This window comes from Magnolia sinica, chromosome 4 (genome assembly GCF_029962835.1).
Source record: "Magnolia sinica isolate HGM2019 chromosome 4, MsV1, whole genome shotgun sequence".
NCBI classification, from domain to species: Eukaryota; Viridiplantae; Streptophyta; class Magnoliopsida; order Magnoliales; family Magnoliaceae; genus Magnolia; species Magnolia sinica.
Genome location: NC_080576.1, coordinates 15,177,051 through 15,321,229, shown reverse-complemented (window position 1 = coordinate 15,321,229; position 144,179 = coordinate 15,177,051). Strand labels below are relative to the sequence as shown.

At 39.8% G+C, this 144,179-nt stretch overlaps 6 protein-coding genes across 16 annotated transcripts; 3 read left to right on the top strand and 3 right to left on the bottom strand.

Moving 5' to 3' along the window:
* The first annotated feature begins 32,416 nt into the window (after positions 1-32,416).
* LOC131242550 (putative transferase At1g60990, chloroplastic) lies at positions 32,417-65,945 on the top strand. Of its 2 annotated transcripts, none has more exons than XM_058241269.1 (12): positions 32,417-32,758; positions 33,993-34,094; positions 37,798-37,831; positions 53,021-53,094; positions 53,198-53,263; positions 53,378-53,442; positions 55,909-55,996; positions 56,100-56,165; positions 61,873-62,038; positions 65,314-65,397; positions 65,485-65,612; positions 65,691-65,945. In XM_058241269.1, exons 1-12 carry the CDS (start codon positions 32,561-32,563, stop codon positions 65,871-65,873), a joined length of 1,254 nt encoding a protein of 417 aa, XP_058097252.1. In that variant the 5' UTR covers positions 32,417-32,560; the 3' UTR covers positions 65,874-65,945. The 2 variants fall into 2 exon arrangements, with proteins under 2 accessions (XP_058097252.1, XP_058097253.1); XM_058241270.1 differs by having other exon boundaries at positions 32,619-32,758; positions 53,191-53,263.
* Positions 39,930-42,135, bottom strand: LOC131242552 (uncharacterized). Its single transcript, XM_058241272.1, has 3 exons — positions 41,920-42,135; positions 41,757-41,832; positions 39,930-41,679 (listed from the first exon to the last, which is right to left on the bottom strand). Exons 1-3 carry the CDS (start codon positions 42,070-42,072, stop codon positions 41,336-41,338), a joined length of 573 nt encoding a protein of 190 aa, XP_058097255.1. The 5' UTR covers positions 42,073-42,135; the 3' UTR covers positions 39,930-41,335.
* Positions 47,148-49,184, top strand: LOC131242551 (uncharacterized). Its single transcript, XM_058241271.1, has 4 exons — positions 47,148-48,256; positions 48,347-48,477; positions 48,561-48,636; positions 48,694-49,184. Exons 1-4 carry the CDS (start codon positions 48,046-48,048, stop codon positions 49,044-49,046), a joined length of 771 nt encoding a protein of 256 aa, XP_058097254.1. The 5' UTR covers positions 47,148-48,045; the 3' UTR covers positions 49,047-49,184.
* Positions 65,946-68,477: 2,532 nt separating the features above from the next.
* LOC131242549 (alternative NAD(P)H-ubiquinone oxidoreductase C1, chloroplastic/mitochondrial) lies at positions 68,478-76,272 on the bottom strand. Of its 8 annotated transcripts, none has more exons than XM_058241260.1 (11): positions 76,131-76,272; positions 74,857-75,126; positions 74,254-74,349; positions 73,936-74,011; positions 73,129-73,312; positions 72,762-72,855; positions 72,311-72,526; positions 70,802-71,206; positions 70,251-70,327; positions 68,842-68,945; positions 68,478-68,767 (listed from the first exon to the last, which is right to left on the bottom strand). In XM_058241260.1, exons 2-11 carry the CDS (start codon positions 75,001-75,003, stop codon positions 68,628-68,630), a joined length of 1,539 nt encoding a protein of 512 aa, XP_058097243.1. In that variant the 5' UTR covers positions 75,004-75,126; positions 76,131-76,272; the 3' UTR covers positions 68,478-68,627. The 8 variants fall into 8 exon arrangements, with proteins under 8 accessions (XP_058097243.1, XP_058097245.1, XP_058097244.1 ...); XM_058241262.1 differs by having other exon boundaries at positions 73,945-74,011; XM_058241261.1 differs by lacking the exon at positions 76,131-76,272 and adding an exon at positions 75,575-75,599.
* A 2,573-nt stretch (positions 76,273-78,845) lies between these two features.
* Positions 78,846-102,989, bottom strand: LOC131242548 (cyclin-dependent kinase E-1). 3 transcript variants are annotated; one of them, XM_058241257.1, is made up of 16 exons: positions 102,730-102,988; positions 95,089-95,199; positions 91,262-91,365; positions 91,041-91,083; positions 89,480-89,578; positions 88,350-88,419; positions 88,152-88,246; positions 87,777-87,810; positions 87,615-87,699; positions 87,426-87,506; positions 87,173-87,220; positions 85,209-85,241; positions 84,889-84,997; positions 81,948-82,148; positions 81,781-81,856; positions 78,846-79,254 (listed from the first exon to the last, which is right to left on the bottom strand). In XM_058241257.1, the coding sequence occupies exons 1-15, from the start codon at positions 102,955-102,957 to the stop codon at positions 81,782-81,784; spliced, it is 1,416 nt and encodes a 471-aa protein (XP_058097240.1). In that variant the 5' UTR covers positions 102,958-102,988; the 3' UTR covers positions 78,846-79,254; position 81,781. The 3 variants fall into 3 exon arrangements, with proteins under 3 accessions (XP_058097240.1, XP_058097242.1, XP_058097241.1); XM_058241259.1 differs by lacking the exon at positions 95,089-95,199 and having other exon boundaries at positions 102,730-102,989; XM_058241258.1 differs by lacking the exon at positions 89,480-89,578.
* Positions 102,990-122,093: 19,104 nt separating this feature from the next.
* On the top strand, positions 122,094-126,916 carry LOC131242547 (phosphatidylinositol 4-phosphate 5-kinase 1-like). The gene is made up of 8 exons (XM_058241256.1): positions 122,094-123,404; positions 123,485-123,652; positions 123,837-124,002; positions 124,472-124,582; positions 124,688-124,881; positions 124,995-125,125; positions 125,240-125,348; positions 126,164-126,916. The coding sequence occupies exons 1-8, from the start codon at positions 122,374-122,376 to the stop codon at positions 126,477-126,479; spliced, it is 2,226 nt and encodes a 741-aa protein (XP_058097239.1). The 5' UTR covers positions 122,094-122,373; the 3' UTR covers positions 126,480-126,916.
* The last annotated feature ends 17,263 nt before the right edge of the window (positions 126,917-144,179 follow it).

Sequence of the window (144,179 nt, the reverse complement as noted above, 5' to 3'; positions counted from 1 at the left end):
AGCTTGGGATGAGACCACGGTTGGGTTAAGCCTCTAGATGACTCTTAATAAGCTTTAGATGTGCTTGGGTTGACCCTCAACTCAACCCAGCCAAGTCATGCGTCCATACCTAGAGCAAAGAGTGTAGATGAATGGTATTAGGATATGTAACATTTCTAATACATGTATTATATTATACATTGACACATTTATAGTTCTTAAACATGAAAAGACTCGCATGTAGTACATTGGCATATGTGATGCATGTGTATGAAATATGATGTCATCGCTTGTACTAAGATAGAGATACGCTTTTCTTCATCTTTGTTCTGCTTTTTAAAGAGAGATGCTACCTTTTCTAGCCATTTAGGATTGTTTCAAGGGATTAGACAAAGCATAGATGGGTTGTTTAGCCCAAATAGCTAATGTGAGGTACAACTTTGTTTGAATCAAAATGGTTGTTAGATTGTCTCCAATATATATTGGAGCTTAGGGATGCAGAAAAAGAGAGAAAAAGAGAAATATAACTAATTTGGGTGAGGCCAATTTTGCCATAGTCATCGCATAGCGATGAGGTCCAATGATTGAATTCTATCCTCTTTTAACTAATCGAACAGGCTTTGAGTGACTATGCTCACCCTGGATTAAGTTGTTGAGCATTGGTGCCTAAATATAGCTCATGGGTCAAACACACTAATCCAATTACAAACCTAGATAGAATAAGTCTAGATTTTTTGGTTTACAAAAAACTACCTACTTATTATAGAATTTACAATTTGACATTTTCTTTTAAAAAGTTTTCAATAAGCTACTTTACATTAGCCAACAGAGGGGTGAGCAGATCATGTGGGGCCCACCTTGATGTTTATATGAAATCCACCTTGACCATTGGGTACGTCACAACATGTTAAAACCAAGGCTCAAAAATCAACTCCATCCCTAATTCAGGTGGACCACAAAGATGGAAACATCGTACAAGGAAAAACACTCACCTTCCAAACTATTTCCTTAGGTATGGCCCACCTGAATCACAAATAGGCCTAAGTTTTAGGACTTAGACCTGAATTTTAGTGTGGCATCTAATTGTTAGAGTGAATTTCTTATAATCATCATAGTAGGCCCCACAAAATTAAGAGTAGATGTCTCTCTTCTAATTGTTTTCCTTGTAGCCCACTTGAATAACGAGTGAGTGCCTTGGTTCTAACATGATATTGCACATTTAATAATCGGAATGAATTTCACATGTACATCATGGTGAGCCTTGTAAAATATGGCGCAAGGTCCCTCTCCATTCCCAAAATTCATATGATATGTTTTAAAAAAAGGATTTCATGGGACACCCACACTTACTTTTTAGGGGACACTGGTACACATGTGAGATTCAGTCCAACTATTAGATATGTAATTCCATGCAAGGCACAGGGCCAAAAATATGGCTAACCATTGACTATAGTGTATCATGCATACCAAGGAAACATTTGCAAGAGACGCACATCCTTGATTTTTAGAGGCACCACCATAATCATTATATGAAATCCACTCTAACCATTAGATTCCACATCAAACCTTAGGCCTAATGCCTAAAAATTAAGCCCATTTGGGATTCAGGTGAGTCAAACAAAGGAAAATAATTTAGAGGGCAAGCACTGCCCTATACACTATTTTCAACCATAAAGTTCACTTGAATAATGGATGAGGTTGTGGGATGGCGCAGCTAATGGAAAGTGTTGATTCACATAAAATCAGAATGGGCCCACCCAATCCATCCAACCTTTTCTTTGTGAACACACATAACCGCAGTTAAGAAACTAACCAAATGTACTTTAATAATAATTACTTAAATCATTGAATAATTTAATGATGTAGCTTATTCAAAACTATTTTTAAAATGCAATGGAATATAAATTTAAGTATTTATTCCTATTTGAAAGAGTCGCACACTTTCTAATTTACACGTGGTTCTTGTGTGATGGGCGCAAGAAACATGAACTCTGCTGGGGTGTGTGGCAAAATGCAAATGGACCGTCATATATGTCCAATCATAGTCGTGAGAAAGGGATGGTTCATGTGAAAGGCATGAACGGAGACGTTGAGAAGCCGAAATTTGAAAGTGGGTTGTCAGGGTTGTCCAAATCACCGCCCATAGCTCATCCATCTACGTCCACATCAACGGTCCTGATTACCATGCATGCTGGCTTGCGATGTCTGGATAATGACCACACCAACATTCAAGAGCTCATGGTTCTCCCTTTGCCACACTAACAATGCGTTTCCGTGCACGCTAAAACGCACTGACTTTCGTATCTATTCTTTCTTTCTATTGTCTAGGGGAGTGGATGAGGTGTTACCCATAGTGTGGGGCCCACTTTGATTATATGTTGTATATCCATGCCATCCATCCGTTTTTCTAGCCCATTTTAGAACGTGGGCCCAAAAAATTAAGTAGATCCAAATCTCAGGTGGACCACAGTACAGGAAACAGTGGTGATTAAACGCCCACCATTAAAAGCTTCCCAGGGGCCACTTCAAGCAGATCCATAAAGTTTATTTGACATCCAACCCGGTGATAAGGTCAAACATACCTGGATGAGGGAAATTACAAAGATCAGCTTTATTGTCATTCTCTACTTTTTCTAGTGGTGTGGTCCACCTTAGATTTTATTTTCTCAAGTTTTGTATAATGTCTTAAAATGATCTGTGAAAATAGATGAACGGCGTGGATATACAACACATTCATCAAGGTGGGCCCCACAAGGTAAGGGTAACACTTACCAAGGTGTTACACGGGTAACAGCTTATCCTCCCACATTGGCTGGCTACTCATTTCTGACCAAAGGAGAGGATGGGACACGGCTGCTTGTCCATATGTTAGTGGAAAGAAACATCTGGTAGAGTGTGATGGATGATAAGTGGACACATGTAAATTGCTTAGAGGTTAATTAGGATTGTTCAAATAATTTGATTTTTGGACTTTGACTTAGTGGCAACGGCTTTCCCAATTCAATTAGTTTAAATATCTATTGTATGCAGTCGGAGTAGATATGGACAATTTTTACTAACATTATCATTCTGCACATAGCCATAAACTTTGGTTTTTAAAAGGACAGGGTGAATGATTTCCTGTAAAAGGCATTATATTTAGGAAATTTAGATGTCTCTGCTTCTTTGATTATATAAAATTTACATTCCAGCATCTTTTTTCAAAATAATTTTTAATAAACTATCCCCATTAACTCAAGTGTTATTGGAGTTCCTTTGATGGATTTCTGGTGACATAGGAAGGGAATTTTAGCGGACGCCTCACCTTGATTCCTAGTAGGGCACACCGGGATATGTATGTAAGATATACTCTAATGATCCGTTGTCTAATCTTATATTAGGCCTAAGGTCAAAAAAATCAGGGTAATGTGTAATATTGGTGGGCTACACCAAAAGAATCAATTGGGAGAGAGTCATTCACCCTGACTTTTATAAGGCTCGTTTTTATGATTATATGGAATCCACTCCAACTATTAGATGTTACTCCAAAATTTAACCTAAGGGCAAAAAAGAGGGCCTCCCCATGATTCATGTGGGCCACACCAAAGTAACCATTTTAGAGGATAAGCATAGCATTGTACGTTATTTCCAATTGTGTGGTACACTTTAATTGCGAATGGGGCTGATTTTTATTTTATTTTTTATTTTTAGTACTAGGCTTAACATCAGGTGACGCACCTGGATGTCGGGTGAATTTCACATAAGAATTACAATGGTGGCCACCTCAGGCATCCCCAACTTTTGTTAATGAATGGTACTACGTTGATAATTACCTAAATTATTTAGGTAGCTTATTGAAAACATTTTTAAGGTACTAGAATGTAAATTCTATATTATGTAGTTAGTTTTAATAAAATTTCTTAATAAATTTTTACATTGCCTATGCAAACTCTCTAAATTAATTTGGTAGCTTATTGAAAACATTTTTAAGGTATTGGAATGCAATTTCTATATTATACCGTCAATTAAAAAAAATAAAAATTTCTATCTATTTGGGTGGAGACCACATCTATTCTATAAAAGAAACTTTGCATAGAGGGAGGAAAAAAACATGATTAAATCAGATTTACTTTTAAGCATACACGAATCAACAAGAATTCAAAAGCATAGATTTTATAGAGATCTAAACAATGATAGGTGCTCACTTTTTCTCTTACATTCTTTTCTCGAAAAGTTACCCTATGCGTCAAAGAAACTTTTTAAGTATGAAACTATGTTAAATATCTTAGGCTACTATTTTATATTTATAAACTTATAACTTATGTCATAAAGTTTTCATTATTAAAAATGAATCTCTTTAAACAATCCTCATTTTACTTAAAATGTGAGCAATATTGAAAACATACCTAACTATATAGAAAATCCAACCAAGCCAAATCCATTAAGGGCCTGTTTGGATTCACGTTTTGGGTGTATTGTATTATATTCCGGTATGGTTCATGTATTCGTTGGGCAATATTCAAAATACATCCATAAAAAACGTACCACTAACCAATGTTTGAATAGGATGTATTATCCTAGCATGTATGCAATTTTATGTCAGATCAATGTTTGGAAACGACGTGTAAGGGCTTGGGACACCAGCCTGCACTGACTATGAGTTGATGGCCATAGGGCAACCATGGTCGTCGTACTACACAATCAGTGTGGCGATACAGATGCCGACCTGAGTTATATGGTCTTGATTTTGTGGGTTTCTTTCACCACAAAATTCGGGTCGGAATTGTGGGCTTTGTCAGGACTTGGATTGCCTACGACAGGAAGCTAGGTGTGACTCATCGTGATGTTCGTGGAATCAACTCCATTCATCAGTTTTCCCAGATCATGTTACGACATGGGATGTAAGACTCTACCCATCAGATTGAATCACAGTGATGTCGGTTGCCATGGCCGACAACGGCGAACTTCTATCCATTATCCTCTTCCATTGCCGCTGACTTCTATTAATGGCTGAACATACATCTGTTTCCCCGTGTTGCTGGTGACTGATTACTACAACAAAAAACTCCATCAGCCATAGCCAATAGCAGTGCACGCCCCTTGCTTGCCCATCCACACCTTCCAGCACCGCCGAAAGCCATTAATGGCTGCCGCACTTAGAGAAACCCATTTGTGATTTCCAGCAGCAATCGCCTTGCCATCTTCTCTATTGCCGTCTTTGGAGAAGAAGGTAGAGTCAGGGCCATCTCTGTTAGCGGCTGTCCAAAGCAGCAGTGACATTGGCAGTGTAGCTAATGGCTAAATTGTCGTGCAGCAGTGCAGCCGGATCAGCATCAGTGACTGTTGGCGACTATCCTCTAGGTTCCAATTGTTTTATATATATATATATATATATAAAGACGGAGGCGGCTTTGATATGGTGTATTTTCGACTTCAATCCTTCTTCAATATGATCGAGCGAAGAGATGAACCAGACAGTGAATAGTCGTAAGCGGTACTATCCAATCGATGACGAAAAGTGGTTCTAGGGCGTATTCGCGCGTGTAGAACGCGTCGCCCAGCCATTTGAAAACAATCAAAGGACATGTCTCATCAAGGGTCTTAATACGATATTGTACACTCCCAAACATGAATCCAAACACACCCTAAAGTTTGGATGTTTCCTGGTATACACTTCTTAAATGCATATAACCACCCTAATCTCATACTACGTTATTTTTCTAGGTATTGTCTTAAAGCTATTGTCATAAGCCAATCATATTCTTTCCACAATACTCAAAAATAAATTTACAATGTTAAATTAACAAAATAATACATATAATAATTTTAAAATCAATTATTTAATTAAAATAATTTATAAATCATTTGAATTGAACCCATCCACCTTTATACATTCACAGTTTAAAGTATCATTAAAAAAAAAAAAGTAATATATGCTGATATTGCCATGAATAATGCGACTCCATAGTATTAAATTGTAATTAAGTAAATTAATTAGTTAGATTTTATAAATTAATTTACATAATTACAATCTAATGATCTAATTAGATAAGAGTGTCAGTCAAAATCAATCTGTGCTGGCATTATCCATCAACAAGGCGGCTGGATGGGCCCATGTCAGGCTGAAACAGACCGGTGAGGGTCGCTGCAGGACAAAGGGCCACTTGGGTGGTGAACGATACCCATCCGTCATTTCAATTTTTAATCCTTGGTGTACTAGTGCGTGCAGGGATGGTCGTGGGCACATGAGTCATCTGATTTTTATTTTTTTTTCTGAAGATTGGACGGCAATGGAATGTGGGGTCCACCTACTTTGATTTGATTTTATTTTATTTTTTATTTTTTTCCTCACGATGGGACGTGGTGAGCCTCCATCTCATCCACATCCAATCTTTGATGGTAATCACCGCACCCTTTGCACAGATACCACTCTTTAAAAAGTTGATCAAAAGAGACGTCTCCAATGACGTGGACAGCAGAGCGCAGATATTCATGGACCGCCACGATCTGTGCCATCTGGCCACTGAGTGAGGGGAGACCGGATTAGGTGAGGCCGCAGTTCACCCAAGACGGTGATGCCCTTACTGTGGGGCCAACCTTGATGTATGTATTCTATATCCATGCTGTTTATCCCTCTTCGTTTTTTTTTTTTTGTTTTTTTTTTAAAGGTCATTTTAGGCTATTATCTAAAAAAAAATGAAGTAGACCTGATAATCAGGTAGACTGTAGGAATGAATTTTAATTGAATGTCCTACCATTGAAAACATTAAAAACTTCCTGAGTTCAAGTCTTGCCTGGGTGGTAGACTTGGAGGAGTTTGAACACAAGGTCTTGGGTTCAAAACCCATACGTAGCCAAACCACTTGGCGTGTGTGGGTGTGTGTGTCGGATGCACTGTGTCGGGTGCACCTTGATAAGGTCACGTGAGCCTGTATGAAGGGATGGAAAAATGGATGGATGATATGGATATAGAATACATACATCATGGTGGGCCACACCATCTTGGGTGATTTCTGGGGTCTGGCAAGGGGGCTTACTGCCCAGCCATTTCCCCGTATCATTTTAGTGTATATTATAAAAATAAATAAATTTTGGGGTAGATCCAAAACTCAGGTGAACCACACGGTGTGGATTAAATGATCACTGCTGAAAACTCATTGAAGATTAAAGAAATCTTGCATTAAGTTGAAATTTATTTTTTCCTTCCTCTAATTTTATATGATATTATGAACAGGATGGATGGCAGATAAAAATCAAAGAACCTTAGGAAAGTTTCAACAGTGGACGTGATCGATAAGTCATCATCGCTGTTGCTTCATGTAGTGTGGTCTACTTCAGCTTTGGATTTGCCTCATTTTATAATGTATGAGTTTTATCTACGCTGTCTTTTCATTTTTTATTCACTGTAATTCAAAACATGTGCTTTCTCTGCCTGGTGTTTTTTGCACATAGTGATTAGTGAGACTCAGTGGACACGTGACCTATAATTTGGAAAGTCAACTATACTGTATCGTGGAATCACCGTGGACCCACTGTAATATATGTCAGACATTCAAATGGTGAATTTGGTGGTTCACATCCAGTAAATGGGACTGACAAAAATCAGCCGCATTCAAAGCTCAGGTGAGCCCTGCCGTGATGATCAGATTAAACAGTACAAGGTGAGGTTCTACTGAGTGAACTCTGGTCTACCTCAAGATGACTGTAGATAGCATAATAATAAATTTTAAAGAAAATAATTGATTCTGCATTTCACACTTCTATTATTTAAAATAACAAATAATCAAAAATTTTAAAATTAAAAAACTAAAGAAGAAAGAGGGAACATAATAGATAATGAAAAGAATGGTGGTGAACCTTCAACCGTACACATTCACAGTTGTTGACCTTGATCCATATGATCGTAGACAAATACGCATCCATTGTGGGTTCCACAGATTGGATGGTCTGGATAAATGTGCACGAGTTACAAAAGTGATGATGAGTCACCACCAATTAAAAAGTTACTAGAAAACTATCACAGCAACTTGAAACTATTTCTCAACTGTAAAAACTCAAAGTAAACTGCTTAAAATTGGAGGCCACTCTAAATAAATCAAAAACCCAAAATGAGATTAAATAATCCCAACCATTGATTGGTTGATACTTATTTGCTGAAATAGGATAGTTGGATTTTTCTTATTTCACCCATCCAATAAATGTTCACCTCTGATATAATATTTGTAATTTTTTACTTATGATATATATAAACTAGAACCCATAATTTTAATAGTTTAGATTGGATTAAATAAATCCCATGTGTATAATTTCTTTGTGCGTGCGTACCATCTAGCACACTCTTTCAGAGTATCAAAACCTTTCTCCGAGAGTCGCAGTTACCACTTACCACAGCTTTTCTGACATTTTCCAATTAGGAAATGATACATACATTGTGCACTGTATGTATCCATGTACATGCATTTATAAATTATTTAAAAAGGGATATGTGGCATGAAATTAATTAAAATAAACTGTACGAATTAGATATATATAACTTTAAAAGTTTTAATGAACAAAAAATTAGTTTTATTTGATTTTAACTATTTGGTTGGTTTACATTTATTGGACGGCTAAAATGAAAAATATTCAATGGTAGTCTTCTTTCAACAGACAATCAAAGGTTGGGATGTTACAACCCGTCTGAGCAAATACCAGACTTGGGTCTTAAGTATTGGGTCGTGCCCAGGCCTAGTCTGGCCCGGTCCAAAACCAGCCCATTGAGGCGATACAGGTACGTATTGGGTCATGTGTACCGGTTTCTTATAGAAATATTTGGGTTTCAAATCTCTCCCTTCACTCATAAATTTTATTTCAGAGAAAAAAAATAAAATAAATTGACTGGGTGAGTGACTCGGCTCGAGTCATGCTGAGTCACATCGAGTCGAGGGAGACTCCTCAAAACCCAGCTGAATCACATTTAAAAGTGAGTTCCTCACTAACTTAGCTCAAAAGCTCAACCAGTCGACTCAGGAAGTTCTAATGCTTAGTCCATTCCTTAAAGACGTGTGATTAATTTCATTGTGATGAGGATTAATGAAATCAAGTTGGACGCTGGCTATGATGGTTATATATATGAATGGAAAAAATCAGGGAAAGGTATGTATGATGAGTTTTCTTCTTGGAAGAGGTGAGATAGTGAGATTAAAGTGCATTGTTGAGCATGTGAGTGGTGTTTTGTCAAATGTTTTGGTGGGCTCTTACCAATCCATACTTCCAACTATTTTAGCATGTTTTATTCACCTTTGCATTGATGGTGGTGGGTTGGAATTTAAGAGTAGGCGGGGTTGTGGAATCATGTGAGTGATGGTAATGGGAGCCTTGTAAGCGTTCACTCAATGGGGGCCACATGCATCACACATCCACTATCAAATTGGATCAATAAGTTTGTTGGGAGCGGCACATTTAACATGCTTAAAAGTAATGGCAAAGAGCTGTATAGAAATTTATTTTGAGTAATTTCTAATTTGATTGGTTAGGAAACTATGGAAAGATTTATTTATATGAATTATCTTGGTCCTTGTTAAAATATAAGAGACGGTATTAAATTTGATTTATTTTTGTAAGAATAAAAACAATATATAGAAGAAATGAGGCATCTATCACAATTTGAAGAGTTCACCAATTAACAAATGTAGAAGATTCTCGTTCTAATAAGATTATGATCTTAACTGCTCTAACATCCTCTCTCAAACTCAATATACATTGAAAAGAAAAATCAAGTATGAAAAGTGCCGCATGTATTTATTTAAAATTAAAAGAAACATTTAATAATAATGTGGTGAGAAAACAATGAGTAGCACCGAAATGACGATTGGCATCAAACTGATAAGTAGCATGAGGCGAGTAGGCACTTTTAATAATTTTTGGGGATATGAGCCAATGATACTTCTAACAACTGATAATTGATCTAGTTGGCACTTCTGATGGCTAAGATTTTACTTATTAATCTTCCAATGGCTAGGAGTTTAACCATTTTTCTCTTGATTGGTTTATATGTTTTAATAGCAAAAACAGGTCTGGCATGCCTAACATAGAATGAATAAGGTCCAAAATGCACCATACAATAACGAAACACATCTTCTCCAAAAAGGACCATTAAGAAAAGACACGCCATCGTAAGTATATGTAATTTAGTATACTCATAAACAAAGATGAGCGATAAGGTTTACTACAAACGAATCTAAATTAGGAAAGAAAGATGTAAGTTTAGTAAGAATGATAGAGATAGGCTTTAGTTTAAGATGAGTTCCTGGTCGAGATCAAAGATCATGTACAAAATGATAGAGATAGGCTCTGTTTAGTAAGAATATCTAGTGGATCGCGGAGTATCAGGTGAAGGTGCACAAATGGATGAAGATGACATTGGCACTAATTGTAGGATGTATTCCTGGGTTTAATTCTAAAAATATTTATGATTTTCGGCAAGGGTAGGGATGGGTGATATATTTATTGCAGAGGTGTGTTTTTGATAAACAATAGATGGTTGCCACTGGAAATGATTGTGGGAACGGTGGTTTACTGAATTTAATGGCAGTGGGAGGTTGAGATGGGTTTGCAGGAGGCGAGTTGTAGGGTGAGGAGGACAGGCAAGGCTAAGGAGTACAAATTGTAAGAACTCTATTTAGTGGGCCTCACTGATCAACGGTCTGGATTGTTATACAGTTGGACTGGATGATTGAGTAGACCAGTGGGCCCCACTTCAGGTGATGCGCTGTGCAGTCTATCTGCGCAGCTCTGCGTACTAGGGCTGGAATGCTATAGCTATCTTACGCAGACAGTAGTTTGAGTTGAACTAGGATGCTACAACGTGGAGCATGGGAGAGAGAGTTGTGATGGGTTTCAAACTCCCTCTCCACAGACTCTATAAAAGAGAACTGGGTCCCCAATCTTACACCACAGCAGAAATTCGAGTCCCATCTACTGATTTGCAGAAAGGGTGTGAAGGAGAGGAAGATCCTAAGTTCTACAGGTATTCTGGTATTCTTATCCGGCTTCCATGGCGGCGTCTCAGTTAGGTAAGCTATCCGACCCCTGATCGCCATGTCCCATGCACAGACAGATCCGTGGGCCTATTCCGCATCTAGATTAGATCCCACAGTTGGTATCAGAGCCAATGTGCATAGGAATGGATGATCAAATTCGTCAATTAGGGCTTTCAAATTCGAAACCCATACAACAATTAGGGCTTTCTAATTTGAATCCCATATCAGATCAACATCAGGATTTTTTCGAATTCCTGAAACAGGGTTTCGAATCCCAAATCCAGATTAGGGATTTCAGTTCCAATAGCCCTAAAATCTGAGATTTTAGATTCGAACCCCTAAATGCAGACATCCGATTAGGGACTTTTGATCCAGTAATTAGGGATTTGAACCCCAATTACAGAATCCAGAGTTAGGGATTTCGAAATCCCCAAATCCGGTTGATTAATTAGGGATTTCCGGAATCAGATCCCCAAATACAGATTAATTAGGGATTTCGGAATCCAGATCTCCAAATACAGTTTGGGAAATTTCAGATCAGACGCCCAAAATTCTTCTCGTTAGGGTTTTCCATACCCTCACCTGTGTCTTTAAAGGAGGCAGCCATGGATACCCTATTCACCGCCGGAGTTATGCATCATCTTTGACTTCAGCAGATCCGAGGTTACAACCTCCATTGATGGCCGACTGGATCCTTGTATCCACCATTTTCCATCCATGGCAGCGTCTCAGCTAGTTGTGTTCTTCCCTGGCCACGGTAGCCATCATCGTGACTGGAGATTCTTCCCGTTGGTCTGGTGATGGACGTCGGATGTCCGGTCCCAAGGATGGCTGGCAGCGACGACTGCTTCGAAACTATGGCGAGCAGCAGCAGCGGCTGTTTTTTTTTCCGAACAAAAACAGCAGCAGTAGTAGCTGTTTTGTTTTCGAACGGAAGCATTAGAGGCAGGGATTTTACCTACCCGAGTTTTTTGGGTGACGGGTTTGCGAACCCGATTGAATGATAGTCGGGTCTCCAATTCAGGACCCGAACCGGATTTTCTATTATCCAATATTTCTATTAGTGGGCCCTGACATCATTCAAGGCCCATTGGTCCGATAATCTGGTCCACTTGATATCATTCTGATATAATTTTATTTTTATTTTTGGGCCTGGACCATATATGGGTTCAATCATGAGCGTATGATCTAACTCATTCAGGAGGATATGGACCATTTATTATGATCTGACCGTTTATTAATTTGATCAGGAACTTTCATCTGACTTTTAACTCATCTATTCAAACTTATGGCCGGCCATACACAGATCTACCCATCAAATTTATTCAATCCATAATATCGGTCCATTATTAGAATGTCAAGAGCTCGATTTAATCATGCTCATTTGAACAAGTACAGATCAAATGAGAGTCCTGATTAGGCCCTATTATTTGCCTATCACCCATATTTAAGTATTGATATGGACCGTTGGAATGTAAGGTGTGAAACCTATTTATATGTTTCACTTAAGGTCCCTTTATTTCCAAAAAGGTTAGTATCAACTAACTTATGGGCCGCATCGGACTAATTAAGATATAATCCATAGAGAGGCAGGATTATAATAGCAATCCTAAAGTCTATATTTGTAGTTTTGGATTCAGTTGTGTTAGCCACCATAGTGACCTCAATCGATGAAAATATTGCAAGTACAGACTTGTAACATTGGGATAAGTGGATTGCATACAGTTGTGTTCACATTTTCATGCATACGGTAACGAAAACAAAGACGATTACCATTTGGCAGTCAAGTGAACGGGTGAAGTAAATGGTGCTGGTAATGTAAAACTGAAAGACTCATCTCACCCACAGGTGTTGAGTGTCTCAGATTTACATGACTGACATCACTTAGCTTCATGTTTAGGAGAATCACTAACATGTTGTTATTACCTCCCACAGGAGGAATGACGATGATGTAACAGATTCTCACTAAGATGTGATGGTTGGGCCCATCTTCATCTTGGATGATTCAGTCAATGCCTCCCTTAGCAACTAAATTGATTAACTTTGCCTGATATTTATTTACATTCACTAAATTGCTTTGTGAAATAATGAACTAATGTGAGTATATGTATATCTCTTATATTTCAGTCTCAATTCCAACTAATACGCATCAAGTCCCTGCCTTAAATGGGTCTAATTATACTCAATGGAAGAACGTCATTGAAGTTGTACTAGGCTGTCTTCAATTAGATCTTGCCCTGGTAACACCAAAACTGCCAAAGCCATCTGATAATGCCACTGAAGCTGAATATAATAGATGGGTTGCATGGTTTAGATCAAATGATACATGCCTGAAAGTCATTAAATATTCAATTTCTGAATCGATGAAGGGTGCCATGCCTGAAACAGATAAGGCTAAAGTTTTCCTAACTGAAATGGGAAAACGATTCAAGAAATCTGATAAATCTGAAGTAGGCATTCTTCTGAATAAATTGACTCGCTCATCCTACGATGGAAAAGGCAACATCCGTGAATACATTGTAGAGCAGATCGAAGTTGTTTCTAAGATCCGTGCTCTAGGGCTTGTACTCACTGATGATCAACTGGTTCATTTGATCATGAACAACCTACCTCCCCAATTCGGCACGTTCCTGGTAAACTATAACACTCTGAAGGACATGTGGACATTGGATGAACTCATCACACAGTGCGTCCAAGAAGAAGACAGGATCAGACAGATGATAAAAGTTCAAAATGTTAATATGGTAACTTCAGGACAAGGGCATGGGCAAGGGAATAAAGGTAGAAAGAAGAGGAAACAAAGTTCTAATAATGGATTTTCTGGTCCTCCATCTGGAAACCATGAGAATCAATCTGGAAATGGATCTAAACGCAAACGGATTAAAGGCAAACAATGCTACTTTTGTAAAAAGATGGGTCATCTAAAGAAAGACTGTGAAGGTTTTAAGGAATGACTCATAAAGAAAGGTAATCATTCTGTTCTTATCTGTTTTGAATCTAATCTGACCAATGTGTCAGTGGATTCCTGGTGGATAGATTCAGGAACTACTATTCACATATGCACTTCTATGCAGGAATTACTACAGGCCAGGCCACCAACTGATGCGGAGCGCTCAGTATACGTAGGCAATGGTGTCAAAGTTGACGTGGAGGCAATAGGAGTCTCTAGGCTTAAGTTGAAGACTGGTCATTTTTTGAATTTAGTAAATACATTCTGTGTGCCGTCTATAAGGCGCAATTTAGTTTCAATTTCCTGTTTGGATAAGTTGGGATATTCATTTCACTTTGGAAATAAAAGTTTTAGTATTTACTTTAATTCAATTAAAGTTGGAACCGGCTCTTTAGTAAACAACTTATACCAGTTAAACTTGATTGTCTCTCACGTCTATAATATTAATACCTTGCATGGAAATGTAGTGGGATCCAAGCGAAGACTAGACTATGAGAATTCCTCCATGTTGTGGCACAGGTGGCTATGCCATATATCTCGTGAGAGATTAGACAGGCTTGTGCGAGAAGGAATTTTGCATTCTCTAGACTTTTCTGACTATAAAGTATGCATTGATTGCATAAAAGGCAAACAGACTAGAACGAGAAAGAAATGTGCAACCAGGAGTGTAGATCTGTTAGAGGTTATGCATACAGATATCTGTGGACCATTCCCTACAGCCTCATGGAGTGACAACAAATATTTCATTACCTTTATAGATGACTATTCTCGCTTTGGGTACCTATACCTTATCAGTGAGAAATCAGATGCCCTGGATGCTTTTAAAATCTATAAAGCCGAGGTTGAAAATCAACTCGATAAGAGAATTAAAGTTGTCAGATCTGACCGTGGTAGTGAATACTATGGCAGATATGATGAATCGGACGCAATCCAGGGCCATTCGCAAAATACCTACAGGATTGTGGTATTGTTGCTCAGTACACTATGCCTGGTACTTCAGAGCAGAATGAAGTTGCTGAGAGACGTAATCGCACCCTTATGGATATGATGCGAAGTATAGTCAGCAATTCAACATTACCAGAATCTCTATGGGGTGATGCGATCAAAACCGCAGTTCATATATTAAACAGGGTTCTCAGCAAAGCAGTAAGCAAAACTCCTTTTGAGTTGTGGAATGGGAGAAAATCAAGTCTCCGATATCTACATGTTTGGGGTTGTTTTGCTGAGGTCAAAATTTATAACCCGCATGAAAAGAAGCTTGATCCTAGAACCATAAGTTGTTTCTTCATTAGATACCCAGAAAGATCAAAAGGCTATCGATTTAACTGTCCTTCCTACTCCATCAGGATTGTTGAGACTGGGAATGCCAGATTCATTGAGGACACTGAAAACAGTGGGAGCACGAACATAAGAAATTTTATATTTGAGGAACAAAGGACTGTGACTCCTGTCATAGTCAATCCAGATCACGTGGACATTAATAATGCAGTCGATTCTGCAGTCACTGCAGAGCACCACGTAGAACCTCATACACAAACCACTGATGAGGAAAATCAAAATCAGACCCAACAAGTTGAACCATTAAGAAGATCTGAAAGAGAGAGAAGGCCTGTAAATCGAGACGATTACATCGTATACTTACAGGAACACGACTTTGACATAGGGGTAGAAAAGGATCCTGAATCCCTTACACAAGTCAAATAAAGTGCTGATATTTCTCGTTGGTTTAATGCCATGAAAGATGAGTTGAAATCCATGCAGGACAATAAAGTATGGGATCTTGTAGAGTTACCCACTGGAATAAGGCTGATTAGTTGTAAATGGATATTTAAAACCAAACGGGACTCCAAAGGTAATGTCGAACAATATAAAGCCAGACTTATTGCCAAGGGTTTTAACTAACGTGAGGGCATTGACTTTAAGGAGAATTTCTCACCAGTATCAAAGAAAGACTCATTCAGGATCATAATGACTCTTGTAGCTCATATGGATTTAGAGTTACATCAGATGGATGTAAAGACTGCATTTCTCAATGGGGATCTAAATGAGAATGTGTACATGTTGCAGCCCGAAGGTTTTGTAGCTACTGGCGCAGAACATTTGGTTTGCAAACTTAAGAAGTCCATCTATGGGTTGAAACAGGCATCGCGGCAGTGGTACATTAAGTTTCATGAAGTAATTTCTTCATATGGCTTTGTAGAAAACACTACAGATGAATGCATCTACATTAAAACCAGTGGAAGTAAGTTCGTTATGATGATTTTGTATGTTGATGACATTCTGTTAGCTAGCAGTGATACCAGGATGTTGAGCGACACCAAGAAATTTTTATCTCAAAAGTTTGAAATGAAAGACCATGGTGAAGCTTCTTACGTCATTGGCATTGAGATTTGCCGTGACAGAACACTTGGACTGCTCAGCTTGTCACAGAGGACCTATATTGCTAGGGTACTCGAAAGGTATGGCATGTAAAATTGTGCTTCAGGAAAGTCCCCCATTGTGAAGGGCGACAAATTTGGTTTATTTCAGTGTCCAAAGAATGATTTAGAAAAGAATCGAATGAAAGAATTTCCGTACGCATCAGTAGTAAGGAGCATCATGTATGCTCAAGTTTGTATGCGACCGGACATTGCCTTTGTCACTGGAATGTTGGGAAGATATCTATTTGATCCAAGAATGCAACATTGGATAGCTGCAAAGAAAGTATTACGGTATCTTCAGAGAACAAAAGACTTCGGACTCACATACAGAAAGTCTAATCAGTTGGAGTTGATCGGATATTCAGATGCAGACTTCGCAGGCTGCGTCGATACTAAGAAGTCTACTTCAGGATACATCTTCATGATGGTGGGAGGAGCTGTGTCGTGGAAAAGCGTGAAACAATCTACCACAGCCTCATCCACTATGGAAGCTGAATTTATTGCTTGCCATGAGGCATCTAATCAGGCACTATGGTTACAGAGTTTCTTCTCAGGTTTGCGGGTGCTGGAGCATATCCTGAAACCGTTGAGAATATTTTGCGATAATTCGGCTGCTATTTCCTTCTCTAGTAACAACAAGCATTCGTCAAGGTCGAGGCATATCGACATCAAGTATCTTGTTGTAAAGGAAAGAGTTCAGAATCATCAAGTGTCCGTGAAATTCATTGGCACTAAGCAGATGATTGCAGATCCGCTCACTAAAAGGCTCCCTATCACGCCATTTCAGGAGCATGTAACATCCATGGGAGTGATTGATCCCACAGATGTTTTCAGTTAGTGGGAGTTGAGCGTACTTTGATTTTTACAGACACTTAGAGATCTCGTTTTATACAGTTTGTTTGGATGATTTTGATATAAAGATTTATTTCTGCTTATTTATATATATGTGCAAATTTTGAATAAGTGGAACTACAGTTGTGTCTCGTTGGAGACATGAAAAAGCTTCAGGACCTCTTAAGGATAGGCACATATTATCACACTAAAGTGTGTAATCCTTATACCACATTTCCTAGTTCGTAATCTATGTCGTTAAAATTGAAAGTATTTGTGATCGCGCTTAGACTCACTTCTCCTAAATTAAATGTTGTGATGACTACCGTGTTTCGATACTGACTGTTTTGATGGACCAGATTGAATAGCATTACTCATATTATCCAACTGTTTTCATTGGTTAACCATTTAGATATTTTCTTAAAATATCAAAACTTGTTTACAAAATTATTATATACATGACTATCATTGACATTGCTCAATGAGGCCCAAGTGGGAAAATGTAAGAACTCTATTTAGTGGGTCTCACTGATCAACGGTCTGGATTGTTATACAGTTAGACTGGATGATTGAGTAGACCAGTGGGCCCCACTTCAGGTGATGCGCTGTGCAGTCTATCTGCGCAGCTCTGCGTACTAGGGCTGGAATGCTATAGCTGTCTTACGCAGACAGTAGTTTGAGTTGAACTAGGATGCTACAACGTGGAGCATGGGAGAGAGAGTTGTGATGGGTTTCAAACTCCCTCTCCACAGACTCTATAAAAGAGAGCTAGGTCCCCAATCCTACACCACAGCAGATCGAACGGATCGAAAATTCAAAATGAGGGTTGATATTCCTAGCTTCAATGGCCAACTACACATTGAGGATTTCCTCGATTGGCTTTCTGAAGTTGAGCGATTTTTCGACTATATGGACATCTCTGAAGCAAAGAAGGTCAAGCTTGTGGCCTACAAGTTGAAAGGAGGAGTTTCAGCTTGGTGGGAACAACTGCAACTCGCGCGAACCAGGCAGAAGAAAGCACCAATCCGCACCTGGCAGCGGATGAAGCAGCTACTACGTGCTCGATTCCTCCCTAGCGATTATGATCAGGTATTATTCCAACAATACCAAAATTGTCGACAGGGTAGTCGATCGGTGAGAGAATACGCAAAAGAATTTTACCGCTTGGCGGCGCGTAACGATTTGGTCTAGACTGAATCGCAGCAAGTCGCCCGATTTAACGGTGGATTGCGTATGGCTATCCAGGATCGGGTCCAGATGCAGTCCGTTTGGACGATGAATGATGCGATTAAGTTGGCTACTTAGGCGGAAGCGCAACTTGAACGTCCTAACATACGGACCTATCTACCGCAAGGATCCCTACGACAGGTCCGCCCCAGGGAGCTCCGCAGGCCAAGGGAAATGAGCCAGTAGGAGCACGCATTCAATCTCTTATGTCTGAGAACCGAGATCAGGGGAGCGGGTAAGCTAGACCCCAAAGGGGCGTATCGACTACTGCTGGTCCAAGTAGAATCCCGAACTCCTATGCTTGGCTAAGGCCCGATAACTGCTATCGTTGTGGGCAACCGGGCCACTTATCAAATACTTGTCCCCAGCGAAAAGTGGCAAACCTCACTATCAATGATGGTAGTGCTGATAACGCTTATGAAGATCCAAATATTGAAGAACAAGAGCATACTACCGAGGACGAGGCAGATGATTCAGGTTGGATTCAGCAAGATCACGGCGAGTCGCTCGTCGTGAGGCGACTATTATATACGCCAAGAAAAGAAGTGCATCCACAGCGGCATAACATCTTCCGCACTAGGTGTACGGTAAATCGAAAGGTTTGTGACGTGATTATTGACAGTGGGAGCAGCGAGAACATCGTCTCCAAGGTTATGATGGAAAAATTATAATTAAAAACGGAGCGTCATCCCTCTCCATATACAATCGGTTGGATCAAAAAAGTCAGCGAAACAAAGGTAACTGAACAGTGCACCATTTCCTTTTCAATTGGCAAATATTATAAGGATGAAGTAGTATGCGATGTAGTTGACATGGAAGCATGTCACATACTACTTGGTCGTCCCTTGCAATCTGACCGCGATGCCACTCATAAAGGGCGAGATAATATATATATCTTCGTCAAGGATGGCCGGAAGACTATATTGACCCCTATGGATCCAGAGGGACCACCTGAGACTTTTAAAGTGGAGGGTCATTTTCTCTTAACCATATGGGACTTTGTGGAAGAATCAAAGGAAACAGGACAGACTTATGCATTAATTGTAAAAGGGGAAGAACTCGAGCCTACCAACATCCCTGAACGACTAAGGCCCCTGCTACATGAATTCAAAGAAATCTGGCCCGATGACCTTCCCGATGGGTTACCCCCCATGCAGGATATCCAACACCATATCGACTTTGTCCCTGGGTCCAGTTTACCGAATCGTCCCCATTATCGAATGAGTCCGAATGAGTGCAAGATTCTGCAGGGACAAGTAGAAGAGTTGATCCGTAAGGGTCTTATTCGAGAGAGCATGAGTCCATGTGTTGTACCAGCTCTATTAACTCCAAAGAAAGATGGGAGTTGGCGCATGTGTGTCGACAGCCGAGCCATCAATAAAATCACTATAAAATACAGGTTTCCTATACCACGGTTGGACGATATGCTGGACATTCTAGAGGGTGCAAAAATATTCTCTAAATTGGAACTAAGGAGCGGCTACCATCAGATTCGAATACGGTCGGGTGATGAGTGAAAAACAGCCTTTAAGACCAAGGAAGATTATACGAATGGATGGTCATGCCCTTCAGGCTTTCGAATGCGTCTAGCACATTTATGAGATTGATGAACCAAGTTCTGAAACCTTTCATTGGGCGGTTCGTTGTAGTTTACTTCGATGATATTTTGATATACAGTTAAGATGAAACCACCCATATGGAACACCTCAAGAAGGTCCTTCAAGTGCTCACTAAAAATAAACTGTACCTCAATTTAAAAAAGTGCAGCTTCATGACTGATAGCCTATTGTTTCTGGGTTTTGTCGTCACATCCACGGGCATTCGGGTGGATGAGGAAAAGGTGAAGGCAATCAGAGAATGGTCGGTTCCTACAAATATTCACGAAGTGCGAAGTTTTCATGGACTGGCGACATTCTATCGTCGGTTCGTGAAAAATTTCAGTACAATTGTGTCACCAATCACAGATTGCATGAAGAAAGGACAGTTTCAGTAGACTGACGAAGCCGACAGGAGCTTTGTCGAAATCAAGTGCAGACTATCCACGACCCCGGTTCTTGTACTTCCCAACTTCGACAAACTATTTGAAGTCGAATGTGATGCCTCATATGTCGGAATTGGGGGAGTTTTGTCTCAAGAAGGTAGGCCGGTAGCCTTCTACAGCGAGAAACTTAGCGATGCACGTAAGAAGTGGTCTACATATGAGATCAAGTTATACGCGGTGGTCCAGGCACTGCGGCATTGGCGACATTATTTGATTCAAAGGGAATTCATACTTTACACGGATCATCAAGCTCTCAAATTCATTAATAGTCAAGCTAACATTAACCGTGTGCATGCTAGATGGATCTCGTTTTTGCAGGAATTCACGTTCGTACTAAAATATAAGTCAGGGCAACAGAACAAGGTAGCTGATGTACTGAGTTGCCGTGCAACTTTGTTAGTCACTATGAGCAATGAGGTTGTCGGGTTCGAGCGCCTCAAAGACATATATGCCGATGACAACGACTTCAAGGACACATGGGTTAGATGCCAAGAAGGTCACCCCGACGACTTACATATGCAAGACGGGTTCCTTTTCAAGGGAAATCGACTGTGCATTCCAAACAGTTCGCTAAGGGAACAGATAATCCAAGAGCTACATGGAGGTGGCCTCAGTGGACACCTTGTGCGAGAAAAGACGCGAGCTCTTGTGGAAGAACGGTATTACTCGCCGCAATTGGTACGTGATGTGGGAAAGACAGTTCAACGTTGTTATATTTGTCAGACCTCTAAGGGGCAATCTCATAATACAGGCCTTTACACTCCATTACCCGTGCTTGACGGCCCTTGGGAGGATTTATCTATGGACTTCATGCTTGGTCTCCCACGAACACAACGCGGTATAGATTCGGTGTTCGTGGTAGTAGATCGTTTCTCCAAGATGGCGCACTTTATTCCATGCAAGAAGACTCTCGATGCAACACACATGGCGAATCTATTCTTCAGAGAAATTGTGCGGCTACATGGGGTTCCTAAGACTATTACTTCTGACCATGACACGAAGTTCATAAGCCACTTTTGGCGGACTTTGTGGACTCGATTCGATACACGACTTCAGTTCAGCAGCGCCTACCACCCACAGACTGATGGTCAAACTGAGGTTGTGAATCGCACGTTGGGAAACCTCCTTCGATGTATTTTAGGAGAAAAACCGAAGCAGTGGGATTTGGCCTTGTCTCAAGCGGAGTTTGCATTCAACAACATGGTGAATCGCTCGACAGGAAAATCCCCGTTCCAGGTTATTTATGGACGAGTACCTCGTCACACACTAGACTTGGTCCCTCTGCCCAAGTTTCTAGGCATGAGCATTGCAGCGGAACATATGGCTGACAAGATCATGGGCATTCATGCTGAAGTACAAACCAAACTACATGCCTCGAACGAAAAATACAAGAGCAAGCCGACAAGCATCGGCGACAAAAAGTGTTCGAGGTGGGTGACCAAGTAATGGTCCATTTGCGCAAAGAACGATTTCCGACCGGAACGTACAACAAGTTGAAGAATAAAAAGATTGGACCGGTACCAATCATCCGAAAGATCAATGACAACGCTTATGTTGTTGATCTTCCAGATGACATGACAATCTCACGGACTTTCAACGTCGCGGACCTGACCGAGTATCATGAACCAGCGCAGGATGAGAACTCGAGGACGAGTTCTTTTGAAGTGGAGGGAACTGATGTAGAGCAGGTCGCGGACAGTTTCATGGCCAAGATGGATCAGAAAAGGCCCGATCAGAGGCAGAAGTCATCAAGACCATCAGAACCTTAAAACAGGCATATCTCGCAATCCGGAATGAGTTAGCTGACGTAAAATATATGCTTTTGGGGTAGAACGAGCTACTTTAGCCAACCAACCCCGCTACGCCGGTTTACGCAGCCCAGAATTGCGAAAAACCCCTTGATTGACGGTCGTTTCCCTGTTTTAATTTTATTTTTACTATAAATAGTAAGTTTTAGTTTGATTATAACTCTTCATCTGTTGGGCTTTAGGAGTTGCGCCCAACGTGAAAAGAGCTTAGAATAATTAGGGGAACGGTTTGGTGAAGCCAAATAGGACACTTACTATTTTTGGCCGAAAACCTTGCGCACTAGTAGACATCATGACCGTCTATAAATAGTAAGTTTACTATTTATAGTAAGTCGCGGATTCTAAGAGTTTGAGTTGTAGTTTGATTATGATTTCTTTCCCATTGCTTGATACCCTTATTTAAAGGGTTGTGAACTCGTTTTTAATCATTCATCAATCAATTTCGAATTTATTAGAATTTATTTCTATTTCCTGATTTCTTTCCTCGTGGATTCAAGAAGTCTCTGTGAGGAGTCTAGAGAAGTTCCGTGGATTCGGAATAGTTATCCTCTTGAAGAAGACGGTGCTCGACCTCACGTTCTCCCTTGCATCACTAACCCTAACTCGAAGTTAGCTCGGCTTGGTCTTCGAGCCTAACTAACTAGATCGGCTCGGTTCAGTTAGCAGCTTAGGCCAGTTTGAACCTGTGTGACATTTTCTCAAACACATAGAGTGCATCTTCAATTTCTCACAGAATGCAAGACAGTAACAGCACGTTACAGGTATTTCATCAAACACTCGGTGAACAACATCAAAATCAAGATCCAAGGGTTGTAAAGTTTTTTTTTTATTTTTTATTTTTTGTAGTGATTTGTTTCATATCCATTCCTTCTTCGCCACCAACCGATCTCGTGAAGAATGTATGCACCCGAAATGACGCTTCGTTGAGTCATTTCATCAAACACTTAGCAAGCAGCATCAATATCAAAATAATCGAGTCATCGTGCTAATTCAATCCAAGTTGTTTTGAGTAGAGGTTCGATTCGAAATTTTTTCGAGCTCCAAAAACCAGATCAACTTGGTCTGAATCCAATTTCGAGCCGAGGCGAGTCAAGCTTTTGTAAGTCGACTTAAACGAACTGACCAAGCCAACTTGACTCATGTATTGCTATAATAATGCATTTGATGTGACTCATATAAGTAAAAATGTTCACAACCTTTAATTGGACAAAAAATAGAAATATTTTCAAAATAATAAAAAAGAAAACTAAGGATAGAAAAAACATTTAGGCTGACTCAAACTTGTAAACTATTAATAAACAAAAACCATAGAATGAATAAATTTACAAACATGAAACTTATTAAAAGTAGTTAATTTTGAACTAATATGGAACTTTCACCTCGAATATGACCTTTTTTTTTTTTCAGAAATCCACCAAGCCAACCAACTCTTTCAATTGGCACATCTTAATCCTCATATATATGTAGCTTTCCAACATTATGTGATATACATGAATCTAATAATCATTCACAAAATATGGTTGTTGGAAGCTATAATATGCATTAGGTCCTTTTTTTTTCCCATCCTAGCTTAAGTGCTTGCAGTCCTAGCACTTTAATAAAGTCATCCACAATCTGACTTACATCAACAAAGTCATCAGTTGTCATGTCAATGGTCAGGGGAAATGGAGTTTGTCTATACTCACTATAGATTGGATTTTACATAATCAGATGGTAAAATTAAGAGATTTATAATACTTTACTCTTACTTTGATCTTGATGAATGAAGTTGAGATCAAAGACTAAAAATATTAATGATGTGGTTGTTAAAAAGATTCTCATAAAATTGATTCCAAATTTTTTTTAAAAAAAAAATATATGTTTAATCTAAGAGTTGAAAGATTTACCAAGAAATAGTGGTAGGTGAATTGTAACACTTTACCTCGGCAAGAGATAAATTAATATGCATGCATATACGCAATACGAGCAAAAGAAAAATTAACATATTATCCTTGAAGTAAGCATTTTAGACAAAATGATGGTATATAATAGTGTATCTATTTGTTGATTGTAATTAATTTATGTATTGGACTATTAGATAGCATTTTATTGTAGTCAACTTATGTAATAGCCTATTACATTGCACCTATGGGAGTTTATGCTTTTATTGCCGGTCCTTGACCTAACTTAGGTATAAGAGGAGGGTTGCATTAGATTGGCAGCCAATGTTACACCTGTGCCACTACTTCCATCTTGAATCCGAGCACATTAGGATTGATGTAGCCAACTCTAATTATTTGGGATAAGGCTTATGCAATGATAACAACAACGATGATGATACACAATAATAGCAAAAGAATAATTAACATGCATCTTTCGAGTAGGCATTTTAGACAATGAGTATGGGATAAGCTATGATACAACATTTTTTCTACCACTGGTACAAATAAATATCAAATCCTTATAAAAGGCAACTATCTTTGATGAACACCCCATATAAAAATAAGGCCTATCCATGCATACAGAAGGACATGACATCAATATCAATGGGTAGCCCTTGGTATGTCTTCTTGATGAGTGGATTGACTTAATTTTTAATTTTTTGGATGGTATGTCTTAATACCCATGGAGTGAGTGGATCAGCTTCATTTTCTTATCAGATGATTGTTGGTGGGAAAAGAGTGGTTGTATAGTAACTTATAATAATAAAATTTTCTAAACTTGTAGAACTTAATCATCAAAGATGTACTGTTCATCTGGCCAGCACCGTCACAAGTCGACCAATTTCATAATTTCACATGGTGTTTTACGTAAACCCTAGTTCATTTTGGGGTAATAAATATTTTATTGTGAGAAAAAGAGAGGTTATTGTATTTAGAGCTATTTCTTCATTTTTTATTTTTTATTTTTTTTTTGAGAATAGTGGATTGATGTGAATCCATATACTTACCAAAAGAGACCCACATAAATCTTTGAGTTATAGTTTACATCTTTTTTCATTTTTCCTTTTGATCGATATTACTTTGTGTGTAATTAAGAGAGAATCAGTCTCTCAATAAATTTTACAAAAGACTTCTTAATTAATATGAAATTTATACCTGGTACTTTTTATGTAATTACCATTCCACCACCTTATGTCACAACTATCTTACAACCAAATGGGTTAGTGGCTTGGGTGGGCCCCACATGATGTCTATGTAAAATCCATCTGACCATAAGATGCATAACCTATTGTTAGGACAAGGGTCCAAAAATCAGCTCCATCCATCTGTGATGTAGGTGGACCATATGAATATTGGAAATAGTGAATAGGGCAAAGCTCACCCTCTAAATTGTTTCCGTTTATGTGCCCCACATGAATCATAAATGGGTATGGTTTTCATACCACGTGCCTAAATTTTTGTGTGGAATCTAATGGTTTAAGTAGATTTAATATGATTATCTTGGCAAGCTTGGTAAAAATCAAACGCGTATGTTTCTATTCCAACTATTTTCTTAGGTGTGGCCCCTTAAAATCGCTTTCATCTTTTATCTTTGAGCTTGATATGGGACTAAATATCTAAATTCTTTAGTGTATATTACATCAACATCTCGGTGGGGCCATCAAAGTTAAGAATGGTGTCCCTTCCTTGTATTTTTTTTTTTTGGTGAATAATCTCTCTTACAAGTGGAGAGACGCCCCCGCTGAAATTTTGGTGGGTCCACCGTGACATGTACAAAAAATCTACTGCGACAATTAGATGCGTCATTAGATGCGTAATCCCAATTTAAGCTTGGAGCAAAAGAAAAGGTTAACTTAATGATTCAAGTGGGCCACACCAAAGAAAACAGTTAAGAGAAACATCCACCTTTGATTTTTACAGGGTTTACTGTTATGATCATGTGAAATCCACTCCATCCATTACCTTCCACGCTATAATTTAAGCTTGGGCCATTAAAATCAGCCCCGTTCGTTTGGTCCACCTGAAACGCACATGGCCCTTGGCATAACATGAGACAAAGCACCTGGTGGTTGGAGTGGAGCTTCTATAGGGATTGCCTGTGACCCTGGCGTAGAGATATCACTAGTCCAGGGTTGTGTGAGCCTCACAGATATGTTGGTGACAAATCCACTCCATCCATCTGTTTTAAAAGACCACAATAGTATAGGAACCTAAAAATCAGGTGGATCCAAACTCAGGTGTAACACATGATAACAGTGGGAGTGGAAACGTCCACCGTTGAAACCTTCCTTGGGCTGTCCATGAAGTTTATATGCCATCTGAACCGTTAAACAAGGTTATTACCACTCTGATAACATTTAGTCATAAATATCATCCTGATACAAAACTTCTGCCACCACATACGTTCAATCCCTACTGTTTCGTATGGTATTGCCCACCTGAGTTTTGTATCTGCCTGATTTTTAGGCTCATGTAGTCTTTAAAAGATATGGACGGAGTGGATTTATTATGAACATCTCTGTAGCCCCACACAGCCCGGACACAGATGTCGCGCCTAATCGGCTCTCGTTTGTATAGAATGCGGATTGAATCAAATACGGCCCGGACTATTATCCGTCTACATAGGAGCTCCTGTGGGGCCCACCGTGATGTATCTGTTTATCAATGCCGTCCATCCATTTCCTCGGATCATTTGAAGATATGAGCCCAGAACCGAGGCAGATCAAACGCTGAAATGGACCACACCAGAGATGACTCTTGCATTTAATACTATTCACATTTAATGCAACCCAAGCTCACTATTCATTATGGTCCACTTGAGCGCTAGATCCGCTAATTTTGGGCCCATACCTTAAAATGATATGAGAAAACGGATGAACGGAGTAGATAAACAGATTCATCACGGTGGGACCCACAGAAGCCCCTATATAGACAGATTATTGTCCAGGTGGCGTCGGATGTAATCTGCTTCCGTTTATATAAGCATTACAGTAGGGCTTACCCAACAGCCAACCCATTTGGCCGCCCACCGGCTAGCCGTTAAAAATATGTCACGGAAGGTAGTTGAATTATAATCATGTCTATTAGTTAGGTCCAAAAGGCAGCTCCATCCATCAGTGGTGTAGGTGGACCATATGAATATTGGAAATAGTGAATAGGGCAAAACTCACCCTCTAAATTGTTTCCATTAGTGTGCGCCACATGAATCATAAATGGGTATGGTTTTTATACCACATGCCTAAATTTATGTGTGGAATCTAATGATTTAAGTGGATTTAATATGATTATCCTGGCGAGCTTGGTAAAAATCAAAAGCGTATGTTTCTATTCCAACTATTTTCTTAGGTATGGCCCCTTAAAATTGCTTTCATCTTTTATCTTTGAGCTTGATATGAGACTAAATATCTAATTTCTTTAGTGTGTATTACATCAACATCTCGGTGGGGCCATCAAAGTCAAGAATGGCGTCTCTTCCTTGTTTGTTTTTTTTTTTTTCCGTGAATAATCTCTCTTACAAGTGGAGAGACGCCTCCACTGAATTTTTGGTAGGTCCACCGTGATATGTATTGAGAAATCTACTGCCACAATTAGATGCGTCATTAGATGCGTGATCCCAATTTAAGCTTGGAGCAAAAATACAAATAAAAAGGTTAACTTATGATTCAAGTGGGCCACACCAAAGAAAATAGTAAAGAGAGACATTCACCTTTGATTTTTACAGGGTCTACTGTTATGATTATGTGAAATCCACTCCATCCATTACCTTCCACACTATAACTTAAGCTTGGGCCATTAAAATCAGCCCCATTCGTTTGGTCCACCTGAAACGCACATGGCCTTTGGCATAACATGAGATAAAGCACCTGGTAGTTGGAGTGGAGTTTATACAGGGAGTAGATTGCCAGTGACCCTGGCGTAGAGATATCACTATTTCCGGGGTTGTGTGAGCCTCACAGATATGTTGGTGACAAATCCACTCCATCCATCTGTTTTAAAAGACCACAACAGTACAGGAACCTAAAAATCAGGTGGATCCAAACTCAGGTGTAACACATGATAACAGTGGGAGTGGAAACGTCCACCGTTGAAACCTTCCTTGGGCTGTCCATGATGTTTATATGCCATCTGAACAGTTAAACAAGGTTATTACCACTTTGATAACATGTAGTCACAAATATCATCATGATACAAAACTTCTGCCACCACATACGTTCAATCCCTACTGTTTCGTGTGGTATGGCCCACCTGAGTTTTGTATATGCCTGATTTTTAGGCTCATGTAGTCTTTAAAAGATATGTACGGAGTAGATTTATTATGAACATCTCTGTATCTGCCTGATTTTTAGGCTCATGTAGTCTTTAAAAGATAGCCCCACACAGCCCACCGTGATGTATCTGTTTATCAATGCCGTCCATCCATTTTCTCGGGTCATTTGAAGATATGAGCCTAGAACCGAGGCAGATCAAATATTAAAATAGACCACACCTGAGATGATTCTTGCATTTAATACTATTCACATTTAATGCAACCCAAACTCACTATTCATGATAATCCACTTGAGCGCTAGATCCGCTAATTTTGGGCCCGTATCTTAAAATGATACAATAAAACGGATGAATGGAGTAGATAAACAGATACATCATGGTGGAACCCTCAGAAGGCCCTATATGGACAGATTATTTTCCAGGTGGCGTCGGATGCAATCCGCTTCCGTTTATATAAGCATTACAGTGGGGCCTACCCAACAGCCAACCCATTTGGTCGCACGCCCACCGGCCAGCCGTTAAAATGTAACGGAAGGTGGTTGAATGATAATCATGTCGATTAGTTAGGTAGCTTTTGGAAAAACTTTTTAAAAAAGGTATTGGAATTGTAAATTACACTTCTTTTTATCAAAATCCCTTGACAGGTCTTGACGGAGAAGGAGAGAATAAGGGTTTTTAATAGGGGACAGTGATCCATGCCACAGTACCGCAAGGGGTGGGTTTTCATCCGGATTGCATCTTAGATGATGATCTAAACCGTTCATGTTCTCATTATGGCCTAGGAGACCTTATAATCATCTTTCATGGTGATCCTAACTTTTAACTCTTGGGTTTTAATTTGATCCTTTCAAAGTTTACTTTTCAATGCTCCAAAGTAATTTTCATACACAATCTTCCGCTCCACAAATGTTTTTGAGGGTGGCCCCCTAAGCAAAGAATCCAGAATATGAACGGTTGAGATAATTACCAGATGCAATAGGGGGAAGAAAATCGATCCCCCAGGGTTTTGGTGGTAGTGTGGGCACCGTATTACCAAAACCCGAGGGAGAACTCTGGAAAACAAAAGCGGGGCGACGGCGGATTAGGTGTTATCCGAGAAACACCTTTTAGTGGTGTTACCTTTACCCTGTGGCCCACCTTGATTATTTTTCATATATCGACGCTGTCCATCCGTTTTTTCAACCTATTTTAGGACGTAGTCCTAATTATTTAAGAGATTCAAATTTCAGTGGACCACACCACTGGAAACAACGGTGATTGAATGCCCACTATTAAAAATTTCCTAAAGCCCACCGTAATGTTTATTTTCCATCCAACGTGTTGATAAGGTCAACCAGGACTGGATGAAAGGAAAATACAAAATCACTTTTGTGGCCCACAAACAGTATTTAATGATAATTCACCACTGTTTAAAGTGGTGTGGTCGACTTGAGATTTTGATCTGCTTAATTTTTTGGGAGCATGCACTAAAATAAGATTAAAAATGGATGAACGGTGTGGATATAAAACGCATTCATGGAGATGTGCCCCACATGGTAAGTGTAATACCTTATCCCCTCCCATGAGTGGCGGGGTTAAAAGACCAAAGCCCAGAAGATGAGGCCCATCGAGCCAGGCTCATTCAAAATTACCATAATACCATTTGCCGGGTTAGAAGGGCCAAGCAGGGGAGGGAGAAAGTGTTCAAATGTACCTTTTGGAAGAGGATTAGCTGGTTTGAGTAGCGAGTTTTGCTAATGAAGTGACGTCACCAAGTTAGGTGGGCCTCATCATGATGTATGTGTTGATCCACACCGTCCATCCATTTGGAGAAGTCATTTTAAGACATGAAACAAAGAATGAGACAGATTCAAAGCTTAAGCCTACCCCAACACCGAAAACAGTAGGGACAGTGAAAACCACCACTGAAACCTTCCTAGGGCCCACTATGATGTATATTAGATTTCTAACAAGTTTATAAGTTAACACAAACATTAATGAAGAAAAAAATACAAATATCAGCTTAATGGAAAACTTTTATAGCTCCTTAGAATATTTTTAATGATAGGCATTTAATCTCCCCTTGTTTTTCTCCTGGCTGCAACCACTTGAGCTCTGAAACTGCCTCATTTTTTGACTCATGCCTTAAGATTATCTCTCCAAATGTATGGACAGTATATATGTAACACATACATATGGTAGAACCCACGGAACTCGGTGATGTCACTTCAATAGGGGATTTTGCTCCTGACGATGTCAGTAGCAAATCGGCGTCCTCGCGTTTTTGCTGAATCAATAAATGTGGATGATCTTCCCTTTTAACCACCCATTTGAGATAAGGGTGGCAGTGGGCCGGGTAGCCCACTGGACACAACAAGCCTAGTTGGGCTTGGACTTACTATAATGGATCGTGCCCACCTGTGGCCCAATCAATTTCAGCGGGTTTAGTTTGGGCTCAAGTCATTTTAGTCCAACCTGACCGGGCCCAACCTGGCCTGGCCAACTTTATATGTTTCAGTACGAGTTTGGTGCTGGTAAATGCTCAAAAAAGTAACGTGGGACCTACCATTGTTGATGTGTTTTATCCATGCTGTCCATTCATTTTTTCAGATCATTTTACAGCACTAGGCCAAAAATGAAGTAGATCCATATGTTAGGTGGACCACACCATAAGAAACTTGGGGGCCACAAAATTTTTAGATAAAGATGATATTTGTGTTTTCACTTAATCCCGTCTTTGTTACCTAATCAATAAGTTGGATGACAAACAAGAGTAAATGGAAGCTCGGTCCAAAGACCGGTGGGGCTCCTCGGGTAGCGGGGTACCCGACACATTGCCAACCGTGCGTGTTCAACAGACACGTGTGGCCTGCCTGACGAGTTAAAAACCCCGGTTTTCTGGCCGGGCATGTCCAGGGGAAACGGATTGGCTACTCCCCCTTCCACTAGCCCGACTGGTCGGTGTGCTCTGTGGGCCCCACCATGATGTATGTGTTTCATCCATGCCGTTTATCCATTTTAAAGATCATTTTATGGCTTAAACCCAAAAACGAGGTATATAAATCTCAGGTGGACCACACCACAGGAAAACAATAGTGATTGGATATCCACCATTAAAATCCTCCCGAGGCCCATTGTACTGTTTATTTGACATCCAATCTGTTGATTAGGTCATACCGACCTAGATGAAGGGAAAAAAGCAAAGATCAGATTGATCCAAAACTTTTATGGCTCCAAAAAGTTTTACTGGTTGATGTTCATTCAACAATGTTTCCTATAATGTGGTCCACTTGAGACTGGTATATATCTAGATTTTGGTCTCATATCATAAAATGATCTATAAAAATATATGGACGGCATGGATGAAACACATACATCATGGTGAGGCCCACAGAGCACCGACCACCAACCATTGGCAGGGTAGGGGGAGTTGCCAATCCGTTTCCATGTCCAGGCTTGCCCAGGTCGACACATGTGCCTTGGATAAGGCCCCAGTCTATACCCAAAATGGTAGGCAGATTGCCTGCAGGGCCCAGATGCAGGAGATTCCGCAGCACTAAGCTCTGTAGCACCCCCCCGTGATGTATGTGTTATATCCACGCCGTCCATCCGTTTTTCCAGTTCATTATTGGCCATAAGACCAAAATTTATATGGATCCAAATATCAAGGGGACCACACCACAAGAAACAGTAGGGATTGAACGCCTACATTTAAAAACTTCCTGGGGACCAAAGAAGTTTTGGATCAAACTGATATTTGTGTTTCCCCTTCATACAGGTCTGAGTGACCTTATGAACAGGTTGGATGGCGTATAAACAGCAAGGTGGGCCATAGGAAAGTATCAACGGTGACCGTCATCATTGCCACTTTTTCATGTGGTGTGGTCCACTTGAGCTTTGCATCTACCTAATTCTTTAGCCCATATACCAAAATGATATGGAAAAATGGATGGACGGCATGGATATAATACATACAACACGGTAAGCCTCACAGAGCTTATTGCTGCACGAATCAGCCCGGCGCTGCAGACAGGCCGCGTCGGCGTCCCCCAAAATGACATCAACATTCCATATCTGAACCCGAGTCTCGGACTGGAATCGAGTTTGTAGCGGCAATACTGTCTGCCGATAGCCGTCATGTATTGCGTCGGACTGTTTGGACCTGCGTTCTCTCCAACAATACCAAAACATCCCTTCCCCACTTCGAAATCTCGCGACCCAAACGCCCGGAATCGGAATCTCGCCTTCTCGTATGCTAAAGAGATCCTTCCACGCATCGCTCCCGCAGCATCGCCTTTCGATCTCGTCCCTCCACCCATCGATCATGATCTCCTCGTATGTTCAGTCTCTCTCTCCATCCATCTGTCGATCTTTTGGTATTATATGATTTAGGGTTCGCTTGGATGGTCAATTGAATTTTGAAATTAAAAATACATCAGTTCAATTGAAAACTAATGAAGGAAGTGGAGCTGATGCCATTTAGATTCATAACGTAACGATGACCAACGCCTAATTGCAATTTCATGTCATTTGAGCTGCACTTGAAATGATCCCTAACTTTAGTTTTTGGACAAGTACATTAATTGTTGTGAGGCGAGCAGAGTCGAAATCCATTTCAATTGAGCATCCAAACGCTCCCTTAATATTCAACGAAGCCTGCTGGTTGGTATTTTTAAATGCTGGGGCCATATTGTGCAACTTCTAGGCACGTTTCGGAACCCTCAAATGAGAATGTGATGACAACATGGTATTCCCATCAATATCACATTCCATTTCAGGGCCCATTCTGCAGGGGGAATCATGTGGTGGGTACATTCATCAGCATTTATGTGATATGCCAAGTCACTCCATAATATGCGGCTGGGTTAGGGCTCATTTCACATCATTCCAGTTATGGGGCTGCATCCAAACATGCACTCATCAAGTAGGTTGACTGTATGGAGAGGGGATTTTGGGTCTCCCTACCCACTTATGTTTAAAAAATAAATACTTGAAAATCCATGATAGCGTTTACAAAATGGGAAATGGGTTTTTTTTTAAATGAAAATTGAAAGAATTTATTACATTAGTATTGTTTTTATCAAAGTCTTACTTTGTGGGTGCCATTATTTCCTCTTCATATGGATATCCCACTGATTGTTTCAGTAGTTTATTACCAGGAATATGTAAAAATGCTGTTTGATTGTCTGGCAGTGTTTGACTGACATAATTATGTTGGATGTGAATATGTGATATAAATTTAAATTGCCTGAATCTGGAGTTGTTCTAATTTAGCAATTACCTGAAGCAGCACTATTTTGGTAGTATCATTTACATTAGACTTGACCCAGAAATGTGGTTTTCCTAGAAAATATATTTTTCATTTGTAGGCATTTATTGGGGACATGATACTATTTATCATCAGCATTTTTCATGCTGTTTATGGAAATTTTGATGATCATTTCTGCCCAATATGCTGTGCTAGTGACAAGTGGGAACTTTGTGTTGTCAACATTTAGTACCTGTTCTTGTTCTTCATATTATGATTCATGTCCCTTTTGCATTGGAACTCATTTATGATTCTTTGCAGGAGACAATGACAATCGCTGGAGCACAAGCATTAGAAGATGGAACTGTTGAAACGTTTGGAAATGATGATTTGGCATTAAATGCAGCAGTTAATGGGGTTGTGGTACGTTTGAGCATCTTATCCTTTTTCTTGCAATTTGTTTTGATTAAATGACCTATGATTTCTAGCTTTTTAATCTTGTACCAATGTTACCTAAAGCATGAAATTCCCCGCATTTTATGTTCTGGATCGAGCTTTTCGGATTATAGGTCATTTGCAATCCAGTTCGCTCTTTTTAGTAACCCAAGTTAGTGCTCTTTGTTCTTATTATTAAGTTAATGCAAATTTATATTTACAATGTACAATGTTCAAAAAAAAAAATTTATATTTACAATGTAGAGATTTATACCTTTGTTTATTTAGTTATAATGTAACACTAACTATGCTTGGTCTATAACAATAACATTCATCATTTCATATATAAATCGCACTATGAATTCATATATAAAGCTATATTGCATACACAATGTATTGGAGTGGTGCAGAATTGAACATAATCCTACCTCTAGCTTACCATGTATTGTATTAGCGTACCACACCCGTTCCTGTACCACGCACAAAAGTGACCCAGGATCCAGGTAACCTTGTCTTGTACTTTCATATTAAAACTGTATTTGTGAGAAAGCATGACCTAAAAGTTACTTTTTCGTTGCCATTGAGATATAATTCTGTAGAAAGCGTATGCCTAACTCCAAGCTGATTACATTAATTCTTTCACGTGTTTTCCTTTTATCCATCATGGTTTAAAAACTCAACAGGTCAGTTGAATCTGTTTGTTTGAGGATTGAGTGAATAATAGAACAAATCAAATTTCCAAAACACGAGGAAAAACTCTTCTGGCTTATAAAGTTAAAATCTTGAATGAGTATGTTGGAAGTTTTTGTGCGAACTTTGGCACAACCAATGGGAGGTAATTTGAGCATCTTTTCGTCGTCTTCTCTATTTTCAGGTGCTGGTGGTAGAAAATGAGGAAATTTCGCTAATGGGAGAGCGGTTGTAGCCACCTTGGCTTCCCTCAAATGAACCCTTATTCATGCTTCCTGCAAAGCAAGAAGTGGATCTTTTTTTTTTTACTAGGGCTGTGATGGTGCAAAATGGTGGGGAAGTTTGTAGGGATTGCTTGCTAGAAACCCTAGAGATGAGGAAAAAGGGTATTTATTGGATTGTTTAGGCAGATTCGAGGAAGTCGAATGGATGATATTCCATGGGATTGCATCAAGCAGTGAGGCCATCTAGATATACATTAATAAAAATCCTTTGAGAATTTCCTCGGCATTTGTGTGCTTTGCTACCTCAAGCATTGTTGTGAAGCATCCTTTAGCGGAATCTCTTCTGTTAGTAGCATCAATGGGCAAACTTTTGACTTGTGACCATCTCAAGCATGTATAGCTGAGACGAATCTATTTTTTGAAATAGTGGAAGGGGATTCCAAAAATGCTATAACCTGGGCGTCTTCTGGAAAATGCTATAGCTCGGACATCTTGTGGAAAATGCCTTGGAATCTCTTAGATGCTCAGCATGAAGTCTGGGACCTGTGTATAGGAAGGCCAATAGCATCAAGGTGTTCTATAACGGAAACGGTGGCCATTACCTTTACGATACGGGCCATAACGGCTGTTACGGTCTTTTTCTTTAAAAAAATGAAAAAAACCTTTAAAAACCTATATATGCCCTGTAATGTTGATAAAAAAGTATGAAAAACTTGTATCTGCCCCATAATAGACCATTACGGGACTATTATAGCCTTTATAGGAGACGTAATGTGCCATTAACGGCAATTATGGGTCATTTTTTTCGATAATGATTGTTACAGTCGTTAGGACCCCGTAATGTGTAACAGTTGCCACCGTTACCTTTATGTAATGGCCTTTACAGCCCCGTAACGACCTTTACAGCACACCATGAATAGCATTTGTTCATGTGGGAAGAGAAGCGAATGAGGTAACGGATAGCCATGCTAAATCTGGGGCGTCAAGACCAGTGTTCGAAGTATCAGTATCGCTAAAAGTTTCGCTGGCTAGGGATACAGAAACAATATCGATATCGCCGATAATATCGTTGATAACCAGAAATGCAAGGAAACATGGGGAAACATGGTAGAATTTTTAGTGAAACTTCAGGATATGTTAAAATGTGCATATTTAGAAATTTAAAATTGAAAAAAAAAAATGCATACATAACAAGTTGCCATTTAATGGGGCCTTAAAAGCATGTGTTGTTGTAAGAAATCAATACAACCATCCCATCCGGTCTATTTAACCATCCAATCTTCCATACAAACATCCATCAATATTGCAAAATATCAACAACACATGATATTTCATCAAGAAATCATCAACAATTGGAAAGGAAACAAAAGATTGTGGTCTCAATATCTTGCATGTTGCGATATCGATACTATCGAGACATTTTCAATATTATCAATGAGAAATTGAACACTACGTACAACCATGTGCCAACGAAAAAAATATGAAATAAATTTTTTTTCTAATGAACAAAATTTTAATGATACCAATATGTTGGCAATATTATTGAAATATTGTCGATACACTTATGATACAAGCATTACCTAGAATTTACTTAGTCGAAAACATTGGCGATACATTGGCGATATTGATGCATTGGCAATACAAGCAACACCTAGAATTTACATAGTTGAAAATATTGACGATTACATTAATTATATTGATATGTTGGCGATACCTAGCGATACATTGCTAATACCTGGAGTTTCTGATACTACCAGCGTTATCGGTATCACTACCAGTGTTATCGGTATTGCTGAGCTGAAGATAAAGATAATATTGGGGCTATTTCAATAATATCGGAGATTATTCGAACACTGGTCAAGACAATGGTAGGTGATTTACATTTGGAGTCAGGATGTCCCTGTTGGAGAGAGGGAGGTTTATAGTCAATGAAGTTTTGAGTCTCAACATGTGGCATTGAGTTGTTGCTGGCCCTGTTTATGATTTGGTCCAGACTTTTGTTGTATTTGTGGTTCTCTTTTAATAAAATCCAGTTTACCCTTGAAGAAAAGTTAGTGACTATTGATTAGACATAAGCAGGCTTTGGATTAAGGGTTGAGTTTCTGTTTCCATTTTTTATGTGCTTGCTCGTGTTGGATTTTTTTTCTTTTTCTTTTTCTTTTTCCATCTCTTCCTTTAAAGAAAGGTCTCAGTTATCTACACTAAGAACAAGCTTATGTTGCGAAAATGTGTTTCATGTGTAGGAAAGAAAAGAATCTCTTGTCAGAGTTGCAAAGGTCCATTATTCCAAAATGCACCCATACAAATTTTGCCTAAAATGTTTAAGGGGAAATGTAAAGACTTACTATAACACTAAAAATTTTGAAGACAAGATTAGCCTAAACCCTACAGACTTTCTGCATGGACTTTCCTGAATATTTTGAAGGCTCTTGTTTGCATGGAGCATATTCATGTTAATCCAGAATTTCACCTCTAAGTAGGGCTTTTAAAAATGACTTAGAGAAGTAAATGTTCATCCTCAATACTTCTCAAGAAAGCAATAATAAAAAGACTTCATCCTCAATATTAAATAGCATTGTGTAAGAACTTCACATTGATTTCAAATATCTTGAATCATTTTTCTTAGTATTTGGTTATAGTGGGTGGGTTGCATTTTGCAAAAATTTTCTCAAGGTTCATAAGAATTATCTGCACCATTATCTAGTTGTTTCATGGGAAGTTTCCTTTTGTTGCTTGTTGGTCATCTTCTAATTCTGTCATGCTACCTGTTGTCTTAGGTTGTGGACCTTTCCCATTTTGGTCGCATTAGAGGTATATCTTCTTCTCCATTAAGCATCCTGTAAATGTTTCGATGTATCTCTTGTGCTACAGATTTAGTGCTAGTTTGTGGTTATTTTTTATGTTGAATTTTACATGTGTTATACTCATGTGATGCATATATACATGATTTTGTTGGGAAACAATCAATCTCTATAGGTTACTTCTTTAAGAATCTTACTTTATACAAAACTTATAACTTGATAACTAAATCTTGAGATTACTTGTAAACTAAAAAGCATTATACTGTACATGCTGTGCTTAGAGATTTGTTGATGAGAGGCACTTGGGCATGGTAATGCTGATTAGGTATTTGTATTTTTTTTTTTTCACGCTGATTGATATGTTGGAGGAAGATTAACCAAGAGAACATCACTGAGATTCTTTAACCAAATTACTTCATCTGCTGCACTGAGTTTTGGAATGGACATGTAGGACATGAATGAAAGGGCTGCCCCGATGCTAAATGATTAAGAGGCAAATAGGATCAGAGAATTTCAGACTGTCCAAGATATGAGCACTTGGAACTAGGCTCAAGATTTAAAAAAAGAAAAAAAAAAATATGTAGGAAATTAGGAAGCCATGTGACCCCCATTCCAGTTATATTTCAAAAAGGTAATCTTTTGTTTACATACTTAGTATGCAAGATAACTGTTCCACATAGCTAATCTATCTTCCCATATTTGGTGCTAGAGATATCTGGTGCTAGAGTTCTGTCTTAGTATTTGCATCTCTCCACCACCATTTGCCCAACATTCAACATTGTCTTCATCAAAGCCTTATGCAAGAATTACTGTGGGTATGCTCCAATTTATAACAGATCTTTGCCTGACAATGCGTGTCGAAATTGTAGAGATTTTTTTTTTTTAAAAAGCCAGGATCACCTTTCATCCTCGGTTTTAGACCTTCTGCCATTTGATAAAGTTAAACATTTTTGGGGTTATTCCTGCTTCATAGAAAGTGGTGTGGATATGTTCCAATTTGTTGCATTTGGAAACTTATAGGTAAACGCGCAGTAGAACACTAGACTAGAGAATGTGTCTTTGAGAAGCACTATCTTGCATTGGAGCAACGAACTGGTACTCCACTCCTATCTAAATTGCAAGTATTCCTCCTTGTGGAGTAGGCTCCCAAGAATATCAAAATATGGATAGGCATTAGGCAACAATCTTCCACAGCACTCCTTACATTTATCTGCTATTGGGAGTTACTTCAATAAATGGAATGCATAACAATATGACCTCCAAATTCCTCAAATCACCACACGCTATGTCATCCTTCTCAGTTTTGAACTAGTGGTTTGCATTACTAGGGTTGAAAGGAAGATTGTCATGGAGCCAAAGAAAAAAAAAAAAAAGAAGAAGAAGAAAAAGAAAAAGAAAAAGAAAAGGAAAAAAAAGAAGAAGAAAAGAAGAAGAAGAAGGTCATGGGAGCCATTTTCATTGCCCCAGGCCGCACTAGATCCCTACCACACCTCTTGCCCATCTCGACTAATAGCCAACCTTGGCTGCAGGTGAAATTTGTAATTGTTTGGTAATCAACAATCACACTTTTCACTGCAGGCCTATTTCTTATCGCCTCAAGCATCAAATCAATGCAATGGGTTGCACACGGGATCTAGTACATGTACTTCTTCATTAACTCATTTACCTCCACAAATTTGCTCCCATTGTCCATGACAAACTGCACCACGTTTTTCCTGCCAACATCCTTCATCATATATTTCATCAACTCATAAATGTAACGTAAGTTTTTTATCTCATTACTTGCATCAGTGGATTTCAAGAACATGGTCCCCAGTAACCATGTAATTTATGACAGACATCTTCGTCGGTCATAAATGAAGATCTAGTGAGTTGATCTCCCACGATGGCCTGAACTCACCAAAGTATTGCTCTTGTAATCTTACGTGGTATAGGTGGCTTTACATTCTCGCTTCCACATTGTACTTCAACAATCATATTCTTAAAGTGCGGGCTGGTTGTTGCATTTGTTGGCACCAGTGTTCGAAATATCGATATCGCACTATGTATCGCACCCTTGGGATACAGATACGTATCGTTATCACACGGGATATATTGTTTGTATCGCATAATTTATTGCACTTTTTGGGAAACATGGGGAAACATTAAGAAAATGGTTGAATTTTTTAATGAAACTTGGGGGATTGTTAAAAAAGCCCTTAATACACACTTTTAAATCATAACATCTCAAAAAAAATATGCACATAATAAGTTTGCTTTGTATAAGGTCCTAAGCTATGCGATGTTTAACTGAACTAATGCAACTATATTTAAATTGGATGCATGATATTTATAAATATATCATAGTCATGTATGAAAACACAACCAATTCATTGAAAAGCAAAAGAAGAATTGAAGAAGTAAAATTTGAGAAATATACATATCAATGATGGGGACTAGTTGTGGTCTAGACCCACGTAGAGTTGCGTGGTTGCTCGTAATCATCATCTCCATCTCAATGGGACTGGGCATAGTACTGTTGCTCCACAAATCGACAATATTGTGCCTAGGTCATAGTAGAGTAGTATCAGTTAAGATACTCCTTGACATAACGCTGGTACTCATCCTCTCCGAATTGAATCAATACGCCCATCCGTGGGTACTGCGTAATCATCACAGTCTGTAACTGATATGGATCTGGGAAGGGCACATATGAAGTTCCTTGGTATCCATATTGTTGGCCATATCCATACTGCTGCTCATATCCTTGCCCATATGCAAAAGTGAACTCCTGACGAGGGTTGAAAAATGATGTGTCGTAACTGCTAGAGTCACTCGTCGCATATCCACTAGGTCCATATCCATGCCCATACTGTGGCACAGAACTTGAGCTACTCTCCTGTGTTTGTGATCCAGATTCATGTTGTGGCCTATAACTCGAGCTCCCCTCCCTCGTCCGTGATCCAAATCTAGAGCCACTTCGCTTGCCACGAACGCTTGTGTCTCTCATGCATTTTGCCAGCAGCTCCTCCTCAATATCTGAAAGTTTATGAGTCTTCTTTTTCTGCAGTAGCTTTTGACGTGTGTACGTCTTATTGTAAACAAGACGGGGTCGTGGTTCTCCTAGACGAGAACCATGGTCAGGGTCCTGCGTAGAATGATCGAAATTCTTCTCCCCGGTGAAAGGGTTAAGAGGCCTCTTATCCTGACTCACACCCGCGTCGCCACCATCGTCGTCGCCATCATCATCATCATCATCATCATCCTTACTGTTATTAGAGTCATCGTCACCCTTATCGCCGCCATCATCATCACCAGACTCATTCCCCGCATCACTATTTGACTCAGTCTTGGTGTCAGACAATGTCTCCCCGCCACATGTCTCACGTGATAGTGAATGCCGCAGGCTGCCCTTCAGCCTCCTCGTCAATGGGTCGAATGCATCAGTAGGAGACCTTTGCTGCTCCACATGTGCATTAACATTAATCCCTTGTCTCTCTACTTCCGCCGCAACATGTGGCTCTGGTCGCCCATCTTAGGTATCCAAGTCATCTGACCTAATCCACTGGTAAACTGGGTCATCCTCCACATCCTCAGCATATGCATGTTGTCCGACTGTCATCAGGTCTAATGGATCTTCCTGCGCTTTTCTTCTTCCTTCTGTGCGGAGCAGCCTCTCTCGTAACTTCATATTGTAGTGACAATACACTAGCTTCTGAAGCCTCTCATACCCTAGTCTATTACGTTTATTTGTGTGGATGAGGGAGAATGTACTCCAATTCCTTTTACAGGGTGACGAGGACACTGTCTGTGCAAGCACACGGACAGCCAGTTGTTGTAACGTCTCGTAGTCAGTCCCGTACATGGACCACCATTCGCCTGCATATCATAAGATTATTTCATTATTTTAGATTTTTCAAAATAATATAACAGTTAAGTTTACCATAGTAACTCACATGCCATCATGGTGTTCCTTGACTTCACTGCAGGGTGGCACCCAAACATTCTAACCACGTCGCGGAATTTAACAATCTGTTGATAGCGTATAACAACCAGAATAAATATTGAATGGTTGAGATAAAGATAATGAGAATGTAAGTGCAGATCATATTTATTTACCTCACTACCAAAGGTGCCTTTCCCCGGACAGTCGAGGAATAAGTGATCGTACACCTCATGTACAACCCTCTTTAATGAATTATCTTCGAAGAGATTTCGGCTGTAGTGGTATTTGGGATTCAGGAAATACGCTGAAAACCAACATATACACATCAGTACAACCCTCGTTTATTGTTGCATATGGAAAAATAATAATAATAATCATATAGGTACGTACTAGCCTGATGTAGTAGGTGATCAAGCGTCTTTTCTCAATGGTCATTTATTATTGCATGCACCCACTTATATGCATTGAGAGCTTTAACCATGATGGCCTCTTTCATCAGTTGTATGGACGGATACAATGACCCCATTGATGGATTTGTCTCATTGTCCATCATCCTCAACACCACATAAATGGGCTCTAGAATACCCACAACATCATGCATGCAATCCCAAAATAAATTTCTCAGCACCAGTTCCTTGATGTGGTAGGTCACTTTCGTCAACCTCTTTCTCCATTCTTCGTAATCATGAGAGGCGAAAAGCTCTCGTAAGCCTTGTTTGTGTTTAAGAAGGCTACTTAAGGCGATATAGTTTGTGACAAACCGCGTCGCCCCGGGGCGCACTATATCCCCACCACACCTTTCACGCATCGCGGCTAATAACCAGGTGTGGTTGTATACGAAGTTTGTAATGAGTCGTGCATCAGTAATTACGGTCTTCACCAACGGCCTATCTCCGATTGCCTCCAGCATGAGATCGATGCAATGGGCTGCGCAGGGGGTCCAGTATATTTGATACTTACGCTGAATATCCTTCCTCGCCTTGACAAATGCACTCTCATTATCCGTAACAAACTGCGCAATATTTTTCCTCCCAACATCTTGCATGACGTCATGCATTAGTTTGTAAATGTAGTTAGAATCTTTAATCTTACTACTCGCAACTATATACTTTAGGAACACCGCCCATCCCCTGGAATAGACTATAAAATTTATGACTGACATCTTCGTCGGTCCGGTCCAACTGTCACACATGACGGTGTAGTCGCACATCTCCCATGACTGCTTATACGAATCGACGTATGTCTTCATCTCTGCATGTTCATCATCCAAGTACTTCCCCATGATCTGTGCGGGTGTGGGCAGCTACACACCCTCACCCCCACGTTGCACTTCACTTATCTTATTTTTGAAGTGCGGGCTTGTTGCGGCATTCACGGGGATTTAATCGTATATAAAAAACTTTGCTATAAATTTTTTAACTTTTTTCCTCACATCTCCTCCACTAAACATCTCTTTTATTTTCTTTTATGTCTCTCCTGCCTCTTTGTACATCCTCGTATCTGAAGGTAGATCTGGCACCCGCATGCTACTACTCTTGCACATGCCCTATATTCCTCCCCGCCTACTACCCTCCCCTGATCCACCCCTAACACTCCCCCCTATTCCACTCCCCTACCACGCTCATGAATAGACCCCTCAAATCTAGGCCTACTCGTGTCCCACCTCCTATCCTGATCCCTCTCCCACTGATCTCGCATGGACTCTTGAACTGCGCATCTGTAATTGGGATCATCATCGCCATCGAGATTCACTACATCCTTCTCACCTACATATGATGGCCGCCCCAACTCCTCCCTAATCTCCCTCTCTCGTGCATGTCGTTCATCTTTTGACTTCACATTTTTTTTTCAATATGGTCCTCATCTCTTCTTGCACATCCTGTGTGCACTTAGGGCAATCCACAACATTGCGATACCCTCCTGCTAAATGCTCCTTTAAGAGGGTTGCCCCACTACTCCTCGATACATGGGCACATAAATTACAAATACTCCCAAATCGATTATCGAGAATGGGCCGACCGTACGTCCACCCTATATCAGGTTGTCTCCCTCCTCTTCCTCCCGACATATTTTATCTGTAAAATAATATTTTATCTATCCATTGAGAATGGATAGAGCCAAAATCGGATAGATCCACCACTCAGATAGGCCACACCACATGGAACAATAAGAATTGATGCCAACAATAGGTTAGTAATTAGGGGCCACCATAATGTGGATCTTCAATCAAAGCCGTTAATCAGGTGTAACTCACTAAAATAAAGAGAAGGTACAAAATTCATCCTTATAAAAGAAACTCAGGTGGGCCTCACGACATGAATTTATCAATTTGGAAGCAGTTTTACATCGTTCCCATTGGTGTGGCCCACAATAGTTTTTTAATAAGGCTTATATTTTGTTTGTACGAATCATCGGATGAACGGTGGATTTTACATTTACAGCATGTTTTACCCTACAGAGCTGTGACTGGTTTATTCCCAGCATGTTTTCACTTCATACAGGTGTGTATATCAGGTCGGATGGAAAGTAAATGACATTGTGGACTGTGAAGTGACGTCACCAAGTTCTGTAGGGCCCACCATGATGTATGTGTTGTATCCATACCGTCCATCCATTTAGAGATATCATTTTAGGCCATGAAAAAAAGAATGAGTCAGATCCAAAGCTCGAGCGGACCCCACCACTGAAAACAGTGGAGAGAGTGACGCCCACCATTAAAAATTTTAAAGGCCATGAAAGTTTTCGCTAAAGCTGAAATTTGTTTTTTCCCTTCTTTCATGTCTGTCTTAACTTATAAAGAGGTTGGATCTTAGACAAACATCATAGTGGACCTTAGGAAGGTTTCAACGGTGGGCGTCCCTCTCTCCACTGTTTTCTATGGTGGGGTCCACTCCAGATATGGATCTAACTCATTATTTGTCTCATGCCTTAAAATTATCTAGCCAAATGGATGGACGGTGTAGATACAACACATACATCATGGTGGACCCCACAAAACTTGGTGACATCAATTCAGTAGCCAGTCTGGCTACACAACATGTCAATATCTAATCCGCATCCTACGCGGGAGAACTCCCCCGACACCAGCCACGGTCGGTGCTCCGTGGGCCCCACCATAATGTATTTGTTTCATCCATTCCGTTCATCCATTTTTACGGATCATTTTAGGATTTAATAAAAATAATTATAGGGATATAAATCTCAGGGGGACCACACCACAAGAAAACAATAATGATTGGATATCCACCATTTAAATCCTCCTAAAGCCCACAGCACTGTTTATTTGACATCTAATCTGTTGATTGGATCATAAAGACCCAAATGAAGGGAAAAAATAAATATCAGCTTGATCCAAAGCTTTTATGGCTCCCAAAACATTTTTAATGGTCAACGTTCATTCAACACTGTTTTTGTAATGAGGTCCACTTTATATTTCGATATACCTCATTTTTTCTCTCATAACATAAAATGATCTATAAAAATAGGTGGACAGAATGGATGAAACACATACATCATGGTGGGGCCCACAGAGCACCAACCACCAGCCATTGGCTGGTGCCCGTGGGAGTAGCCAATCCGTTTCGGACGCGGATTTCCTGCGAAAGCCTTTCGCAGGAAGTTCCTGCGCTGGGAACCCAGGTGGGGTCCACTGTGATGTTTGTGAGAAATCCTCTTTGTCCATCCGTTTTGTGAGTGCATTTTAGGATATGAGGCCAAAAATGAATCGTATCCAATACTCAAGTGGGCCGAAAACGGGATAATTGAACGTCCACAGTTGAAATATTCGTGGGCCAACAGAAGTTTTGAATCATGCTAATATTTGTGTTTTCAGTTCATCCCAGTAAGAATGACGTTATTAACGATATGGATGACATGTAAACATCGGTGGGTGTAGGGGAGAGGGACGCCCACTGTTGAAACCTTCCTAAGGTCCACTATGATGTTTATCTGAGATCCAACCTCTATATAAGTTAAGACAAACATGAAAGAAGGGAAAAAACAAATTTCAGCTTCAGTGAAAACTTTCGTTGCCCTTAGAAATTTTTAATGGTGGGCGTCACTCTGTCCACTGTTTTCAGTGGTAGGGTCCACTCGAGCTTTGGATCTGACTCATTCTTTTTTTCATGGCCTAAAATGATATCTCTAAATGGATGGATGGTGCGGATACAACACATACATCATGGTGGGCCCTACAGAACTTGGTGACGTCACTTCACGGTCCACCATGTCATTTACTTTCCATCCGACCTGATATACACACCTGTATGAAGTGAAAACATGCTGGGAATAAAACAGTCACAGCTCTATAAGGTAAAACATGCTGAAGATGTAAAATCCACCGTTCATTTGATGATCCATACATACAAAATATAAGCCCGATTAAAAAACTATTGTGGGCCACACCAATGGGAACGATGTAAAACTTCTTCCAAATTGATAAATTCACGCTATGAGGCCCACCTAATTTTCTTTTATCAGGATGAATTTTGTACCTTCTCTTTATTTTAGTGAGTTACACCTGATTAACGGCTTTGATTGAAGGTCCACATTATGGTGGCCCCTAATTACTAACCTATTGTTGGCATCAATTCTCATTATTCCATGTGGTGCGGCCCATCTGAGTGGTGGATCTATCCGATCTCAATGGATAGATAAAATATGTCGGGAGGAAGAGGAGGGAGACAACCTGATAAAGGGTGGACGTACGGTCACACCCTGATCCATAGCTCAAAGAGGTAGACTGAGTGAAAGATACCTCGTTTCAACACTGAGGTCTTGGTATCAATCCCTAGTGGGGGTGGCTTACAGTGAAGTGTGTCTGAATTGACAGTGGGGTGTACTAACAAGCTAACAAAAAAAAGAAGAAAAAAGGGTGGACGTACGGTCAGCCCATTCCCGATAATCAATTTGGGAGTATTTGTAATTTATGTGGCCATGTATCGAGGAGTGGTGGGGTAACCGCTTAAAGGAGCATTTAGCAGAAGGGTATCGCAATGTTGTGGATTGCCTCATGTGCCCACAGGATGTGCGAGAAGAGATGAGGACCATATTGAAAAAAAAATGTGAAGTCAAAAGATGAACGACATGCACGGGAAAGGGAGATTAGGGAGGAGTTGGGTTGGCCACCATATGTAGGTGAGGAGGATGTAGTGGATCTCAATGGCGATGATGATCCCGATTACAGATGCGCAGTTCAAGAGTCCATGCAGGATCAGTGGGAGAGAGATTAGGATAGGAGGTGGGACACGAGTAGGCCTATATTGAGGGGTCCATCCATGAGCGTGGTGGGAGGAGTGGAAGGGGGGAGTGTTAGGGGTGGATCAGGGGAGGGTAGTAAGCGGGGAGCAATATGGGGCATGGGCAGAAGTACAAGCATGCGGGTGTCAAATCTACCTTCAGATCCGAGGATGTACAAAGAGGCAGGAGGGACACAAGAGAAAATAAAAGAGATGTTTAGTGGAGGGGATGTGAGGAAAAAAGTTGAAAAATTTATAGCAAAGTTTTTTATATACGATCAAATCCCCGCGAATGCCGAAGCAAGCCCGCACTTCAAAAATATGATAAGTGAAGTGCAGCGTGGGGGTGAGGGTGTGCAACCGCCCACACCTGCACAGATCATGGGGAAGTACTTAGATGATGAACATGTAAAGATGAAGACATACATCGATTCGTATAAGCAGTCATGGGAGATGTACGGCTGCACCGTCATGTGTGACGGTTGGACCGGACGAACGAAAATGTCGGTCATAAATTTTATGTTCTATTCCAGGGGACGAGCAGTGTTCCTAAAGTGTATAAATGTGAGTAGTAAGATTAAATATTCTAACTGCATGTACAAACTAATGCACGACGTCATGCAAGATGTTGGGAGGAAAAACATTGTGCAGTTTGTTACGGATAATGGGAGTGCATTTGTCAAGGCGGGGAAGGATATTCAGCGCAAGTATCATATGTACTGGACCCCCTGCGCAGCCCATTGCATCGATCTCATGCTGGAGGCGATCGGAGATAGGCCGTCGATTAAGACCATAATTACCGATGCACGGCTCATCACAAACTTCGTATACAACCACACTTGGTTATTAGCCGCGATGCGCGAAAGGTGTGGTGGGGATATAGTGCGCCCCGGGGCGACGCGGTTTGCCACAAATTATATCGCCTTAAGTAGCCTTCTTAAACACAAACAGGGGTTATGAGAGCTTTTCGCCTCTCATGATTACGAAGAATGGAAAAAGAGGTTGACGAAAGTGACCTACCACATCGAGGAACTGGTGCTGGGAAATTCATTTTGGGATCGCATGCGCGGTGTTGTGGGTATTCTAGAGCCCATTTATGTGGTGTTGAGGATGGTGGACAATGAGACAAATCCATCGATGGGGTCACTGTATCCGTCCATACAGCTGATGAAAGAGGCCATCATGGTTAAAGCTCCCAATGCATATAAGTGGGTGCATGCAATAATAGACAACCGTTGGGAAAAGACGCTTGATCACCCACTACATCAAGCTAGTAAGTACCTATATGATTTTTTTTAATTTTTTTATTTCCATATGCAACAATAAACGAGGGTTGTACTGATGTGTATATGTTGGTTTTCAGCATATTTCCTGAATCCCAAATACCACTACAGCCGGAATCTCTTCAAAGATAATTCATTAAAGAGGGTTGTACATGAGGTGTACGATCACTTATTCCCCGACTGTCCGGGGAAAGGCACCTTTGGTAGTGAGGTAAATATGTTCCGCACTTACATTCTCATTATCTTCATCTCAACCATTCAATACTTATTCTGGTTGTTATATGCCATCAACAGATTGTTAAATTCCGCGACGCGGTTGAAATGTTTGGGTGCCACCCTGCAGTGAAGTCAAGGAACACCATGATGGCATGTGAGTTACTGCGGTAAACTTAACTGTTAAATAATGAAAGAATCTTATGATATGCAGGCGAATGGTGGTCCATGTACGGGACTGACTGCGAGACGTTACAACGACTAGCTGTCCGTGTGCTTGCACAGAAAATATCTTTGTCACCTTGTGAAAGGAATTGGAGTACATTCACCCTCATCCACACAAATGAACGTAATAGACTAGGGTATGAGAGGTTTCAGAAGCTAGTGTATTATCATTACAATATGAAGTTACGAGAGAGGCTGCTCCGCACAGAAGGAAGAAGAAAAGCACGGGAAGACTCACTGGACCTGATGATGGTCGGACAACATGCATTTGCTGAGGATGTGGAGGGTGACCCAGTTTACCAGTGGGTTAGGTCAGATGACTTGGATACCTCAAATGGGTGACCAGAGCCACATGTTGCGGCAGAAGCAGAGACACAAGGGATTGATGTTAATGCACATGTGGAGCAGCAGAGGTCTCCTGCTGATGCATTCAACCCATTGGCGAGAAGGCCGGAGGGCAGCCCGCGGCAGTCACTATCACGTGGGACACATGGTAAGGTGACATTGTCTAACACCGACACTGAGTCAAAGAGTGATGAGGGGAATGAGTCCGGTGATGATGATAGCGGCGATAAAGGGGACGATGACTCTAATGACAGTAAGGGTGATGATGATGATGATGATGATGGCGACGAGGATGGTGGCGACGCGGGTGTGAGTTAGGATAAGAGGCCTCTTAACCCTTTCACCAGGGAGGAGAATTTCGATCATTCCACGCAGGACCCTGACCATGGTTCTCGTCCAGGAGAACCACGACCCCGTCTTATTTACAATAAGACATACACGTGTCAAAAGTTACTACAGAAAAAGAAGACTCATAAACTTTCAGATTTTGAGGAGCTGCTGGCAAAATGCATGAGGGACATAAGTGTTCGCGGCAAGCGAGGTTGCTCTAGATTTGGATCACTGACGAGGGAGGGGAGCTCGAGTTACAGGTCACAACATGAATCTGGATCACAAACACAGGAAAGTAGCTTGAGTTCTGTGCCACAGTATGGGCATGGATATGGATCTAGTGGATATGTGACGAGTGACTCTAGCAGTTACAGCACGTCATTTTCAACCCTGGTCAGGAGTTCACTTCTACATATGGGCAAGGATATGAGCAGCAGTATGGATATGGCCAACAATATGGATACCGAGGAGCTTCATATGTGCCCTTCCCAGATCCATATCAGTTACAGACTGTGATGATTACGCAGTACCCACGGATGGGCGTCTTGATTCAGTTCGGAGAAGATGAGTACTAGCGTTATGTCAGGGAGTATCTTAACTGGTACTACTCTACTATGACCTGGGCACAATATTGTCGATTTGTAGAGTAGCAGTACTATGTCCAGCCCCGTCGAGATGGAGATGATGATTACAAGCCACCACTCAACTCTATGTGGGTCTAGACCACAACTAGTCCCCATCATTGATATATATATTTCTCAAATTTTACTTCTTCAGTTCTTCTTTTGCTTTTCAATAAATTGGTTGTATTTTCATACATGACTATGATATATTTATAAATATCATGCATCCAATTTAAATATAGTTGTATTAGTTCAGTTAAACATCGCATAGCTTAGGACCCTATACAAAGGAAACTTATTATGTGTATTTTTTTTTTTTTGAGATGTTATGATTTAAAAGTGTGTATTAAGGGCTTTTTTAACAATCCCCAAAGTTTCATTAAAAAATTCAACCATTTTCTCAATGTTTCCCAAAAAGTGCGATAAATTATGCGATACAAATGATATATCCTGTGCAATAACCGATACATATCTGTATCCCAAGGGTGCGATACATAGTGCGATACCGATATTTCGAACACTGCCAACAATAATGGAGACAAAATCGCGCGATATCGACGATATATCGGCCAATATCTAAATTTTGTATTTTTTGGTATCTTCTGGGGGTTACCGCGAGGGTTTCGTCTTGCAAGGGTGCGATAACGATAATATCAGCCGATAGTATCGATATTTTGAACACTGGTTGGCACATAGTTATAAATGAAAATTTTTGCAGCAAACTTCCCTACCCCTTTCCTCACATCCCCTCCACTCCACAAATCCTTTAGCCACTTCTACTTTTTCCCATCCCCTCTATACATTGTTTGATCTAAAGGTACATCCAACACACATTCTACTACTGTGGTGCATACTAAAATTACTCAACCCCCCTACTACCATCACCTCTCCTGCTTCCATCACCCCCTCGATTGCTACTCCCGCTTCACTCCCCATACCAATTTCCTGCATAGACCCCTCAAAAGTGGGCCTACTCACCTCCTATCACCTTGTTTGATCCCAATCCCACTACTCCCGTAATAACTTATTAACAACACATTTATAATTAGGATCACCCTCATACCCATCCACCTCCTCTACTTTCCCAAGGCTCTGTGCTGGCCACGCTAACTCCTTGAACTCTCTCTCTCATGCGTAACACGGTCATCTCTAATCTCCACCTATTTCCTCAACACCTCCTTCATCTTCGCTCTCACCTACTTCAGAGCACTTGGGCAATCGACAATATTCTGATACCCCCCCACTAAGTATTCATTCAAGCAAAACATCCTTCGCTCTTCAGCATGTGCCTTAATAATTACACCTGAACCCAAATTGATTGTCGGGAAGCGGCATCCCGTGCTGCCAACCAATGTTACGTTACCTCCCATTTCTAGACATACTCTACTTGCAAAAGAAGATTAAGCAGATAGGGTGATAGCAGATTCAATGTCATGAATACATAAATATTAAACCTAAATAACTGTTGATCAATATGAAATTTATTTATTTTTAATTAAAAGTTTTTAATTTCAAAAAATTCAAAAACCTTCGTCAATTTGTAGATCAGCCTATAACATGTATAATGGGTGAAATTGAGGAAATTTTGGATTATTCCCAATTTCCTCCAATTTTTCCAAATTTGCATATTAGAGTGTAATTGATATTAATATCAGCAAACACTCATAAACGCCTGCAAATGAAGGCTAAATAACCGCTAATCAAACTGGATTTTTTGAAATATATATATATATATATATATATATATATATATATATATACACACACACAAAAAATCCACAGACTTTTGTCAATCTAATATCAGCCGCTAGCATTTCCAATATAATTTTTCTATGGTCTAATTGCAATTTAAATGACCAAAATGGGGGAAATTTCACATTTCCTCAATTTTCCCCAAATCCTCGAAATGCAGGTTGGTAGTCCATGATTGAGCATGCAAAATATGAGAAATCTATTCCATCTTAGTTCTATTGATTCCAAGTGATTTACACACAATTTAAAAAATAAAAAAACAAATAAATAAAACTCACTGCTTGAAAATGGTCCACCCACTATCTGATCTTGAATTCAGCAAAAAAAAAAAAAAAAGAGGGAAGAAACAGTTTTTTCTCCAAATTCGAAGAGGGTTGGTCAGATTCACCTCAAGAATTGATTAGAAGTGGATGATTTGACAAAAAAAGGGATTTTGTAAATTAAAATTTTTTTTTAAAAAAAAAAATCGAATTTTTTCGTCACCTCGTCTGTTGCGATGTATTTTTTTCCTCACCTCTTGTCTGTTGCGATGTATCGACGACACTATCATCGATACATCATTATACATTGAATATCTTCGCAATGTATCGATATATCATACATCATGATATATCGCCGACACCGAAAAATGCATCTACTTCAATGGGGTTTCGTATATCAGCCAATATTAATATTGCAAACACTATTGTCTCCAATGCTAGGACCTTCGCCAGGACTTTATGTAGGCTTGTGAGGCAAAACTCACATTCAGTAGAGCCCTGACTGAGTTTCTCATTTTCTTGATTCCAGTATTTTGATCTTAGGGGTTATGAAGTTCCATCATATATGTTTGCATACATGCAATTTAGTTAGGTCATATTGCGGGGTTAAAAGGTTCTTGGACTCAGGAAATAGATCATGTTCTTCTCCTTGGGGGTGCCTTGTCAGTTAAATCTGCTGTCTGAGCTTCTGAGGTTCATTTGTGCTGAACCATTTCAAATCAACTCATTGGCATGGTTTAATGCTTCTATTATTGATTGAATGCAATCTTGACACTCCAAACGGGTGTTGTATCATGTCCCAGCACCTCATGTTATTGCACAAATACCAATGCTGATATGCATGCCATGCCCATGACAAACCTGGATAACAGCTGTTGGTTGGAAGCCTGGCTCCCTTTAATATTCAATAAGGGTACTTCTGTGGACCTTTGGTGCTTATAGACGGTTAGATTCTTTCTAATTTTTTTTCTTCTGCATGAAATTTGTGGATTGAAATAACATCTAGTCACTGGAGAAGACCGAATTCAGTTTCTTCACAACCAAAGCACAGCAAATTTTGAAAGTCTCCATGAAGGGCAGGTGAGTTATGGAACTTCTCATTTCTCCTGTATTTCTAGTCTCAAATTTTCTCCCATGCTGGAGTTCTGGTTACTGATAGGAGCTTCTCCATTGAAGTTGCCAGGGATGCGACACTGTTTTTGTTACTCCAACAGCTCGAACAATAGACATTGCTTATGCATGGGTTATGGTAAATTTCATTACAGGCTCTCTCTTTCTGTCTTTTCTTTTCTTTTACCTTTGAGTTGTTATTTTAGTTGTCATATGTGTTCTGAACTTGTAGCAGTGATTATTTTGATTACAGAGAAATGCCATTACAATGCTCGTTTCGCCAACAACATGCAAAAGCATAATTGAAATGCTTAACAAGTATGCCCACAACATATCTTTTCATTTAGTTATTTTTTTTTATATTTAAATGAAATATATCATACATGGACTGATTCAATTTTTGTGCTGCTTGCTTGATTTTGTGAGAAATTTCTCCTTTTGGATATTCTGGGTGTGAATTCATGGCTTTTTGCAACCTATCATCCAAGGACTCCAAACAACAGGGCACAAGACATGGTCCCTTGAATCCCGCTCTAGTGTTTTGTTGAATATGTTGTCAATTCTAGCATTGTGATCATTCAGGTTGACAATAAATTTGAGATATTTGGACTCTTGAGAAGGAATTTTCTTTTTTAATTGGATGATTCAAGTTGGGTATTTATTCTTAGTCGTGAATGGTTGAGGGATATCATCAGTATGAAACATTTTTGTGTCATAGATCCAAGGCAATGTGCTTATGGAAGCAGATTATAACTATATGTGTGAAAACTATGCCCAATTTTATTCAGATTGGCAAGCCAAACATTGTGTTGGGGAAAGCTTGGTAGATGCTATTGAAAACTTCTTTAAGAACCTCTCTAAATTTGAGTTGGGTTTTCATTCTGAGTATGAGGCAGTCCTTTGTCATGCTCCCCAATTATGGTCTATTCTAGAAAAGGCTTTTGCTAAAACCATTAAGAAAAAAAACCTTTCCCTAAAGAGGAGGTTTTCGGTTATTCCTTGTGTACTTGTAATTCTCTCCTTTCATGGGCAGAAACCATCCCTTGAACCCATCCAGGCAAGGAGCTCTACCAACAGCTCAAGAGTTTGTCAATCTCTTTGCTATGTTTGGGATGACATAAACTTTTTTTTTGGGTGCTGATGTGCTAGCAAACTTCATGAATGGCTTTAAGAAATTAACAGAAGAGCTAGCAACATATCCTTATATTGACGACCTCTACTTTATGCATTACAATGATGTGGAAGAGTTCTTTATGTATCATCACCAAGGTTTTGAATAATGATATCGGGCAGCATATCAGTTGGGCCCAAAAATGATATGATATGGGATGTATTGGTCCGTATTGACCAAAAAATTTCTGTGTGCAATTATTTTTTTTGGAGAATTATGAAGACAAGGAAAAGTGCAAAACCCCGGAATCTATCATTTCTTAATGCTTTTAACATTTATTCAATGGTGTATTAGATTATTCTTTGATAAGAATGTTAGTCTACTGTTTGATCTATTGAAAGTCAACTAAATTAGGCCCTAATTGAACATGGATCAAGCATGCTTTGATTGATTATGGCCTATCATATTGAAATGCAACAAAAAGAAGACAAAAAAGCGGGAAAAGAAGAAGAAGATAATTTTCCCCTTTTCTATTTATTTTTTTATCAAAATTGTTCATTCCACTTCAACTCGCTAAATATCACGCAAATCTTGTGTTTTGAATCTTGATCCCCAAAATAAGCCTAGATCTAGTGTAAAATGATTTTTAAGCTTCATCCATTGTTGAAATGAAGCAAGTAAAAAAATAGAGAAAAGTTGGAAAAGAAAGAAAAAAGTTTGAAATGGGTTGTATTGACTGCATCTACTCCTTATCATGGCGATACAAGGCGTATTAGCCATATCAGCTGTTATGGGCTGATATGCACCCTCCCATTTTTTTTTTTTTGAAACGGACCGGTTCACCCCCATATCTTGTAATGGGGGTGGCCAATATGGTTCAAAACACACTTTGTGTTTTTATGTGGACTATAGATTGATTCAAAGCTGTACAAACATGAAGAGTACATAATGTTTGGTGGTGTTCGTTTAAACACGAACACAAGGATGGAAGTTGTACACACATAAGAACTAGGGGTGTACACCAAGTCGAGCTAGCCTCAGCTCGACTCGGCTCAGCCACTAGCTGAACCCGGCTCGAACTCAGCTCGGCTCGGTCCTGGAGCCTGACTGGCCAGCTTGGCTCAGTTCTGTCAGCAGCTTGGGCCAGTTCAAGCCGAGTTCGCTTGTGCAGCATTTTCACAAACACATGGACTGCACCTACAAAATCTCACTGTATGTAAAACAATGGTAGTGGCTTTACAGGTATTTTATCAAACACCTTCTAAGCAACATAAAAATCAAGAAAAAAAAATGGTATTTGTTTCATATACATACCTTCCTTGCCACCAGCCACGCTTCGTTGAGTCATTTCATCAAACACTTGGTGAGCAACATCAATATCAAAGTAACCGAGTCACCGAACTAGTTCGATTCGAGTTGGGTTTGATCCGAGTCGAGTCGAGCTGGGGCCAGCTCGAACTCATTTTCGAGCTCAAAAAATCAGCTTGACTCGGCTCGAACTCTGCTTTGAACCGAGTCGAATCAAGCTTTTTCGAGTCGAGTCAAGCGAGCTAACCGAGCTAGCTCGGTTCGTGTACACCCCTAATAAGAACTGATTTTCTATTTTCTGAACAATCTACGGAACATATTTTAGGTGTTGTGGTCACATTCTTTTTGCTTTTTCCATGATTTAGGTACATATTCTTTGCTGATAAGGTGGAAATTCACAATATCACTAAGCAGACGTGCTTTTTCATTCTCATTGGGCCAAAAAGCAACCAAGTAATTATTTGGTCATTCAGCCACTTTTTCTTATTTTAATATCATACTGTTTTGGAGGTTGAATTTGTTGTTGTTCTAATGATTACATTGGAATATACTGAAGGTAATGGAGGATTTGAATCTCGGTGATCTTGTTGGACAACCTTATGGCACACATCAGCATTATAGTGTAAGCTTTCTTTCATAATGAACTTGTGCTATCCTCACTGTGTTTCCTTGTTGGATGTGCATGCTTATCGTTATGAGGATCTCTAATACCCGGATGCTTGCATATGCTCTGCATGCCGTGTCAGTCAGGGTAATGCGGGGGCATTTTCACACCGGGCTCGAGTGGGGTGGCCTGTGGGATGCAGGGGCACACTTGGGGTGGGTGGCCCACATAACCCATGAATTTGGGGCCTGCGTGAGGTGGGTGGCTTGTGTAGGGCGGAACCCATGAGGAGAGTTCGGCCGAGGACCTAACCCATGGATTTGAGGCCTGGGCTATGAGATAAAGGGATTAATTTGTCATGCTCTATCAGTTCAAGCTTTTAAAGCAAGTGGCTAATTATCTTGCATCAAATTGGCATTAGAGTGGGAGGTCTCGTGTTTGAGACTCCTCACTAAGGGTGATTAATGCAAGGGCATTTTCACACCGGACTCGAGTGGGGTGGCCTGTGGGATGCAGGGGCACACTCAGGGTGGGTGGCCCGCATAACCTATGGATTTGGGGCCCATGTGAGGCGAGTGGCTCATGTAGGGTGGAACCCATGGATTTGGGGCCTGGGCTATGAGATAAAGGGATTAATTCAGCATGCTCTATCAGTTCAAGCTTTTAGAGCATGTGGTTAATTGTCCTGCATCATAGGGTACCATACTGATATTGGTAACGGATACCTGTAGATTACTTGTAGAGTATGTTCTAACTTTTAACGTAGCCCCATTTTGTTAGCTTCATTTTTAAAGAAAATTCTGTAGTGGCCTTCTTTCATTTCCAAATTTGCTTGCAAAAAGTCCTTGCATTAGTATGATTTCATTGACCACGTAAGGGCGATCCATCTTGATGATGAATTCCACGATAATGAGAAATAGAAATTAATCATTCGATGTCTACTTGTTCTCCCTTATTCAATTCCCAATGAACAACATGATCTTCATCGATTATTTGTTCAATTTGGTCGATCTAATACTTTCTTAACTCATTCATCCTGATTCTCCCACTAATACCTAATCGATGACGAACCTGAATGGTTTTTTTTTTAAGGTCCAATTCCATCCATTTTTGTTGAGGCAATCCTGACTTGTTTATCGGGAACTAATCTAGCTAATGAGATATATGACATTCTTAATCATTCCTGATGCAGGACAATTAACCACTTGCTCTAAAAGCTCGAATTGATAGAGCATGGGGAATCAATCCCTTTATCTCAAAGCCCAAGCCCTACATCCCATGGATTAGGACCTCGGCCGAACCCCCCTCGTGGACCCCATTCTTGATCCTTCTTAATGCAAGACAATTAACCGCTTGCTCTAAAAGATCTAACTGATAGAGTGTGGTGAATCAATCCTTTTATCTCATAGCCCAGGCCCCACATCCCATGGGTTAGGACTTAGGCCGAACCCCCCTTGTGGGCCCCACTTCACATGGGTTCCGCTTCACACAAGTTACCCGCTTTACATGGGTGGGGCCCGCCTCACACAGGCCACCCACCTCAAGTGTGCCCCCACATCCCACAAGCCACCCTACTCAAGCCCGATGTGAAAATGCCCTTGCATTAGTTCATTTCCTTGGCCTTCTCGGCTCGAATCATGAATGGGTTGTCTCCCTCTACTTTTACTCACCGAAACAAGTAGAGTTCACCGAACGTCCGGGGTCAGTTGCAAAAGCACTAATCATATTGATAAAAAAGCATATGTTGTAGTCGTTGTGAATGTGTGTGTCCATATATGCGCATGATAATACAAAAAACAAATAAAACTGGTCAAATGCTTAACTAAGAGTCAATAGTTAAATATAAATAGCATGCTAGGAATTGGAAATTGAGATCTTTATCTATATCCAAAGTTTTGGGAAATGGAGAGTTTTATGCCCATTTGCATCTTTTTGTTTGTATCAATATCCATATCTAGGTATCATAGGTGTGCATGCTTTGGAATAGCATACTTATTTGATTGCAGGCAAATTTTATTTCCTATGGGCGTGTTTGTTTTTCCAATTACAATGGTAAATGGCTGTAAATGGGTAATGATTATTTATCTTGTAAGTGTGTGGTGGCATCACATACATTTTTACTGCAATGATGATTTGACTTCATTGTTTATTTCACCCAGAAATCACTGTAAAAACTGATAGTTTGATAATGTGAAAATGTAATGATTATAATTTACCTTACCTACTTCCTTTACAAGTGTATTCGACTCTCGATTCATGAGTCATAATTCCTGTTTGAAGAAGCACCTGGAAATGATCACGATGTCTCATTTACTTTGCATTTCATAGTAAATTCAAAAACCAAACAGGCCCTAAGTGTGCATTTTTGTTTCTATGTTTACTTGAGAACACTCTCAGCGTCCACCTAGTAGCTACACGCTAGCCAGTGTCCTTTAAATCCACTATTACATTTACTTTTCTGTGTGTTAAACAATCAGAGAAAGCCTCTTTGTCCACGGCTTGGATCTTAAGTCACATGTGAATCATGTGTATCAGAGTTCAGGAGCAAACAAATCATTACCTTGGATGAATTGATCTTTCACTGTCCAGGATTCTCATCCAAAATTGTCAGAGCAAGAGCTGCTACCTGCCAAAGCATCCTTTTCACAGCTCGTATCATTATGTCTTAAGTCTTGACATGATATTTTCATGCAGTGCCTGGAAGTCTTGAATTCATTGTTTTTGAAAGAAAATTTACCACCATGCATATACAAAATTGGATAAATTGACCTAGCAGACACCCATTACTAACACAAATAGTGGGCAGCTTCACAGAAAGGTCCTCAGTGGTTGCAATTCGATATCTTGATGTCCCAAGTCAATGGCCTAAAAATAACGGTGCAATTTATTTATTTTTTACCAAAAAAAATATGAAAAAATATGGATTAAATCCAGAATATTCTAAGCATTCCAAATATGCATTCATTTATAAATTGGAACATACTTTATGGTGGTGTACCAGTCCACTCTTTGGTGAGAAGTTGTATCAGACTGTCTGATGAATTTATGAACCAGATAACTTGAATTTGACTACAAAATTCATCTATTTAATTTTATAAATATCTACTATCAATGATAGATATATTAGAATGAATGTAATATGAAAATATCTTACATTTAGGTGTTTGCAATTATTTTTGAGGGCCAAAATTCTTGCGTAAATAGTGGCACCCCAAATATGTAAAATACACATTAACATGTTCTACTATGATTAACACATCATATGGCATCATTAAATCAGAAAAAGAATCATTACAAAATGATTTTTCGAATTTTCAAAAAAAGGGCCGAAATAAATGCGTAAATAGAAAAAAATATTAAAAAAAATATAAAATGGCACCCCAAATCTGTAAAATGCACATAAACATGTTCTACTATGATTAACACATCATATGACATCATTAAAACAGCAAAAGAATCATTAAAAATGATTTTTTGAATGCCAAAATAAATGCGTAAATAGAAAAAAATATTAAAAAATATAAAATGGCACCCCAAATCTGTAAAATGCACATTAACATGTTCTACTATGATTAACACATCATATGATGTCATTAAAACACCAAAACAATCATTCAAAAAGTATTTTCGATTTTTCAAAAAAAGCGCCAAAATAAATGCGTAAATAGAAAAAAATATAAAAATATATAAATTGGCACCCCAAATCTGTAAAATGCACATTAACATGTTCTACTATGATTAACACATCATATGATGTCATTAAAACAGCAAAAGAATCATTAAAAATTGATTTTTCGAATTTTAAAAAAATATAACATGGCACCCCAAATCTGTAAAATGCACATTAACATGTTCTACTATGATTAACACATCATATGACATCATTAAAACAGCAAAAGAATCATTAAAAAATGATTTTTCGAATTTTCAGAAAAAGGGCCAAAATAAATACGTAAATAGAAAAAATATTAAAAAAATATAAAATGGTACCCCAAATATGTAAAATGCACATTAACATGTTCTACTATGATTAACACATCAAATGCCATGATTAAAACAGCAAAACAACCATTAAAAATTGATTTTTCGAATTTTAAAAAAGGGGCCAAAATTCATGCGTAAATAGAAAAAATATTAAAAAATTATTAAATGGCACCCCAAATCTGTAAAATGTACATTAACATGTTCTACTATGATTAACACATCATATGACATGATTAAAACAGCAAAACATATTAAAAAAGTATAAATACCTATTTTTGACGAATTTCTGAAAAATGGCCCACCGAGCTTTGATTCAAAAAAATTTGTGATATAATGTGTTTTTATCTCAAATACCTAGCTAAGGTGGGTCGAAATTAGTAGTAGAAGGAGTGAAAAACAGTTTGGAAGCAAAAGGTTTCAAAAAAAGAAAATTCACCACCATGCATATACAAAATCGGATAAATTGACCTAGCAGACACCCATTACTAACACAAATAGTGGGCAGCTTCACAGAAAGGTCCTCAGTGGTTGCAATTCGATATCTTGATGTCCCAAGTCAATGGCCTAAAAATATGCCCGGGGCATTCTGACATGGGAAGGCATTGGGTGTACAATACTGGCTAACCTATATTATTCTTAAAGCTTAGTTGTACAAAATATTTGGTCCAAGAAAAAAAATTGTGATATCCCCTATATTTCAACCACCCCATAATATTTATCTCATCATCTGGCTTACTAGATCCCAAAGTCTCAATCAGTCTTTTAAGATACAGTATACTTCAACTGACCTTTTGTTCAGTCTTCCAATGTTCAGAACAATGAAAGATTTTATTTCTGGGATCCAAGTAAAATATGCTTCCTCTGCTAACACCTCTTCCTATCAGTGACTGGTTGGTGCTGAGGTTATATGCACTTTTTTTCTTTTTCTTTTTTTTTTGGGTGGTGGTGCTCATAGCTACAAATTGGTCTCTATTAATATTTGGTTAGGATTAGTCATAGCTACTCATTGACTACTTTTATGGGGGCAAATGCTTACAAATAGCTACTCACTGGCCCTAATTATAGGGGCATGTTTCTCTATCTGCTGATTATGAGGATGTCTCCTTTAGAAAGAGCTCCACCTTTTGTCATCTAATAAGAGCCTTCATATTGCTTTAGGATTATAATTTGAAACAAAGATTAGCAATCAGTGTAGAGAACTAAAGCTCAGGAATTTCCTTCCTATAAATGCATCGGTCTATGGTCTTCAACAAAATGCATGTTATGAGATCACCTGTAAAGTCATAGATGAGCTTGGGTGTTATATTCAACAATATGAATGAGGCTCTGGTTCAAACCTACTGTAGATGAGGTCTCTGCAACACTATCTTGCTCTGCAACACTATCTTGTTTCGGATAACTATCCAAGACACTTTTTTCAAGCACAAGGGAATGAAGTTCAAGTCATGTAAATTTTTGTTCTGCTGAGGCACTCAATCTTGTATACTTTCTAAAGGTCATGATTAGAGTGATAGAGATGGTTTAGTGATTCTTCGTACAAAACATATGTTGTGTCTTTTGTGACGAAGTAAAGTCACACATTTACGCTGACACAAGTACATTTTGATAACCATCTTTTGTAAGTAATGTGTTAAAGTAATGGTGGTTGAAAATGATGGTATTAGTAGAAAAGAAGACATTGATTTAGTTTCGGTTATATACTCTTCTTGTAGAAGAATCACTTTCCTTCATCCATGTGCAGGTGGATGGGATGCCGATAACCGTAGGTGTTGGCAGTCTTCTCTCTGAAGAAGGTTTTTCATTATTGCTGTCACCAGCAGCAGCAGGATCAGTCTGGAAAACTCTTCAAAGACTTGGTGCTATCCCAATGGGGACTGATGGGTGGGAAAGATTAAGAGTTCTTCAAGGTCCTCATCTCTTAAACAATAATATACTGGAAACCTGGTATTTTGGCTTAGAAATCATGATATATTGTGAAAATCAACTAATTGAAAATTAATTGTGCACATTCATATGCACGTCATTCCTTGTTGGTGGATCTGATACCTCTCCCATATTTAATTATCTTTTTTGTCGTATCTTATAACATGTCTTGCCTTCATAAACAAATTTCATTGATTTCTCTTATTTGGCAGCATAAACAGTGATTCAAATATCTGATATGCGTGAGTTCATAACATTATAGCATGTTTCTCATATATTACATGTGCAAAGGAACCAGTCATGGGCTGATAGCTGAAGTTTCAGCAGATTTTAAAAGTGTCTATCTAGAAAGATCAAATGCTGTTTTGGGAAGCTTCAGCCACTTCGGGAGCTTGATCCATGAGAGATGTACCATATGGCCTCATAGCTGAAGTTTCAGCAGATTTTGAAAGTGTCTATCTAGAAAGATCAAATGCTGTTTTGGGAAGCTTTCAGCTACTTCAGGAGCTTGATGTATGAGAGATGTACCATAATAAGAGTAAAAACTAAAAATATCACCATTTGTGGACTGATATCATGTCATATCAACCTCCATAATGGAGATTTTTGTGCAATATAGTTGACTTGCATGTGAGCATCAACCATTCATGTCAAGCATCACCTATTTTCCCGATGAGATGATTGACAAGTGCAATGAAGAATCTGGTGTGGTCATATTGACATGATTAAATTTGATATTTCATTGGTGGATGTGTCCAAGTCATGGTGTCTTTTGGATTTGATGTAATCTTTTACGTTGTTTGAGAACTAAAGAAATCTTAGAAAGTGCCAGCTAGGGCTAGGATGGTGCTAGAGCATGTACATTTTGGAAGGAGAAATTTCTAAGTTACTAAATTTTTAAATGAAAGATCAGAGTGCTTCCTTTGGTCACCCGAAATAGAATACCCTCGAGCAGCATAATCTACAGTGGAATTTTATTTATTTTTTTATTATTATTATTTTATTTTATTTTTGTAAGGTAATGATTTAATCAATTAAAAACAAGCACTAAAGCTCCATGTACAAAAAGTATTACATCCCTGCTAACAACGATCCATCATTTGGATCAAAATCTTTTGTTCAAGAAATCCACCGTATTACATTCATTTTGGCCATCTTATATACATTCACGTCTGCCTTCCAAATAAACATATGCACGCAATCACGGGCCAATCATTTCTCCCATATAACCTCCATCATTAAACTTCGCCAAGTTACCTCCTTTTTTTTTGTTCTGCCACCAAGCCCAAGCTGGTAACAGGTCAGCAATCAATCCCAGCATCACCCATACTGTACAAAAGAAAGCAATAAATCTATCCCACACCTTTCAAGCCAACAGACAGTGATTAAATAGGTGACCCACCGTTTCCGCCTACCTCATGACATGACACAACAATTAGAAATAATCATGATCTTTTCTTAAGATTATCGATGATCGGAATCCTATTCCTTCCTACCAACCATATAAACGCCGCACTTTAGGAGGAGCGCCGAATGACCAAAGGATAACCTCACTCTTACCTTCACTTGGGAGTTGAGTCACATAGCAACCCATAAGGGAGCATTCCATAAACTGCCCTAACGCCTGAAACCCTATGGCTCAGTGGTAGACTCACAAGAGTTTCAACACGAGGTCATGGGTTGAAACACCAGTCGTGGTGTGAGTGCGTGGGTGTGTGTGGGGTGTGTGAGTGCGTGTGATAAAATGAAAATAAATAAATAAACCTTTTCCATGACCACTACATTGAGTCCTCACTCAGCTGCTACCTAAGACATTCCAATAACTGAGCGTACTCCTCCGCTTCCTTATCTGATAGGTTTCTTCTACACGGTGGAGCCCAAACCACTGAACCGCCTGCTAAGGAAATGCATTTGGCAATGGTTACCTCAAATCTTAGGCTACCCTAGCTAGAGATGGAAAAGCTATTGCAAGTGGACATTCCCCTATCCATAAATCCTGCTACAATTGAATTCTTTTGCCATCACCCCCATGTGAATCGGACTCCAGCCTTGAATTTTTTCATTACTGATGCGATTCCCTTCCATAACCTGGACACCCTATAGAGCAACGATGATTTTACCCACCATCCTGTAGGCCATATTTGCTTGTTACCACTTTCCCCCACATACTTCCTTCTTCCCTCCCCGAACTGGATATTTGTTAGTCGTAACTTATTAGTAAGTGAATGGCAAAATGCTTAGGAGGATTTAGGAAAGACGCAGGCCTGATCCAGGACAACTGGACATTGGATAGTCTCACATGACCAGGATGGTTTGTGGTGAATAGAGCCCTAAAATGATGCATGGATCTGTAGCATGCAAATCTGGGAAAACTTATAGCATTTCATGTATAATAATGAGTTTAGTGCAATGTACCGGGAAAACAATGGCATGATAGATGACACATTGACCTTAGAAGAGACCAACTACCATAAAAGCTTATAATAAAACTTACTCCTCTAATTTAGGCATTAGGAACAGTAAAGAAACTTACATCTGTTCTTGTTTATGTTCAATCATTCATAAAATGGTCCACTCACTGAGGATAAGGACAATGGAACAGCAAAAATTCCATTAGCCAACCAAATGGAAGAATTTTCTCCCTTGCATAGATGCTGTCAAGATTGGTAAAACACTTCCATTGGTCACTAATGAACTGGTTGTTATGGAAAATGCTGCATTTATGTAAAGCATTCTTTTCCATCCGAGGCAGTGTTTCTGTGTGCTTCATTAATTTTCTTTAACTAGTTGATCTCTTATGGTTGCCCATGTGGCAATGTGGATTGAGGATGCCTGAAAATTTCCCAGATTGAAAGTTCATAACCCCTTTGATATCTTTAAGCCTTTTCTCTGTTTATTATGTATCGTTGCTGTAAGTTTTTTCTTAACTGTCTATTTCTGGATCTTTTTTCTTGACTGTCTATTTGATCACTAAAAAGGTTGAGATCTTCCAATCAGGGAGACTCTGGGCATCCCCCATCCATGGCAGGGCCTATTATATCTATGGTCTGGATTGCTGAACATGGATGTACCAAATTGGGAGCCTCAGCAAAACTGGGCCTCAAGCCACTATAATTCCTCATTGCTGTCTACCCATCTATGAAATTACAAACTCATCTCTCCTGTTGAAGCCCAGTCCATTGATTGCACATTCTGTACCGGACTAATGGATGAAAGAGGATTCAGAATGAATTCATCTGACACTGATTAATTTGTACAGGGAGACCTGCCCCAGGCAAGGAGCTTACTAATGAATTCAATGTCCTTGAGGCAGGTCTTTGGAGGGCCATCTCTCAAAACAAAGGTATCCTTTTCCTTTCTATGATAGTGGTTGCATATGATCCCAGCAACTGATCCGGTTACTGATCAAGCTGAATCAGCACATTTTCAGGATGTTATAAAGGCCAAGAGACCATTTCTAGACTCATCACCTATGATGGTATTAAGCAGAACTTGTGGGGAATTCATCTATCAGCCCCAGCAGAACCAGGCAGCCCAATTACAGTCGGCAACAAAAAGGTACCCATTTCATCTTCCATATAAGTCTCAAGGTTTTGTAGTTCAGAGAGTGGAATGCTGATTGGAATTTCTAAACAGGTCGGGAAGCTCACGAGCTATGCAATTGGGAGAAGAGATAATGAACACATTGGGCTAGGCTATATCAAGAAGAAAACCTGCTCTGTTGGAGATGTGGTAAATATTGGGGATGTTGTAGGGAAAATTGTCAATGTACCATTTCTTTTAGACATGGGTCCAGAATCCTTGGGCGCTAGTCGTTGAGCGGTTATCGTTGGTATGCAAATATAGATTTTCTTTATATGCAATGAAATAATTTATTAAAGGCTATAACGATGGTGATGATGAAGAATGATGCTGTGGTTGTAATAGCCAATTCCCTGTTTGGGTCTGCTATTTTCAAATGCGGGTCTATATTATGAGCTATGGAAGGGGCAACTGAATTGAAGAAATGTTGCAGTAGGTGAATTTGGGTTAAAAGCATGAGAAATGGTTGAAAATGAGAGTTGGTACATTGCATGTTGAAAGTTTCTGAGTGGGGTGTTCTAAATTGGACACCGACCCTTGTGTTTTGTTTCAGATGTTTCCTCGAGGGTGGGAGAGATTTAGCTGGATTTAACTGAGTTTGTTTTTGTAATTAATGCCAGATCTTTGCCATGTCATGTGATATATAAAGAGGAGACTAGGGCTACAAGGTTAACAGTGCCACTCAGTTTATCATTTAATACCAATGGGGCCTATGGTTCAATGTCTGCCGTGATTGGAAGATCCGAGCTGCACATTATTTGGCCCTTTTCTTAAGGATCCCTATTTGAGTTTTCATCTTGGTTGAATTTGAACTGCTGCTGTACTTTCACTGAACCTGACTGATTGGTCACCACTTGTTGAAGGGTTAGGATTCTCCCAATTTGGGACGCATGCCCATCAACTTGCGCCCATAACACCCATTTCTGCAAGCTGAAAAATCAAAATGGCACTGCACAAGTTTCAGACCACGCATTGTCAAATGCCTCATATTCCAAATTTCATTTATTTTTCTTTTTCCTTTGTTAGCAGGTAAGCTGACAAGTTAACAAATCTACAATAAGTTGAGATGAGTTTGTTCTCCAATCTTGGCTCATGGCTCTCAGATTCGTGCGCTTCTTTTCAGTTTTAGAGTATGCGGTTTTGCAAAACTGAAAGAACATTTTTGTTATTATTGGATGCAGTACCAACTGCTGAGCAGTGAGAGAAATGGTTGGTTTGAAAAATAAGGTTGATGGATATACCCTCCGGAATTTGCTTGGTACAACATGTGGGGCGTTGCATACATATCGTGTATTTATGTAGAGATAAACTTTGATACTGGTAACTTAAAAAGGTATCAAAATTGTAGGTCCCAGTCTAGATGGCTTGTAAATAAAAATAAAATTAAAAAATTACACTAATCTGATTTCCTTTACTGGTTTATCCCTGGACATTAAGGGCCCGCTTTTATACCACCAAATAAGTTACTTTTCTACTTACAGCAGTAGATGAGTAACTTACTTGAGATAAGTAAGTTTGGTTTAAGATCACTTATAATAACTTTTTTACTTAAAGTTACTTGATCACTTCATCTTAATGAGTAGAAACCAAGATAAGCTACTTAAGACATTTGCTTCTCTAAAGTAACTTCTGATGCATTTAGATACCACCAAATAAGTTACTTTTTCTGCTGTAAACAGTAGATAAGTAACTTATTTGAGATGAGTCAGTTTGGTTTAAGATCAATTACAAGTAACTTTTTTACTTAAAGTTAATCACTTCATATTAATAAGTAGAAACCAAGATAAGCTAACAAGCGTGGACAACATTTGCTTCTTCTCTTTCCCTCCCTTCATCTGCTCGTGTAGTAGTATCTGAGCCACCAATCACATGAAACGAATCAAATATTAGCTTGATTCAGAACTTCAGTGGGTCACAAGACGAGCAATAGTGGGGAGTGAGATTCGTAAGATTGTCCTGTATCCAACTTGTTAATCAAGTTCCTCCCACCGGAATTAAGGGACACCAAATATTTTGATGATTGAAAACTCACAAGTTGGCCACATTTCTCAATTTTAACAGGCTTTCCCATGATTTACATAATTATTTCTCATTGTACGGCCTTGAGTTTTATTAAGCTGAATTCTTTGTTTGCACACTGGATATGAGGGGAGAAGCTTGATACACGTAGTCAAATTCACTCAACTACCTTGATTAGCCCCACAAACCTAGAGTGGCCTAACCAGACAACCGTGACAGACCCAACTTAGAAGCCTATCCTGGCTTGTACTTTTGTTGCTGCCAAACAGACCCCTACAACAGGCGAATTGATGGATCACTTGTTCATGCACTACTCTTTTGCTACGTTCTATTGAGAGATTCTTTAATTTTTGTTTTTTGTTTTGTTTTTGTTTTTCTTTCAGTTCTGCCATCTCGGTTTGGCCCATTCTTCTTACTGCTGTTGGTCTTAAAGAGAGAGGGCTGTTTATGGGAGCTTGTTTGATCTTTTTGAGCCCTTCCATCTACAATTGGCCCATTCTTCTTTCGCGTGGCAGGGAACGGCATCATCTTAAAGAGAGAACTTCGACATGAGATTATGGCCCTTCACTAGTTTGTGGCCAATTTGGGCTAAATGCAAATGATAAACATGCTTCCGTGGTTGCCATCATAGCCCTGACAGGCGTTCAGGAAAGCCCAATTAGATATGATGGCATGGGCCCCAATTCTTAAGCCGTTGGCTGCTCTTTTGAATCTTTTGATTCATAATCCACTACTTAATTGGATCCTGCAGGGTTTTGATTCCCCTCATCTTTGCACTTTCTTTCTATTTACTGTGGGATGGAAGATGGGTGACCCACTCGATTGCTGATGAATTCAACCTCTTGCACTCACTAGCTTAGTAACATCTTTTCCATCGGTATCAAGATTTTATTTACAACAAAAAAAGGAAACGGAAGAGAATACATGGTAAATCAATTAACAGATACCGCCCAAGAAGTCATTATGATAGATTTAAGAGCCTGAGAGAACTTTGGTTATAGTGCTCTGCAGTGAAGCAATGGAATCTATAGCAGACTTTGTGAACCAACTGATCCCAACCTTTACCCGATGTTCATCGGTTGGTAATCTCAACAAGTATGCCAACTTCCTGGCTGCAACAGAAAACCACCAAAGACAGTTAGACTATAGGATTGCAACATAAAATGCAGAGTCCCAAGTTGCATACCAGTATGGCCAATGGGACCATCCAATGTTAGGCCCTCAACGAAACTTGGAGAAATCGCTGCGTCATTCTTCCCGAGAATCATCATCTCACCCAGATTCTGGAACCTGGAAATCAAACCGGGTCATATCTCATTTCTGTTATCTTACGTGCAGTCAATTGAAATAGCATTCAGCTTATTGCTATGACATATTAAGGACAATAAATTCAAGTTGTGATAACACCAATTAGAACAGAATCAGTTGTTGAAATCAAGTCTATTTTACATGGACAGTATGATCAGATTCAGATACCATTATCAGACGTGTATAATGTCGCTACATGAATACAATATTTTCAGATACCTGAACAGATGACTATCTCTGATGGCCACATAATGTGAACATACAAACGCATGTTGTCCATTATTGTGGGAAAATAAGGTCCCCCCATGCTCACAATTGTGTTAGAATTCAAGTAACGGCAGTTTCCATTTTCTACCACTAATATGGCAGTGTGGGCCCAAAATTCTTCATATCTATCAGAGGGGCAGCAGTTCCTTGCACCAGTTCATCTTTCAATCCAAGTTTCATGGAATGCCAGCCAAATCTACCTATATCTTGTGTTCTCACATTGAAGCCCAGGCCACACCCATGAAAAAACCTAAAGCTTACATCTCAATGCTAATCCACATGCAACCCAGACCCAGACCCAGATCAAGTCTTAAATGTCTCCAGGGAATTCTTGTTTTTCTTGTGCTGATATCAGAAACTTGAGAGAGGTGGATCCCCTGTATATCACCTGCATCTCTTCTCAACTGCTAGCTTACAGGCTGGCAGTGGGTTGGGTTCATCTGTTAGCCAACCAACCTGGCCCACTTCAGAGCCAGGCAAGGTTTAATTTATCAGGTTTCAGGTTGGGCTTGGCCCAGAAAACATGCCCCATTAGCTCAGGTTGACCCTGGCATGACCCAACTGGCCAATATATTATATCTCTACTTAAAGCAAATAAGAATGGCACAAAAAGTGCATACTCGATTAGAAGTAGAGATGTGATGATAGTCACAACTTACAAGAACAGATTATAAGGCCTGCTTGTGGGGCCCACTGTCGTGTATATGCCAGCCAATCCATTCATCAGGGGTGCCCATCAGGATGAAGGAACAACAGAATCAAGCCATTCCAAAACTCAAATGCGCTACACCAACTGAATTTAGTTGTTCTAGATATGAATTTCACTGTTCCCTCGGGTATTGCTCACATGAGTATCTGATCAGCCTGATTTTTGCACTGCAGAGTAAACTTGAGGCAGTGCACCAGATGGATGGATGGAATGGATCTCTTGCACATATGCATGCCCCACAGAGGTCTACACTATATGCATGTATTTATGGAGATATTAGTAGATTTTGTCAATGTCATCAAACTCCTGACCTGAATGGCAGTAGAGGCCGGTCATTAATTGCTGCCCAGAGATTCCAGCCCGTGAAATCTGCTTGCTGAAAAGCAACCTAAGAAGGTTCGAGAAGAAGGTCAAACTAGAAATAAAGAAGAGCCTCCCATATGTATATATGCATATACATGTGTGTATTAAAAATAGGTCCAACCAGTTGGAACACAAACTACACTCCACCCACCGGATAACTTCCAACCTTTCATGTGTGTGAGACATCCAATCTGTCCGATAAGTTGATCCCACCAAATCAGCAACATCCCCTTGTATTTTGTTATTTATCAATGGCTACAAATTGTTTTCTCTCGCATGGCCCACCTGATGAGTAGACAAGGCTGATTTTTGCAATCAGTAATTCCAATGGCAAGGCCGACATACTAGAAGGGTTCGATGTAGCATTCACTTAAATGGTTGGAAGTTATCTGCTGGGTGGACCATAACTTGTTGTGTAAAAAGTTGGACTTGAGACCTCATTAGAAAATATAGATAAATTGCTTAATTTGAGTGCTGCATTGTGATACATTAGTTATACCTGTGCAGTAGCTGGAAGAAGCCTGCCAGAGGAGTCCCTTAAGGCAGCAGAGTCACCAATGGCAAATATCCGTGGATGGCCCTTGACTCGGAGCATTTCATCAGTCTCTGCTTGCCCCCTGGAATTTACAGGAAATAAATAACCATAATTCCCATGTTCCAATGAAGGAACTAGAGGCTTAGAACCAACAGTCCATAGAACTAAATCTGCTTCCAGAATCCGACTCTCCAGACCCTTTTCAACAGGTTTAAGTTCCAGAATATATTTCTCATGATCCTGTTCTCCGACGGTTGCCTCTTCTTTTCCGGTTTCTGTCAACTTGTCTGAATTTTCAGCCTCACAAACCCTTCTGATGCAGCTCACAAAATAGCCCAAGAAAAGCTGAACACCTCTGGAGGACAGAACCTGATAGAAAATCAATGAGATAATTTCTAACTTTTAGCAGTCAGAATATGCGCATGAGAAATTACATCGCTTGCTAGTAGCTTAGTGAAGTTAAGTGATAGAGAAAATAGTTATATTTAGAAGGAATACCGAACCAGCTTTACAGTAGATCTCCAGAACAATGCACCGTATGCTCCTGTAATATAAATCAGAGCTAGTGCAAGAAAACTTGTAATTTTGTAAGTTTGACAGATTACAGCAGAAGTTAAGAGACCAGCCACTTGTTTTTGGTCCCCTCTCAAATCTACTTTGAGGAATTTGTCTTGTTCTACTAATGATGAGGCAAAAAACAGATAAGGTGCAAGTGAAATTTGATGTTTTCTATCCAAAAGTTTTCACAACTCACAACAATGTGGAAAACAATCTGATTCTCTTTGTGATTGCAAGTTTGGATATAATTCTACAAATTTATGGAGGACTATCATTGGACGGTAGCATTTTGATCAAGATTTCACATTTGGTTTTCTATTTAGCTTCAGATGAATTCATGTCTGTTCACCAAGTATTTTCGGATGCTAGTGAAATCTAGATTGGTGTACTATTGAAAGTTTTCCATGGATATTTAAAATTTTAAACCTTGTGTGTTGATAAGAGATCTCTATTGCAAATTCATTTTCTAAAATGGGTCGATGATTTGATCAATTTTCATTTTCTCTAAGTAGGTGAGCATGAAGTTTTCATCTGCAATGAACTAGAAGTTTGAGAGGATCCCTTTTTGTTTGGTATTGCAGGTCAGTGTGAGGAACTGATAACTTGTAGCTCCCACCACCACGAATGGAGCTCAGTTCCCAACTTCCCATGCACTTTGTATGATTAACATTGACAGCACAGAAGAATGTAAGCATTCTGTTCCCATACATTTAATGGGAAAAATCTGATTAGGAATGTAGCTATTTTCCCATAGAAGAATCATAGGCAGAGTAATATGAAATTATGAAGTGAATTTTTCACAAGAGCAACACCTTGATAGAAAACAGGACAGATCACAGAGTTCACAGATGAAATGATTAACCATATCAGCACATGTACTTCACATTCCAGGATGCATCAAACAGGAATCCTTACTTTTAATGCAGCTTCTCTATTCCCAGGTGGAGCAGTAGGACATATAGTGGTTTCAACATTGATTGCTTGAACTACTCCTTTATCCTGCAATCTCTCTGATATTGTAGCAGCTAACTCAACTCCCGAGTAACCACAGCCAACAACTGCCACACGTATAGGAGATGATTCCTTACCAAACTTCCCTCTTTCCAACATTCTTAGCTTCTTATCGACCTTCTGCATAATGAGAGTTATTGAACATACAAGATACATCAATTAAAACCAGTATGTACATGGCGTAGCCATTTCTATTCAAAGATTTCATAGAACAAATATAGATGATAGACCTGTATCATCAAACTTCAAACTAAACAGAAAATATTAAGCATCTGGCAAAGACGTGGTGAAACACTGTCATTTCATTTTTGAGAATCATAAACAACTCTCATTCTGGAAAAAAAAAAAATCTTACACGTGCATCCTCCAGCGTTGAGAAAGCTAATGCAAACTCTGCAGCACCAGGTACGACATCGAGTTTGGCTTCAGCTCCCAAAGCCAGAACCAACCTGGCTGCCCAGTGGAAAAGAATGTATCATCAGCCTGGCCACATAAGGAACCCAGGGCTACAGAGGACACCTTCACACACTCATGCTAGTATAGAAACCTAAAATCTTCTGAAATTTTTAGCAACTGTGATAAGATCTTATGATTCAGGACCATGAAAATATCTATAAAAGAGTGACCAACCAACGGATGCAGTAGTTCATCCATATCCAGGATATGAATTTTGTAATAGAAACAATTTCCTAGGAGTACTGATGATTGATAACAAATATTACCAGTCATATTCAATAACGACTCCACTTTCGAGATGGACCGTTCCACCACAACCTGATCTTGTTGGCCCATTCATTCCCAAATTGTCAGAAGGGTGCAACAGTTTAACTCTGTCTTGGAAAAATTGGATACTAGTGTTTGCCAATAAGTCGGAGAAGCGGGGTGCTATTTCCCATGCATCTACTTCTGCAATAGAATAGAATAAAGTATTAAAATTGATTAAACCTAATTGTTTTAATATATATATATATATATATATATATAGAGAGAGAGAGAGAGAGAGAGAGAGAGAGATGCTCACCTGCGCACACGTGTCTTGGGCACAAAATCTGAACGGTCTATGTGATGTGGCACCCTATGAAACCCCCAAGGACCAACTTTCGGCCTGATCAAAAACTCTAGGGGGCCATGGCAAACGGAAACAGTTTCCTCCTTTGTTTTGCCTCTATCTTTGCTATGGCCCACCCGAGTTTTGAATCAGGCCAAAAGTTGGTCCCAGGAGGTTTCAAGGGGCGCTGCATCACATGGACCATTCAGATTTTGTGCCCATGACATGTGTGCTACTCATATATATATATATATATATATATATATATATATATATATATATATATATATATATAGTTCAAATACAACCAACTTTTTTAAGCAATTCAGGACTGGGGCAAGCAAAACTGATTTTTTGAATAGGCCTGGCCAGTAAACCCAGCCCAACCAGCTCAAAATCCAGGCCCAGGGCCCGCCTATTGTCAGGCCTGGTTGAAGTGCATTGGCCTTGCAGGAGAAAAATGTTCAAGATGACTGCAAACCATGAATACCTCCCGAAAGAAGCTCATACAGCATCGGCTTAAAAACAAAGCGATCCGACTGATCTACAAGAAGAACCTGGACCCATCATTTAAAATCAGAACCTTTAGAGCCATAACAGAATCAAATGAATAAACGTTGAAATACAGCTAGAGAGGAATAAATTGCTCCGCATGCATAAATTCCAATTTACATATCAGAATTTCAGAAGTCCAGAAATTTTATTATAGAATAGATTTTCAAGGTGACACTAAGAACATTCAATCACCACATGGAGCCAATAAAATAGATCTCATACAGCCAAAGAACCTTGATTTCACCTGAGGTTTCTTGCCACTGGGCCACACGAGAGATTCGAGTCTTAGAGCGGTGTATAAACCTCCAAATCCACCACCCAATATGCACACCCGGGGCTTCTGTAAAACAAGACAGCATCAGTTCATTACAACCAAAGATTGCCTCATTTCTCCTTCCTAATCACTAATCAGCACTTCAGTAATACAGACAATTCAGGTTCATGAAGTCATCAGAACAGCCCAAAACGAAGAGATGTATATAAAAACCATGACGTTTATGTCTAAGATGTTTATTCTATTAATTTTCAAATAACAGCAAAAGGAATTTTGAGTCAATGGGAAAGGAAACACATACAAAGCTTTATACGGGACTCTAATTAAACAAATACAGACTTCATGGATCATTGAAGGAGTTCATTTCCGCTTTATATGTGACTCTAATTAAACAAATACAGACTTCATGGATCATTGAAAGATTTCATTTCCACTCAATAAATTATCGGTGCCAACTTAAAGAATCAAAGATATTGCTCCAATCTCAATATTTGAAACAAGACCTCGCCACAATACAATAATCATGCAATAATATTCCTCCTTATAATTGAGTCACAATGATAAAATGCATACGATGTGAGAAAGCCCTTTTTTTTGTCGGTATGATGCAAGGGAGCCTTTAAAAGCTTTGAACTCAAAAAGTACAACCAACCCGGTCATCTGGCCATGCATACAAAGACAGTGCTGTTTCAGTGTCAGATGTCTCTTTAATCCCTCCATTCCTCCCTGTCGCACTTGACGCAATGATGTGAATGCATCGTGGAGGAAGTCTCCTTAAAATAGATAAGTTGGCTGATCTTCTTGGTGACCAAGGAAGCAGCTTCTCCCAGTTGTTCAACCTTCCTGAAATTTTTTGGTGAATAAGGAGGTTAACATGGTCATAAGAAAGAAATCATATATTCACTTATCCAAATTCAATCCCGATTAGGAACCTAATGCAATCATCAGTTTCACTCTTTCTCATATCAAACACAAGCATAATGAAATTTTCAAAAGGTTAAGATTGAAAGTTCCTGTAATCATTGCCATCAGGTGAGAGAAATACTCATAATAAATATTAGATCAGTAGGCACATCAATTTATTGATTTTTTACATAATTCTATCATTATATAATGTTGGTTCCAAGACCATGCTCACCTATTCATTTCTTGAACTAATTCCACTTGTATATGGATGTTCTAGGCAGATTCTTTGGTAAAAGAAACCAAAAGATGGAGATTACGAAGATGCCAACGTCTAACCCAGAAGGTTCAAAGGAAAAGGTCATATCACTACTACAACAGAACCCACCTTATGCAGCGCAAATTGAAACTGGTGAACCATCCAAATACCAAGAATCTCTTCATGATCGATCAAAGCACAACCGAACAAGATTGCAGATGGAATCCACCACCGATTAAGCCACTTCAAGAGAAAGGTGGCAGATGGATGCGATCAAAACGAAAAATTAAAAGAACTCTTCTCCCCACCCCCATAGAATCCATATCAAAGCCGTATTCGTAAATAAACCCAATTGAAGCGTTGGTCAGGTAAAAAAAAAGAAAAACGACTGATTTGAAGACAATATCTGTCTTAAAATCGAGGTTATGAAAAAGTATTAGGACCCAAAACTCTTGGCAAGTTTAAAACAAAGCCAGCCCGTTGACATATTCAACCAAATCTCTGTTTGGTTTGGGTTAACTTACAAAAAATTCACAAACGGGCATGTTTGGATACGCTACCTAATCAAATCGCGATTTATATTCTAATCAAGAGGTTGGGAAACACCTTTCCTTAAGAATTCATCAAAGAAACGGCAATGCAATTTGAGAGAGAGAGAGAGAGAGAGAGAGAGAGGAGTGCTCACGTGCAACGGGCTTGAGGGTTGCAGAAGCCACCATTGCAAGAGGCGCCATTTCGAGTGATGATGGATAACTATCAGAAGCTCCAGCTCTCATCTGGGAACTCATTTTGGGGAGATTATATACGGAAGCGGACTGCGTGACACACACCACCGACCTCCGTGGTGTGTGTTGACGTCACCAAGTTTTGCGGGTGCCGCCATGATGTATCTGTTATATCCACACCGTTAATTTTTTAGATCATTTTAGAGCATCAACCCTCCAAGGCTCAAGTGGACCACACCACAGAAGGCAGTGGAGACTGATTTTCACCTTTGAAACCTTTCTAGGGCCCAGTGTGGTGTTTTTTTGCCATCCAACTTGTTGAAAAAGTCACACAAACTTCAGGAAAAAACAAAAATCAGATTAATCCAGAGCTTCTTTTAACCCCCAAAGAAGTTTTCAATGGTACAAGTTCAACCACCTGGCATAATGTGGTGTGGTCCACTCAAGACTTGAATCTATCTTATTTTAGGCCTCCAGCTCTAAAAAGATATCGCCAAATGAACAGACGGTTTGGATATAATCATACATCATTTTGGGGCCCACAGAACTTGGTAACGTCGACACACCACGCAATCCGCTTCCATTATATACGGTTGAGCCGGTAGATCCGGGACATGGTACATCCATCTCTCCGTTGTACACGTGTCAAGTTGATGTGTCAATCGAGACCGTCCATCTGGTAGTCCCTAATCCTCTCACAGTTCCAGATGGATCATGTTTTAAATAACTCACTGTTCAGATGAATCTATCGGTAGATATTCATCATTCCCGCGACACTAAATATTGCCTTCACTAGTTTTGTTCTCTGCCGTCACTTTGTTGGCCAATGATCAGACGGCTAAAATCATCAGATCTATGAATAGTTTGAAATAGTTTTTATCCATAGTAGAATGAACTAGATGGACGGTCGCGATCAGAAAGCATTCCTGCCAAGTTTACTGTGAAGAGATTACTCCACTGTAATCCGGTGCTACCTCTCTACCGTGTAACCTGCGTTTCTAGTTCGGACAACGAGACGCGCTCGGGTCGTGGCACTCGTTGCTCCACCGCCTCGGCACCATCTGGAAGCATGAGTGCTGTAAACGGGTCCAAGGCGGGTCGGATATTGCAACATCCTTGCTTGGATATTATTGGACTCGAACATGGATACAGATCTAGATCCAGATATTGTCCAAACAAGTTACAGATACTATCTAAAGAATTCAGATATAAATTGGATGGTTGTTCGTTGGGCATCTAAACAGAAAATCTTTTAAACATATTTCTAATTAATTTCAAAACGTTGAAAACTTACTGGGGGCCCACCATAATGTTAATTTGCCATCCAACCTGTTAATCACTTCACACAGACCTGGATGAAGGGAATACACAAATATCAGCTTAATCCAAAACTTATGTGATCCTCAAGAAGTTCTCAATGGTAGATGTTCAACCACGACTACATTTTGTGGATTGGTCCACTTGAGCTTTGAATCTGCCTCATCTTTTGGCCCATTTCCTAAAATGATCTTGCAAAACAGATGGACGGTGTGGATATAATACATACATCATGGAGGCCCCCACAGAACTTGGTGACGCCAACACACCATTCATTAGGCTTCCAATTTGGGCACCTATCTACAGTGGACCCCGCAATTTGTACCGTTTATTATGAATCACATGTATGCACCATGTATAGTTTCAGAAGACGTGCGTATTAAGTACCATCCCGCTCTGCTGGAGGATCTATCTTTCCAATAGATAGATATGCGCACCACTATCTGAGTTGCAACAGCCTGTAAGGGGTGTGTAAAAGCAAACAGGTACATCTCGGGACCAACTCAATTTGTGATCGGTGCTGGATCTCAGTTGTCCATGTTCGATGTTTTGAATTCGATCAAGATGTGGGTCTTGCTGTGAATGGGCCACTGGAGAAAAATGTTGCCCACATGCACTGGTTTCAATCGGCTGAAAACATAGCTCCACATTTTTGAAAAAATAAATAAATTTGATGGGCACTTCTGTCGAGTGGGCCAATGTTTGTGCAGCCCCTATGAGAGGACAAACCTCAGAAATTCTACTTTGGACATGCTTGCATGAATTGAAGGCCTTCCATCATCATTACATGGCCAGAATTCTACTTTGTACATGCTTGCAAACACCAATAGAGAATAAAAATTCACACCACCCAACCAATTGATCTCACCGCAGACAGTCCACAGCTTACGTGGCACTCATCAGACAATCCTAACCAAGCAATCCACCTTTTTTTTTTCCAATGTAAGCAGTAGAAATGATCATGGCACAAGGATAGAAAACCAATTAGACAAGTGGGGACCATGGTGTGGTAATCCAGACCACTGGTTATGTGCTTTGTGGCCCATTGCTATGCCGCCAATATCTTGGCAGGACAATCTTAACCATCCCATCTGTACAGCCTGCAGAGGAATGGTTCATCATCAGAGTTTGCGGCCTCCAGATAGGCGGTTCATCAGCAGCACCACCACCATCATATTGTCCCAGCCCTGCTGATAAGAAAGACAATTAACAAATACAACAAGCTCCACATTCAACTGAAAAATACGAAATATTTTTGGGGCATGCTCCATTATGGGACCCAAACGGATCAATGGTCTAGGTCACTAAACCATGGACCCGCTTGTCTTAGTCAAAAACCCATGTATACTATGCAAAAATGCAGAATACCATGTATCATCACATGCGTTGACATTTCTCCAAAACAGTTTTAACCTCAGGAACGGACTGTGAGAGCTCTTGTTGTGATTACAGAGTGTTGGGAGCTGTATCAAACACTTGAAGCAAGCTTCACCATTGAACATACACATACAAATATATAAATGTTACAGAACAGCGGAACGTGAAATGAGTGACCAGTGCTGGGGCATAATGGAAGGGACCCAATCTTGCGTGTTGAGAAATGTGCCTGCTAGCATTTTTATGCGCAGCACGGTTTCTCATCCTCATTTGAGCAGTGCCAAGGAAGCATGTGACGTCCTCGTCCTCTGAGTCTATTGCTGCCAGACATCAATAAGTTGCCATTTGATGGTGTGGCTGATATGAGAGCCCCAGTTCAGTAATTGCTGCCTGAAAGAATGGCTAACATGCAGTCAGAAGCATGGGTAATGCATACAAGACTGATTGTACCAGTTCTTGAAAATAATAATAATCAAATAAATGGATTTTGATAGACATCCCCATAAAATAAAAGAACCACGTAGAGTTTGTGTGTGTCAATACATGCATAATCCTCTTCCAATCATGGTTGCAAATGATTGGTTTTTCAGATCATAAATCATTCCACTCTCATTTCTCAAGAGTCATTTCAAGAAGCTCCTTGCCTGGAACCTTGAAAGAGATTTAAAGATTTGAGAAAACAAGAGAACAAAACTGATCATTGTATGTATGGGTGCCTCTAACGCACTATTCTCATAGAGAGAAACGTGCTTGAACATCTTCTTAACCCGAAATGGATGAGGAAAGGTTCCTTTTTGAAGGTACTCCCGGGAACAGATCCAGTGGAGACAAGGTGGGGCCTGTAGCTAGAGCTGGGCAGAATTCGACCCGATCCGACGGATCTGACCTGTACCACAGAAGCAGGGCGTACTGAGTACACTCTGTGGGGCCAACTATCATTCGTGAAATTTATCCACTCCGTCCATCTCTTTTAAGAGATAATTTTAGGGCTTTATCCCAAAAATGGAGTGTATCCAATCCTCAAGTGGAGCACACCACCGGAAACAATGTGAATTGAACATCTACCGTTGAAAATTTATTGGGGGCCAAAGAAGTTTTAGATCAAGCTGATATTTATTTTTTCCCTTCATCCATGCCTTTCTGGTCATATGAAGAGGTTGGATGACAAATAAACATCAATGGGGTCTTATAAAGTTTTCAACGGTGGAAATCAATACTTCTACTTTTTCCTGTGGTATGGTCCACTTGAGCTTTGGATATGCATCAATTTTGGGTTCAACCCCTAAAATGATCTGGAAAAACGAATGGACAGCGTGGATAAACCACATGCATTCACGTGGATATGCATCAATTTTGGGTTCAATCCTATTTCGTGTACAACACACCAGCTGTACAGCTGGTGTAGATACGTGTCGTGCAAAGACGAGCGCAGACGCGCCTTGAGCTCCCAGTTGTACGAACAACTCAAATGAGATCAAAGTTACATGGGCCCCACAATGATGTATTTATTATATTCATACCGTTTATCCATTTTTCGAAATCAATTTAGAGCATTAGAAAAAAAAAATGAATCATATCGAAAGCTCAAATGGACCACACCGAAAATAACAGTGAGGACAATGATTTTCACCATTAAAAAATTCGTAGGGCCCACCATAACGTTTATTTTCCATCTAATCTGTTAATAAGGTTAAAAATACATGGATGAAGAGGAAAAACAAATTTCATATTGATCTGAAACTTCTGTGATCTCCAAAAGGGTTTCAATGGTAAACGTTCAATCCCCCACTGTTTTTTGCAGTGTGGTCCAACTGATCTTTATATCTGTCTTATTTTTCGGCTCAAGCCTTAAGACGAGCTCTCCGAATGGATGGACGATTTGGATATAACACATACCTCATAGTTTGACCCACAGACTCAACTCGATTGGACTCGGTTCAGGTCAGGCCAATAGTGCATCGGATCGGATCGAGTCAGCTAACCCGGACTCGGTCCCAGATCGGATCGAGTTCGGGTAGTTACTTGAAAATTTTGGATCGAGTCGAGTTGGATCCAATCTGGTCCAACTCGACTCGGTGCCCACCTCTACCTATAGCTCAGAGGATTAGAGCACGTGAATAAGAACCACGGTGTCAGGGGTTCGAATCCCTCCTCGCCCACGGAGGATCCAGCTACAGGAGAACCAGGAACGGAGAGATCTTCCCCTCCTTCTGCCCGACTCTTTGGTCTTAAGAATGTTGGTTTTAAGAATGAGTGATGATGAAGTTACAACAGTCAACAGTTATTGTTTGTTTTATGTTTTCGGATGAAAAATCAATTTGCCTTGGTGATTTTGAAAATCAAGACCATTCAAAATCATTTCAACTACATTTGGATTCTCAAGCAATTAAATGCAATAATTCAATGTTTAGAAAAACCAATAAAATGAAAAATGATCAAATGAGGTCATGCCCACACAATAATTCAGTTCAACTGAGCATGCAAAAGCACCTTACGGTGTATCCGACACAACCCAAAATGTAAGGTGCTTCCAAAAAGCAGAATGAAGATTTGGGCTGGAAGGGTTATCCATTCTGTTGTAGTCGGGTTGGTGAGGGTTTCGAGCACCACACTACACAGTTTTTCCGCGCTTGCAGCCACAAATCAGTATCCAGAAATTTTTTAGATTGATCTGGGATGAGGAAAGTAAATACTCCAAAAACACGCACCACCTTAAACCCAAAGCAGAATCAGATAACCAACTGCTCCACATAATTCATTCTACTCACGGTTTGGGGCGCATCCAACAGCAGCCTTATACATTTATTACACAGGGAAAAGCTCACTGGTACTATACAAGATTGATCAGTATATCGTTGATCAGAGATCAGTATTTCCAATTTTACATATGTTTAGTTGAAGTGGGAGTGAAATAACCTCAAAAGCGCCTCGATTTCTGCTGCGGATATCCTGTATTTTGCATCCCCATCCCACTTGGATCTTTCCTTCTCAACTGTTTCAAGATCAATTAGGAATTTTTGTTTAAAAATCATATACCAAACAACATTATTTTATTCATAAAAAGCTATCCGAGTTTATGAGACCTGCTGATGAGCCTGAGCAGCGGAACCCCGCTGCATAGGAATGCCGCCAGGATTAATACCACCCAGCCCTGGCTGAGAGGCAAGATTAAAAGCCGTCATGCCTGCTCCAGGTATCCTTTGCATCCCAACTAGCATCTGCCGAGCAGTGGGTCTAGAAGCCACCACAGAGGCTACACTCCCAGAAACTGTATTTCCAGATGCCTGAACCCACAAAACCAGCATATAAGCAAAGAATCCATGGATCCCCAAAAACTCTAAAACAAGACAAGAGTTCCATTCAAATGCATCATGTCTATGTTTATTCATCTTCCCAAAAGAACAACTAATGGATAAGCATGACAGGGCCCTGTAAGATATGCAGTCATGCAAACAGGAATTCCTGTTCTGGCCAATTACCCCTACATGCGAAGTGATGCATAGATTACTCATTGTATAATATTTGCTGTTCTTAATCCACAAAATTAGTGACATGTTTCCCGTGAATGATGGGCCCTCACATGTGTAGTCAGGAACAGTAAAAGGTTGTCATGGAAAAAAGTAAAGAATGCATACACATCACATAAGCGAATGCATGCACGAGGATATTCAATCATTACACAAATGCAGACACATAATGTTTAAAAAAAATTCTCGTTCGTTGTTCTTTATCCGCAAAATTAGTGACACGCTTCCTGTTAATGATGGGCCCTCACATGTGCAGTCAGGAACAGTAAAAGGCTGTCATGGAAAAAAGTAAAAAGAAGGCATACATATCACACAAGCAAATGCATGCACGAGGATATTCAATTATAACAGAAATGCAGACACATAATGTTTTAAATTTTTCCTCGTTTGAACTCATCTTAACTCTCACTGATCATCCCACCTTCAAACATGACAACACACCTATGTAACTAGCACGCATTTGGCAATTCAAAGCATGACATGTTAAAGAAACCGGCATATCTTGATGTCTCGAATAATAATAATAATAATAACAATAACAATAACAATAACAATAATAATAATAATAATAGGGGAATTATTTGATACTCTGACTGCATATGACGCTTGATACATAGAGAATCAGAAACTGTACACGTGGGGGTATATTAACTCAAATAAAACCAACTAGACTGTACACCCAATGATGCCAACTTACAATCCTGAGAACAAATTAGTTGAACAATTCTAACCTCTGATTCATGAATGCTTGCTTGTGGAAATAAGACCATTGGATATTTTCATTTTTAACCATCAAATAAATGTCAACCAATACGATATTCAGATAATCAAATAAGCACAGTGTTTGCTTTATCATACATCTACATTGGTTAACATAACTTAAACAGTTTAATTTGACTACTTGTACAGTGCATGTGCAATTTCGAAGTGCCTACGCATCATCCATCACACTCGGCTAGGGTATCAAAGTATTTCTTATAATAATTATTAATATGGGTTTTGCTAACATTCCCACCTTCATGGGTTACATTAGCAATGTCCCCAAAGCTTTTAAGTGACACGTAGGATGCCCAATCATCAATCCAGACATTCAGTAGTACCATTGGGAGCAAGACATGGTGCAAGAATCAAATCGATCAGATGATCCTAACCCAATGAATGAGGCTAATTTGTTCAAACTTCTAACCATCTGTTTTTTTACGAGCCATAGATCTCAGGGTTAGAATCATCAAACCACAGAAATACTTTGGAATCATAAGCAATACAAAGTGGGATCTATCAGATGGATGTTCAAGATGATGATTGAACCTATATTGTTCTCCACTCAATCTTAACCATGGCATGCCGTAACAGTTGTTATGGGGCTGTAAAGGCCATTGCATAAAGATAACGGTGCCAACTGTTACATGTTACAGGGTCGTAATGGCCGTTATGGGAAAAATGAACCATAATGGCCATTATAGCCCCCGTACCCTCCCTTTATGCCCCCATAAAGGCCGTAATGGTCCATTACGGGGCCGATATAAAAAATTTCGGTTTTTCATTTCAATGAGAGAGAGAGAGAGATCATAAAGGTAACGGTAGTGGCCATTACAGCACCATTACAGCCACCATTACCATTACAGAATACCTTGATCTTGATCGTCTATTTTCTATGCTATTTGATCGGATGCTTAGGATCATCTGATTGGCATGATTTTTGCACCATGGCTTGTCTAATTGTATGAACGAATGGATGGTCCAGATCGATGATTGGGCATCCCACATGTCACTTAAAAGCTTTGGGGAGATTGCTAACGTCCAATGAAGGTGGGGACATTAGCAAACCTAGTGGTGGTGATGGTGGTGGTAATGGTAATAGTGATAATCATAATAGTAGTAGTAATTATTAGGATGATGATTGATGATCGTAATAATTCTACAGAGATAAGCATAAAATGCAAAGAAGAAAATTGGCTAGTCATTTAGCTGTTACAAGAATAAGATATCTCTATCCACTTCACTAGCTAAAGGCAGTTCCATAATTCATGAAAATAACACCTTCCTAATGAGGTGATGCACATTCAAAACAAGTGACATCTTTTGTTCCCCACAGAATGATAAAAGGGGGGCACACCTTTCGGTAATCTTAGCCATTGGTCTGAGGGGCCATCATGATATGGACCATGCCCCAATCTCTCTCCTATCAGATGAGCATAGTATCTGATGAAAATGGACACTGCAGCCAATTGTCTAAATTTAGCTGGAACAATCAGACATCATCATTCAGTGTAGGAGGCATCTCCCATCACCACGGGGCATACAACATGCATGATTTGAATCACCAAGAGAGAGGGACCACATGTATAGTTTGTAGGACCAAGCTTTTTTTTGTTTTAATTAATCAACATAGTACGATTTGGATCACTCAATCAAATTTCTTTTTGATTAATCAAACATAGTATGTTTCCTCTTTATTAGAAGTAATGTGGTTTAAAGTTCAGCTCAAATGCAATACCGGTTGAGATTGTTGAACGCTGCTTGTCCCTTCAAAATCTGTATTGACATCCACCGGACGAGCGGGGTAATTGACAGCTTTCTCTCCCGGTTGGCAAGGTACCAGTGCACTGAGCATTGATGCGACATTTACCTGGTCAAATTAAGAAAGATATGGCGGAATCTATGCTTCATTCATCATGATACCCTACCGTAAACATTTAAGTGCCATGCAAGCCAAGTGTAATGTCAGAAAATGTTATATACTGCTCTAAAGTTGACTATATCAGTCATATAGTATAACTTAGTATAAGAACCCAAAATTCCCAAATATGGACTTACTTTCTCCCGGGTAGTGGGTCAATACGGAAATACCTGAAAAGCAAAAGGAGAAACCAACAAGTTTAGAGAGAGACATGGGAAGTGGAAGAGGGAGGGAGGGTCAAACAGTACATGGCATACACTCGTAAATTACAGAACATAATTTCCAATAATTGTCAAGTAATGGTTTGATATAATGTGTTTGATAAGCAGATGACCAGATGATTGCTAACATTGAGATTGTTCAAAATTCAAGCTTGCCAATTAGTAGTTCAATAAGGTAATAATCAGCAAAATAGGAACATGATTTCCTGCTCCATGGCGAACATTTACCATAAGTTCAACAAGAAACTCATTTAGATACCTACATGGTAATTTCTCCACCATAACAAGTCCACAATAGCAATCCAGATCACATATGACTTTAATCAGTTCTTATATTGTTTATTTATATCTTTTTTTTTTCTTCTTTTTTTTTTGTGAAAGGTAAATGACCACAATCCGGGTTGCACAATCCAAAAGGGGGGTTTGGTAATTTAGGTAACATCAGGATAAAGAAACCCAGACCTAGCCACAACCCTACCTAAGAAAAAAAAAAAAAAAACTGCACTTTCAGCTGTCATTTAACACAGATCATATATCATTCATGGTACATGTGCTTGTCACAGAATCATGATTTCCTTAGTAAGCACTTTTTGCTTCAGATTGAAAGACTAGAATACAGGTAAACAGCATTATTTCCCTTAAACCTAATTTCCTACCAGTGCATTGTTAAAAATGTTCCCCATATTACGCCCCTGAATTCTACATGAAAAACAGTTCTTTTAAACCATGGACATCCAATATCCACAGTTTTATGCCCTCCAGGACTGTGAATGTGTTGTGCATGGTTTAAAAATTGTCCGATATGACTTGTTATCACCCAAGTCATACCAGTTTTGTGGGAAACAAGGCAAATCAGGACCAGACTCGCTCCTGACTCAATCCATATCATGATGAGTTGATCGATATCCAGGCAGGTCAAGATGAGTTGGGGGCAGTCTGCGTCCATTGAGTCAGTGATTTGGACAGTGTGGACTGCTATACAATTATGCCATTGCACAATTAAAGAGTCACAATCATTTTGTATATGGGGCTGAACTAACACAATAGTCCAGCCCCTAAGACTAAGCATGTGGCACTGTGGCAGAGCTTTGCAGAGCTCTCTCATTTCGAAGAGACAAGGATAGAGGTGAGAGGACAGAGGAGAGAGGAGAGAGAAAAGAGAAACCTTGGATTGTAAGAAGAGACAAACATGTATGCGCATTATGTTATCACATTGTGTTATAACTTGTCTTACTGCGTTGTGCATTGCACACACATTATCATCATCATCATCATCATCATCATCATCATAGCCTCAACCCCACTGCTTGATTTCAGCCTTACAAATCCAAAAGCACAAACGTATAGGAAAATATCTTCTGTACACAGTGCACCAAGAGTCCGTGCGCATGTATCTCCCACCATTCAATAACTGAGGGTGGAATCTACACGCATTTCAAAATGCACACTTTGAAACGCTTATCAGATCGTCTTCAAATGGTGGAAGATGAATGCTTCCAAGATTCCCTCCGACCGTCTTTTAAAGCAACAAGATAATGCTTGCTAGATACCCACCGACCATCTTTTAATGGTAGCACATGATTCCCATGCCGACTTTTGACAAGACCGTCTTTTAATGGTGATGACGAGAGCCAATTCCCTCCCCCTCTCCCTCTAAGATTTGAAACCAGCAGTCCTAGTACATACATGCATCCATCCATACATAGATACATACATGCATGCATGCATGCACACACAAACATACATACATATAGCAAACAACATCTAAAGCATGCTGGGTGTAATAAAGAGGGCAACATACTTGACATTCCAGTCCGGTTGCATAGCCAACATAACAAGCATGAGAAAATGAAAAGATAGTTTGAGGGTTAAAGCATTACTCGTGCTCTAATGCTTGTGCCGCAGTTATACGCTTCCTAGGATCATATCTGAAGAGGAAGAGATCAAAATCAGAAACTGATGCACTCAAAGTCATCATTGTAATCCTTACATGACAGACCATTCGGGAACAACAGCAGTTAACGTGTGTTCAGTTCCTTAAATAGTAATAACGGATGCAGTATGGAAAATATCTAAGAATAAGCCTGCAATAAGTGATAAAGGGCCGCTTAAAAGTCTGAAGGTTTCACATACTCGAGCATTTTTGAGAGAAGGTCGTATGCAGGACTTTTTTGAGACAGATGAACAAAACTAAAGAGACCAGGGCTCTCATTGCTGAAAGAACATGAATGGAAGAGAAGCCATGTTAATCCAACATAAATGAATCCATAAACAAGAGCAAGATCTAATAATCATTATGAGGCATCAAATGACAGAACTTACTACTTATGGCCTTGGATACGTTGTTGATCCGATAGCCAGTGTGGAAGATGAACAAGCATAGGCCACTTTTCTGGTGTAGGATGGCCTACAATAACATAGCTATTAACAAAATTCTGAAAGAGATGACCAATGAGGAGAGGAAACCAGCCTATGCCTTCTTACCTAAGACCTTAAATATCTTATCCAGTTGATCGAGCTGCAAGAGTTATAATCAAATATTAGAAATCACCATAGCAAAAAACCAATACATAATCAGATATTAGAAATCACCATAGCAAAAGACCTGGAATGAGTAATGCCCCATTTGGTAGACACCTAGAACGAGTTCATTTTATTTTATTTACCAGTAATTATGTATTAGAGATCTTAATCTCTAATGCATAACCACTATCAAAATGAGATCAACTCATGTCTAAGCATCTACCAAACAGCGCCAAAGAATATAGATTTTAACCCAAGAACTGCTAATCAGATAAAGAAGTGCACCAGTGTGAAAAAAATAAAAAATAAAAATTGTAGCAGAAACTACTATTGTACCTGAAAAGGGTTGGGTGTAGCTTTGACTTCCACTCCTTGAAAAAGCGGCTTCAAGGTCAGCAATTCAGCAAAGATGCATCCAACAGCCCACATATCTTATTTGCAAATTAAGGAGGCAGTTCACACTCATATATTGGCATTTATTAATCAGTTGCCTATTGTAGAAATTAATAACAGTAACATACAGCAACAGGATACCAACAGCACTGGTATAATGCTTGGCCCCAAGGAGCAGCTCCGGAGCACGATACCAAATTGTTACCACAACCTGTCAGAAGCAGTGGCCACATATCAGCTTATGGGGAAGTAAATTTCTAAATGGTTTGAAGAGCAAATAAACAATAAACAGACAGGCATGAAATGCATGGTCCCAAGAATTTTCAAACATAGTCAAAATTGCATGTAGGCATTAAAAGTTAACCAGTTGCTAGTAAACTGCATGCACAAACTATAAAAGTAACTAGTTGCAAGTAAATGAGCTTATAAAGATTGCAGAAGCTTGGTGAATACATTTTTATCAAATTACATGATGGAAGAGACGAGGTAGCATTACTAGCTCCAAATTCATTATCTAATTCCCAAATGCAATGCAAGGACCCCTGAAGAAAATGAAGTTGATAGTAGTGTTAATGAACTTTCTTAGCAGTACCATTGGCCTGGTTATGCATTATAATATTTTTTACTTGGTTCTTATCCACATTAAGAGACTGGCATGATCAGATCATGCAACTTGAGCAAACAAAGGAAGAAGCCTTTTTTAATATATAAGCATCCCAAGTTTGAAGGGTCATAGACTCCTTGCAGATTAATGTACACTGTACAGCACAAGCTGACAACTCTTTGTAAAAGGACAGTCATATCGGAGTAACTTTTGAGTAGCACCTAGAGGTCTGCTCGCTCAAGAGATGAGAAGGAAACTGCATTCATTTGGCAACTGGCAGATGAAATTTTGAAGAATAAATAAGGTAGCCAGTTCAAGCCCTCCTATCATCAACTGTCATTTTTTCACAAGGAAAAAAAAAAAGAGCAGGTGAGACTCAAAAGTCGAGAGTGATAGCTTCCAGTTCCTGATAGTGCATAGTATGCGGCCTTATGATACGACCTCCGTACAGTGATTACTTTGTCCACAATAATCTGGTCACACATTTTAAGTCCACTGGACAGTCCCACAGGGAGGAACTTGAATCAAAAGGTCAAGTTTTGTGCTATAGGCACATCAAGATTTGGTCAGCACCACTATGAACTCTGCAACTCCTAAACTGGAAGATAAGTTTGGGTGAAAGCTCCAACAATAAGCAACCGACCAATAAAAAAACAAAATAACATACCCCATTTTCAGATAATGGCTTCAAGGGGGCCTGGTATATCCTGGCAAGCCCAAAATCAGCAATTTTTACAACTCCCTGTTCGTCTCCCTCACCCATGACCTGGCCCACATAAATTCTTACATGAGGTAGAATATAGAATGATTTCAAGAAGTTAACTCTCCAAAAAAGTTTCATTTTGAAGAAACATAAAGGACAGCTTATTCCCCAACTATTATCTAAGGGGTCATTTGGATGCTTGTAGAATCTTACTTATGTAAACTCTTAACACAGGTAAACTGCTTCAATCTGTCATGTTTGGCAAGGTGGTAAAGTGTCCAGGTAAACAGTTTTCTGTGTTTGGGTACTGGTAAAATGATGTTATGAATTAGAAAGTGCTGTTATGAATTTGGAAAAATAAAAATAATAATAACAACCGCTAGACTGCAAAGACTTAACAGGTAAACTGGATAACTCTTCTTTGGTGTCAAGGTAATAGCTACGAATAGTCATCCGACTCCCAGGAAAGGGTAGAAGAATGGGACCTGCTATGGGTCGAAACAGATATCTCCAATAGAAAGAGTACCTCTTTGATTTCGTGCGAAAGGTTCTTTTATTCCCCCATGCCTGGCCGGTGTCTATACCTAGCCAGGCCGGGAAATCCATAGACATTTATTGACACGTCTCTAACCTCTTTTGTTTGTCTCGTCCAGAATCTATTTTCCTTTCTCATTCTGATCTAGTTATTGAAACAATTGAAAATGGTCAATTCTAAAGTTCTAAGATGTAACATTTTCGGACTGTTTTTGTGTAAACACTTCACAGGCATTTGCTACCAGTGTTTCAAATAGCGCCTGTAGAGTAGCGGTAGCATACACTACGCAGCGTAGCATGGCCGTAGCGCTATGTAGCGTCCCAAATAGCGTAAATCCCCTGTAGCGTACGCTACAAGGGTCGTAGCGTACACTACAGCTACGTAACATGTAGCATCCGTAGCGTAAGCTACAATGTATTTTTTTACTATTTTTTTTTTTCACGTTTTCTTTGTTTCTAATGTTGAGGAATGTAACACTTGTATTATATTTGATACTTTTAACCTATGGGATTTTTATTTCTTTTCATAATTGTGACTTGTGGTTTCAATTAGACATTATTAATTAAAGTGCTTTGCTTACAAAGTTGTTGATGGGACAATTATTTGATTTGGCTTATATATGTGGATTGGCTTTTGATAAATGATAACTAATAACTTTTTTAAATATACTTATAATTGATCAAATGAATCATCTTTTAGGCATTTTTATATTTTTTTTTTCCTTTTTTTTCACTATCTATTATATTTGTCCTATTTTTAAATTAAAAAATAGAAGTATCGTGTAGCTTACGCTACACACTACGTATTTACGCTACACGCTATAGAGGGCTGAGCGCTACGCACCACGCTACCGCTATTTAAAAGACTGTTTGCTACAGGTAAAGAATTTACATGAGTGGGATTTTACAGGCATCTAAACAACCCCTAAGGGCATAATCTCAGGGTGAAATTAGAAATTTGAATAGCTGGGCAAATAAGTCAGATCCTTACCAGGATGTTAGATGGCTTCAGATCTCTATGTATTATCCAATTACTGCACCCAAAGAATCAAAAGAAAAAAAGTTCCAGGGCCATAAACTATAAAAACAGTATCGCAATACTAAATGCATCCATAGCAATGCCACAGGAAGCACAGCATAACAGCACCAAAATCATATATATAACTATGCAACTGGAAATACCTATTTGAAGAAAAAAAAACTGAAACAAACCTATGAAGATAGTTGAGCCCATTGAGCAGCTGCCAGAGCAATGACTTAATTGTGTACTGATTAATAGGCTGGTTGACCTTTTCTCTGTGATGTCTGATGATTTCCTGCAGAGAGAAGCAATGAAAATGCTGAAAATATTAACAGCACATCAAAATTATTGCCTTCACCAGTCTTCACAATGACAAAGAAGCTACAACACCAGTTACATAGACACAAAAAGCTTGGTGAAGGAATCTCTAAATAAATAAATAAAAACAAAACAAAAGACCACATGCCGGGGCCAAAGTCAGCCGGCCACCCAAAGACAATCAAATTCCAATCCTTGTGGCAACGACTCAAAAGAGATGCCAACGAACTCTGGCTGCACTAAAGCCCGCCCGAAAACCAGTGAGTCGATTCTCCACTTGAGAAGGGGCACAGGGACCACTTTGTCTTATAAAATTCTGACATTCCTTAAGCCATGTGTGCCACAGAAAGTAGCAAATGGGAACATCTTCCAAACAATGTTTCCCTGACTGGAGAAAGAGCCATCAGGCTACCCAGCAGTGACATCAAAAATCGAATGATCAATCACCCACTGATCACCGAACAGAGAAAAGGTAACCAAATTTCTCTTGCTGCCTGACAATGAAGGAATAGGTGATCCACATTTTCATTGTCAGTCCTGCACATGAAAACATATTCGGCAATACCATCTTCCTTTACCTCAAAGTATCTATAGCAAGCATTTCTTCGTGATGCCACCCAAGCAAATGCGTGAACAGGGAGGATGAAGCAGGGTGCCAACATCACAGATCTAGACATCAGGTACTTACCCGAGAACCCTCCATTGATCGATCATTTCCAATTCTTTCTTTCAGCATTTGACAGTCAATACTAGCTTCATAAAGAATGCACATGAGCATAGCAAAGCCCCCCCTCTTCATCATCATTTAGATATCTTCGAAAGATCACATTACAAACAAATGAGCCTCCCACGGTGTCATAACAATTCGCCACTTTCACCTCTTTATCAAAAGCTAGTGAAAAGAAAGAGAAAGGAACTGCGCAAGTGTGAACTTCCAAGCCAGGGGTCTTTCCGAAACCACATTCTATCCCCTCAACCCACCACAAATCTCATCCTCTCCTCAAACAGCCCTCAATTCAAATATATCGACTCTCATATAGTATGTCCATGACTGAATTAAGTAATAAAGTAGCAACATCAAAGAGCATAAATCGCAACCATCATAATTATACAGAAAAGAACAAATTTCCAATGTCACATCCAGAACCAAATAAAAAATTAAATCAGCATGTCACCAACAAATTTTAAAAGAAAACAGTAGATGGAGGATCCCACCAAAAGGATATATAGATAACGCCATAAAATAAGCAAAACATTTAAGATTCAACCAATATGGCCACATGAACCTGTCAAACACAGTCACCACGAAACTCTTTGTGAGTCTTTTTGCCAAGGTATGACGTAACGGCTGTTATGAAACAGTAACATTGGCAACCGTTAGGCGTTACAGGGAAAATGACCTGTAATGACCTGTTATGGGGCTGACACAAGTTTTTTTTATCAAAATAAAAAATAAAAAAGGTGCCAGGGGGCCACCCCAATCATAACGGTAATGGCGGTGACTAATACTATTATAGACGCCGTTACCCTTACGGAATACCTTGCTTTTTACCTAATTCCCACTCCCTACGGGCCGGTTTGTTTTTCAATTCACAGGGTAAATGCAGTGTAGATGGGTAATTATTATTTACCCTTGTATTTGACTGTTTATTACCCATAGCAGAGCCTAGCATGTGCTGATATTTTACCATTTATTAATCGATTTGGAGCCTAAATATGAAAATTTGCACTTTACTATTTGTGAAAAATATGAGAGCTAATTTAAAGATGGGATGGAAGAAATAGAAGCTAATTTGAAGATGTGATTAAAGATTCGGAGGATTATTTCCTAAATTTGCTTTTATTATTAGTAGATTTTTACCATCCTAGGTAGATTAGATTAATTTGAAGTCAATCTCTTGGTTGGGGAAATTCTCATTGAAGATTCATTTAGAGTCTATAAAAGGGGTTGTGGTGTAGGAGATGCGCATTCCAAAATTTTATGAGTTTTTTCTTGAGTTTTGTAAGAAGAAGTTTGATATCAATAAAGTATTTCTCACTCTCTGCTCAAATATTCTCATGGGTGTACTTTTGTCCATTTCTTTGCAATCCAAGTCTCGAGATCTTATTGACTCGATAACTAAGTTGCACCATTTTGGTATCAAAGTGGGTGATCGCTGGGGAACTATTGACTCACGGAGCATGTAATCAACTCATGCACGCGGTATACAACTCACTAATTGAGTGGGGAAGCTCCGGCATGGAGAAATACAAAGACCAAAGTTCGAGCACGTAGACACGTAGGGGGAAGGTCCCACCAAGGTCCTAACCAACAACAGGCAACCCCAGCTTATGACAACAAATGATCAAATCCTTTAGTTGTTGGAACGTGGCAAAAAACTCAAAATTGAAGTAGAAATTCCAAAATGACAAAGATTCACAAAGGCAAAGTTAAAGTCGATATCTGAAGTGATTAATGCATTAATGTTGGACCTATACTTGAATTCACCAATGCATTAATTGATAGATCCGCTAATAGTGGCAGTCACATTGATAGACATGCAAATAAGTCTCAACATTCAAATTGAAGCACCTTTTACAAAAGATGGCTATGACACGAAAAACGAGACACGTTCTAGGATCCACGAAGAACTCTGAAGTTACAACAAACAAGTTAGCACCCACGAAACGCAAGCAAAAGAGACATCATCTACAGTGGACTCCAACAAAGGTTGCGTCGAGCCGACACTTAGGAGTGTACCACCAGCTTCCACCAAGGAAGAAGAAGATTCGTAGTAGAGGTGGTACAAGTCCAAAGGTTGAATTGATTTCCAACTCGATGATGACTTCTTTTAAAGCTAAAGAGGAATGATGAAAGCCCACAGCCCACCAACGCCCACAACCTACCACAGGGCCCAACATGTGCTGATTTTGGGCTGTTTATTTATAGATATAGGGCCTAAATATCAATATTTGTAATTTACTATTTATGGATATGGGGGCTGATTTAAGGATGTAATTGAAGATATGAAAAAATGTAATTGAAGATAAAGGGGCTACTAATTTGAAGATTCAGAGGATAATTTCCCAGATTTTCTTTTACTATTATTAGGCTCTTACCATCTTCAGTAGATTAAATTGATTTGAAATCAACATCTTAGTTGGGGAATTTTTCATTGAAGATTCATTTAGGATCTATAAAAGGGGAGATGGTGTACGGGGTAGGTGTTCCAATATTTTTCTAAATGTGAGTTTTTCTTAAGCATTGTAAGAGAAGAAGTTTGATATCAATAAACTTCTCTCCCTCTCTGCTCAAATGTTCTTGGGAGTGTACTCTTGTCCATTTCTTTGTGATCTAGGTGTTGAGATCTCATTGACTCAATAACCAAGATGCACCACAGGCCCATTCCACACATCCAAACAACCCTTATCCGAATACAGAAACTCGCTTCCAACTAGTAACACAATAACAAATGTTTCATCATTTGATTCTGTAAATCCATTGTTAGGGAAGTTTGATTTACCATGCACATGACCTTCTTCACAAGGTCATCCCTATCATATGGTGCCAGAAAACCATCACAGAGGACATGATGGTCAATTCATTTTCTGTGCATGAGCACATCATTTTATGAACATACAGCCATGATGGAACTCAATGAAAACGGTACTAAAAAGGTACTGAAAACATCCAGGAAATTTGTGGTAGACTATTACTCACATAAAGGTCATGCTCGGCATAGTCGAATGCTAGATAGAGTGACATATCAGCATGATTGATGTGAACATTCACAAGTTTGACAACGTTTTCATGGGAAATTTCCCGAAGCAACTGCACATAATATGAGAAAATTAAATAAACAATTCACAAGGTAAGTCAACAACAATCCTCATAGTGCAATATAATCCAGATTTTCATTGCTATAAGCACAGCAAATAACTGTGTAAATGTCTATATAATAAGAAAAAAAAAATGCAAAAAGAGAATAGCATAGTCAAGGGATGATTCCAGGAAAAGAATACTACAGAGCTAACTTACAGTATGAAAATTAGCAATTGCATTGGCTGTTGCAAAGCAAAACATGGGTATTATCCACTATCCAGCCCGAATAGGCATTGCTTTATTTCAGGGTAAGTGGGACCTATCATTCAGGGATCCAAGCTGTTGGATTGCAAACTTGCCCAAATCCTCCAAAGAATCCTAACATTCCAACCACTGGATTTGGTGCATTCACATGTTTGCAATTGGCTATGTTTCCTTCTCAGTCGCCTGTTTCCATGCCAAATTATCAAATGGTATATGTTGCCACCATCTCCTATCCACAATAGCACCCACCAGATGAACAGTATGGTTTTGGGGGGGTGGACGCTACTGCTTACTGTTTTTGTAAGATAGGAGAGCTGATTTTTTAAAATATGGTTGCTGATTTGAAGATACTCTTAAGGACCTTAGGGATATTTTTTGGGTTTAAATGTTACTATCTTTCGGCCATTCCAAATTGGCCAAATCTTTGTAGGCAAAGTTGTTGATATCTTATAGTCTATAGATAGATTTGATTGATATGAGATCAATCTCATAGTTGAAAATTCTTGATTAAAAATTAGAGGGACTTCAGGTGTCTTTTAAGGGGTGTTTGGCGCAAGAGATTAGCTGGTATTTAGTGGGATGGAATTGCTTTTTTCTAATAAATGCACTCGTCGGTGGATTGTCTCTTAATGCCATGAGATTGAGCCTATTCACTTTGGTGTTTAGGTCATCTAGGAGTTATGGCTTAAATACATGTTTTGATTCCATATAGTGTTTGGGTGTACGTGCAATAAAACTTAAAATCTCGAAAACCGTGTTTAAAAACCCACGTTAGGAAGGAATGTGGGGCCCACCTTGATGTCTGTGAGGAATCCACCCCGCCCATCCGTTTTGCGAGATCATTTTAAGACATGCTACCAAAAGTCAGGCGGATCCAAAACTCAAGTGGGCCATACAAGAGGAAACAGTGGGGAAAGAAATTCCTACCGATGAAACCTTCCCGAGCTCCACCTTGATGTTTATATGCTATCCCAACTGTTTATAAGGTCATTCCTGCCAGGATGAACTGACAACACAGAAAACCTTAGTGTGAAACAAAACTTCCGTGGCCATATGAATGTTTCAACGGTGGTCACTCAATTCCAACTATTTTCTCTCGTGTGGCCCACTTGAGTTTTGAATCCACCTCATTTTTGGTTGCATGCCCTAAAATGATCTCGCAAAATAGACGGACGGGGTGGATTCCTCACAAACATCAAGGTGGGCCCCACTTCCCTTCCCAGCGTAAAAGCTTTAGCAGGAAATCCGAAGGATTCTGAAAATCCCTGCTTGCAACGGAAGGGATTGTGGAAAGCCCTCCTTACTCCATCATTTGAACCGGCGTAGGACCCTATGTTGGAAACCCTATCTTTGATATGATGAACCAAACAAGGGATGATTTTTCTAATCAGGGATTTGAAGTTCCATCCCACTTAATACTAGCCAATCCCTTGTGCCAAACAGGCCCTTAGAGTCTATAAAAGAGGGTTGTTTGTTCTAGGAGGCATGGAGCATTACATTTTTTTTAGTCCTATGAGGCTTCATTTAAGTATTTGTAAAAAGTGAAGAAGTTCTAATAAGATTCTTTATCCCTCTCTATCCCAATATTCTTGTGGGTGTGTTCTTCGTCCATTCTAACACATCAGGAATCAAAATCGCATTGATTCGATAACTAGATTGCATCATTTAGTACCACCTGGTGATTTTTTTTTACACCACATCGTCTCCTAATGACTTCAAAGAGAGTGAGACAAGAAGGATCCACACAATCAGCCCAACTAATCCAAGCGCTCATAAAGCATCTAGATCAACTCATGCATATAGTACACGATGTCACTAATGAAGTGAGCGAGCTAGGGTATGGGAGAATCTGGAAACCGATGTTGGAGCAGAAGAATGCATATAGCAAAGTCCCTAACATGGTCCTATCCAACAAGTTGGTGAAGACACCAATTATCATATTCTTCAATTATTGGAATCTGATAGAGAATCTGGAATTAATGAAGAAATTTTAGAATCAATGCAAAAACTCTAGAATTCCAATCTTTGCATGTAGATGACTTCACTAATTGGCTAAGTGGAAAAGATGCCCAAGGGAAAACTCATGCCCATGACCTCCATTAAGGATATCACATATTTGTCAAGGGAACAAATTGGTAAATAAATATACCATGGAATCTCATACCTTGACATAACGGACTACATTTACAAGTATGAAGATCAGAAAATTCAAGATACATTAACGGTGAAAATTGTTCAAACAATTTAATTTTGGGATAGTGACTTAGCAACAACAGTCTCATAATTTAATTGGTTAATTTTGAGTTAATATATGCCTAACGTACAATTTTTTAGAACCACGCACATAAGACCCACCTTGATGTATGTATTGTATATCCATGCTGTCCATCCATTTTGCTAACTCATTTTAGGGCATGGTCCAAAATGAGGCAGATTCATATATCAAGTGGACCAATAGTGGGTGGTGCCCTAAACGTGGGGAGCACCTCGATATCTTTGTATATCCATGTTGTCAATCTGTTTTGCCAATTCATTTTAAGGCATGGTCCCAAAAATAAGGCAGATCTAAATCTAAGGCAGATCACTAGTGAGTGACGCCTTAAATGTGGGGCCCACATCCATGCATTTGTTGTATATCAATGTCGTCCATCCTAACATAGGACAGCATGGTCTACCCTAGATGTGCGGAATTAAAATTTAAGATAAAACACAAAATAAACAATCAATTTTTAGCATGGTTATTCATCATAAATAAGAATTATCTGAAAGAAAACTCATCAATGATCATTGTCATCCATTACAATCATGTACTACTAAAGATTCAAATCTGAAAAGTGGATCCTACAAAAGAAAGGACTTTCATGTCTCACAAGGGTCAATTCAACTATCCAACGTGATAATCTAATCCTTTAACAAACTGCTAGATCAAATAGGATTATCGGTTGGGGACGTTTGAATAAATCCAAGAAGTAGGAAATTCACGAATAGAATTCCAAATTTTTACAAATAAACTAGATGAAAGAAAGAAGAAATCAGAATAAGATTAAAATGATTAACCAGAGAAAGAAAGTAGCATAAGGAGTATAAGGAAGATGAATGTCTCACACCTGGCTGTGAAAAAGCTCCATAGCTTTATTCTTTTCTCAAAAATAAATAAATTAAAAAAAAATTTAAAAAAAATTCATCTACAATGTTTAGGGATTAACTCCCTTTAAATAGAATTTTCAAATAAAAGGGAAAATACCAAAATATCCCTAGTTACTTGTATTAGAAACAGCTTAAACAAGAAACTAACAAAAGTCTTAGTTTAGAAACAACCTAAGTAGCAAACTATAAAAAAAAAAAAAAAATTCTTAATACTAGAATTTTATGAAAATCAGGAAATTAACTAAAATAGAAATTTCGAAAAATAGAAACTTCTTAAAAAAGAAATTTATGCAATAGGAAATTAATATAAGACTATCAAACTAAAAAACAAAAAAAAAAACTTCAACAAGCTTCTCTTGATTTTCAATCTCATCCTATCCATAGTGATGCTTGTGAGGACTGCTTCCGTTGAGGATAAACTTTAAACGGTTAGATGTCCTCATCACATCCTTTTTGCAACTCATTTTAGGGCATGGTACAAAAAATTAGGCAGATCCAAATCTAAGGCAGACCATACAATAGGGATTGAATTCCCACCATTAAAAATTTCTTGGGACCAAATTTTTTTTAGATCAAGCCGCTATTTGTGTTCTCCCTTCATACAGGTCTATGCGACCTTCTCAATAGGTTCAATGACAAATAAACACAACATTGTGGAAGTTTTTAACAATGGGCATTCAATCCCTACTGTGTGGTCCACTTGAGATTTGGATCTGCTTCATTTTAGGGATGGTCCCTAAAATGAACAGGAAAAACTTATGGATGGCATGGATATACCACACATAAATCAAGGTGGGGCTCATGCAACGAAACAATGAAAGTGCACTAAGCGGCGTACACCACAGAGTATTAAAAAAATTAAGTGTATGTTTGTCCGTCCGTTCGTTTTTCTAGAGAGAGAGAGAGAGAGAACTGAAAAGAAATGAGAAGGAAAAACAGAGGGAAAAGGAGAGGGGGCACACAAGAGGGGGAAGAAATAAGAAGACGAAGAGGAAGCAGTTGTTGTCGCTGCTGCCGCAACAACCCAAGTCGAAGAAGAAACAAGTAAGTTTTTTTTTCTTTTTTTCTTTTTTCCCCCATTTTCTTTAGGATTACCACGCGTAACAACTGTTACAGGACCGTTACAATTGTTATGCCCTATAACAGCGTTACCATCCAAAAAATTTGGGGGTCCCCATTTCAGACCCATATCGCGTAATGGCTTCAGCCGTTAACATTACGTACCGGCCATTACGTAACCATTTTTGCACACCTTGCTAAAGACCATGTGGAGATCCTCCTCTCCCTACATTCCTATATTTTCTTTTTTCTTTTTTGGAGAGAGATCCCTATATATCTCTATTGGCTATCTAAGTAGGAAAAAGCCTGATGCAGGACAATTAATCACTTGCTATAAAAGCTCAAACTGTTAGAGCATAGAAAATTAATTCCTTTATCTCATAACCCAGGCCCCACATCTCGTGGGTTAGGACCTCAGCCGAACCCCCTTCGTGGGCCCCAAATCACATGAGTACCACCTCACACGGGCCGCCCACCCCGAGGGTGTCCCCGCATCCCATAGGCTACCCCACTTGAACCCGTTGTGAAATGCGCATTAATCACCTCCGGTGAAGAATCTCGAACACGAGACCTCCCCCATGGGCCCCGCCCACCCCAAGTGTGCCCCTGCATCCCACAGGCGACCCCACTTGAGCACAGTATGAAAATGCCCCTGCATTAAAGCCTCAATGGTTGATCGTCCTAACATAAATCAAAACTGATTTTCTGATATGTTTGTCTCATGCCTTGAACTTTGATCAATCACTCTCCCAGAGTTTCATAGCATGACTAATAAGTCTAGTCCCACGATAGTTAGTGCAGTTTCATGTCTTCTTGATTCTTACAAATGGGCAACACGGTACCTTTTTCCCCATTCTTTCGGCATCTTCTTTGATCTTACGGTCTTGTTTTGACAACAGTGTTGACCAAAATATGCATGTATCTCCTGCGCATTCCAAAACTCTACCAGTGTACGATCCAATCCTAGGGCCTTTATTGTCTTCATCTTTTCAAAGCTTCTTTTAGTTCAGCGATAATCCTACAAGAGTGTCTATGGTTTACGGCCTCATTTGTGTTTATGATTCCTCTTATCCCTATGCTCTTAAAGTGATTATTTAACGCTATCTGAAAATAGCATCTCCACCTTCCATTGATCTCATTGTCCTTAACCAATATCCGCTGGTAATGATTCGTAACGCATCTCACCCTTCAAAAAAATCTCTTAGTGCATCTAACATGATCTTTGTCCTTATCCTTTATCTCTCTTTTTCGTAAGTTTAAAAACATCTTTCTCACCTTCTCTTGTCCCATCATCGAATTCCTCAAGGTTACCCTCACTACTTTCTCAGCATGCCTATTAAGTGTTTCTATATTCTTCTAATTCTTCCCTATATTTGTTAGCATAGATGTGTGTTAGGATAGACATGTATATGGACGTGTATCTATACAGCCAGTTATACACAGCTATAGGTGTTTAAGAAAGCCTCAATAGGTAGATTATACATATCCATAAAGATTGCCCAACCATTGCAATCCATGTTTTGCCACTTTCCTAATGCACTTAGCCATCTCATTCCACACAACATTAACTTCTTCCCAATGTTGTCGAATCGCGATTGCAATCACAATGATTGCATATGCAACCATTTTTCTTTTTCTTTTTTTTAAAAAAATTTAAAAACATATATACGTGAGAAAATTCAAAAAAAAAAAAAACTACAAAACAAATTATAAGAAATTAAGGAAAACTTCTATAAATTAATAGATAACTATACTTAAAATACATTTGAGATAAATAAAATCAATTAAACAATGAATTAAACATTAAGTGCTTGAATCTTGATCTTCCAACTTCCAAGAGAGGGAATGCAGGAGAGAGAAAGATTAAGACCACTTGAAATTAAGAAATGTAAGAGAAGAAGAGAGAAAGAGAGTTTTGAAGTGAGCATATAGCAAATGGAGGAGGTTTGGAAGCCTTTTTATAGGCAAAAAGTGTTTTTTTAAAGTGCCAGCCATTGGCCAATATGCGATCGCGTATATCGCATACATCATTTATGCAATCGCATATTTTTGCATATGCCACATGTGCAATCGCATGTGCCATGATCACATATGTGATTTGCATATGGATATGCGCATATGCGATCACATACGCGCATATGCAATCGCACATGACAACAATGCTTCTTCCTTAACATTCCACTTTCCTTCTTCCATAAATTTATTGCTTAAAAAAACTGCTTTCTCTCCATTTAAATTGCACTGCCTTGTTTTTTGACAACTACTAGTTTCACTTCATCTCTTCCACCTCTTAATATAAACATCCATATCTAACCTGCGTTGCACAGTCAAACTCCCCTGGTATAATCTTGCAGTCTAAAAACATAATTAGAGATTCACATGGATTTTAGGATTTCTTTTAGGGTATATAAAAGGGGTTTCTTCTAGGAGATGGGGCATTGCATTTTCTAAATTTTGTGAGGTTATAGTAAGTATTTGTAAGAAGTGAAGAAGTTTCAAGTAAGTTGCTTATCCCGTTCTATTCTAACATTCTTGTGCGCTTCTTTGTCCATTTTTGCTATTTGGGTATCGAAACCTCATCAATTCGAAAACCAAATCACATTATTTAGACCGCTATCCTAATGACTTCCTTTAGTTCCCAGGTAGGGAACAAAGGGACTGATCATCCTGCTTCATGTCAGAACACAGCCTCCCTAGCTGCGAAGCAGGAAGTCAGAGATTTTCTATTTGATTATTCATAGGAGAGTTAGATCAAATCAAAAAATTCTAGGGCATCACTCATTCAAGATCCCCCAAAAAGATAACATTATCGTAGCTGCAATCCACATCCACATATCATTTTCAAGAACCCTTAATTACACAGATTTTATATGCTGCTGAAACAGCTAAGCACTAACCCAAGAATACTGTAATCACGAATCGAACAGAGAAGCATCGCAGGAATTACAATTTCAGGAAAAACCAAACGCACAGAGTCTATGAAAATCAGACCTATTGAGATATGAGATGTTAGGGTTGAAAGGCATAGGATGAGATGATGGAAGAGAAATGCATGCATGCTATCCATACCATAATCTCTCGGATGGCAGTCGGAGAGACGCCATCGCCATCTTTGGATTGCTTGAATTTCTTGATGGCAATGCATTTGCCCCTGTTAGACTGGAGCTTGCTCTTGGCGAGGAATACCAGACCGTACGTTCCCTCGCCGATCTTTCCCACCAGATCATACTGCTGCAGCCACGCCGGTCTGTTGCCGCCGCCTCCCCCGCCGCGGTTGTTGCCGCTCCCGTCCCCCATCTCTCTCTCCTTCTCCCTCTCTCTCCCCCTCTCCCTTGATCGCAAAGAAAAACTTTGATACTCTGGCATAGTGAAATAGATGATACGCGGGCATATACAAATCGCTGGCAAATTGCTTACCTGGATCACAAGTAATTCATATTAAACCGTCCAAACAGAAGCAGATGTATTATGAACCAAAATGAGCTTACTTGATCATTTTATTATCAGCCTAGGGAATATTTTATTGTACGATTCAAAACGAAGAATATCCAATGGTCTGATTTCAACAAACAAGTGTACAAGAATCAGAGGTTGGGATTTTTAAGAGATATGATTTTAAAGTCTTTAATTTGAAGACAGCGGGTTCCAAACGTTAGCCGGTTTGATTCAGTTAATGCATACGACGTGTACTATTTCGAAGTGCCTGAGTATTAAGCGCCATACACAGCCGGAGTATAAAAACCCTACTTTTCAGACCGGAATATCCCAGGAAGCTGACTAACTCCGGTCTTTTGCGCTGTATCCGGAGTGAGCGTTCGTCTCCCAAAAACTAATGCTTGAAAGGTTAAATGAAGTGGATCCTATCCGTCCATATAATGGTCCTCTCTGTAGGTGACTCTCTGTTTAAGATTCATGTGGAACGGATGAGTAAATGTGATTAGTAAGTCATGACCGTTCGTTTCAAAGCCTCTGTTTGCATGATTGAGAATGTGGGATCCGTGTGATTTTAAGCTGCGTCCTATCAGTAGAAATGCCTGGTGAACGGACGGACTGGATTTTCAAAAGCACCTGCCACGTGTCAGTTATGAGGGATGAATATCCCCTTTCCTAATAGAGCGAGGGAAAAATCTCCACCCGGAAGGTTCTTGCGTGCCATTCGGTATAAAGTTCGTCCAGATGGGACCTACTGATCCGTGATCCTCCATCATGATGCAAATCTCAGATCGATTAGAAGATCCTGTCCAGAAAAACATAATAGTTTTTGGACGGTTCAGTTGTATATCCTTTATTGACCGTCTGATTGTCCAAGGGTGACCAAACAGGGGATGACCGATTCAGCTGATGAAAGAGAACCAATAGCCCGATGGCTGTTTGGCTTCATGGCAAGGACCGAAAAAGAAACATTCTCTCACCTGAATTCACTTTGCCAAATCTCTTCTTTCTAATGAAGCCATGTTTCTTTTTCCATCCGCCTCAAATTCCTAGAAAGGCATTTTCCAGCTGCAGGTAAAGTATCAGTTGATTGCCTATTAAGAAAAAATGCTAAATTATGTGAAGCCCACGTGAGATGCATGTGTCTTATCTATACTGTTCGTATGTTTTACTGGCTTATTTTATGTCACGAGCTCAAAATTGAACTATATCCAAATCTCATATGGACCACACCATAAGATATGGACATGGATGAAACCTTTTTAAGGCTTATGGTTAGAGGTGTACATGAACCGAGCTAGCTCGCTTGATTCAATTCAAAAAAGCTTGATTCAACTCAATTCGAAGTTGGGTTCAAGCCAAGTCGAGCTGATTTTTTGAGCTCAAAAATGAGTTCGAGCTGACCCCGGCTCAACTCGACTCGGATCGAACCCTGCTCGAATCAAACTTGAATCGAACCAATTCGATGACTCGATTACTTTGATATTGATGTTGCTCACCAAGTGTTTGATGAAATAACTCAAAGAAGTGTAGCGGGTGGCAATGAAGGTATGTATATGAAACTAACACCTCTTTTTTTCTTGATTTTTATGTTACTTAAAAGGTGTCTGATAAAATACTTATAAATCCATTGTTGTTGTCTCAAATACAGTAAAATTTTGAATGTGCGGTCCAGGTGTTTATGAAAATGTTGCAATGAGGAATTCGGCTTGATCTTGGCTCAAACTCGGCTCGAATTGACCTGAGCTACTGACTGAACCGAGTCGAGTTGGCCAGTCAGGCTTAAGGACCGAGCCAAGTCGAATTCGAGCTAAGGTCAACTAACGGCTGAGCCCAACTCGACTCGATTCAACTCAATGTACACCCCTAGTGGCGATTGGCAGAGAGTTCACTCAACATGCAATATGTTCCCAAGAAAAATAGGTTTTTTTATGGGTTAAGCACAAATATGTAATCATCCATCCTCAATTACATTATATGCAACATTTTGTCAATGGAGCAAAAGAGCCATTATTATCTTATAGGATATTGCCCACACGTGCCACTATGCCATTTGTTGATATGTCACCATGCATTCTCTTGTGCTACACATTTATTGTTGTGCTATTCACACCACCATTTTCTTGTGCCACGCATATACATAACACTTCCCGTACACTATAAGTGGCATCGTCCATCTTCAATTACTCCAAACATGCTACATGTGTCGGTGATGTCGATATGCACAGGAGTTGTCATATCTAGCTTTTAGTGCTCTTGTTAGTAAGTGTTGAAATCGAGGTATCTCCACTCTGTCCATCGGTTGAGCTATGGTTCTAGGTGTTAGCTTTTAAGTGCTCATGTATTTAATGTGCCAATGTATGTCAGGTGTCTCATCTATCATCTTGCGATTTCACGCTACAATCTAACTTCAAAGCTTAGATGGATTCATGAAAAGCATAAAAAATAAAATAATACTCATGTGTCAAATGCGTCAATGCATGTTAGGTGTCTCATCTATCATCTTGTGATTTCAAGCTACAATCCAACTTCAAAGCTTAGTTGGATTCATGGAAAGCATAAAAAATAAAACAATACTTGGGGGCTTGTGTGAAATCTTGAGAAGCATAAGAAAGAAAATAATATGTATTGAGAAATGTCATCTCCTGGTAAACTAAGGTGGGAAATGAAACACCATTCTCCTTGTCTGTCTTTTAACAAAACATTCTTGAAAATTTAGGCTCTATTTTGAAATTTATTTTTCATGAAAAGAAAAAAATCTAGATAGTCACCAGCACATGCCAAATTAGCACATGTGGTATAAGCCGCATATGTGGGTGCGTGGCAGCACTGTCCAAGCATCACCCGTAATGTAAACGAAGGCCCAAGCATACCCGAGTCCAATTCCAGTTAAGCCGATTAGGCTCGGTTCGAGCCCAATTCCAAAAACCCAACTTCATGCAAGATCCAAGCTATTCATTAGATGTGTTCCATCGTTTATGATACGACCAGCCAGCTCAACCAAATTAATAGATGGGCTTAAATTTTAGGCCCATGCTCGGTCCTCAGTCCAGTCCAAGCTAGGACTGAAGCAAGCCATACCCGAAAGCCCTACAAGCAAATCCGGCCACTGACAGCCATACATTCTAGTGTTGCCATATCTTCTGGTCCTGGGAGATTTTTCCTAAAATCACCATCAATTAGGCCCAATCACCACCGTTCGATCAGTCACCATTGAATCAGCCAACCGTCATCGTAGCTCATAATAGACACTGATTTTTACCCATCGTTGCCATTGCTGTCACAAATCAAGGTCAGCTACAGCAACCCCCAGACCCAAGCTCAAGCCTAGCCATGTCTGAAGAGGAGCCCAAGCCAAATCGGAACGGATTGCATTTGGCCCACTAATATTAGGTGACATTTCTCAAACTATTTAACATTTTGTATGTTGTCCAGGGCTTTTAATTTAATAGCCACCATCATGGATGGGTCGTGAGCCAAAAGTCACAACAGCTGGATCTGAGCCCTTAGTTCAATGCACAACCAGCGGTCGGTTTCAATGTACAGGTGGGTCCCAACTGGTGAATAGATCAGCCTCTTTTGGGGGGAAGGGTGGTCCTGTCAATGAGTACCAGACTCATTGGTACTTGATCGGTCGCACCCAATTTTAACAGGCCTGGGTCTCACGTTTTGGCTATTTGGGTTTGGGTCAGGTATATGCTGTAGGCCCAGTTAAAGTCAGGTCGAGTCAGGTCCACTTAGTTTTAAATATATATATTTTACGTATGTTGAAAATTCTAACAACACGCATGCAAGAGAGCCCGTTTTCACACCATGCACATGTCAAAGTGCAACATGTGTGAGCATTCGAATCCATTTATTGGATGGGCCCACCATGTAATCTTGAAATCTATAACCAAAGATGGTATGTTGCCTATAAGTTATCATTTCACTAAAATCAATGTGACGTTAGGTGGGCCATCCATAGTTCAACCACATTCCAGAATGGGATGTAGACTTTCCGTAGGTGGGCAGAGTAGGACTGTCAGCATGCTGGCTTGGGCTTGGACCAGGATGAGATTAACCTGAGTAATGCCATAAAAAATCCTGGCCTGAAATTTGGGTTTGTCCTTAGCCAATGAGCCAGACCTTAGTCCCAAGCTCGTTCCGGGGCAGATGCAGACGAGTTTTAATAAATTCAGGCTCGGCTTGGCCTCAAATGGAAAATACTACCTGTTTTGTGGGAAAGGGAAACAAAAGAGAAGTTTCAATGGTCATCCAATGATAGATTCCTATGATTCCAAAAGCATTATTCAAATATAGATTCCCATCGATTTCTTTTTCTTTTTTTCCTCTCCCCTTTTTTACCAACCAACTTACAATAAGAATGCGGCATGCAGCCCACCATGTAAAAAGCGAGAAGACCTTGATTCAATAAGTTCATAAATCTTACGCTTCAATGGTAAACATCTACCACTAGTGTGTCTTTGACATACATCATTAAATTCTTTTGAGTAAACAAAATGTTTAATCAAATGACAAGAAAGGTGATGTAAGACAATTAATCATTTGATCCAAAAGCTCAAATTGATAGAGAGTGCCGAATCAATCCCTTTATCTCATTGGCAACATTTAGTTCCCTTTATCTCATTGGCAACATACTAAATGCAATCCACTCGAGTATAGTGTGAAAATGCCCCATTTGCTATAAAATTTTGAATTGATAGAGAATAGCAAATTAATCCATTTATCTCATAGCCTAGGCCCCACATCGCATGAGTTAGGAACTCGTTGAACCCTTTCGTGGGTCCCACTTCACATGAGTTCGGCTTCACATGGTGTAACGACCTTGGAATTTTTGTGCTAATCTTTCCTTAAGTAGTTGTTTTCGGGGTAATTAGCGATATACTCGATTGCTTGTGAAATTCGCATCAATCACTTTAAATTGTATCTGCATGGCTCTAAACTTGTAGATTAGTTAGCGCTACGTTACTCTGAAATCTGAGATCCATCACTAAATCCAGTTGTTCTGGAAAATTTTTGGAAGATCTGGATCGGACCTGGACCGCGCGTCGAAAGTCCGATGGCGATGATCTTAGGCTGTTGCGGTCACCGAGTTGGGCTTGACCATCACCTCGAAAATCAAGTCCATCTGATGTTCTGGGTCGATTTGCTTGAGCTCGGAGTGAAGAGTGTGAGAACGGTTGGAATTTAATAAGCTTTTTATAAAATCTTAGTCGTGTTGCTTGCGCGATGATTTTAAGCTATCTGACCGTTGGATTCTGACCCAATTTCACCCTCTGATTAGGATAGTTGGCCCAGGCATACCCTAGTGCTTGTGGACCTGATCGAGATCCCGTGACCGTTGATTTGAGTGTGGTCCGCCACGGCTGATCTGAAGAGCCGGTCGGTATGAAAACTCAGCTTGACCTAGATCCATGGTCAAGGAGCTTAAGTCCGACCTTTCGTGGTTATAGGCCCACCAGAAGTGCTTCGTTGGATCGAGAAAGGCTTACTTTGGTTATAACCTAAGTATACCTTGACCCTGGGGTTATTTTCATCAAGAATAAGCCTATTTATAGTCCTTAAACCCTAGCTCTCTTTTCCATACGATTTTTCTCTAACCCTAGCTTGGAAAGAGAGTGGAAAAGAGAGAGAAAGTGACAGAGATAAGTTGGTGAATCATTTTGGATTCTTCTTTGCTCTTCTTCATCTTTGAACATTCACTTTGAATCGTTCTTCTGACGGTTCTGAGTTCATTTTGGGGTAAGTTAATCTAACCCTAACCTGTGTTAGAGCTTAGATTAGTTTTGGTGTTGTTGTATCTCATTCATATCCTTGTTTTAGGGTATTCTATCGCCGTCGACGAAGACAACTCGTATAAATCAGTTCGGTGGTTCTTTCCTTGCTTAAGGTGCGGACTTTAAGTGTATAGGTTATGGTTTTCAAGGCTTTCAACGCCAGTTAGTGATTTATTCTTGTTATGGATGAGATTTCACATGTCAAATGTTGTGTTTACGTTACTTTCCTGATATGCATGTGCTATATTGAGATTTATGTATTCTATGTGTATTTATAAAGTACCGTATACGTATAAAATATGCACTTAAGTTTGCCATGATTATTTGTCATGTATGTATGCTAGATGCATGTATGACAACTCCTTGGTAAAAGGAATTGTCTAAATGCATGTATTCCAACATACGTCATGTATGTTGTTCCATGTATGCTAAGTGTTTGTAGAAATGCATGAATGATCTAAAGTGTAACTTATTACACTAATTGCGGGCATTGAGAAGTGATTCTCAACACTCCTATTGATGCGCATGATTTCCTTTATGCAAGTTACATTCCAAGTTCTTTAAATTCAAGCATCTCCTATGCTTACATTTATGTTAAGTTGATATTCCTCAAGTGCTTAAGTACCATGATTTGAGTTGCTGTTCCATTACTGTTTTACATTCCACATGAGTACCTGTAGTAGTGTAATATGTTTGGGACTATGCCTTAGTCCAGGAAATCGGTAATTGACTCTATATTCGTGGTTGAGATTGCTTTCGCCACGTAGGACGTATTAGACGAACCCGAGCCGTATTAGAGTTGGCGGCAGTGGTTTGGCCACGTGGAGTGTTTGCGCACTCTATGTCATTCAATTCAACGTGCGCTCGTGTTAGTCGAGTTCGTCAAGTAACCCGATTGTCCGATGTATGTTCATCATGTATTGGACGCTATTGCTTGAATTTAGGGTACCGAACTTACCAGTGAAATCCTATTAACTATGGTACTTGATCCGCTATGACTCATGAGCCGGACATGGTGGTATGGGACACCGTGGTCGAGCTGTCGGCCTACATTGGGGTGACGAGCCTCCCCATAGTGACCAGTGAGCAACTAAAACTCGTGAGCCGATTATGGTGGTATGGGACACTATATTCGTGCTGTCGGCCTACATTGATTGGTGACGAGCCCTTTGTAGTGACCTCGAGCATACCTGGATACCGCAATGAGGTGACGAGCCGAACTGTGGTAGTAAGGGCATGAAAGGCGTGCATTGATTGGTGACAAGCCCTTTGCCACGACCTCAAACATATGATCGTATGAGATGTCTAGGATTGACGACCCTAGAATGGATCACTGTTTGGATGGTGACACGAGGAAGGTATCTTAGCTTCCCAAATCCGGCTGTGTGAAATGAACTAATAACAACTTGGTAATCATATCCATGCACCGCATTTGCATGTGCTTTGTAGATGTGGTGCACTTTGAGGCGATGTCATGCGTAACGTAAGATGAAGACGCTGAGGGTGTACGCGTGAGGGCACGCATCATATTGCATACATCCTCGCATTAACAAGAGTACTTAGGATTTATTTAATTGTTCTGCTTTATCATTACTGTTTGATTGAACTGATAACATGTTAACCAATGCCTTATTGTTCCACTGAGTTGTTCACTCACTCTCACGTTTCTGGAGCGGTGTTAAACACCCACCAGACTCTGTCTTAGGCTCTGATGTTGCAGATGTGGATGCGACTTCTGAGGCAGAGCGGGAGCTGGATGATGATGAGGCTGCGTTCTCCTATATGCAGTTTTCAGACGGGTTCTAGCGAGCCTCGGTCTGATGTGCGGGATTATGGGATTATTTTTGGGAACTTAAATGATGTAACTTGATACTTATAATTTTGTTAAATAACACTTTCATACGATCTAGCTTGTATATGTATTTCAGGGATTTACACTTGTACACATATTTTTCTATAAGTCTTCCGCTTGCTTTATTCACTTATCTCTGAATCATATCTGTGTTTTGGCTTAATCTATTCCATGTGTTTATGCACTAATACACATACATCCATCATTAAATATATTTCATACGTGATGTTTTGGAACTTGGGAGCTGAGTTATGCTCGACCCCCGAATTTCAGGGCGTTACACATGGGCCACCCACCTTGAATGTGTCCCCGCATCCCGTAGGCTACTCCACCTAAGCCCAGTGTGAAAATGCCCCTACATTAAAAAATAATGTGATTAAATGAAAACTGTAGACCCCAAGGTTCGACTCCTTTACAATAACAAGAATAACAATCATATGCCTTTTTACAATAATCTACTTGGATTGCTTTGGCTTATCTTTATGTCGTAATTTATTTTTTAAATATCTTGTTTGAATAGCAAATGAAAATTTCATCTTAATTCTCTTCTTGCATGACAACTTTAAATTTCGTATGTGAGAATTTAACAATAAAAATATCTCCCCACTATTTTCAATCTTATTATCAAAACAATTTAAAAGATCTAAAATGATCTTTTTTTCATTTCTTTTTTTTTTTTCTCACCACCCAAGCAAGCCAAGTCTAGGCTTAGCCTTTTATTTTTCATGTCAGAAATTACACCCAGGTCAGGCCCAAAAACATCTACTGAACATGATTCAGAAGGCTTGGCCCGAGGTCCCCACAGAACGGTCCAGCCATTGATAGCCTATAGTTTTGAGCTGGATGAGCACAACCTATGGTTCAATGATCTCAATTATTTCTCTGATTGACCATCACAATGTGCGAACTGTTGATAGATGTCTTAAATTTGAAAATTTCTAGGTTGCTCAACCGGTCGAGGGTCTGGCTTGACTGGTCGACGGTCCACTTGACTGAGCGAGGCCTGTTCGACTCGAAGTCCAGCGAGTGTTTGTTCTTTGGGTGTCCGCACTACTCGACTAGTCGAGGGTCAGGCTCGACCGGTCGAGGGTGCCCTTCGACCAGCCGAAGCCCTGGCTCGACTAGTTGAGGGTTACGGAGATTTTGTGTGGATTTTGCTTTGATTGCGTAAATTTGAAGTGGTTTCAAAGAGGTGCGTAATTGGAGTTTCCTAAACTATAAATATGGGTTTCTACGACTATTTTAAGGTATGCTGAGGCTTTTTAAAAGTTTTCCAAGAGTTCCTAAAAGAGTTTTAGGGTTTTTAAAAGGTGTAGCAAGGGTGATATTAGAGGTTATTTGAATCGGGTAAGTTCTCTCTCTTTGTAATTTCTATTTTCATAGTAGAATTCTTTCGCTTTGTGTTGTTGTTTTTTCCTGAAAGGGTTTTCCACGTTAAATCTTTGTGTTCTCTTATAATTATTTGGTGTCATTGGATTGCTATCTTAGATATAGATCTGTGTAATTCTGTAGTATAAATCCCCAACACAAATCATGCCAAAGACTCACCTCAATGGTGAAATCCCAACTCCTTATTTAGTGGCCGAAATGGACATTGAATGTTTGCCTCAAACCAATGCAAGGTCAAAGATTAGGATCCTCCCATCTGGGAGATAGTTGGGACATGGTCCATCGAAAGTGGACCCCACCAGAACAAAGTTCTGGAACGCTGAGCCACGACCCACAGTCTTACAACCTGGAAACACAGAGGATACCGTGCATGGTCCATCAAACCCTGGGCTTTGTCCTACACAGGAGTGTTCCATGGAAATGGCTAATCACTGTGGGCCCAGCAATAAGTGGTCTGGACCACCGATCTAAGGCCCCACCCTTCCGAACTGAAAAAAGAAAAGCCGAATTCCCAGTGCATGAGAGGAGTCGTATGATACTCAGGTAGTGCACAACGCTTGATACACAGGCACTCAGAAATTGTACACCTGATATATGTTAACTCTAGTGAAACGAACTGAACTGTGGGGCCCACCGTTGATAAGTCACAATCCATCCGATCAGTTGACGAATCCTCACCTCTGATTAGTCAGCGGTTGTTCGTTGAAGTAGGACCACTGAATATTTTTTCCTTTTTAGCTGTCCAATACATGTCCACCAATCACCCATTCATATATTCAGAGAAGGGTAATTTTTTTTTTTTCATGATACATGTAAACTGTCATAGATGGATTTCTAACCGTTGGGCAATTTCGATATTCCGACAAGAGAGCAGGGGCATTTATGGACATCGCAGGATTATTTCATGAGGGAGTATGGGAAGAGATCACATGGGTGGGCCCCACAGCGCATGAAATGACGAGCTCGTCTTTACCAACCATATATTCCGACGGGTAAGATCCAACTATTTGGGCGGTGTCAGGTGGGGTGGGATCCAGATCGCCTAGAGGTGACACGTGGCGTCCAAAGGAGGGTGCATTGCTTGTGGACGGCCGGAGGGATGGAGGAGCTTATCGCATCTGGACAAGGATGGAACCGATGGGGTCCACTCAAGGCGACAGCTAAATTCGAGAGACGTGGGTCCCAGTGAGTGCCATCTGAGACCAAGTCCATCGGGAGAAAACCTTTGTTACTCTGGCCGAGCGTGATGGATGATACGCAGGCACTAATAAATTAGTTAGCTAATGCAAAGGTGGCACATAAGGAACTCAAATTAAATTGTCCAAATCATGGTCCCAGTTTAAGATGTATAAAGAACAAAAAATTAAGATTATTTGATTATCTGACTGTCAGGTTGATGGAGATTATTGTACGCGTAATGAAAATATCCGATGGTTGTATTTTCAACAGAGAAGTGTCCACGAATCAGAGGTTAGGATTGTTCAATCAATTTGATTTTGGGAGCATGTATTATAAAAAGTGTATTCCACAATTTGTTCGGTTTAATTTTAGTAAATATGTTACACGTGTACAAGTTTGAGTGGCTGCCTATCAAGTGTCACACGTTGACAGAGTATCAAATAACTCCCCTAGAATCACGTGATTCGCTACTCGTTTTCTTGCACGGGATACGCGGGTATTAATTTGACAATTGCAGGCAGTTGATAGGCAATCCAGACTGTTGATTTTCTGTTTACGACCATGGAAGGACAAAGTTACAAAATACTTTTCAACAGGGTAATCTTAATCACTCGATTTGTGACATGAGAAGAGAAACAAACAGCCGTCCACATGGATCTGAAAAGAAATTTCCAATATTGACCGTAGGATCTTCTAATCTAGGATGGACATCGTCTATCCACGGTGGCACGCGAAGGATCGCGATCTGAATTATCGAACCATAGGCCACACTCATCGCATAAAAAAGCCCGCGTATATACTGCCCATGGCCACTTGTCGCGTGCCATATGTATCTGTTCTCAGTCCACCTGGAAAAGCGACCGTTTGGCTCGACTTATTTTAAAAGAAAAAGAAATTGATAACCAGATGATGTTTTAGCTAATTCTACACGCGCATGGAACTCTGTCAATCAGCACAAAGGTGCACACACGTGCAAATATGAGGCACGGTGGTGAGGTCTGAGCCTTTTACATGTTTTGAAATAATAGGTAGATCTTCGGTTTGAAAAATGAAGCAGTTTCGCTCTTCGGAATCTCAGATTGAGACAATGTACAAGGCAATGTATATGTTTTTTTCATTGGTTTCATTTGGGTGTGGATGCATTCATCTGGACGTGGTTATTTTATATGATGAGTAGTGTTGTGATGATAATAAATATCTAGTGTTGGTCAATGACATAGATGGTCAGGATGAACCTCTACAGACATCGCTGCATTGTGTTTTTATGACTCATATTAGTATGTCATGTATTAATGATAAAATATTTTGAAAACTTTTTAGATGAGTAAATAAATTCAATCAAGTTTTTTTTTTTTTTGGGTGAGAATCATGAACCCCACTTATGTAATTGTGGTAGTAATGGACTTGATGAGAAATTAAACCCCTCTTATAGAGGTAATTTTTTGATAGAGAGTAATCGACAATAATTCGTATATTTAGAAGTATTTTATTAGCCATAAATGTATATAAATAATGGTAAATAAATAATGATGACTTGCTTTTTTATTTTTATTTACTAAAAAATAAAAAATATTGATAAAATATGAATTTTAAAAATAAACTTGAATTATATCACATAAACTAGCTAAACAACACTATAAGGCATGTGTTTAATTTACCCACGTTGTCTGTTCATTTTGTCGTATCATGTCAAGGCATGAGCAAATTATTGAGATAGATCAAAAACTTCTCTAACTGTTAAGCTTTTACTGATAGGTGTTTCATTCACACTATTTTTTTGTGTTATCTATTGGAACTTTATTTTTGCCTCATATCTTTAGGCTCAGGACCTAAAATGATTTGTAAAAAAAATGAATGGCCGACATTGATACAATACATAAATCATGGTGGACTTGCTTATTACAACTTTGAGTTTTGCTTAAATTTTGAGGTGAAATTCCTATTCAATTGAGAACAACTAGTACTTGTCATAAGTATAACTTTACTACTACTTTACACACATTTAGGCTAAACTAAACAGACCCTAAATGTAAATTAAATATCCAAAGTCCCTATTAAATCACAGAAAAATCACGTGTTTTTATTTCACATGAATTATTTATAAGATTCTAGTGGATTTTGCTTACAAGCTGCAAAACATAATTGATAATTCCAATACATAAATTCCATAGTAATTAGCAATAAATATCAAATATAAGGTATCAAATGACCTCTAAAAATTGATTTTCCCTCTTTGACAATTGAGAATCAAGCGTATACGGTCAATGAAGCACACATGTTGGGATGGTCCAATAACGTGAAATGCCGGTGTTCTCATCTACCATAAACAAGCTATTATGTCATAATCATAACAATGACTAATATAATTCATTTATTTTAGAATTGAGTACAAGACCTTGCACATGATCCACAACATGGATTGTACGGCACAAAGTCCACAGCATGGACAATTCCAATCGTCCTAAAAGTCAATATGTGAGATTAATGTTTGGCAAGTGACATTAAAAAAGAGGAAAATCTTTCTATATGAAAGACTCCTAATGTTTTGTTTTTTTTTTTTTCCTTGTGGTAAGTTCCTCTAGAATGTTTCTAGTAGAAGCTTACCTTGCATTGTGGAATGTGACAGCTACTGTAGTGCATGCATGACAGCCAATACATCTACCATGGGTGCCACACGTGGGCATTGGTAGGATTAAGTTGGATGGATGACAACCAATCCATCTATGCAATGTATGCATGACAACCAATCCCTTATATATACATAGGCAGAGAGAGAGAGAGAGAGTCACGTGTGCACTTTTGCACACGTGTCATGGGAGTCTAATCCGGACGGTCCCTGTAATGCGGAATCCCATAAAACCCCAAAGGATAAAATTTCACCATGATCTAAAATTCAGGTGGGCCATATCAAAGAGAAATGAAAATCAGTGGAGGAAACTGTTTTCATTTTTCATGGCTCACCAAAGTTTTGGATCATAGTGAAATTTAGGCTGGAGGGTTTCATGAAATGTTGCTTCACGTGGACTATTAAGATTTTGGAGTCACATCACATCTGATGAGTTCTCAAAAAAGTTCGCATGAGTTCTGTGCAAACTGGAGCTGAGTATTCAGCTATATATATGGGAAATAGTTTTATGCGGTCTAGCTCATGGGAACTTCCCATGAGGTTTGAGCTGTGTGGGCCCCACCGTGATGCATGTCAAACATTTACCCCATTCTAATTGAGAGGGGGTATCCTCCAATTAAAATATTCATAATCATTTTTTGGGCACAATGAGATGTCTTTCACAAATCTAGCTTGAGATGTCGTTCATAAATCCCACCTAAGTTCCATATATGGCTGATTTTTGGGCGCACCAAGATGTCATTCACAAATCTAGCTCTAGATGTCGTTCACAAATTCCACCTGAGTTCTATGTATGGCTGATTTTTGGGCACACAGAGATGTTGTTTACAAATCCCACCTGAGTTTCGTGTACAACTGATTTTTGGGATATCTCATGATTTAAAGGGGACTTATCAAATGCACGGTATTGATGTTCGACACACATTAAGTTGAGACTCACAAAGCTTAACTTCATGGAAAGTTCCCATGAGCTCGACCGCATAGAGCCATTTCCATATATATATGGAAATGGAAAAGATTTTATTTAAATAATTCATCATTAATAATCTGTGATGCTTATTTTAGCCTTCAAGTGCACGATCTCAAGCATTCTATAGGCTGGTATTTAGCATATTTAGGGTCCTTATAAGTTCCATCCATTACTCATATCAATAATACTAGAAATCTCATCTACCCAAATACCTATATGTTTATAACAGTAATGTGCATTTGTCAATGACGGAAGAAATTTCCCAAACATGGAATGGAGTGGGGAAATATACAATCACCTTCACCCATGTAAGGTAAAAAAAAAAAAAAAAAAAAAACCTAGGAATCTCTTATGTTACCGACTTACCGTTTAAATCTGAAGAGATAATTCAGTCAGCATGCACTGTAGAAATGGAATCGTCAAACCTTGTACATGGTCAGGGGACCACTTGCGCTTTTGAGAAAAAAACATGGACACCATGGCAGTGTGACGGTCCATTACACGTACGCAGCTACTGTATTCTTGAGGTTAGCTAGCTCAATCTAGGCCATGTAACAGCGGGTCCTACATCTGGATGCAGTACGTCCCTAAAATTAGACTTGAGATGAAAACTTAAGAATTCAATCATTTGACATTTAGCTGTTGAATTTGGACCGTTTGATTAGTCCATTTCAAGGCTACAAATCAGATGTCGATGATAATGAAATGAGAAAAAATTTAGGTTCTCTACTAGGCACTAGGAGGGACTATTTGAACGGTTTAGATTGAGGTACTTGAGGAAAATTTGTGCAGATGTGAGGTGCATGGGCACGGACAGTTGCATGCTTGGAGTTGGATGAGTTTGTTTTATTTTCCCGAAAGGTGGACGAGTTTGTTTTTGTCTCAAGCGTGACTCAGGATGGAACGCTTGTCTCTACCCACAGGGGGCCACATGATGAGTGGTTCGATGATCAGAACCGTAGATATTGTGGAATCTATGGACAAAAGAAACTTACGCGGAACGGATGAGTGCGAGCACACCAATTTAAAACAATGAAAAGAAAATCTTCAATGGATGGCATTCAGCTCTAAAAATCAATGGTTAAGATCATACGAAGGATTATTATTTAGGATAATCTGGTAGTAAATAGGATATCAACGGTTCACATCATGGGACCCGTGGTCGGTGGCGTCACACGCTGAAGGGACAGAGAGAACTCTTCTTGTTTCCAGCGACGTAGATTGGTAGTCTACGGACTACCAAAGGAAAGTGGTCCACGGTCTTACAATGGGCCCCAGTCTTATTTTCAGCTGGGCTACGGACCACACATCATTCGAGCGGCTCCCACAGACGAGACAAATCCAGTTCGAATAGCTCCATGCATTTCTTCCTTTTGGTAGCCTATGCGCCAGTACAATGAAAATATCTTTGCTGTAATGATGGGGCCCACCTCGTGGGAACCCATACACTGCATTTCTGTGATAGGCCCCATCAGCTTCATTTTTTCAGTGGTCCAATTAGGTGGGCCGCTGGATTGACAGTTGAGATGGTTGCTTGGCTCCCACGTGTTGAAACGATGGGCCTCACTCGTTCGGTTGGGACACATCAATACAAGGATGGTTCCTATCATTCCAGCACTGGGAACCGAGCAAACCTTCTGATTTGATTACTCCACAGAGCTACCGTACTTTCCCTCACAGAAATTTTCCATCGTAATTTTTTCTGAAAAGAAAGGGTATTTCTTTCAGGAGAAAAGGATTGTATACAGCGGATGTATCGGAAGCACTCAGACATCCAAATTTTTCCGCTAAAATTTCATATGCTACAATATCCAATCCGTGGGAAAGATTGTACACATGATGATGATTCTTTTTTATGAATATTAGGGGTATGCACTCATCGAGTGGGACACAGCATCCAAATCAATGGCCAACCAATGGTATGGTTCATACTGGTGTGCCCCATCTGATTGGTGGATCGGCCTTATTTTCGCATCTGGTAATCAACATGGTGGGGTCCAGATTTTGCACGTGTTGGTACACCCTACACATGACGTTTGGCGGGGAAAGGAGGGCTGTATATAAATACAGCCTCTGTATCTGATCATTCCAATAATTTTGAGAGGAGACGCTGCTCGCACGTGCCAATCCCCAGACACAAAAGGGGCCCTGCATGACATTGGCACACGTGTACTAGATCTGGGCTATTCGCCGACCGGACACACTGTGATCGTGATCTAAGCCGAAAGCCAGGGCAGACAACTTTTCAGGTGGGCCACAACCGTACTTTCAAGTATAGACGGTTGGTATTCCTTTCCCAAAAGATCATTTTCCCTCAAACCGTAGCCCGCGGGAACAGTGGACCACCCTGATTTTTGTTATAGAGAAATTCCACCACGAAGGCCTCGTTATGAACGGCTTAGATCTCTCAAAAGAGTGCAATTACATCTCTCACAAGAGTGCAGTGTTGACACGTTTGGAGCGCTTGTTTCACGCATCTGAAAACGGACGCTTGCAAGTAGCAGTCCGGTATGAAAACGAGACGTGTTACGGGAAACACGTGAGTGGCTGTTCCCTGACCGTGGGGTCTACTTTAATATATTTGTTGTATATCCAGGCGGTCCATCAGTTTTTCAGTGGATTTTTTTTTAAAAAAAAATCATTTTCTAGGCTAGGTAGGCCTGAATTGCAAGCGTACCACACACCGGGGATTGAATTCCCACCATTAAAAACTTCACAGGCCTACAAAAGTCTTGGATCATGCTCGTATTTGTCTTTCCCTTCTTCCATGTATGTGTGGTAAATAAATATTACTGTGTGCCCTAAGAAGTTTTAATAGTAGGCATTGAATGCCCACTGTTTCCTATGATGGTCCACTGGAGATTTAGGCCTACTTCAATTTTGAGACCATGCTCTAAAATGTAATGAAAAAAATGGATGGACAACATGGATTTAGAATACATACATTAAGGTGGGCCCCAAAGTTAGGGCAACACCCGGAACCGTCATCTTATAGTGCCTAATCCACTAACGTTTGGCAATTGATTTGATTCAAGTGTGTGAACGGATTGGGTGCAGCCCTTCCCGTGGGTCCACTTTGATGTATGTATACTATATCTATATTGTCTATCTATTTTGTCAAATCATTTGGCATGAGCCGAAGCACAAAGTAATTTCAAATCTAAGGTGGACCATACCATAGGAAACACCACAAAAGTTTAAGATCAAGCTTATGTTTGTTTTTCTTCCCTTAATTCAGGTCCATGTGACCTTGACAACAAATTGGATGTTAAATAAACATTATAGAGCTTAATTCAGGTCCGTGTGACCTTGACAACAAATTGGATGTTAAATAAACATTACAGAGCTTATGAAGTTTTTAATGATGGGGTGTTCATTTACAATTGTTTCCTATGGTACGGTCCAGCTAAGATTTGAATCTACTTCATTTTGTTCTCCTGCCTTTAAACAATACGGAGAAATAGACGGAGAGCATGGACATTGAATACACATATCAAGGTAGGCTATATGGGGATCCTTACTCTTGCTTGGGTGGTAAACTCTCAGGAGGGTATTCATAGGTGGTGAAATTCTACTAGAGTGAGTGTGTTGGGTGGGTGTGAGTGTGTATATAAAAAAGAAAAAAGAAAAAGGTAGGCTATTATGTAAGGCTACACCTTCTTAGGTGAGGCCTAGGCTTAATCCGCTTTGGATCTGCACATGGCCCAAATCAAATCTAGCCATGTCAAGCCATCACAAAATCTAATTTTATTCTAAAAAAAGATACGAAAGTATTGGTAAGCAGTGAGGAGGATTTTAGCCTTTGGATTGGGGTTACAATGGGAACATACTCCAATAGTTGAAGCCATTCATATGATAGGCCTCACCTTGAGTGAGGAGGTTCCCCCCGAAGCCATTCATATGATAGGCCACACCTTGAGTGAGCCCCCCCCCCCCCCCCAAGCCATTCAAGAGTTGATGAGAAATGACCATTACAATTATTGTGGTTGCTTGCCATTTGAATATGCCTCAAGTTTGACTTGGCTCATGATTTAAAATAAGCTTATAGAATGGATGAACAATAAAGATAAAACACATACATTATGGTGAGCCTTGGAGAAATTTGACACCAGCTAACTGGTGGTGTTGGGGTCACTATCCAAAGCGTGTCTGGTAAGTCTATTACATGTTTACGCAGACAAAGATTAAGGGGTCATTTGGCACCATGGATTGGAAGCGATTAAAGGGGATTTGAGGGGGTTACAAATCCCTAATTGTTTGGCAGTATAACGGAACTAGGGTTTTTAAATCTAGGGGGTTTCCAATCCCCTCTTATAGGGGATTTGTAATCCATGGTGAGAGCTTGATTACACCTAAAATCATTTCAACAGTTGCAGGTGTAACATGTGTGTCATTGTATACTATCATTCTATTGGGCACATGACCCACTAATGATGATCAACACCGTCTAAACATTGTCCATGTAAATTTACATCGACCAAACATTTTCTAGCATCGTCCATGTAAATCAACGATTAAAAATCGGTGGTTAGTCACTCAGACCTGATATTGTGCTCGTGGCCCATCCGAGATTTAGAATTTCATCATTTTTGGGCAAAGCATATATTTCATTGGGCTTATCACAACTATTGTATCGAAAATTACAAATCTCACTGATTAGATATATTAAAATTAATTTAGTAATTAAATTCAAACCCCTGTAAATGTATTATGGACATGTACTTTTGAATTAAAGTTAAGGTGCTCCACACACTGGGAGGGTGCAAATCCAAGGGGTTGCTAATCGTGGGGGTTCCGAATCCAGGAGTTCCAAATCCACACTGCCAAAAAGGCCCTAAGAAATTTCAATTCGAGATGATCGAGGAGCTAAGATATTTCAATCTTAGATAGTTCTTATGAATAAGTAATCCAGAGGATTACCATCAAATAAACGGTCTGTGTCATTTAGAAGCACCACAATCCAACGGTTAATGTCCGGACGTATCCTATTGCAAATGTGTAATACGTGGACACGTATGTATGTATAAATTCGAACCCTAGACGATTCCGTCTTGTAACGGTGAAACCAGAGACACGGTCGGGATATAACAGCCATTTCCAAATCATTGCAAGGCAATTCCGACATTAACTAACAAATAGCTGAGCTGGAGCATATTGCCTTGGAGCAACGTTTCCTACAGAAAGCCGGCCCAGGCCCAGATTCCTCTCTCTCTCTCTCTCTCTCCTTATCGATTTCTCTCTGCTCCTGCAGCTTCTCTGCTAGTGTGGATTCTCTTCTCCAAGCCCTCGTTGAAAAAGAGAAACCACCAAAAGAAAAGAAATAAAAAATAAGGAAAACCTGTTTCTGTGGTCCTTCCTTTTCTGTAAGGAGGGGAGAGAGAGAAGCGAGAGTTTTGGTAATCCACCGCCGAGGGCTACGATCTTCAGAAAATGCCGCATCCGTTTCCCAAACGGATTTCTGGATTTCGCCGTGGCTGATTTTAGAATGCGGCAGTCTTCATGCCACGACCCACCCGCGGGAGCACCGAATCTCCCGTTGGTTCCCACCCGCTGCGGCGCCACTCGCCGCGTTACGCCCGCAGGCAGCAGCTCTGGCGCCGTCGAGAAGCTCCTCCCCAACGGCGACCTCTACACCGGCGGATTCTCCAGCAACGCCCCCCACGGCTCCGGCAAGTACCTCTGGAAGGACGGCTGTATGTACGAGGGCGACTGGCGCCGCGGCAAGGCCGCCGGCAAGGGCAAGTTCTCGTGGCCATCCGGCGCCACCTACGAGGGCGAGTTCAAGGCCGGTCGGATGGACGGCCACGGCACGTTCACGGGATCCGACGGCGACACGTACACCGGATCCTGGGCCGCCGATCGCAAGCACGGCTACGGCCAGAAGAGCTACGCCAACGGAGATTTCTACGAAGGCGTTTGGCGTCGTAATTTGCAGGAAGGACAGGGGCGTTATGTATGGAAGAACGGAAATGAGTACGTCGGTGAGTGGAAGAACGGGGTTATTTCCGGGAGAGGGGTTTTGATCTGGGCCAACGGTAACCGTTATGACGGGCAGTGGGAGAACGGCGTCCCGAAGGGGAACGGCGTTTTCACGTGGCCTGACGGGAGCTGCTATGTCGGGAGCTGGAGCCCCAACTACGAACTCAGTGGTACTTTCTATCCCGGCACCGCACGGAGCCCGTTCTCCCCGCTCGTGGACAACCACGGCCATTTCCCGCTGAGGAAGCGGTCATCAGTCGACGGAACCGCTAGAGGCAGCGCAGTCGAGCGGAATTTCCCTCGGATTTGTATCTGGGAATCGGACGGTGATGCTGGGGACATCACCTGCGACATCATCGACAATGTAGAGGCATCGATGTTCTACCGGGACGGGACAGGGCTGGATCATGAGGTTGTCATTGGCCAGCGACGGCGGGGCCCATGCTGCTTTTCTGGAGAGGCGAAGAAGCCCGGACAGACGATATCAAAGGGGCATAAGAATTACGACCTGATGCTTAATCTGCAATTGGGCATCAGGTAATTTGTTGGGTTGCTCAGATGGGGTGGATTGGATTTCGTTTTGCGCATTGGTTGATGTTGGTTTTGAATTTGTTTAGGTATTCAGTTGGGAAACCGGCTTCTTTTCAGATGCGGGATCTCAGGCCGGCGGATTTCGATCCTAGAGAGAAGTTCTGGACGCGGTTCCCACCAGAAGGGTCGAAGGTTACTCCCCCACACCCGTCGGTGGAGTTCCGATGGAAGGATTACTGCCCCATGGTTTTCAGGTGCTGGTTTGTGGAATTTGTTTAGGTTTTCAGATTTTGATTTTGATTTTGATTTTTTTTTTTTTCCTGCGATGAGCTTCAATGCGACTAGGATTTCGATTTGTCTTTCAATGTCCTTTGAAATCGAATGTCTCTCTGTTTTTAATTTTTGCCCTGTGTGGATGATGGTTTGGTGGTTGTTCAGACATCTGAGGAAGTTTTTCGGGGTAGATCCAGCGGATTACATGCTAGCCATTTGTGGAAATGATGCACTGAGAGAGCTGTCTTCCCCTGGGAAGAGCGGCAGCTTCTTTTACCTGACCCAGGATGATCGGTTCATGATCAAGACCGTGAAAAAATCTGAAGTGAAGGTGAGTCCTTAACAATTTCATTCTACCCTTTATTATGAGTATGTGTACTGTTTATGAATTCACTGGCTGCATAATGAACTGGAAGATGTTTGTGTTTTTGCTCTGTTAGTAGATAGAGCTGCCTTTGTTTGTCAAGCTCTTGGATTTTGGATTATACGATTAAGGTTGCATTTGGCTGACCATTATTGGAGCCGGCAAAACGATTCATAAATTTTCAGCTCCAAAGCTCAGTAGAGTTTCTGATAATCAAGAAATGGGTTGTGTTCGAAAGTAGTAGCTCTTTGGCATCCACATGAGTACCATTTCATAGATTTTGAAAATTTTACTAATGGCAGTAATCCCAAAAACCATGAACTATTTTCCTTGCAGCCTGAGCAAAACATATCCTAGGTTGATCACCTTCCTCTATAGAAATCAACAAGTTTGAATTCAAATCTGAGTCACTGTCCTCTTGATAACCAATGTACAGGTACTCATCAGAATGCTTCCCAGCTACTACCAACATGTTTCTCAATATGAAAACTCTTTGGTCACAAAGTTCTTTGGCGTGCATTGTGTTAAACCGGTGGGCGGGCAAAAGGTATATATCTACCTGTGCAGAGATTGAAATTCTGTTGCTGAGAGTTGTTTATGCATTGAAACGAACAATATCCATTCGCCCTTTTTTGGTGAAAACAAAAAATAGGTCCGCTTCATTGTCATGGGCAATTTGTTCTGCTCGGAGTTCCGTATTCATAGGCGATTTGATCTGAAAGGATCCTCCCATGGCCGTATGACTGACAAGGCTGACGAGGAGATTGACGAGACAACCACCCTCAAAGACCTTGACCTCAATTTTGTGTTTCGCCTACAGCGCTCCTGGTACCAAGAACTTCTCAGGTATTTCACTCTTCTTACAGTGGATTTTTATGTTCTTTTAAATAAACAGTCTTGAGTGTTCTTCTTTCTGGTTGAGAAAATGTGTGTAGTTCTCATAATTGGCTGTGTTTCAGACAAATCGATCGAGACTGTGAGTTCTTGGAAGCAGAGAGGATCATGGATTACAGTCTCTTAGTGGGTGTACACTTCTGCGATGACACCTCGGCTGATAAGATGGGGATGTCACCGTTAGTTGCGCCTCTTGGTAAGTTCATTTCCTAATTTCCTTGTGTGTAAGTTTGTAACATTGAATTTATAAGGTAGTTGAAAAATCTTGGGGATGACCTAGATGATGGGGGCATTTTTGTTCCTTTAATAGGTAAAAGGGAATCATTTCAAGGAGAAGGAGCTTTATCGCAATGGCACATCTTGCAAGCAGAGGGACATGAAGCAGAGGGACATGATACGGACGTGACTTTGTCTGGCCGGTATATGTTTCTCGAATCTTTTTTTGATTTCTTGTAGTTCTAATTTGCGTGTTCTCATTTACACTGGACTTTTTCAAGACCCACTTCTGCAAAAATTAGATAAGAAAACTGCTCATCAATTATTTATTAGTTTATTCATCATAAACAGCTGTGAGAATATCTTTTGGTCATGCTTTCCCAATTAGATGGAAACAAGGTTACGAGTTTTATGGGTCTGTTGAGTTTTATCATTTCGGAATTATTAAAGGGCAGGTTGCCTTGGAGAAATCAGGAATCTTAATTCAAGTAGGGAATGGGGTATAGATTGGATTCTTGTTGTTGTTGTTTTTTTTTTTATTTTTTTAATGTTAATTTATTTGGGTTTGGGGATAAGGACAATGTTTCTTCATATATCCATTGCCAGCTTTTGATTGCCTGTGGCTTATTAAAATAATTTCAGTTTGTCATAAAGAAAATGGAAACAATTAGAATCAGACGTTTTCGTTTTTTGGTGCCACCTGGCATTCGCATAGCTGGACTAGATGGAAATATGTAAATTTTGAATGGTGGAATTATTCCTGGAGTCATTTGTCAGCTAGTTATGGAGAATTGCTTAGGTTTGGCTCCTTGCTGCTTGTCATTGGAAAGGAAGGAAGGCAAAACGACGACCATGATTTTTGAATTATTAGTGGTTTGTCCTAGAGTGCTTATGATTGACCAGGAGTAATTTCATTTGATCTTTTGGTAAAAAGTTCTCTGCTTTAATCCAAGTATAAATTTAGTTACTTGCAATCATTAGTTGAAAGTTTTCAGTTGCCTATATATGTTTTGAACAGAAAGCCGTTGGTACGACTGGGTGCAAACATGCCAGCAAGGGCAGAATGCATGACGAGAAGGAGCGATTACGATCAGTATCAACCCTATCTCTCAAGTGGAAGCGAATCGACGCCTGCCCGTAGCAGCAAAGTTTCCCAAGTGATCCTTTACTTTGGGATAATTGACATCCTCCAAGACTACGACATCAGCAAGAAGCTGGAGCATGCGTACAAGTCCTGGCAGGCTGATCCCACCTCCATTTCTGCCGTCGATCCGAAGCTCTACTCCAAAAGGTTTCGAGATTTCATTGGCAGAATCTTTGTAGATGATAGATAGCGAGTGCCAAGGAGAAAGAAATCCCAACAAAACCATTGGCCATGAGGGAAACAGAAAATCTGGAGATGTCATGGATTTTGGAGAAAAATATTGATCCTTAATTGAATGCGGGCCACACTCAATATGTGAAATACAGGTGTTGGGCCGCGGAGTGGGAATTTCAAAGAATTCGGGAGACGGGCAGGCTAATCTTTGGGCTGAATTTTGGAGCTCAGCCTCGAGGAACTTGTACATGTTTGATGGGGGGAATTGGATTCTGAAATTTTTTTTTTTTTTCCACTTTTTTGGTTACCGAAAAAATATATGGGTCGGAAGGCAAGAGAGAGATGAGAGTGTTTTGTTTAATGATAGATTTTAAGGGGGTATTATTTGGAATAAGAAATGTACAGTGAAAGATAGAGAGGGTGAATTTGAAAATTTTTTGTGGGTTTTCCTCATTTTTTTAGTGGAGTTGTTTTTGTGTTGGCTTTTGCAGATGAGTGAGAGAGAGAGAGAGAGAGAGAGAGAGAGAGAGGTTTCTCATATCTTTGGGGTTAGTATAGTAGCCGTTGTTTTTTGGGTAAGTGGCTTTTGCAGGGAGGAGATGTTTTGGGTGTTTCTCATTTCTTTGGGGTTAGTAACCTAGTATGGTAGCTGTTGTTGTTGTGTTGGATAAGTGGCTTTTGCAGGAGAGAGAGAGAGAGAGAGAGAGAGAGAGAGAGAGCATGAAAAGCAGAGAAAAGCAGGAGATGAAAGATGCTGAGAGTGTTTGTTTGCTTCTTTTTCCTCCTTTATTTTCTGTTCTTTTACTTCTTTGGAGAAGATGAAGAATACGGCAAAGCAAGCTGCACTGAGAATCGGGGTCTCCCTCGCTCCCTCTTTTGACGTGGGGGCATTATGGGCATTTCGGGAAAGGCAGAATTTCATACACCGGCCACATGTGACGTTTGATACGCAGGCACTCGAAATTGTACGAGTGGCATACATCAACTCAAATTAAACCGACTAAACTGTGGATTTCACCATTTCTATATCATAATCTCAAATTCATACTAGTTTAAAAATCCTGACCTCCGATTTATGGACACTTGTTTATTAAGACACAACGGCTGAATATATTTTAATTTCAATCAAGTTAATGTCCACCAATCCGGTAGTTAGCTAGTCTAATAATTCTGATTTTTCCTCCATGTATATCTAAACTTTGGACACTTAATTTGTACGATTTAATCTGAATTACTTGTATGCCCTGTATGCAATTTGGAAGTAAATTTGAAGTGTCTGCGCATCATCTATCACGCTGCTCCGGAGCATCGAAGTTTTTCGGTGGGGAATGCGAGGACAGTCGCTGGAGTCCGTGTCTAATAGGTCAAAGTCTCTCTTTAGTACGCCCGTACGTTCGTTCCCTCTTTTAAAATGTCCAGGGACATCAATGGTAGTTCACCGCTATTTTTAAATGATGGTGACTGATTAATCCATGTGGGTGTATTGTCTAGTGTCTGGAAGCGGATTGGCTGGTGTACCATACACCAGCAGTATAGCTGGTGTGTTGACGTCAGCAAGTTCTGTGGGTCTCATCACGAGGTACGTGTTATATCCAAACCGTGCATCCATTTGACGAGCTCGTCTTAAGGCTTGAGCCGAAAAATAAGACAGATTAAAAGATCAAGTGGACCACACTGCAAAAGGCAGTAGAGGATTGAACGTCTACCATTAAAACCCTTTCGGGGGTCACAGAAGTTTTGGATCAATATGATATTTATTTTTCCTCTTCATCCAGGTATTTGTGACCTTACGTTATGATGAGCCTACGAATGTTTTAACGGTGAAAATCATTATATCTGCTGCTATTTGAGGTGTGGCCCAGCTGAGCTTTCGATATGATTCATTTTTTGGCTCATGCTCTAGAATGATCTCAACAAACGGATGAACGGTGTGGATATAATAAATACATCATTTTGGGGGCCATGTAACTTTGATCTCCTTTGAACCGTTTGTATAACTTGGATCTCGAGGAGCGTCAGTGCTCGTCTTCGATCGAGTGATTGTAGACATCTAAGTGAGTGTCAGATGGATGGTTACAAATAAATTGATTATGATCCAGATCAATTAGGCTAAATCAGATGGATGGTTGAGATTTTTTACACTATGTTCCAACCAGCGGTGGCCAGCAATGCCAAAAACGATAAAGATTTCGGGCACTTGTACACAATGGACCAGCAAAGCGACCACCATTTGAGAAAATGGTGGTGAACTCGTGAGAGGTGTCTCGAATACCACGCCTCTTGGCAACCCTTCCCATTAATGGTGAGTCATTTCCGTACATAGCTGACACCTACGTCCATCCAGACCGTCCAATCTGTGGGCCACATTGTAGTAGGTGGGTCATGTAAAGCACATTTATTAGACCATACGAGTGGTTGCTATTGTTATTAACTCAGCGGTCATTTTTCAACTGGTTGGAAGGACTTGTTTAAAATGATTTTGAAAAATCATTTAAATTATATAAAATTAAAATAAGAAAGTTAAAAAATTTATTAATTTGTATAAGTCAAGGAGTGATGTGAGTCACTCGGCTTGAAATCGAATTTGCTCCCCTTGGATAGCGTCCTAAGTGCAACAGGTTTCCAGAGCAATTGACCTCCAGAATACAACTACTATGATCCGGTCCCAGCGATGAACTCACTGTACACGGGCTTGAACCACTTGTAGTCTTAATCCAAACTAGAAAATACTTGAACACATTTTAAGAGGAAACTTGATTTTTTAATTCATTCCAAAACTTAAAATCAGAAGTCTATTTATAGACTTTGTGAAGACACCCTTAAGGGTGTAGAGACACCCTTTCATAAAGGGTTGTGACAATTGGATTTAAACCCAATTGGTGTGACCCTTAGGCTTCAAAAGACAATTTTTCAAAACAAAAATTGAAAAGATGCAACCTTTCAGACTTAAGTGAAAAGACATATCCATAGGGCACCTATGGCCACAACCATAGTTCATCCCAATGGATATTTTAAAACACTGAATTATTTAAAAATAATTTAAAATACAACAATTCCCTACATGTTTCAAAATTTTTGATATTTTGGATTAAGATGGAAGAGTTGTGCAATGGTGTCGGTGTCACCATAGATTTGAACCGACATTAGAGTATGCATGACAGGTCTATAGGAATCAGGTGACATCATAATCTTGAACCTGATTCCTTTTGATGTAGATTGCAAGTACATGCCACCCACACAACTTTTTCACTACAAGTGATTCTGCGGTTCGGTGTGTTTCGGTCATATAGTATTACCTGGATTTCATAAGTGCTCTAAAGAATTCGCTTAAATTCTCATAAGAAGCGGCATCCACCTCCACACCACCTCCACACCCATATAGGTGAATTCAATCAAGTTTATGCAGCAACTGTATATACCACCAAATATATGACTATGGATTCATTAAGAGTTTTAAAAACTCATCCTTCTGCGTTATTGCTCACACTGTACATCATAGAAGGGGTTCATTTATATCAGTGCAATCGTCTATCTCGTGTCTTGTTGTTTACCCATTGAACCTATATAATAGGATCTCTACTCGTATAGGCTGGGTTGCTAACACTGGTAGCTCATATATTAGGCTCAGCCCTATTCCCTTCGATGTATCATTAACTAGTCTTTTAGATAGTCATTTGGTTAAAGGATTTATGACCCGTAGGCCTCTTGCCTCCACCCATCATTTATCCGTTAAGCTTTCGCCTATTATGAAAAATTCACCATTGTTACCTCCCATAGGAGTATGACCATATCTTAGTCCCATTGTAGTTAATCATCCTTTTAGATCAGCTATGGATCATTGAATTGGTAAGCTATTACCTCATCAACTAGCTACTTAGAAACGAGTCTCTGCTTAGGCGGATTCCTTATTTCGCTTAGTCAAGTCTTTGGCAGTTAGCCGCATCCTCTTTGAATATTCATATCTCAAGCCAGCGCATACCAAACTCATTTTTAACCTCAGAGAATTACGATTCTATCAAGTAATAGATACTGGCTCTGAATACAACCAACTTTCTTAGCCTTGAATGTGCTTTTACTATTCAACCAACTTCACTAGACCACCATTTAATTAACTGGTGGTAAAGTCAATCAAACTTATTATATGTGCAGTATAAAGAGGCTGGAGTAATCTATTATGCATAGACATATGACAACTAAAATAGAGTATAACTTCTATGTAATCATATTGTAACATTATCATGTTATCACATGTTCCCTAACACATGAAATGTTGGCCAATCTATCAATTAGTGATTATAATTCAATACAATCAATGGATATTTGATAACTGAATATGGAGGATAAATGTCCAAGTTCATTATTAAGTATCTTAATCGATGGATTGAACAATGGGCTCCATAGGTGCATAAATTTGGCCAATAGATACATTTGTTGATGGTAAAACAACATAGTTCATCAAACGAACTTATAGTCTCATATGAATACAAATCCTAAATGTCCAAATCTAGTATTCAATGAGAATAATATATCCTGAAAATTCCACTGACTCAACAATCATCTTTTGAATTTAAACCACTAAAAAATTTCTTTCTAATCATTTATTCAATGGTTACCAATTAGATTGTCAAAATATGTAATCAGTGTGATTTCAGATATCTTGTTTCTAAAACCTACATGATGCCAATGTAACACATGTGCATATTGATCCACAACATTCATCATATACTTTTTTTGGTACAAACCTTCATATCAACCCATTTATCAAATATTTATTGACTAAATTGTACTCTATGGGTTAAGTGGTTTATCTAAATGCATTTAAGTACACCCTCACAATTTCATATTTAGCCTAGATAGATATATATATGGCCTACCTGATAAACCTATTAACTAAATTTTGAGTTGAGGATTTCATAGGAACTATTATATGAATTGACTAGATCTAACACATGTGTCCTAGATTGGCATATGATCGGATGAAAATAATATTTTCTTAAAAAGTATTGGATCCTACCACAGAACGATGTTGATGATGGATGTAATTACAAGTGGATTTATTCGTACAAGAAGAAAATGTGAGTATTTATATAAGAATATAGTTATAACTAGTCTCATGGTTTAATTGACTCAATTATTGATTTGATCATGTCCATTGAAGTCATTCCTATCAAGGCATGTGAGAACCATCATTCTATAGAACAACCAATGATGAGCCACATCTAAAATGAATTGTAACTATAATCCAATTGTCATCTAGCGGTGAATTCAAACTATGCATTTAGTGGGTCTTTCCAATCAATTCCCCTAGTTGAAAACCATAAGAGTATTTTTATTTTTATTTTTACTATTCACCTTTTGACCTTTTGCCTTCACATGATGCTATTTTCATCAATGACTAGCATTGATGTATCATCTACATGTGTCATGTGTCCGAGATGAATACCCCTCCATTTAGGCCATTAAAGGCAAAACCCACTAAATAATATTTTTACTCTTGCATGTGCCATATGAAAAATGACATGATTAAGATTGATATTTTGGATCATGGATTCTATGCATGCAGTAGGCACCATAGTAACATAAAGATGATCTAAAGTTATAATTTTAAATAAGCATGAAATCATGTGACAGAAAACTATTCCGGCAATGAGAAGTGTTATGCCTACTTCACATGACTTGCAACACGTGTGAGGGATCCGATTTAGGCAATATATGCATTTGATTATAGACAATGCCCTATCCCGTTTGGCCAATCCACTTATCATATATACTTGTAAGAGAATGCCTTTCTTATTAGCATTCATGTTTGGCTTTTGGACAAAGCCTATTTATCTATAGCCCTACTTAGTAGATGGTCGGGTTCTCTCACACATGCATCGTATTAACATGAGAACTTTTAGAATCTCTCCCTATTTTGCATTTCTCAATTAATCAACAAAGAAAATTGATGAGTCATGAGTAACATCACCCAACTGCATGTTGACATCAACATAACTTAAATTATGCTAAATTAAAAAGGATGTGCACTACTCATGTAACAGTTTATAACAACAATTGTGGAGATATTGCTTTTAAAGGGATTCGCTCCTTCTGCTCACTAAGAGATGATCGTGACCGCTTATTTGAAAATTCTTACGATAATTTTTTATAATACATTGAGTCGATTTGGACTATCTAATGGCCAGTTTGCAAAATTGCACCAACGATCCTAGCCATCCGATTAATAAACTTTGTGCCTAATATACGGTTTTGACAGGAATCGACACCTGATCAAGATGGTATTTCATTATAAAGATGAGAGCATCACCCCAGTGATCCAGATGGTTCATCTAGTGGACTCTTATAGGTGGACAGTAGAGATTAATCTCAGCCATCGATTGATAAACTTTATTTTTTAACGTGAGCCGTTTCTTATTATATAGTAACCAGAGATCCAAACATGATATTTTGGCCCCATGTCATGACATCAAAGGACACACTTGATGTATGTAACGAATATTAAGCATTGAAAATTTTTGGTGCATGCAAAAGTTTAACAATAGACATAACCAGAGGATAGACATTAGAATAATCCTAGCCATACAGAACCTTGGAGATGAAAACGAAAATTAGAAAATCCTTTATTTTCTCTTTAAAATTTTAGGGACTTGTAACCATTAGATCCTCCCATATCCACAACTGTCATCTGTTCTCGCAACGTTTCAAATCTGGAATTCGGGTCGAGAATTACACATACAAACAACAATAACAACAACGAGCCCCTATCATTGTCATTGGAACCATCACATAACTAGCCATTTCCTGTTATCATCGTTTCGAATGGTTGACAGAGAAAATTTTTTCATATTTCAATCAAGATTTGTAATCATTTAGGTTTTACAAGAGATGAGAATTTATATGTCAGGGCTGGAATACAATGGTTTTGGTTTTCAGGTAAAAATCATCAGGAATGCAACAATGTTTCATAATTAACTTGGAAAAGTCCAAAGATTCTACGGATAAGATCATTTTGAATGGAAGATTTTCATGGTACTATCCATCCATGGTGTGCCTATTCGAAAATAGTCTAGATCACCGAACCACGAGCCATTTTAATCAAAATCAAAGGCCAAATGAACACTAGAGTAAGAGAAAATGATTGACCGTAAAAAACAAACAATACAAATCTTTTACATGAAAAGAATTAGAGAAAATGTGAATGAAATTTCCTCTATCTAACCATCATTTCTCTCTCCCTTGATTTATTATTATTATTTTTTTTTAATATCTATGGAAATGGACATTGATCTCCCTGTCATGTGGATGTCCATTTCTCATCCCAGCCTCCTATCCACTAAAAATGTCATGCCCCAAACCTGAAAATCGGATTCACAGGAATTTCGATCACCGAATCCGATGCCGACAGCCTCCGTAGTGCCCCATTCTCGGCTCCCAACACTCATATGCCAGGTTTCGATCTTGGGATTCTACAAGGAGGATTTTTCAATGTACATTTATCTCGTAAGAAGCATAACCACAAGTTTACCCAAATCATAAAGACAACATCATCATCACATATCCACTAATATAAACTTTGAATACAATGCTAAAGGGGGAAATACATATGTCAAAATAAAATCAAAGCTCCGGAAGGCGGCTACATACTCCAAGCTCCACGTTGCTGCAACCTAACATCACCTGCACGCATCTATCATGCATAAGCTTATCGATAGCTTAGAGGGTGATGTAAGTGTATGGACAAGGTAAGTGCTAAGTATTCAATGCAATGCCATAATCATATATATTAGAAATACTGGTAAGATCATGAATCATACGATATCAGAGTAAGCGGAAATACTGACAAGTCCATGAGTCAATCAATATCAGAATATGCAATACAGATCAGCTATGCAAATGAGAAGTCATAAAAAGACAAATATCACACGCCGAAGATAAAATATAATATACAATTCCTGACGAGTTCACGAATATCGTCATTTGTATTTAGGCCATATAAATGTAGAAATATAGTAACCTAAAATGTCATATGCCGCAAGTGTAATGCAATATACGGTGCGAATGGAATGACCATGCTGGAGTGTGAAGTCGGGATGATAGTACGTAGTATCACAGACTATGGGGTCTATCACAAGGGACTTCTATCCAAACCAGTCCCATACCTAAATTTGGATAGACAGACTCAATGTGGTAAACTCTTGATCTCAGGTTAGTCGCGTACCCAACCGAAATCCTTGCCATTACGAAGGTACACAACAATTAGTTGCGCACCACTAACCTGAGTGGATAGTGAATGAATGAATATGCAACTCCTATTCGATAAGTCTACATATTAGTATGGTTTCTCTCTAGGATCATCACCGGGGTTTAATACACTCTACATGCAAATCGCCGCCTACTGATGCGTGACCATGCAAGTGGAAGAGACCTCACCATTCGCTTAGCTAGTAATCAGCTAATATCTACTCGGCACGTCGATAGCGGACCCATTCACGAGTTGGTCAAACTTAGCCTAGCAATGCCCCCTACCCTCGGGCGGGTAAGGCTACACCCCCTTCCAACCGACTGCGACACAGTGGAAGATGCGGCCTTCTAGTATTCGGCCATCATGCGCTCATATATATCCACTTGGTTTCGACGTTGGGGCGTCTCCTGGCCATGGAAGTTTACGGATTTTCACCTAGGGACATCTATGACGCTCGTATGCTAGAACAGATTTTCGGTGTCTCATTTGGCCATCCACGATATGCTTGTAGAGGCTACGACCCTGATGTCGCTAGGGCATACAATGCAAGATGCATGAGTCATACAATCCAGTCATGCATCAATCCTGCGCATACCGTGCGCTCATGTGAGACAATCTCTGCCTGTCAGGGAGTCTCATAACAACTTGCCCAATGACATATGTAATGGTCAACCACATCTCATAACAAACATGCAGATGATGCGTATGAGCATGTATCATGATGCTATGCTGTCACGTACTCATAACCGGTATCAATAACCGGCATCGACAATCGACCTCGACAATTTGGGCATTTAACCAACATTGCCCCGAAGGAATGACCCACATAGAGCCTAACATATAGTGGGCACATGGCCTCATATAAGGGCCAAATATACAACACTATAGGCCTCACTCAAGAGCTTAATACACATCACAATGGGCCTTTCACATGGGCCTAACATACATTACAATGGGCTCTATCGTCTGGCCTTCAATGCATCACAATGGGCCTCATCACATAGGCCTCATATACATCTCATTGGGCCTTAAACACGGGTTGAATACATATCACAACGGGCCTCAAATATGGGTCGCATATACATCACATTGGGCCTCAACAATCGATCTCGATAATCGAAATTGGCCACAATAATCAGAATCGATTAATAATAGGCCTTAATGATCGGAATCGGCAATCGGCCACAACAATCAGAATCAATCGATTATCGGCCTTGATAATCGAAATTGAAAATTGGCTATGACAATCGGAATCGTCAATCGGTCACGATAATCAGCCTCGATCGCTAATCGGTAATCGACCACGACAATTAGAATCGATCAATTATCGGCCTCGATGATCAGAATCGGCAATCAGCCACAACAATCAGAATCAATCGATAATCGGTTTATACAATCGGAATCGTCCTCAATAATAGGCCGAATAAGGCCTAAGGGAAGGTTACAATGTGGACATTAAACCATCATTGCCCATCAATGTGGACATTTAACCAACATTGCTCCCAAGGAGTGGTTCACACAGAGTCATACGTATAGTGGGCCCATGGTCCCACACAATGGCCTAATATATATCGCCATGGGCCTCACTCATGGGCCACATATGTATCACATTGGGCCACACCCATAGGCCTCGAATACATCACAATGGGCCTTGCCCATGGGCCTTGCCCATGGGCCTTGAATACATCATATGGGCCTTACACATATTAAGTGAGCTACATCAATGGGCACACTAATAGGCCTCATACACATTAAGTAGGCTACATCAATGGGCCGCATTTAATGGGCCTCATATATATCAAGTCAGCCATATCACATGGGCCACACCAGTGGGCCTCATATACATCAAGTGGACCGCGTTTATGGGCCGCACCAATGAGCTTCATATATATCGATTGGGCTGCATCAATGGGCCACACTAATGGGCCTAATACATATCACAATAGGCCTTGTCCAAAGGCCTCAAATTCAAGCAGGTGGGCCCCATCATATGGGCACCATCATTTACATTACAGGTGGGCCTAAAATATAAATTACAGGTGGGCCTCAAATATCACATCGGGCCTAATCAAATGGGCCAAGTTGAATGGGCCGAACCCAAGTCATCTATTTTAGAAATCTATATATATATATATATATATATATGAATCATATCAAAAGATCAACTGGACCATACCATATCTAGCCGTGGTAATACTGATTTCCACAGTTAAATTCTAGTGGGCCCCATCATACGGTTTACTTCCCATCCAGCCTATTCATAAGGTCACAAAGACCTGGATTTCGAGGAAAAACCAATATCATATTGGTCCAAACTTTGAAGCCCAAGGGTTTTAATGGTGGACATTCAAACCCACTGTTTTCTATAATGTGGTCTACCTGATTCTAGATCTGTCTTATTTTTAGTCTTAAGTTGTAAGACGAGCTTGCCAAAGGGTTAGACGGTTTGGATGCAACACATCCATCAGAGAGGACCCCACACATGTCGCCAAGGTGGGCTCCACATAACCTACCACATCACAACTACAGGGTTGGTGTGTGGTACACTAGCCAATCCAAATCCTTCACAGGTGGGTCCCATGTGGGGCCCACCATATCATTTATTTTCCATCCAACGTTGATAGGGTCCACAGACTAAAATAAATAAATAAATAAATAAAAATTATTTTTATCTAAGACCTCTGGGACCAGAGGGCTCCAATGGCAGACGTTCAATCCACCACCGCTTCCTGTGACGTGGACCACCTGAGCTTTGTATGACCAGAGGGTTTCAATGGTAGACATTCAATTGGCCACTGCTTCCTGCCGTGTGGACCACCTGATCATCCATGTACGGCTGATCTTAAGGGGGGCCACTGTTTAAAAAGGGGCCATCAAATGCACGGTGTTGATGTCAACACACATCATAGTGGGGCTCACGACTAGGACCTGCCGTCCCTACCTACTTCTGTCCTCAGCACAACAGCAGGATGCTGCTGCAGCGTCCTCTGGACGAGCAGCAGCAGCGCCTGCTTCACCTATATATATATTTTGAAAAACTAATTTTCTGAGGTTTTTCGTAGGTGGGGCCCGCATCAGGTGGATCCACTCCACCCATTGGACTCTATGGCTCAAGAAAGTCCAGATGAGCCCAATATGTGATGTGTTTTGGTGTATAGAAACATAAGAGTGGGTCCTACTAGATTTTAATGGTAAAGATCACTGTTTTCAATGTATGGCCCACCAGAAAATTGGATTGGCCTTATATTTTGGATAAATGCTTAAAATGAGCTGGGGAATGGAATGGACAGCGTAGATTAGACTTATATATCAAGGTGGGGCCTGCATAAGTGGCCCACCCAAAAACCTTATATATATATATATATATATATATATATTTCTGTTTTGCTGTAGGTACACCCCACTGCCTGTTCACACTTTACTGAACCCATGTCTAGCGTCCCTAGACGCTAGACGGTTGCATATAACACATACAAAGGTGGGCCCCACCTACAGGTGTGCTGCTTAGGTGGGCCACCAAATGGTTGGATGGTGTGGGTAAGACATACATCAAGGTGGGATCCATCCGAGTGGGCCACACATCACACAAAATGAAAAAAAGAGGGAGAGAGAGAGAGAGGGACACGTGCGATGGAGGGACCCCAGTACTATGGGCCCTCCCTTATATGATTTACAACATACATCAAGTGGGTCCCATTACATGTGGGCCCACCGATCAAAATCAACAGTGGAGATCCTTTCTCCACCAAAATGCAATGGTCTAGATGACCCTATTCATATAAGGAAAATAAACATCATGATGGGGTCCATGAAGAATGGTCCCATCATGGAATGATCATGAGAATCAAGGTGGGCCATCGGCCACACCTAGGGTCCAAAGTGAGAGCCATATCGTCAATCGGTAGGCCTCACTTGGCCCATCATCAAAGTATGAAATCTAGGCCTATAAAACACCCACCGTTCTCACTTCTTTTAGACTCCTTGGACTCCTTAGCTCCAAAGCTCCAACTTTAATGGAGGAAGATGGGGATTGGATGGCTAAGATGGTGGAGATGGGAGGTAGGGAGGTGGGCCACACATAAAGCTTCTCTCACATGGATGTTGGGTTGCTTGGGAAAATGAGAGAGAGATGAGAGAGAGGTGTGATGTAAGGAGAGAGAGTGATGGTGAGTGATGGGTGATAGGGAGAGTTGACTTTGGAGATGGGTAGTTGTACTTGGGGATGGGTGTGAGTGATGGGTGTGATGTGTACTTGATTGATGAGATTGATGTGATGTGTCGTAGAGATTCCTTTAGTTTTTTACAATGCGCGGCGTTTTTCTTGAATTGAATGCGGGCCCACATCTCCTGGCTTGGGTATCGCCTTGGCGCATAATACGCGGCATCGGAACCGCGGCAACAGCGCGGTCACTAGGGTATCAGTCTAGGGTCGAGCTGACTCTGGAATATGGGATACAACTCAGGATCGCACGCAATTACTATCTACGCGTCACGGGTCACCAAAATTCAACCGGGAGGATCGTGAAAGCCTATAGAACAGTACATGCTAGGATGCGGGTCTTACAAAAAAGATGTTATATAATCATTCTAGAAGAAGCAATCTGTAACGCCTTGAAAATCAGGGGTCGTGCATACACTCGACTCCCGAGTATCACTTATAACCGATTTTCATTAATATGCGTTTAATCAGATTTAAATGCGCAGCCTGAAATTTTCTTCAACACGAAGCACAACCACATAAGTCTACTGAAATGAAAGAGATCAAGTATATATACATGTCCAAAAATATAAGTGGCTCGCATAAGGCATTGCCCAACAAAACCACAAAAAGAATGATATGTTTAAAAAGAATAGAACTGAGCCCACTACTCAGCGATCCAAATTCTACCTATCAAGCCGATGGAGAGCCGCCCATCAGCTGGAAGTAAGACAGCTCATCCACCTCGTCAAGACTCTCGCCGTCAGGCTCCTTGAACTCGTCGCTACCTGCAGCTATTGAAGAGTCTGATTGGTGTTTTAAAACACCGTCCTAGAGTGAGAGTGAGTGATAAACTCAGTGGGTACTATTAGTCTTAAGTTGTAACAAGTAACAGTTATATTATGAATTTAATAAAAAAATCATTCATAAACACCTAACTAATCTTGTTAATGCAGGTGCATGATAAATGATATGATGCATACCCTCGCCACAACACTCTCTCGAGTGACTCCATCTAACGATCGCATATGACCAACACTCCCTCAGAGTGACCTCGACTGCCGAGTCGCCAACCTAACTAATGCGATGCGATGATAATATTAGCCAAGTTCTTAGTTAATTCTATTCATCTAGCAGGTTTAGAAAACTGATGCACCCCACGAATCAAATGCCCTGAACTCGTTGCGAGGCCAAAACCCCGCGATCATTGATCCCGTCGGGTTTTCCATCCCCGACTTCAAGCACATAGGGAGTGCCAAGAAGAAGGGATCACTTGCAGTCACTAAGGGGAGGCGCGTCACCCCAGTGTAGGCCGACAGCTCGGACACAGTGTCTCATTCCACCATGCTCGACTCACGAGGCGGTGGATCTGTTTCAACTTGGTTATCGATGGGCTACAACGGTTGTAAGGTGTTCCAAGTTCCATACATAAGCGAGCAAACATGGTTAACAAACAAGATTGGTCAGTAAGTAGGCTAGAACGCATGAGTCAGGCGAGCACATGACGAACGACATCGGGTGTAAGAGACCCATGTAGTCTAACTACTGTCGCCCACATGCACTTGCCCAAATCTATAGGTTTAGCCTCAGGATAGTCCTACCAATGGGACCGCCTTCGCTCTTCTCATGTTCCTGACCAACCCAAGGGTTTTGAGGGTGATCCATAACATGCCAACTATTAATGTATCAACTAGCATAAACAACACCATATTTTATACTACTTAACATATGATTTAAATCTTTTAACAAACAAAGCTAACATTATCATGAATAAAGGTGCATGTGTGTTGTGTGAGTTATTGAGGAAGTTAAGCACTTCCTACATCTCGTAGACCAAATGCACAAGAGTTAATGAATCATACATATTATAAAGCAACACCATATGAGAAAATCATACAAGACATGAACATGTAATCATCCATTGTAACCTAATCATGTGAGAAGCACGAACAACATCATATGAGAACTTAAGCAAAACATACAATTCCATACAATCTCCAAACAAACATCCAAATCTTAGGTTTGCTCTAGATTCTTCAAATACATCATCCAAGCAATCAAAATCATTAGGCTCATAGTATAGTTGGTGCTAGGCCACCTAAGGATAATAGTCCGCACCTTCGAATCGTTGAAGGCTTGGAAGATGACCTAGGAATGTAGATTTTTTTAAGTCGAATGACTGGAATCCCTAAAGCAAACATTTGTATGTTAGAATCCCATGCAAATCCCTTCTCAACATAAGGGTTTCAAGAAAAGGATTGATGGATCTTACCTAGATGATCAACGAAACGATTCTTGTGGTTGTGGTGTAGGGTTTTCCTTTGGAGAAGGGATAAGTAGTTGCAAGATTGAGTTTCCTTGGCCCCACCTCGATCTAAGGTCCACCTTGCTCTTCTTCACTCTCTCTTTCTTCTCTTCTTCCTTTTCTCTCTTCTCTCTTTCCTTTTTCTAGGGTAAAATCGTATGGGGAGAGGGATGCCCAAAAGAAGCCTCTTTTATAATGTCAGATTTGGTGCAAATGGCCCAAGTGTTGGGTTTTTACTATACTAGTCATCTGGGAGGATTTTTCTAGCCTTTAGGGCCCACTATGGGGTGTACAAGTCAATATATACCGTAGGATTGTTAGCCCTAATGATGATCTACATATGGATACGATCGGCCCGCCATTTGGATGTGCCAATCAACGGATATGATTAGAAGTCTGTTTAACGGTCACCGATGGTCGATCGGGGCCGCGACTATACAGATATGAGGAAGGAAATATCCTTACTCCACATGTGAAGTTTGGTCGCAAATCGATGGTCCAAAATTCTCAACTTTGCATAAGAGTGGACGACCCAATTCACTTAAGTTTCAGCTTATTCCTTTAGAGTATTTGCACTTCTCATGCACTCATCCATTGACTCAAGTTGAGCGGTTCTAGACAGTACCCAGGTCCGACTCCCGCGATGGACGTCAAGCTCAGTAAGACGAATATTATTCTATAGTTTTGATACTGGTGGCCCACCAACGAGAGGTTTAGAGCTTATTCAAAAAATTGGGGCATTTCTGGAATGAATTAAGTATTGAGATTTCTCGGGAGCAATGATTAGGGTTTGGATTAACTATGTCCATAGTGTAGCCTATTTATAACTAGTGAAAGTGGAGGTTTGGCCATGATTACTCTAAACCGTCGGTTTTAGGTTAAAAGAGTAACGGGGTTGATTTGGTCTATTAATCAAGATCTGGGCCTTATCTGACTCAGTTTCGGTTAGATCTTTAATTTAGTTATGATTGTCTTGATCAATTAGCGATGGGTCAGTTAGATTTGGGCCCTATGTGAGTAAATCATGGGGCTAAACTTGATGTTCAAGTGATCAGGCAGATTCATTGGCTTCCTATGGTTGATTAATCGGAGTTGTGTGGTCTTTACTAGTACCACCCCTGTATAAACTAACATTGAGTGCTAATGGTCATTAAGTGATATTTTAAGTTAATTAATAAAAAATTTAAAGGATTTTTTGAAAATCCAAAACAGTGAAAATCCAGGATGTTACACAATCGATGATGGGTTTTCATATTATCATCTACCTTCTTCACATTGGTCAAGATTCATATTTATAAGGATGATTAATGGAATATAAGAAGTATTCCTTTTGAATTACCACTAAAGAAGCATTTACTAACTTTGCCACAAATAGTTTTCCAATTTGATTTCAAATTTTTAATATAATAAAGTGATCGATAAAGTTGTCATAAAGCCTTTTCATTTGCCCATTTTATTTATTTATTTTCGCTGTAGCCCATGTTGATTTAATTGTTCTAAATTATATGTCAATACATCCAAGCACCAGGTACCATATTGCACGCATGACAGGTTGGTGGGTGGTTTGAATTTGACTAAGACGGTTTGATTTTATATAACTCAAAATGTAAGTATACTTTTAAATAGTTTTTCAAAACAAATTCGATTTCAAGATTGTTGGAAATTGGATTTTGGAAAACTATTTAAATTATATAAAATTAAAATAAGAAAGTTAGAAAACTTATCAATTTGTATAAGTCGAGGCATGACGTGAGTCACTCGGCTTGAAATCGAATTTGCTCCCCTTGGACAGCGTCCCAAGTGCAACAAGTTTCCAGAATAATCGACCTCCGGGATACAACGACTAGGACCCGGTCCCAGCAGTGCACTCACTGTACACGGGCTCGAATCACTTGTAGTCTTAACCCGAACTAGAAAATACTTGAACACATTTTTAAGAGGAAACCTGATTTTTTAATTCATTCAAAAACTTAAAATCAGAAGTCTATTTATAGACTTTGTGAAGATACCCTTAAGGGTGTAGAGACACCCTTTCACAAAGGGTTGTGACTATTGGGTTTAAACCCAATTGGTGCTGCCCTTAGGCTTCAAAAGACACAACTTTTCAAAATAAAAATTAAAAGGATGCAACCTTTTGAACTTAATTGAAAAGACACATCCATAGGGCACCTATGGCCACAACCATAACCTGTCCCAATGGATATTTTGAAATGCTAAATTATTTTAAAATAATTTAAAATACAACAGGACTTACTCCGTTCCACCCAGTTCCCATGAAAGTTGTGTTTGTATTAACTTTTTGAACCCATCCATCCAAGGGATGAGCGGATCAGGTGCGGCCCTTACGGTGGGGCCCACCTTGATGTATGTATCATATATCAGTAAAGGCTCACCTTGATTATGTATTATATATAAACTCCTTCTGTTTTGCTAGATCATTTTAGGACATAGCCCCAAAAATACGAAGCAGATCAAAATCTCAAGTAAATCATTTTATAAGAAACAGTTATGGTTGAACGCTCCACTATTAAAAACCTCCTAAGGCTCACCATAATATTTCTATAATGTTTATTTGCCATCCAACCTGTTGATAAGGTCGCATAAACCTGAATGAAGGGTAAAAATGAATACTAGATTGAGCCAAAACTTTTGTAGCCTATAAGAAGGTTTTAATGGTCAATTACCACTATTTCCCATGGTATGGTCCACCTAAGATTTGAATCTACTTCATTTTTTAGCTTAAGCCCTAAAATGATTTAGTAAAATGGATGAACGGTATGGATATACAATACATACATCATGGTGGGCCCACAATGAACGCTGCCATCTTGGGTGAGGATGGGCGCACGTAATTGGCTCCCATCCAACAGAACCTGTAGCAACAAGCTCGTACAGTAATATTTTGTTGCCTTGTCGATAATTTATTTGACACTCCATGGGAAAAAGCATGTGGCTCATGTTATAGATTGAT

Coding starts and splice junctions, on each gene's coding strand:
- LOC131242550 (XM_058241269.1), top strand. CDS start 32,561: ATGTATTGCGTCGGACTGTTTGGACCTGCGTTCTCTCCAACAATACCA. Junction 53,443..55,908: donor ATAATTGAAATGCTTAACAA/GTATGCCCACAA, acceptor TCCATGATTTAG/GTACATATTCTTTGCTGATA. Junction 65,613..65,690: donor TTACAGTCGGCAACAAAAAG/GTACCCATTTCA, acceptor ATTTCTAAACAG/GTCGGGAAGCTCACGAGCTA.
- LOC131242549 (XM_058241260.1), bottom strand. CDS start 75,003: ATGGAGGGATTAAAGAGACATCTGACACTGAAACAGCACTGTCTTTGT. Junction 74,350..74,856: donor AAAAAGGGCTTTCTCACATC/GTATGCATTTTA, acceptor CTTGTTTTACAG/AAGCCCCGGGTGTGCATATT. Junction 68,946..70,250: donor CGGCCTCTACTGCCATTCAG/GTCAGGAGTTTG, acceptor TTTGATTTCCAG/GTTCCAGAATCTGGGTGAGA.
- LOC131242547 (XM_058241256.1), top strand. CDS start 122,374: ATGCGGCAGTCTTCATGCCACGACCCACCCGCGGGAGCACCGAATCTC. Junction 123,653..123,836: donor TACTGCCCCATGGTTTTCAG/GTGCTGGTTTGT, acceptor GTGGTTGTTCAG/ACATCTGAGGAAGTTTTTCG. Junction 125,126..125,239: donor ACCGTTAGTTGCGCCTCTTG/GTAAGTTCATTT, acceptor TTCCTTTAATAG/GTAAAAGGGAATCATTTCAA.
- LOC131242552 (XM_058241272.1), bottom strand. CDS start 42,072: ATGTGTATATGTTGGTTTTCAGCGTATTTCCTGAATCCCAAATACCAC. Junction 41,833..41,919: donor AAGGCACCTTTGGTAGTGAG/GTAAATAAATAT, acceptor CGCTATCAACAG/ATTGTTAAATTCCGCGACGT. Junction 41,680..41,756: donor AAGGAACACCATGATGGCAT/GTGAGTTACTAT, acceptor TATGATATGCAG/GCGAATGGTGGTCCATGTAC.
- LOC131242551 (XM_058241271.1), top strand. CDS start 48,046: ATGCGCGGTGTTGTGGGTATTCTAGAGCCCATTTATGTGGTGTTGAGG. Junction 48,257..48,346: donor TCACCCACTACATCAAGCTA/GTAAGTACCTAT, acceptor GTTGGTTTTCAG/CATATTTCCTGAATCCCAAA. Junction 48,478..48,560: donor AAGGCACCTTTGGTAGTGAG/GTAAATATGTTC, acceptor TGCCATCAACAG/ATTGTTAAATTCCGCGACGC.
- LOC131242548 (XM_058241257.1), bottom strand. CDS start 102,957: ATGGGGGACGGGAGCGGCAACAACCGCGGCGGGGGAGGCGGCGGCAAC. Junction 88,247..88,349: donor GCATTATACCAGTGCTGTTG/GTATCCTGTTGC, acceptor TTTGCAAATAAG/ATATGTGGGCTGTTGGATGC. Junction 85,242..87,172: donor GCACAAGCATTAGAGCACGA/GTAATGCTTTAA, acceptor TTTGCTTTTCAG/GTATTTCCGTATTGACCCAC.